This window comes from Phacochoerus africanus, chromosome 12 (assembly GCF_016906955.1).
Source record: "Phacochoerus africanus isolate WHEZ1 chromosome 12, ROS_Pafr_v1, whole genome shotgun sequence".
NCBI lineage: Eukaryota > Metazoa > Chordata > Mammalia > Artiodactyla > Suidae > Phacochoerus > Phacochoerus africanus.
In genome coordinates, this window is record NC_062555.1 from 25,477,153 (window position 1) to 25,610,402 (window position 133,250).

Consider the following 133,250-nt stretch of genomic DNA (forward strand, 5'->3'; position numbering starts at 1 on the left):
CTGGAAAGGAAATCTAAATCGGGGATGAACTTCCCCAAATGCTATACATTTTGTTCAAAGAGGTACATTCAACCAAAGAGCTTTGAGCTTTCATGTTTTTGTTCAATTCTTTTTTTCTTTGCATGGAACAGAAGTCAGTTTCTACTTGAGAATCTGAGGCAATGGTGCGAATACAAATCCTGGGTCCGGGAAGGCAAAACTGAAGGTGTGTCTTTCTGTCTCAAGACCAAGAGAAAACCTGTTTTCTCAAGGTGAAGCCGAAGCCGCGAAGGGGGACCTACACTGCTGCTGCTGCTTCCTTTGAAAGCTTGAAGCAAGCTTACAAGAAAGCGCCTTAGCTCCAGATAACCCTTGTTTCTACAAGTCACGGTGCTGCCCTGGCCGCGGCCCTTGTCTTCCTCGAAAGAGGACGAAAGAGGAACGCATGTTGAGGGGTCAGCAGTGCCAAGTGCGCAGTAAGCAAGCGATAAATAACAGTGGTGAGATGCAGGGAGCCAGATCGCGACTAAGAAAACAGAGATGCGGGGTACAGAATAGATGCGGCTTTGGCTGCATGTATTTCCTTTAGTCTTGGTTTAGCCATTCCCCCCCTCCCTCCACACACACCCCTGCAGCATGCGGAAGTCCCCAGGCCAGGGATGGAAGTCACGCCACAGCAGTGACAATGCTGGATCCTTAACACTAGGCCAACAGGGACCTCCAACTTTAAGCATATTTAAGTGCCTTTTTTTTTTTTTTTTTTTTTAGCACAGGAAACAATTTGCTATTACAGGTGTGCCTCCTGGAGGAATTTTCAATATTTTTTTCAAAATTATTTTCATTATTTTCTCAAAATTACTTTTAGTATTTCATAGAAATTTTTGTACCATCCCATGCTGCTTTGTTGAGAAACCGGTGTTGAAGCCTTGGGCAGAGATGTGATGAGGAAGGACCTTGGGCTGCACGTGGTAGGAAAGAGACAGGAGCCTCTTCAGAACTCCCTGCAACCTTGAGACCCACCTGAGAGTAAGAGTCAAGCATATCCAGTGTGGAGCCAGAAGCAACGGGCTCCTAGTCTCAGCTCCAGCAGTTATGAGCTTGGGTACTTCATACCTCCGAGGCTCCGTTTCAGCATCTGTAAAATATTCCTACCTCCCAGAATTGGTGCGAACATCCAAAGGGCCCTGGGAGGTGCTGGAGAAGAAGAACCAGGGATCTGTCTCCCACCGGGACAGCAGTTGCTCCGGCAGCATCTCTCTGACGTCATTGCTTTGGAACTTTGAGGTCTCGATGATTTACGCTTTTCAAGGAAAGACCTGTGGTTAATGGGGTCAGCTTCAAGTCTGAGGCGTTCCCTTTGTGGTTCAGCGGTTAACAAACCCAACTAGGATCCATGAGGATGTGGGTTCGATCCCTGGCCTCCCTCATGGGTTAAGGATCTGGCATTGCTGTGGGCTCTGGTGTAAACTGGCGGCTACAGCTCCTATTCGATCCCTAGCCTTGGAACCTCCATGTGCTGCAGGTGTGGCCCTAAAAAGCAAAAAGGAAAAAAAAAAAGATTATTATTCATTGACTAAAACTCTGCTAAGACTTGTTTTTGAAATTGGCTTCTGGAAAATTTTCTGAGACAAACGGTCCATAATTTACACAAGCACTGCTTTAGGTAGCCACCCATGAATCCATAAGCATTTCTTGAAATAAGCAGGTTTGGGGACTATTTTTTTCTTCCTTTAAACCAGTTGGCAATTTTTATACACACCTACAAATATGCATGTGTTCAAATTTAGGTTATAAATAAATACTGGTCTGCATTACTTTTACTCCAAATTTATTTATTTTGTCTTTTTAGTGCCACACCTGTGCCATATGGAGGTTCCCAGCCTACACCACAGCCACAGCAATGCAGGATCTGAGCCGAGTCTGCAACCTACTCCACAGCTCACGGCAACGCCAGATCTTTAACACATTGAGTGAGGCCGGGGATCGAACCCGAGTCCTCATGGTTCCTAGTCGGATTCGTTTCCCCTGCGCCAAGACGGGGACTCCCAAATTTACTTTTGATCAAGAAATTATAAGCATTTTCATTGGAATTTCCCTCTTTATTGAAAGCAGAACTGCAGTAGTTTATCACTCTTTCTTTACGTGAAGAATCAGTTGGAAAATATAAAAATGAAAAGCAAGCCTGTTAGCAAGCTTAACTACTAGCAAGAAGCAATCCAAAAAAGAATATTTTCTCAATCAGTAAAGGTTTTAAACTTTAATAAGCTTTCATTGCTACAATGAAAAATTAGAAAGTTAAAAGATAATAAACCAAAAAAAAATCACCCATTGAGAAAAATTCAACAATTTTGAATACACAATGCACAATGTGAATTTCAAGTGTGAAAGCCAAAATAAGGTATAGTTTAACAAGCTGTATTAGGAATATATAGATGAAAACTTCCAAGGATGGATATGCACTTGCAAACATCATAGCTATATAACTATCTATTATACATTTAAAACTCAATTAAAAATAACACTCTACAGTCATAACAATATCTACTAGAAATTTGGGTTAATTACACTTTGAGAGGGTGAATTTAAAATTCACCGAACTTCACCAGTAGTAAACTCACCCACATAGAATGGTTTTGGAGTTAACACCTTTATATTTCTTCTTTAATTTCTCTGTAGAAAACAACTACTTCTAAAAAAAAAGGCTTAATTACCTCTAGACCATTCATCCCATGCACCAACACTCTCTCACACACACACAAACATAAACAAGACTTCCAGCTCTTTTTTTAGAAAGCCTTAGGATCCTGAATGGATCATCACATACATTTAGGAGGAAAGTTCTTCATGCAAAAAGAAAATAATATGTAAAATTTAAAAAATTTTAGTTTTTCAACAATAGAAAAACTTTTTGTCTTATTAGGGCCTAACCCATGGCATATGGAAGTTTCCAGCTAGGGGTCTAATTGGAGCTGCAGCTGTCGGCTTACACCACAGCCACAGCCACACGGGATCTGAGCCCTGTCTGCAACCTACGCCACAGTTCCTGGCAACACCGGATCCTTAACCCACTGAGCAAAGCCAGGGATCGAACCTGCATCCTCATGGATGCTAGTCAGATTCGTTTCCGCTGAGCAATGACAAGGAACTCCAACAATAGAAAAACATCTGGAATCATCTTTCATGTCTAACTTCATAGAACTAATTCTTGTGCAAATACTAATTGGTTATAAACATCTTAGTGGAAATAAATAACAATAACATCTTATGCTGGTTGAGTATAACCATAGCAGTCTAATTTTCCAAGTAAATAAACTGCTTGTACTAAAATTCCGCTATATAGAGAAGTTGTGTTGCTGTGGCTGTGGTGTAGGCCGGTAGCTGTAGCTCTGATTCAACCCCTAGCCTGGGAACCTCCATATGCCACGGTGTGGCCCTAAGAAGACAAAAGCCCCCCCAAAAAAACAAAAAAAACAAAAACAAAGCACTTGGGAGGTTAACAAAACTATAGTATTTGGAAATTTCTGAGTACTAAGAGTTCCCAAAACACTTTGTTGGAAGAAGAAAAAAAAAAAAAAAAGACGAAAAATTATCAAAAATATTCCAGTTAGGAGTTCCCATTGTGGCCCAGTGGGAACGAATCGGACTAGGAACTGTGAGGTTGTGGGTTCGATCCCTGGCTTCGCTCTGTGGGTTAAGGATCTGGCGTTGCCATGAGCTGTGGTGTGTCACAGATGCATCTCGGATCCCGAGTTGCTGTGGCTGTAGTGGAGGCTGGCAGCTGTAGCTCTGATTCAGCTGGCTAGGAACCTCCATATGCCTCGGGTGTGCCCCTGAAAAACAACAACAAAAAAATTCCAATTAATTTCACTACATTCTTTAATATGTCAGTTTGTTTTTTAGATCTATTCTAACTGAATCTCAGACAATTTCTGACTAATTAGGTCTACTCTTTATTCCAACAAACTCTTGAAGTAGTTAAACAGTCTTTAAGTAGCAGTTTCAAGCTACTGCTGATTTACCTCAGGCAGTTAAGGCCTGTCCAGGCCCCCGTACCTGGACAGGCTTTGGGACCCAGTCAGATTTCCAGCAGGCCCCGGAATTCCACCGGTTCAGTATTGGGAACAGGGGCCCAAAGCTCCAGAAAATAACAAGTCATATTTCCACACTGAATCATGCTCAGGTCTGTGCTAAGTGACTAGACAACAAATTTCTATTACGAGTAACACTTTGCTCTTCCTAGGTCAAATTATAACCCCACTTGTGTTATAAGGTTAAGGGGTGAGGGGTTGTTGGATTCCTCTAACTTTCGCAGAGGGGCTCACTCACCTACCTGGATAGTCTGATATTTCTATGGCATTTAGGGGGTTATTTTACCCTCTTCTCACTTCCAAGTGAGTTGGCAGAAGCTTTTACTTTATTTTTTTTTAAGGCCGCACCTGGGGCATATGGAAATTCCTGGGCCAGGGGTTGAATTGGAGCTGCAGCTGCAGCCTACGCCACAGCCACACGGGGTCCTTAACACACAGAGTGGGGCTGGGGCTAGAACTTGCATCCTCAGAGACAACCTCGGGGCCTTAAAACTGAGCCCCAGTGGGAACTCCACTTGGAAGAATCTTAAAATTTCCAACAGTTATTTTAGATAAATGCCTCCATTTACCTATATGACAGGAATAATAAGCTAACCTTTTCCCTTTAGGAATAGGATTATATTCAAACGAATACAATAACTTAAGGTAACAGACATGGATAACAGTGTTGGAATCATTTTATGACATGAAATTGTCCTCTGCATGGAGCTATTACATAAAAGACAGAATAGAAAAAGTTTATTACATGTATCTTTTGGACTTTAATACAAAGGCATTTGAAAAGTTGTACAAGGAAAGCCAACAGCTCTCTACGTAAGGGGCATCACCAGTTTTTGTATTTTTTCACTGTCTGAACTGCGGCGTTTGCTGCTCCTAGTAAGGAAGGCCTAGCGTGTCCATCACCATCTGCAGAGCTCTCAGAGGAGTCAGGATTTCTTCCACATTATCGTTTCTCAAAACCCAGTCTGGCTTGAGTCTGTGAGAAGAATAAACCCTTGTATTAGTCAGGTCCTTCTCCTAAAAGGCTCACCTCCGCCACACTGGCTTAACGAGATGCGGCCCCGCACGCGGTCGCCGTTTAGGGCTTTCAGACCATCTCTCGCCATCCTCCCGAAGGGTGGTCCCGGCTCCTTGGACGCTTAGGCTGTTCGGCTAGCAAACCCCAGGGTTTTGTCTGTAACCTTGGTTCTTGGTCTTCTCTCAACTCCTGTCCCATCTCAGGAGCGAGTCCTACCCCCCACCATCCGCCAGTTTTGCCCCCTTCCTTTGGGTTCACCCGTCCGCCCCTTGTCACTAGATCACATCACAGACTCTGTCACCCTCACAAAGTGCAGCAGTGCTGCTGGCGGCTCAGCAAGAGACCCCAGCTTCAGCCGCCATGTGAAATGTGGCCGAGTCCTGTGCCTTAAACATCCACTGCTCACAGCCTCCGTCCCCCGAGCCGCCCGTGTCACTGGATCCCAGAACACGCCTGCCCCCAGCAGGAGGCCTCCCTTCCTTCCTGTCGGACTTGGGTCCACCAGTAGAATCTCCTTTGCAGATGCCGTTAACGCTATTGAATTCAACAGAAAGTTCTATGTGGAGTCCACGTAGAATCCAAACGTCTGCCTTCTCCATGGCTGGACAGCTGCACGTTGCCAGTGGAAAATGACAGAACCAGGCTGGCTGATTACATGCCAGTGATTGAAATTGCTTCCTCTCTCTTTCCCCAAGAATGACCATTTTAATTCCTTCCTTCTCTCTCTCTCTTTTTTTTTTTTTGCTTTTTAGGGCCACACCCACAGCATATGGAGGTTCCTGGCTAGGGGTTGAACTGGAGCTACAGCTGCCAGCCTACACCACAGCCATAGCAACGCTGGATCCTTAACCCACTGAGCAGGGCCAGGGATCGAACCCACATCTTCATGGATACTATTGGGTTGGTTACCACCGAGCCACAACAGGAACTCCTCTTCTTTTCCGATGTCCCCCCACCCGCCTCCCAGGTCTGCGTCTGAGTTGGGGTTTATAATCTCCTACTTCGCCGAGACAGTAACATCCCTGGGGGGCGCGCAGACATCCTTCTCAGGTGAAGCCCTACCACTGGAGGCATTTCCACCCTCCAGTCCTTCCCTGTGAAAGTGCCAAGTAGCTATTCACGAGGGTGGCCGCACAGATTGGGCATATCTGTACCAGGAACAGCGCTCTGAGGAGAAAGAGAACACAGTTCTCAGGAAGGCTCGGCCACGGAAGAACTTCAGAGGCATGACAAGGTCCCAGAGAGCTGCGCTCTGTATGACTCCATGTACGGGACAACGTAGAGAGGGCACAACTGACGGTGTGGAAACCTCATCAGTAGTTCCCAGAATCTAGGGGTGAACGGGAGAGAACCGACTGCAGGGGTACGAGGGAACTCAGCTGTGACAGAAATATTTTATCTCAGTGGCAGAGGTTTCACAGCTGTATACACTTGTCAAAACTCACTGAACTGCAAATCCACATAAACGGTGCATTTATGCTGTTGGGAATTTCACCTTCTACAAATCTGACCACATCAAAAGGAAAAAAAAGAATCTACTCATTCATTTGTTAATAGTTTATACAGCATAATTAATGTTAAAATATACTGTCCTTAAATAAAAATGTAGAAATCATTCCCACTAATAAATCTCAAGCAAATAGACTATGATTTTACATTATACTGTGAAAACACGCATGCATGAATCCAATTTACAACTCTTACACAGTTTACAGTTATGAGAAATTAGAAAGCTAACTGCCCTATAACCCAGACCAAGAAAGAGAGCTGTCCACGCGTGGGATTTATACCCAGGGGGGAATTGCCGGAGGAGGGAGGGAGGGAGGGACTCGAATGATGCCCTAGTTTAACCTCTCGATCGGTTCTTCTGCCCAGAACCACAGACCTGATTTTCTACGGCTGGTCGGGGTCTTCCTCCGATTCCCATCATAGGCATCTCGTTTTTCTCCATGACCAGCACCCCCCACCCCCTGTCCTGTCCTCTCAATTCTCCCTGCCCCCAACTTCATCCCAGAGAGGACCTCCAGCCCCCCAGCATTGGCGAGCCCCTGGCTATGCCCTAGGCCAGCGGCAGCACAGTCTCTGTTACTTTGGCTGCTCATCGACACTCATGCTCCTGTGCGACACGTGAACAGCTCCAGGCTGCACAGTCACCTAGTCCACGCCTGCAGCAGGGCCCCAGCTCCGTGCCACCTCCACTCTCTGCCAAGGACAGCGGTATCTGTTCACTTACCCAGCTGAGCTAACAACCCCCACCCCTTAAAAAAAACCAAAAACAACTTCTAAAGTTACATGTTTTCAGCCAGTTAAGCCATCGCTACCCTCACAGGTCTGCTGTAAGCCGATGGCCCCCAAAGATAGAGCCACACCCTGATCCCTAAAACCTTGACTCTTATCTTATTTGGAAAAGGATCTTTGCAGATGAACTTAAGAATCCCAAGCTAAGATACTCCTGTATTACCTGGACTGAGCTTCAATCCAACAGGTGTCCTTAGGTGAGACCTAGTTGGGTGTGGGTGTGGGTGTGGGTGTGTGTGTAGAGAAGCCCTGAAAAGATGGAGGCAGAGGATGGAGAGACACAGCAGTGAGCCAAGCACACTTAGCTGCCAGACCCTGGACGACCCTGGAAGGGTCCGCCTGGAGCCTCGGACCGAGGGAGGCTCTGCTGTCACCTTGATCTCCAGCTCCCCATTTCAGGAGCTGTGAGAGAGTCTGTGCTTGTTCCAGAAGCTCTGGGAAACTGAGACAAGGCCTCAAAGACCTCCTCTAGAAGGAGAGACTTCAGGCTTCAGGAGACCATGGGGGGAGCTGGAAGCTGCTGTTTGGGCAGCGTGACCTCCACGCGGGGAAAAGGTGATGTGGCAGAGCCTATAAACAGCTGCCACCAGCCTTAGCGTGTCACTGCTTCATGCCAGGGACTTCCTGAATAACCACGAATACTCGGAGCGGCGGGTTCTCACCTCCTTCACTCCCAAGTTCATCTCCTTGGGATGTGCTCATGAGTCTCTTCTTGCTCCTGTGCTGTTTCTCCAACTGTCAAGCACAGGTTCCTGCTTATAGCAGGTTCTTAATAAACATTTGCTCAGTGGAGGAAGGAAGGAAGGAACGGTGACGGAAAACCATAGGGCACATTGTCTGCTCACCTTGAGACCATTCTGGTTCTTACAGGTGTTTCTGGAATACAGGCCAAGCTCAGAGAAGAATTCTTTCTTTGTTTACAAAGTATTCTTTCAGTATTCACTTTATGTTTATGAGCCGTAAGTTTGTAGAGATTATAAATACGGTCAACAGCTTTCGACCGACTTCGAACATCCTAAAAAAGAAAGTATGCATTATTAAATTAATAAGCATTAAATTTTGTAGCTTTTTCTTTCTTTTCTTTCTTTTTTTTTTTTTTTGGTCTTTTTAGGGCTGCACTCGAGGCATATGGAGGTTCCCAAGCTAGGGGTCAAACCAGAGCTGTAGCTGCTGGCCTACACCACAGCCACAGCAATGTCCGATCTGAGCTGTGTCTGTGACCTACACCATAGCTCATGGCAACACCAGATCCTGAACCCACTGAGTGAGGTCAGGGATCAAACCTGCGTCCTGATGGATACTAGTCGGGTTTGTTAACCGCTGAGCTATGACAGGCACTCCAAATTTTGTAGCCCTTCTATGCTAGCAAAATCAATTGCAAAAATTATGAGCTGTCTTTTTTTTTTTTTGGCTTTTTAGGGCTGCACCTGCATATGGTGGAAATTCCCAGGCTTGGGGTGGAATTGGAGCTGCAGCTGCTGACCTGTGTCACAGCTACAGCAACATGAGATCCGAGCCATGTCTGTGACCTACATACACCGCAGCTCACAGCAATGCCAGATCCTTAATCCACAAAGTGAGGCCAGGGATTGAACCTGCATCCTTGTGGACATTAGTCGGGTTCGTAACCCACTGAGCCACAAAGGGAACTCCGAATTATGAACTTTAAACAATAAAAAGCCAAGCTCTTTGAGTTCAGCTTCATTTTGAATGAATTCCGAAGAATGATAAAGAAGGCAGATATTCAAAGATTGTACTTGTATCTCCTGATTAAAACGGCACATATCAAAGTCACTATATTCCACATAGTTCCCAAGTCCTGTGACTTTACGTCCTCAGTCTCCAGTCACCCACGTAGCCCTCACTCACGCAATCCTCTGTCAGGCATGGCCCTCGCCCAGACAGCTCCCGTCTACCCTCGCTGCCTTCCTTAGCAGTCCCCACAACCTCACGCTCCCAAATCCACCCCTCTGTCACTGGCAGAAGGGAGGGTCGTACCACAACCAGACACCACCCTTGCTTCTGTCCTTCAGCGCCTTCCCTCTCTCCTCAGGATCAAGGCCCCTCCCGGCCTGTGGTCACCCCCACGATGACTGTAACACCTGGAGAGGGTAGCTCGGAGGCCTCAGCAGAGAAACGCGTGAAACGTCTTCACGTTCCAGCGGGAGGGAGAGGAGTTGTGAGCTTCAGGATCTTGACCTTGCTGGGCGACTTCCCTCCAGTGCTCGGGAAATGGGACTGACGGGGCTGCCATAAAGTCTACTTCTGCAGCCCAGCTCCTCTGATATATAAGAAACAACTCATGGAGTTCCCATCTTGGCTCAGTGGTTTATGAACTTGACTAGCATCCATGAGGACGTGGATTCAATCCCTGGCCTCACTCAGTGGGTTAAGGATCCAGTATTGCTGTGAGCTGTGGTGTAGGTCGCAGATGTGGCTCAGGTCCTTCGTTGCTGTGGCTGTGGTGTAGGCGGCAGTTACAGTCCGATTCAACTCCTAGCCTGGAAACTTCCACATGTGGCAGGTGCAGCCCTAAAACACACACACACACACATACACACAAAGAAACAACTCATATCAGCACACAAAGCAGCTGTGACTGCACATAAAACCCTACTGAAGTTGTGATCATCACTGAAGGAAAAGCAGAAACGTCTTAGACTTAAGAACGTGTAGAAATCACCTCAAAGAGAGGAAATGGATGAATACTCACAGAAGCTCGGTTTGTCGTCTTCAGTAGAACAGCTAACAAACAACACGTTTTTGTGAAAATGCTTCTGGTCTTGTCTGCAACTTTATCACCGGGCTTTTCCTGGTACATGTGCAGAAGCTCCAGCAGCGTGTCTACGGAATTTTCTACATCATAAACTGCCGGAGTAGTTTTCTCATACTGGATGAGAAGAGAGCAGAATTATTAGTTATAACAAACGCACATACTCTTAGACACAGCCTAGCCATGAAGGAAGCTGAGAGCCAAACTTTGGACCACCAGCAGTGTGTGCAAAGGGCTTTAGAAGTTGGTGACTTTCTGAGGCCACTGTCATTTCTGGATCCATCTTATATGCACACATGCATTGACTGCTTTTCCTCCCAAACTAAAGTTGCAGAAAAAATGAACCAAATCTAAAAACCTCTGCAAATGCACCCCTTGATGTACATAAAAACAAGCTTGCAGATAAGGCCGTTTTTGTGAGAACCTCTCAGGAAAAAAGATAACTTATCTGTGATAGTGAATCACAGGGTAAGACAGAGATAAAGACAAGGTTTATGCTTGTAACCCTATTCCATGCTTCTTGAGAGGAAGGTGAGCTTGCTTTGACATAAAATAAATTTGATGACTATTAGTCTAGAGTACAGTTTTCATGCCTCAGTTATCTGACTGCATCATTAGATTCATACTGAAATGTGTGCAGTAACAGGTAAGCTGATGGCACTAAGATAAAAACGACAAGGCAATGTGAACACAGCTCTCATTCAGCATGTCTGTGCATCATGACTCATTTAATCCTCACACAATTATAAGGAAGGTACAATGACCACCTCTTGTTTTACATTACAGAAAAGGAAGCACAGAGAGGCTTAGTAACCGACAGCGAGCTGCAGAGCTGGGACTCGAACCCAGCGTTTTGCCAGACGGGATTAGAAGGGGTTCTGTTTTTCTGACATAACGCCACCGTGCACCGAACCTCGGCTCTGGACCGAGATGGACGTGGACCCACATCCGGCTCCACCACCTGCCACCCTCTGGCCCTCAGGCAAGGACCTCACCTTCTGTAAGGACAACTATTCTCTCTACAAAGTGGGAACAGTAACAGGAATCCCCTTTGAGAATTAGTGTGAGGACGGAACTGAATGATGCAGGAAAAGCATCAGCATGGTAGTTAACAAGTCCTCAATAAAGGTTAGCCACCACTGTTGTTAGTACCATAAAACCAAAGAAATGATGGAAAATCACAGTGTTTCTATGTACCCTTATGTTAGCAGAGTTAGCCCCTGCCCCACAGAGCCTCTTGCACGTAGTAAATGAATTTCAACTTAGAGATCTGAGTTCTAGGGCTGAGCAGCACAGACCTAACTTGCCGGGTGAGATTTCTAGGCCCGGGAAGACTGCATTATTCAGATGGAAACTACCTTGGCGACATTCAGCAAGACCTGCACAGCATATCCAATGACCTCCATGCAGGGGACACTCCGGTTACAGCTTCGGATCAAGACAAATATTTTAGCAATGGCTCCACTCTGGGCCATGTTCTCACAGCAAAGTGAGGAGAGTCTAGTGACTACCTCTGAAAGGGGGGAAGAAAAGAGATGCAGTCACAGAGACAAAATGACTGGCCATCACAACAACAGTCTTTTCTACTCAAAGGTAAAAATGCATTTCGAGCCTTGTGTTGTTACTGTTAAAACAACGCACCCAGGTGCTTCAGAGCCTCCAGGATAGCGGAGAGGTACTTGTATGTCAGGAGACCGCGGAGAGCAAGTGCGGTTCTTTGGTAGAGTTTGTTTTCTTCCCGAATCTCCCTATTTGCGCAGTGGAGTCTCTGCCGAATAGCTTTAATTTTGGCACAATCATTTCTCTTCCTCCAAGAATAGCCTCTCCATAATGCCTTAAAGAGACAAAATAGTAATTTTATTGATTGATTGACTGATTGATTGTCTTTTCAGGGCCACACATGTGGCATGTGGAGGTTCCCAGGCGAGAGGTCTAATCAGAACCACAGCAACACAGGATTTGAACCGTGTCTACGACCTCCACCACAGCTCACGGCAATGCTGGATCCTTAACCCACTGAGCAAGGCCAGGGATCGAACCCACAACCTCACGGTTCCTAGTCAGATTCGTTTCCACTGCACCATGATAGGAACTCCCAAAATAGTAATTTTAAGATTTCAATCCCTGACGCGAATTTTACAGTTCCACAAAGGAGGTATTTTCGGTAAATTTATGTGATCAGAGACTTCACAAATAAAACTTCAATTGAGGTTCTGATAAATCGCAAAATCAATTGTTCTAGAAGTACATACAGTATTTCTATGTATAGGCTGAAGCATCATTCATTGGCCAAAGATGCCTAAATATTCAAAATGCTAAAATGCCTTTGCAACTCTCAATCATCAACTTCCTCCAAGGAGTTTTGAAAATCAAGGTCTTAACAATGCAATGATGGTAGCCTAGTGTTTGTGAATTACTCTATTGGCCAATTCCAGCTTTTAAAAATGCACATAACTGTTTTTAAAATGTTAGCTATCACACAGATGAATGGCCAACCAAAACCTTGAATTAAAACATTTTCAGTTACCTGGATTTTAGTGATTCTGTTATTAAGCTTTTCCTGCTTTTTACGGAGAAGAAAATGGCGTACAGCTCTCTGTATCACTGAGGCTGCCCTGTTCTGCTGGCTTATCTGTTCTTGAGCTTCATGCTGAATTGTTATCACGCGGTGATATTTCTGAAGAAGCCGCTTTTGCTGTAACCTTGCCCGAAACCATCTCTATGTAAACATATGAAGATTTTTTTTTTTACTTCAGGGTTTTTCAAATAAATACACAAATATATGCACAAGTGAAATCAATAGAACATTGAACTGTCTTTCAACAGGCCCCTCCTCCCCTAGCATTCTTGTCACACTGCTTGGTGCAGCTCCTTCCAGGCCACAGTGGGCCTGAGGAGTGAGTGTTACATACGAAACTCAACCCCATGCAACGTGGTCATATATGAGCTTAACCCCACATCACATATTACGGCCACGTGCTGGCTTCTCCTCTCAGTGTCCTTAACTTTGGATGACCTCAGGCCCCCAGTCCCAGGCCCTCTCCTTTTTTTTTTTTGTCTTTTTGCCTTTTCCAGGGCCATTCCTGCGGCATATGGAGGTTCCCAGGCCATGGGTTGAATGGGAGCTGTAGCCACCGGCCTACGCCAGAGCCACAGCAACTCGGGATCTGAGCTGCATCTGCAACCTACACCACAGCCCACGTCAACGCCGGATCCTTAACCCACTGAGCGAGGCCAGGGATCAAACCCGCAACCTCATGGTTCCTAGTCAGGTTTGTTAACCACTGCGCCATGACGGGAACTCCAGGCCAGGTCCTCTTCCTTTTATCCATCTTATCTTCTGAAGCAATGCCCTAATGCCCGCGCACGGAGGCCATCAACGTTGAGTCCGTACCACTCTCCACGCTCCCACAAATGGCTGAGAGTGGGCGCTTCAGCCTCACGTGCCCAGGCTGTGCACCTCTGGCTCGGGACCCGCTCCTCTCGCTGTCTCCCAGTAAGCGGGCAGTGCCGTCTGCTGAGTTACCGAGGCCAGAGTGTGGCTGGCTTCCTTGTTTGCTACCTGTAAGGCCGACGCCGTCCTCCGCTCTCAAGGACCCTGACCATTCCGCTGTCCCTACCCCTTTAACCTGGGCTTGGCTGTCCCCCGACCGACAACCTGCAGCCTCCTGGCCGGCCTCCTGTTCAACTTCCACATTCCTGCCTGAGTAATTTTTTTAAAATAAAATATGATTCTGATTCCAGTCTTCTACTTCAACTCCTCCAGAACGTCTTTCAGCACAGAGCGTAAGGACTAAGCTTTTTTCTGCCTTAGAACGCTGTTTACATCTCCCGCCATCGAACGCCAGCCTGCTGGCATCTCATACTCTTTACGGCAGACCTGTGCTCCCTCGGTTTTGAAGGCTATGTCACCCCCTACAACTGGACTGTTCCTTCGCTATGTTTTATTTGACTAGTCATCCCTCGGCTTAAGCTTAATGTCTCAACATAAATGCCACTTGGCCAGGGAGGCCTTCTCCGATCAAGGTGACTGGCTTCGGTTTCCCGTCTCTGTGTTCCCAGCAAACATACCTTTCTCTCTCATTCGGTATCATGATGAGGACATGGGCATCTACTGATGTACAGGGAAGTCACTTTGGCTAATACATGACTGCACGTGAACTTGAGGTTACCTAGAACAGCCTGTCGTGCAGCCTATTAAACATACGTTGTGTGTCTGCTTTCACCATTAGAGAAAAGAATGCATTTAAAAATCAAAATGGGTTAACTGTGGTTCGGACATCCAAAACAGAGCTGGTGGCCCCTGTGGATGTGATTTCAGACACATCGTTGCATCACCGAGGACCTGAATTTTCTGGATTGTATCAGAATCAAGGACACCACCAGCTTTCTCAAAACAGCATCTAACAGCTGCCAGCTGCAACTTATGGTCTCAAGGTCCCCCCTTGTAACTATGCACCATTTCCGACGCCAACCAATCCTTGCTTAGCAAGCACCCTTACTTCTTGCCCGCTCCCATCCTAATTCTTAATGAACACTTGTGGGTTTCACCTTTTTTTTTTTTTTGTCTTTTTGCCATTTCTTGGGCCACTCCCGCGGCACATGGAGGTTCCCAGGCTAGGGGTCTAATCAGAGCTGTAGCTGCCAGCCCACACCAGAGCCACAGCAACGCGGAATCCGAGCTGCATCTGTGACCTACACCACAGCTCACGGCAACACCGGGATCCTTAACCCACTGAGCAAGGGCAGGGACCGAACCCGAAACCTCATGGTTCCTAGTCGGATTCATCAACCACTGCACCACGACGGGAACTCCGGGTTTCCCTTTCTAAGCCTCCCCTGCTCTTATAATCTTACAAAAATGCTATTCAAGTGCTTTTCAAATCTGTCTCTCCTGAGCTATAGTCCTCATTTCAGCTCAGATAAAACCCATTTCTACTCCTATTCTCAGCTGCTTACTGGTTATTTCCATCGACAACTGTAATTGCCCTTCTCTGTTAAGTTCTTTGAGGACAGCGCTCCTGCTATCTTACTGTCTGTTCTGATCACCCCTGATCAGATCTGACCATGGTCAGCACTTGACGTTTGTTGAGTGAAAACACTATTTCTAAGCTTAACAGCAACCCCACAAGATACCACCATGTCCTAGGTAGTGGGTTCAAAGCCCAGGCTGTTACAGGTAGAGCAGAAACAGCTGAGGTACCCAGATTCAATTCCTGATCTGCCTCTCTCTTAACCTTTCTCAGACTTCAAAGGTAATGTCTCTGCCTGCCTTACACACTGAGAGGGTACAATGTACAACATTATATAACGGGGCTGAACACCCCGAGGCAAGTTTCTATGTCTCTCTAGCCTAACCAGCTCTTATGAACAGAGGAGCAGAAGGACGTGATCCCATCTGGCCTCAATTATGCCCAATAATCACTTTACCTTAGGTTTTTAAAATCATCGTTTTAACCAAAAGAGAATTTCCGTTACTCAACCCACATTTTCAAAATTCGCCTGGGAGTGGTATAAAACACCTACGAAAATGCATCAGGCTTAGGGCGACTGCAGCCCAACAATCCCCATTCTGTGCCGTCTTGGGTGAATTATCATGGGCACCCTAAGCCCAATCTCAAAAATATTCCATTGTGGAAGATAAATGACATGGTCACGTGAACAAAGTATTGTCCTTTACGACCTGCCTAAGCTCATTTTATAAACTCTTAAGAAACACTGGTCAAAGAACGAAAACTTTATATTTAAATGTATAATAAATACCTGGATTTTTATGGTGCTAGCTTTCATTTTCTGAAACTTCCGTTTCTGGATCAATCCTTTCATTCTTGCTTGAATGAAGATAACACTGCTCCTTATTTGTAAATAAACTTCTCTTTGATGTTTTGCAGACAGAAAGGCTCTTTGGTGATTTTGTGAGACCACTGCTGCTTCTCTACACAGTAAAAACTGTTTCCTGGTTTGCCGTGTTCTGAAATACCGCTGTAAAGTGATAGCTGCCCTTTTCTGCTGAGCAAATCTTCTTCGACACACAGCCATCCGAAGGAAGGCCTGAATTCTCACGGCAGCACACTTCTGTGTTTCCAATTTTCTTGTGACCATTTTACGAAAAGCTTTTTGGATGGTGACGGCAGCCTTTCTTCGAGAATGAAACTCTGCTTCCTGCAATGGACCAGCTTCATACGGAGTTTCAGTTCTGTAACAGCAGGATGCAGGTTGGGTACCAGAGGCGACCATCGTTGCTTCAGGCATGCTTTTAAATTTCTGTCTAACATTCATGCCTACAAAAGCAGCCTGAATAGTTCGCATAGATTTCTGGGTGGCTAGAATTTTCTTTCTTTCCATTTTCACTCTGATGTATGACCTGTAGTAATTCTGTATAACAACAACAGCCGCTTTCTTTGCTTGGTAATCGACCCTGGCCCTGTGCATTCGGTAGAATGACTGAATCAGCGTGGCAGCTGCGTGCAGGCGGTGGATATCCTTTCTCACCCTAAACCCTCTATAATAGGACTGTATACAAATGACTGCCTGGGTGCGCACCGCGGCGAGCGCTCGGTACCTTCTTTGAACAAAAACTACCTTTGCTCTAAAGTGGAGATAGTGCTTCCTTATTTTAAAGGCCTTAAAATGTTTCTGAACAGTAGTGGCAGCCAGATGCTGCTGTTCCTGAATCTGTCTCCTTTCCGCCAGATCCTGAAAATCCGCTTGGACACAGGTTGCTGCTTTCTTGAGTGCCTTGTGTTCAAGGGCTTTCTTTTTCTTTGTCCTATATCTTTCTTGTATTACTTTTGTAGCCCACTGAAGCTTTCGGTAGAAACGATACTGCCTGTACATTCTGTATGTGCTTTGTATTATTACGGCAGCTCTGAGCTTCGCCCTGAAAAGCTGCCTTGCTTTCATTCCCTTGTGTGCAGCCTGAATGACCACTGCCGAGTGCCTTAGTCTGACATAATGTTCTCTTTGCAGTTTTGCAGCTGTGTGTGCCCGGTAACGTTGCTGAATGAGAACTGAGGCGTGCTTCCAGGTCTGAAAGGTCACCTGTGTCCTGTGCATCCTGTAAGTGGCCTGGATGATGGTGGCAGCCCTCTGCATCTCCTGCATCTTCTTCCTCACCATCCACCCCCTGTACCAGGACTGGATCTTGATGGCTGCCTTCTGTAAGCGTCGGAATTGCTGTAAGTGATGCTTCGCACAAACATTTGCACGGTATTTTCTCTGAATCCACACAGCAGTTCTCCTGAGAGACAGGAATCTTCTTCTCATCATCAGTGTCCTGAATCTCCTCTGAATGAGGGCTGCGGCTGCGTGCCTGACTTTTAAGTGTTTTCTTGCTCTCATCCCCCTAAAAGCAGCCTGAAGGCGGATGACGGAATGTCTCAGCCTGGTGTACTTCTGCAATTGTACGTTCCTTTCCCTCACTGCCCGGTACTTTTGCTGCACCATCTTTGTCGCCTGCTTCAATGTGTTAAAATGAGTTTGCTGTCTGTATCTCCGGTAGTGGGCCTGGATGAGCGTTGCTGCGGTCTGCATCTTCCTGAGGCTCTGTCTAACGCTCGCGCCTCTAAAACTGGCCTGGAGGATGCTAACAGCTTTCAAGGTTGTCAGGTACCTGGCGCGCTGAGTCTTACCCTGATGATATGCTCTGTACCTTCTCTGAATCACGATGGCTGCTGTTCTCATTTGATGGTATCTCCGCCTCGCCTGCTGCATTTTGAAGACGGCTTTAATAAGACTGGCTGCCCTGTGCATGAGCTGAACCTGTCTTCTTATCTTAACACCTCTGTAAACAGCTTGGACTGTCACTGCCGCCTTCTTCAGAGTAAGATATTCCTTACGCTGGCAGTTTGCAATCTTAGTATCTCGGTACCACCTCTGAATTAGGACCGCGGACGCTCTACAGGTGGCGTACTGCTTTTGGGTTTGGTGAGCTCTATACCTGGACTGGATAGTGGTGGCTGCCTTGTGCTGCTCCTTGATGTCCCTCCTCACCCTCAGACCTCGGTAGGCTGACTGGAGGGTTACTACAGCCGCTCTGATTTTCAAGTACAAACGGTGCTGTTTTCTTGCAGTGCTGTAGGCCCTGTAATACATCTGAATCAGACAGGCCGCTCTTTTCATGCTTTTCCACCTTCTGCGCTGCACGTACGCTCGGTAGCAAGACTGGATGATGACAGCACACGCGTGCTGCTTCTGCATTTGCCGCCTGGCCACTCGCCCCCTCCACGTGGACTGGAGCGTCACCGCTGCCCGGCGAAGCGCGGTGTACTCGGCACGCTGCCTCCTGCCAGCAGCCCGAGCTCTCAGATGTTGCTGGACGGTGCATGCTGCTTTTTTGAACAGCCTGAACTCTTTCCGGGCCTTGGCCATTCTAAAAGCAGACTGGATCTTCACCGCAGCTTGCTGTTCCCTGCGGACCTGCTTCCGAACTTTCCAGCCACGATAGGCAGACTGGAGAGAAATTGCAGCAGCCCTAGTCTTTAAAAACTGTGTTCTTGTGTCAGAAACAGTCTTGTGTGTCCTGTACCATCTCTGAATCTTGAGAGTAGACTGCAGCACACAGTGATATTTCATCCTCCTACTATAGCCTCTAAAAGCGGCCTGGATTGTAAGAGCGGCTACAGACTGTTGTTTGATTAGCTGGCGGACCTTATAACCTCTGTAAGCTGCCTGTAAGCAGGTTGCTGCTCTTTTGACTTGCAAGAAGTTCTTCCTCTGATTGACCTGTGCCTTGTAGGCACGATAGTAGTTCTGAATGACGACAGCTGCTTTATAGATTCGCAGGTAGTCCAGCCGCACCTTCCTCATCCTAAAATAAGACTGGAGCGAAACAGCAGCTCTTCTCTCCAACCGTTTCTGCTTTCGAACCAGGTACCCTCTGACCGAAGCTTGCAGTGTGATGCAGGATGCCCACCTGCGCTCTTCTCTCTGCAGTGCAGCTGCTCTTAAATGTAAATATCGTTTACGGGTTTGTTTCATCCGAATGAATGACTGTAACTTTATTGCAGCACGTTTTAGCCTCCGAAATTTTTTTCTGAAGATGTAAGCCCGGTAATAGGCTTGGATCTTTATAACAGCAGTGAGGATGTGAAGAAATGTTCTCCGGGCCTGCATCCCTCTATATGCGGACTGCAGAACGATGACAGCAGAACGTGTCTCCTGGTAAGACGCAAGCACTTTCCTGGCTGAAATGTAGGCTCGGAGATGACTCTGAATTATGAGTGTGGCTTTCTTCATCTTCTTATATTTCTGTAATTGTTGATGTTTTCTGACGTGTGCCTGCAGCGTGATAATGTTTTTCTTGAGGTTTAGAAACCGCAGCCTGTCCTGTCTCATTCTCCAGTACGATTGGAAGACACAGGCGGCTCGGATCTGTCGGTGCAAATTACGAGCCTTCATTCTCCGGAAGGCGGCCTGTAGTCTGATGGCTGCAGCCCGTTTCTGCAAATAGCTGGTCCGCTCTGCCTTCCCCTTCAGGCGTGCTTTGTGGTATCTCTGGAGCGTCAGGATGGCCTTCTTTCTCCTTTCACGCAACTTCTGGGCTTGAAAGCAGCGGAATCTTGTCTGAATGATGATAATGCAGGATCTAATATGACGGTACTTCCGTGCTTCTCTGTGCCTCCTGTACCAGGACTGGATGACCACGGCAGCTTTCTCTTCTTTAGCACGTTTCCTGCCGTGCCATTCTCGAAACGCTCTCTGCAGCGTGACTGCAGCTTTTACTTGCAATTGCATTTTACGCTGCTTCCATCTTCTGAACAGAGACTGGATGGCAAGGGCTGAGGATCTCAGCATTTGATATCTCTGTTGATCCTGTTTTCTTCTTAGGCAGGCACGCCAGTGCCTCTGAATGGTTACTGTTGCCCGTAGGTACCGTTTGTAAGAAGCAACAGCAAGGACCATTCTTATCCTAGATTGCAGGATGACTGAATAATATTTCAGCCTCAGAAAGTGTTTTCTCGTGGAGTATCTTCTCCAATATCTCTGGAAAAGAAAGGACACAAAGTAAAATAGATATGACTTTCCATACTTAATACATTTTTAAAGTATTACTTTTTCTAACATTTTGCTTAAAAATAAACACGTTAAATATAAAAGCAATATGTTTCTTTTCTTTATAGTCTCTATACTGATACAGCTGTGTAGCCAAATGGGAAATCTTGATCTCAATCCTGATGATATTCATATGGCATCTGTATTCCAGAGACATAAGAAATACAGGTTTATGTTAAAGTAACACAATCTATGAGAAGGGTCAAAATACAGCTTGAGTGATAGTCTGCTATCTACTGATTCTAAGTAATTTCCAAGTAAGATTTCTGGATCTTATATTTTCCCCTTTCTATCAAGGGTGCCGAGCTATCTTATAATGATTGGAAAATTGTTTATGTGAGGGTCCTTGTACTATCACATTACAGGCCTGATAATATAAACACAGAATTTTGAGAAATAAATGAGCCAGATCATTTTCTTTGCCTTTTTTTTGGGGGGGGGGCGTACTTGTGACATATGGAAATTCCCAGGCTAGGGGTCCAATATGAGCTGCAAATGCCGGTCTACGCCAGAGCCACAGCAATTCGGGATCCTAGCTGTGTCTGCGACATACACCACAGCTCATAGCAACGCTAGATCCTTAACCCACTGAGTGAGGCCAGGGATCGAACCCACCTCATCATGGATCCTAGTCAGGTTCGATAATTGCTGAGCCACGAAGGCAACTCCCCAGATTCTTTTCTTTTTTTTTATTTGGCTGCACTGGCAGCATATGGAAGTTCCTAGGCCTGGGATTGAATCTGAGACACAGCTGCGACCCATACCACAGTTGTGGCAATGCTGGGTCCTTATTAACCCTCTGTGCTGGGCAGGGGGATTGAACCTGAGCGTCAGCAGCAACTTGAGCTGCGACAGAGAGAGCACCAGATCCTTAACTGCTGTGCCACAGCGGGGACTCCCAGATCACTTTCTGAGTCATTATTTTCATTAAGAAATTTTCCAAAATTTAGGCTTTGAAAAAGGAATTGGCATTGAAGCTCTAGCCATCGAAGGCTAATCAGAACTAGTGGCCTAAATCCAACCAGGTTTTACTTGCCAAAACTAAAATATCAACATGCATATAGGATTTCAACAAACAACAACAAAGAATGTCATAATGATGTTAAAAATATACAGGACATGATGAAAAATTACTGGGTACAAGAAATATAAGGAAAATTTCGACCTGCATAGGAAAAGACAATCAACAGATGCCAGTGGCAAAATGACACAGACATTGATGTTACCCCGCAGAGACTTTAGAGCAGCTCATGTAAAATGCTCCAACGAGTTGGAACCAATGGGAGGATTAAAAGTCTTGGGGGAAAAAAAAAATCAATGCTACAACTAAGAACCAAATGGGAATATTAGAACCAAAAAACGTAATAACCAAAATAAAACCTCACTGGAATGGCTCAGGAGCAGAATGGAGGTGAGAGAGAGAAGAATCAATGAACTTGAAGCTCAATATAAATTATCTAGATTGAACAAGGAAGAGAAAATGACCGGGGGGAAAAAACAATCAGTGTCTCAACAAACTAGGAATAGAGGGGAATTCCCTCAGGAGGAAGACCAGGAAACCAACCTACAGCTAACATCAAACCTGACGGTGGGAAACTAGGTGGATTCCCTCTAAGATCAGGCATAAAGCAAGGATACACCCTCTCACCAATCCTCTTCAACATCTACTGGAAGTCCTGGCTAATCCAATAAGAAAAGGATAGAAAACCTGGAAGTCCTGGCTAATCCAATAAGAAAAGGATAGAAAACCTACGCCGATGGAGAAGAAAGAGAGAAGACTTTTTTGGGGAGGTTCACAGATGACATGATCATTTATATGGAAAATTCAAAGAAATGATCAAAAACTCCTCAAATAAGCAAATGGAGCAAATTTGTAGAATGTGACGCCCTTGATATTAGTAGCAATTAAAAAAAAAAAAGAAATACTTAAAAATATATCTAACAAAATCGGCACAAGGTCTGTAGGCTCTACCAAACTCTGATGAGAGCCATCAGAGAAGATCTCAACAAGAGATACAGTCATGGATAAGGTGGCTCAATTTGGGTAAGATGTGAGTTCTTCCAACCTGGACCCACAGGTTCAATATGATCTCAATCAAAATCTCCTCTAGTTACTTTGTGGACATCAGCAAACTGACTCTGAAGTATACGTGGTGAGGTGAAAGACCCAGAACAGCAAGGAAGACAATGAGGAAAAATAAAGTTGGACTAATATTATGCAACTTTAAAACTTATTAGAAAGCCACAGTAATTGGGACAGTGTGGTACTGGAAAAAAAAAAAAAAAACCCAGAAAAAACAGATTCATAGAATAGAATAGGGAGCCCATGCAACACAGCCAACTGACCTTTGATAAAGAAACAATACAACTGCAGGGATAAAAGACGGTTGTTTCAACAATTGGTACTGGAAGAAGTGGGCATTCATATGAAAGAAAAAAATGAATTTAAACACTGACAAACTTTCACAAAAAGTTACCTCAAAGGGATCACAGATCTAAATGAGAAATGTAAAACCATCAAACTTCTAGGAGATAATATTAGAATGTCTAAGTAACTTAGGGTTTGGCAATGGCTTTTTAGATATAATGCCAAAAGTATAATCCATGGAAGAAAAAAACTGATGTCAAACTTTATTAAAATTTTAAAGATTCTGCCTTGTGAAAGATAATGTTAACAGAAAAAAAAATATGCCACAAACTCATAGAGGAAATATTTGCAAAATATAGATCTGATAAAGCATTTGTATCCAGTTATACAAAGAACCCTTAAAACTCAACAATAAGAAATTTTTAAAAACAGGCAATAAAATTTTTTAAATGGGCAAAATAAGTGAACACTTCACCAGATTAAACGAGTGTATGAAAAGATGCTTATCATATGGCACCAAGGAATTGCAAAATTGAAACACCAATACACATCTATTAGAATCGGAAGCACTGATGCCAAATACTGATTACGAAGAGGAGCAACGGGAACTCAGTCACTTCCGGTGGCAGTGCAAATGTACAGCCACTTTGGAAGACAGTCTGGCAGTTTCTCATAAACCCAACATAGGTTTATCATATGATCAAGCAATCCTATTCCTAGGTACCTCCCCAGAGAAGGTGAAGTTCCCAGGCTAGGGGTCAAATTGGAGCTGCAGCTGCCGGTCTACACCACAGTCACAGCAACACCAGGTCCAAGCTGCGTCTGCAACCTACACCACAGTGCATAGCAATGCCAGATCCTTAACCCACTGAGCGAGGCCAGGGATCAAATCTGAATCATCCTCATGGATAATAGGGGGGTTCATTGCCACCGAGCTACGATGGGAATTCCCACAAAAGAAGATATTCAATGTGGAAAGGGGGTTCAATGTCATTCATTATCAAGAAAATGCAGATCAAATCTATTCTAAGATATCACTACACCAGGACCAGAATGGCTAAAATTAAAGAGATAATTTCCAAATAGCTGGGGGTGCTGTAACTGCCTCACAGAACTCCTTGGCAGTATCTACTAAAACTGAAACACATATATCCTAAGATGAACAACTCATAGGCATATACTGAGCACTGTGAAGGTATTTCACAGAAAAAGGCAATTCATAAGAGCTTTAGTCGTAACAGCTCAAAAGCAGAAAGCCAGATGTCCATCAACAGCAGGACAGTAACTAAGTTGCAGGATATGATAAAATGAAAGTTAACTCACAGTAACACTCAACACCACTGATAAAAACCCACAAGTTCTATGTTGAAGAAAATAATTTACGCTGTCTGCCAAGGAAGATATACAGATGGCCAACAAGCACATGAAAAAATGCTCAACATCCCTGATTATTAGAGAAATGCAAATCAAAACTATCATGGGATATCACCTCACACCAGTCAGAATGGCCATCATTCATATGTCCACAGATAACAAATGCTGGAGGGGGTGTGGAGAAAAGGGAACCCTCCTGCACTGTTGGTGGGAATGTAAGCTGGTATGGAGGCACCTTAGAAAACTATATATAGAACTACCATATGACCCAGCAATCCCACTCTTGGGCATATATCCGGACAAAACTTTCCTTAAAAAAGACACATGTACCCGCATGTTCATTGCAGCACTATTCACAATAGCCAGGACATGGGATCAAACCCAATGTCCACTGGCAGGTGACTGGATTAGGACGATGTGGTACATATACACAATGGAATACCACTCAGCCAGAAAAAAGAACAAAATAACGCCATTTGCAGCAACATGGATGGAACTAGAAACTCTCATACTGAGTGAAGAAAGTCAAAAAGAGAAAGACAAATACCATATGATATCACTTATATATCTGGAATCTAATATACAGTGCAGATGAATCTTTTCACAGAAAAGAAACTCATGGACTTGGAGAATAGCCTTGGGGTTGCCAAGGGGGAGGGGGAGGGAGTGGGATGGACTGGGAGCTTGGTGTTAATAGATGCAAACTACTGCCTTTGGAATGGATTAGCAATGAGATCCTGCTGTGTAGCACTGGGAACTATGTCTAGTCACTTATGATGGAGCTTGATAATGGGAGAAAAGAAGAATGTATACACGCTGGACAGTAGGAAAAAAAGTATTAAAAAAAGAATAAACATAAGAATATGCAATATCCAAAAATAAGTTGAAAAAATTAAAAAAATAAAAAATAAATTAAAAAAAAACTTACGCTGTCTGGACCCATCTATGTAAAATTTAAATAACAGGCAAAATGATATTATATTGGTTTAAGGAAGATGCATAGAAAAAAGGCATGCTTAGCATTTATTAGGATAGTGGTTACCTTGGGTTGGGCTTGGGGAATTGATTGATTGAGAAATGGCTTCTGAGAGGCTGGCAATATTCTATTTCTTGACCTAGGTTGTGGTTACATAGGTATTTACTTTAGGGAAAAACCATTAGGCTCTATGTTTGTGTTTTGTGCAAATTCCTTTTTTCCATGTTTCAACACATTTATTCTCTTCTCAGTTATTAATAAAAGAACATTTTCTCAAAGAATATATATAATTGGAAAGTGAACAAAACTCCCATACTGTCCATGGGAATGCAAAAGGATCATTCGTTTTAGACTATGAAACTGTATGTTCATATAAAGAATTTTCTCAACATTTTCACAGTAAGTGTACCTGTGTATTCATGCACAAATGAATGCGTACACAGTCAAATGCAGGTACGTCCAAAAAGTATTATTTTCTGGAGAAAGAAGTCTAGAAAATTGGAGTTCCCGTCGTGGCGCAGTGGTTAACGAATCCGACTAGGAACCATGAGGTTGTGGGTTCGGTCCCTGCCCTTGCTCAGTGGGTTAAGGATCCGGCGTTGCCGTGAGCTGTGGTGTAGGTTGAAGACACGGCTCGGATCCTGCTCTGGCGTAGGCCGGTGGCTATAGCTCCGATTCGACCCCTAGCCTGGGAACCTCCATATGCTGCGGGAGCGGCCCAAGAAATAGCAACAACAACAACAAAGACAAAAAAAAAAAAAAAAAAGTCTAGAAAACACAAACTAATTCAGTGTGAAAGAAAGTGGCCATTGCCTGGGGGCCTAGGGAGATGCCAGGATGTCTACACGGGAGTGAATGTTATGATGGTGATCCCGTGGGCTCATGCAGATTAAAGCTTGCCAAGCCATACATCTTAGATATGTTTACTTCCGGGCATACCAACTATACAGCTCAATTAGGTTTTAATAGAAGTTGGCGTCACATAAAAATCTGAATCTAGAACTCTGGCAACCCAACACTAACTCCATAACCTCTCTCTGTCTCATGGGAGGGATTCTTTTTTTTTTTTTGTCTTTTTTTGCCATTTCTTGGGCCGCTCCTGCGGCATATGGAGGTTCCCAGGCTAGGAGTCCAATTGGAGCTGTAGCTGCCGGCCTATACCAGAGCCACAGCAAGGCAGGATCCGAGCCGCGTCTGCAACCTACACCACAGCTCACGGCAATGCCGGATCCTTAACCCACTGAGCAAGGCCAGGGATCGAACCCACAACCTCATGGTAAACACTGAGCCACAACGGGAACTCTTCCCCCCCCCATCCCCACGGGAGGGATTCTATCGCAGTAGCAATGAAGACTGGTGAGCAATGAAAGGTGTTTCGACTCGTGTGATCCAGGAACTCGGCCTAGGACTGTATTATTTCACTCTCTGAGGTGACAGATGTGCAAATTTCTATGGATATAATATTTCACATTAAGGCAAAGTACAAAAAAAGATAATTTATTAAGAATCTCTCATTTTCAGTGGTAGGAGCCAGAAACAAAAATCTCCAAATTTATAAAATAGACGAAAGTGTCAATGGTGTGAACACAGGGTAAATTTAAATGGCATACTTCTCTGATGTTACTAAAATAGAATTTAACACCAAAAACTTACAGATGTAAGGAGTAGGTCCATTATGTAAAGCAGCTATGTTAAATAGTTTTTCTACTAAATAGAAAAATAACATAGGCATTGTGTAAACTGATGATAAGAAATATTCCCTGTGTGTGCCAACTGGGTGGGCTGGAGAGGAAGATGTGCACACTTACCCCCCACGAGAAGCTTCTGGGACTGATGGCAGAGATGACAACGAGAGCGTGGCTGGGTTGAAGGGCACACAGGCTAGAGGGGAACGGTAACCCTGCGTGACCCATGGGGTGGAAGACTGCAAACCTCTAAGTGAGCAAAGACAGCAAGGCAGACAGAATCAGACTCCTCGCTCCTTTGGAGCAGAGGAGGCATTCAATTTGTTTGACCCTCATGCTGAACACAGAGCTTTACATGTAGTTGGGAGGCACCAAATATTTGTTAAAGTTATGTACCAGATAAACTACAGACACCTAAAATAATATGATAATTTAAAACTTTGTATATTACATTCTTAAAATGACATTAAAACCTTTGTAAATTCAAAAATTCAGACCACCATACCTGAATAACAGATGCTGATTGATTTTGAACTTTTTCTAGTTTTTCTTTTTTTAACATTAATAATTTTCTCTGTGCTAGGATTCTTCGCCAGTTTTTCTGAATGACCACTGCTGCGTTAACCTCCTTTTTTAATCGTCGTTTAGTTAGAAAAGTGATTACAGCTGACTGAATGATTCTTGCAGCTTTATCTCTCTTCTGGAAAAAAAAAATGATTTAAACACTTAATCACTTGAGATATGTAAGAAAATCATCTGTTAAATATAAATCAAGTTGACCCTGGAAGTAAAACACCTCCCAGACTTATTGTAAACTATGCTCATCTTTGGATTGTAGATACTTCCGGGCATGCTGAAATAGCAGATAGGTAGACCTGCAGATATATTTATATAATGAAACAAAGATTCCTAGGAAATACCGTCCTAAGATAATGATCATAGACATGTTTGATTTCTCACAGATGCTCAGTAATCAATATACAGGAAAATTAAATGTGGTGTGTGTCTCATCATGGTCCAGGGAATTCAAGCTTCATTTGTGAGAAAGGGATGGATTCATAGGACGAAAAAAGAGACCATAAAATAAAAAAATTCTTTCGAGTATAATGTAGCATTGCCTTGCTACAATTTGAAAAAAAGGAATTTGCAAAGAGGGAGAGGCAAATACCCTCCTTTACCACAGAATAGATGGTGGCTTTAAGGGCACAGAACACCCTGTGTGATGTGGTGCCAGGGCTGCCCAGTGGCGCTGGTGGCCAAAGAGGCCACGCCAGTGCCCTGCACATCTCCGTTTCTTACTTCTAATAATGAACTACTCTGAATAATAACATATTAAACACTAGGTGTGAGGCACCATGCTAAACACCTCATGAATGACTCATCTAACTCAGGTGAACAGGTACTGCTCCCACAGCCACGAGGGGACCGAGGCAGAGAGGTCAAGCGGACAGTCAGTCCACCGGGAGGACGGCTGGGGTTGGACAGGGGGTCTGGCTTCGGAGTGCGTGCTCTTCGTCGCTCTGCTATACTCCTCAGGGCTACACTCAACCTTCAGCTTGTCTGAACTGGAGATGATGACGCAAATGATCCCTCTAGTGGGAAGGAATGACTGACAGCATGTCTGACAGTCCTTTGTGTTGCTCCAAGGGTGGGCTCTACAGGGCTTAACTGTATATCCTACTTATTACTTGATATCACCAGTGTTGGTACCTGTGGATGGAAACTGCACAGTATGAGAACATATCTATGGAGGGGATCAAACTGCTATTCCAACAGGAAGAAGGGACTGATGGGTTGAAACAGATACTAAGGAAAGGGGGGGGGGGCATATATTGGATCACTCCTCTGAGTGAGAAAGACTAAAATTAGGCTGAGGAGTTATGTCTAGCAAGTTGATTATGCCATCAAACATCATTGTCAGTGCCCCTGTGAAGCCTATGGCCTTTAAGGCTGTGAAGATCCAAGTTAAACACACTCTCTGACACATATCACAAAGCTATAATAACCAAACTGTGTGGTACCAGCATAAAGACAGATATATGGATCAATGGAACAGGATAGACAGCCTAGAAATAACCCCCCCCCCACATTACTGGGTAAATGCCCTTTTGCAAGGGTGCCAAGACCACTCAATGGGTAAAGGATGGACTCTTCAACAAATGGTGTTGTGGAAACTGGTGTTTGTATACCCACTTACCAAAGAGTCATGTTGGACCCTTATCTTACAGAATGTACATGTATTAACTCAGAATAGATTAAAGTCCTAAACATTCAATTCAAAAGTAAAAAATTCTTAGTAAAAACATAGGGTAAAATTTCATTAACACTGGATTTAGCAATGACTTATTAGCTATGACACCAAAAGCACAAGCACAAAAGCAAAAAAGACAAATGGGATTACACCAAACTTAGAAAATCTCGTTCATCAAAGGATATAATCAACTGAATGAAAAGGAAGCCTGTATATTTGAAAAAAAATTGCAAATAATATATCTAATAAGGAAATTATATCTAGAATATATAAAAACTCCTACAACTCAACAACAAAAAATCAAATTACCCTATTAAAATATGGGCAAATGAATAGACATTTCTCCAAATGACAGATGGCCAACCAGCATATGAAAAGATGCTCAACAACACATCATCAGAGAGATGTAAACCCGAACCACAGAGAGATATTGCTAAACTATTAGAAATGAACAAAAAGAAAATAAGCGTCGGGAGTTTCTGTCGTGACTCAGTGGTTAACAAACCCAACCAGCATCCGTGAGGATGCGGGTTTGATCCCTGGCCTCACTCCGTGGGTTAAGGATCCAGCATTGCTGGGAGCTGTGGTACAGGTCACAGACACGGCTTGGATCTGGTGTTGCTGTGGCTCTGGCATAGGTTGGTGGCTACAGCTCTGATTCGAGCCCTAGCCTGGGAACTTCCATATGCTGCAGGTGTGGCCCTAAGAAGACCAAAAAAGAAAGAAAGAAAGAAAGGAATTCCCGTCGTGGCAAAGTGGTTAACGAATCCGACTAAGAACCATGAGGTTGCAGGTTCGGTCCCTGGCCTTGCTCAGTAGGTTAACGATCTGGCGTTGCCAGGAGCTGTGGTGTAGGTTGCAGACTCAGCTTGGATCCCGTGTTGCTGTGGCTCTGGCGTGGCTACAGCTCCGATTGGACCCCTAGCCTGGGAACCTCCATATGCCACGGGAGCGGACCAAGAAATGGCAAAAAGACATAAAAAAAGAAAAGAAAAGAAAGGAACAAAGTGTTGGCAGGTAGTGGAAAAGCTGAAATCTTTGTGCTCTGTTGGTGGGATTATAAAACACAACCCACAGTTACTGCTGTGGAAGACTGTATGGTGGTTCCTAAAAAAATTAAAAATAGCATTTACCATATGATCCAGCAACATCATTTCCAGGTAGATATCCAAAAGAACTGAAAACTGGGTTTGTACACCCCAGTTCACAGCAGTATTATTCACAAAAGCCTAGAGATGGAGCCAAAAAGTCCAATGAAGGATAAACGGATAAACAAAATGTGGTATAAACACACCGTGGAATAGATAACTCTGCAGCCTTAAAAAATGAAGGAAATCCTGCTACAGGCTACCACCTGGGTGAACCTCGAAGGCACATTCTAAGTGAAAGAAGCCAAGCACACAAGGGCAAATACTGTCTGATTCCACTTATATTAGGTATCTAAAGGGGTCAGAGTCATAGAGCGTAGAAAGGTGGTCACCAGGCCCATGGGGAGGAGGAAATGAAAAGTTCCTGTTTAACAAGTACAGACATTTAGTTCTCCAAGCTTAAAAAATTTCTGGAGGTCTGTTTCCTAGCAACGTAAATATACTTAACACTATCAAGTGGGAGTGTCTGGTAACTTAAGAACTACAAATAACCTAAACCAAACACTGTGAATAACTTCAAAACAGTTAAGATGGCACATTGTATGATATGTAATTCTTTACCACAATTAAAAAAAAAAATTTCAAGGGGAAAAAAAAAAAAAGACTACACTTAAGAGCTTAAAAAAAAAAAAATAACATGATGCAGTTCCAAAGTAGTATTTGAATAGAAAGCTCTAAGGACCAGGGTGGTTTTGGATACAATCGGTTGACATAAATGAAATGTAAGTTTGTAGATCTCAATCTCAAGCAAATCAGCATGGAACAACTGTATGTGATGTTAAAGAAGCTACAGGAACAAAGGAAATACATCCAAAGAGCAAAATATATTACAAAAACTAGCAACTATTTGAAAACTTAGATAAACCAATGGCAAAAGTTCCCAGGTCCACGGTCACAACATCTTAAGTCAGATTGTGTGTCGTCGTTTATAATCCTACACTGTAGCTGAGCCAACCTGTTACCAGCTTATTTTTATTTTGCTTTGGATATGGGCCGCACTTGAGGATTTACTTTGCTCGGGAGCTGGGGCCGAATCATTCAGGAAGAACTAAGGGTACAATGTGTCAAGGACCCTTGGAGAAGCCTGCTTCATTCATCAGGGAATTTGAGCCATTAGTCAATGCTTTTCTATCACCTTAATTTTTTTTTTTTTGTCTTTTTGCTATTTCTTTGGGCCGCTCCCGCGGCATATGGAGGTTCCCAGGCTAGGGATCGAATTGGAGCTGTAGCCACCGGCCTACGCCAGAGCCACGGCAACGCAGGATCCGAGCCGCATCTGCGACCTACACCACAGCTCACGGCAACGCCAGATCGTTAACCCACTGAGCAAGGGCAGGGACCGAACCTGCAACCTCACGGTTCCTAGTCGGATTTGTTAACCACTGCGCCACAACGGGAACTCCTTTTTTTTTTTTTTTTTTCAGTTTCTTTTCTTTCCTTTTTTTTTTCAGGCCACACCTGCAACATATGGAAGTTCCTAGGCTAGGGGCTGAATTGGAGCTGCAGCCTATGCCACAGCCATGGCAACACAGGATCCTAGCTGCATCCGTGACCTACACCACATCTAGCAGCAATGCTGGATCCTTAAGCCACTGAGCAAGGCAGGGCTCGAACCCAAATCTTCATGGACAATATGTTGGATTCCTAACCCGCTAAGCCGCAACGGGGACTCCTGCTTCTCTATCACTTTAAGAGGTTGAACCATTTTATTCTCAATGGATAGTTTATATTAATTACAACAATAGCAAAGAAAATATAAAACCTGGAAAACAGCTACCTCAAGGTAACGCTTACATGCTTCCTAGCTTATAATATTCCTATAAGAATACGAAGTGAGAGTTCCGATCATGGCTCAGCAGTTAACGAACCCAACTAGCATCCATGAGGACATGAATTCGATCCCTGGCCTCACTCAGTGGGCTAAGGATCTGGCATTGCCATGAGCTGTGGTGCAGGTCACAGATGTGACTTGGATCTGACGTTGCTGTGGCTGTGGTGTAGGCCAGTGGCTACAGATCCGATTGGACCCCAGCCTGGGAACCTCCATATGCTGCATGTGTGGCCCTAAAAAAAAAAAAAAAAAAAAAAAAAAAGAATATGATGTGAACCAGTGTAATGTTCAAAATGTAAAGGAAATGGTACATATGGATCTTTAGTATAATTGTCTAAGAAAAGGAGCGTGGACACCTGCAGAAAGGAGGGAAGCAGTGGTTTTCAAAAAAAGGAAATCTCCAATACTTGGACCAAAGAAATAAATCAAGAAAAGGGATCTTGTGAGGAAAAAGCTAAGAATTTTCTATAATTGACATGTGATTAATACAAGACTACACTGAGGAGAAAAGCAGATTTCATTACCAAAAAAATATAATTCATACTTTAAAAAAAAATCTTAAATCTCTCATTTAATGCCATATAAAAAGAATTAATGAAATTTTTTTTTTTTCTTTCTTCGGGCCACACCCACAGCACATGGAAGTTTGAAGACTAGGGGTGGAATTGGAGCCACGGCTCCAACAACATCAGATCCAAGGCGCATCTGTGACCTACGCCGCAGCTTCTGGCAAGGCTGGGGATCCTTAACCTACCACGTGAGGCCAGGGATTGAACCCACATCCTCGCAGAGACAACATTGGGTCCTTAATCCACTGAGGCACAATGGGAACCCTCAAGTTAATAGAATAATTTAAGGACCAGCCACGAAGGTGTTTTTCCTGAAAAAGTTCTTAAAACAATTCTAGAAGCTTCCAGAAGTACCAAGTTATCCTCCAAAGAAATGTGGGCAAGGAGGCAAAACTTGGGAAGATGATGGGAAAAGAAGGCACAGAGAATGCACGGTAGCAGAGGGGACGGCTCGTGAGTGTAAGCCACTGCCTAGTTCCAAAAGTCACTATCAAGACTGAGTGGGGCCAGGGCAAATTATTTGTTAGTGTCATCGCCAGGTCAGCCTCGGTGTGAGAGAACACAGGGTGCTTTTAAGAGCTGCCAATGTTTAGCTCCTGTACAGCTACTGAGAACTTTATCACAAATGTGCCATGATTCAAACTGAGGAGCAATCTTGGGTGAAAAGCATTTCTGAACTATTTGATCAGGCTGCTGCTTTTATTTTGATTATTCTAAATAAATACACCATTATTAGTGGGAAGAGTAGGGAGATAAGAGGGTTCAAGTAGTTTGTTCAATTTGATCCAGGAGACCACTTCTCAGATTTTCTTATTTTGTTTCTTTCTTTCCTTCCTTCCTTCTCTTTCTTCTCTTCTCTTTCTTTCCTTCCTTTCTTTTCTTTCTTTTTCTTCCTTCCTTCCTTCCTTTCCTTTTCCTCTCTCTCTCTCTTTCTTTCTTGCCACACCATGGCATATGGAAGTTCCCAGGCTAGGGGTCCAATCGGAGCTATAGCTGTTGGCCTACATTACAGCCACAGCAACGCCAGATCTGAGACATGTCTGCGACCTCCACCACAGTTCATGGCAACGCCAGATCCTTGACCCACTGAGCGAGGCCAGGGATCGAACCTGCATCCTCATGGATCCTAGCTGAGCTTGTAACTGCTGAGCCATGGCAGGAACTCCCTCAGACTATTAAAAATGACATTTTTCTCAGAACTCAAGAAAACACCTATTCTATGTTAAGGCAAATATGCACACTATTGAGGTGACAAAGGGAAACAGTAAATCACCTCTTTCTCCCTGTGCCCAGGTCCTAAGTATTTTGAGAAATAAAATGATGGAAACCAAAGTACCATTTTAGACTAACAAAGGATAATCTGGAAGGCAGTTTCAGGGCAGACATAATGAGCTGGCTAATTGGACTGCAGAATCAGACAGGTGACACCAGGGCCAAGCAGTGCTGCTAGAGGTCAAGCCTCCCAGAGTCCAGCATGAAGGGAAGAGCTAAGGCAGACACCCCCAGTTTACTTTTCACAAATTTAAAACGTGGATAAGTTATTCCACTTCCCCTGGACCAGACAAAGTGAAAGGGTGGACAGAGGCTGGAACAAACATCAAAAGAAGGAAACATCAGGAGTGAGGGAGAGATATTCATCCCCAACTCAAAACACACATGATTCTGAAAATCCTCTCCTTAATTTCCTACATTGGTGAGAGGTAAAAATGAGATCAAGAATCAATCAGTTGACTTAAATTACAATTTATGTTACGGTGTTTTCATTTTGGAGGAATACCTGGTGGTGTTTGAGATCTTTTTTTAGCTTATATTTTCTCCAAGTTGTTTGTATGAGTCGAGCAGCTCTGGTTTCTTTACGAAGATCCAAAAGCCTTGCACAAAGAAACGACAAGTAGGTAATAACCACCTAAGAGATACCATAAAAGGTGAAAACAGAAGTTCTCATGAGTCAGAGAATATACAAATTCCCACCATCTGAGCCTGATTATTAATAGCTGCTACTGGTCAAGGACCTTTCACTTGCCTTTTCGTCAGGAATGGTATTTGACATATCTGAGTGATGAATCATAGCAGGGATTCCACCAAGGTCTCTAACTGCCGATCTAACCAGTTGAAAATTTTTCTTTTCATTTTCTAGGAGTTCTTTGTATAGTTCTGAAGTATTTTCTGAAATGCAAGTAAAAGAGAGGGATCAGGTGAGAAATCTTTGGCCAGAAATCAGACGGGCTGATGAGAAAATTGGAAAAGTTAATCCACCAAAAGGGACTCACCAGGATCAAGTGCTTTAAGAGACAAATCCAGAGAGCTCTCCTCAGATTCAGAGGAGGAGTTTAACACCACGGAGCCGGTCTGCGTACACTCCACGGTCTGCGTAGTACGCTGACATATCGCGTCCAGGGGCACGTAGCAAGGGTGATAGTGGTGGATCAGGTAACATAACACACGGCCGTCTGAGAAAGACACTGTAAAATTCTCCACCTGGTTGGAAATAGCAGAAAAAGAATGAACTGGAGTTCCTGTCCTGGCTCAGTGGAAACGAATCTGACTAGCTTCCATGAGGACAAAGTTTGGATCCCTGGCCTCACTCAGTGGATTAAGGATCCGGTGTTGCCGTGAACTGTGGTGTAGGTCACATATGTGGCTCGGATCAAGCATTGCTTCGGCTGTGGTGTAGGCTGGCAGCTGCAGCTCTGATTTGACCCCTAGCCTGGGGACCACCATATGTCATGGGTGCAGCCCTAAAAATATGAAAAAAAAAAAAGGAAAATGAATGAACTGTGTTGAGATGGGAATATAGATGCCCATGGTTTTGTTGTCTGTGTTTCATTTGAATAGCTAAGACTATCACAGTGATTTCCAGTAGCACCTCATAAAATTTCACATTCATAGCCATCTTCTCACCTATTAAAACATTAGCTACTCCAAAAACAGAACATGATTATATCATTGTTCTGGGCTGGAAAGTGTTCTTCGAAAATTCATGTCCTTCCCAGTGTCTCAGAATATGATCTCATCTGTTTATGGGGTCACGGCAGATGTAAATAGTTAAGATAACCCTGGAATAAGACGGGCTCTTAATCCAACGTAACTGGTGCCCTTATGAGAAAAGGAGACAGAGAGACAGGCACCTGGGCAGAAAGTCGTGTGAAGACAGAGGCAGTGACTGCAGTAATGGGTCTGCAGAGCCAGGAAAGCTGGGGGGCGGCAGCAGCGCCAGCCATCAGGAAAAAGGCACAGAGGCGGTCTTCTCTAGAGCCTGCATAGCTCTCCAGTATCAAATTATACCACAGAATTTGTCCATATATTTGACAGTTTTTCTACTAATGATGCTCAACATACGGCAGGGGAGGACATTTAGTAACATGTGCATCGTATCAGTGCGTCACATCATTTTTCCTGTTTTATATTCCTTAGTGGGTATTTTATTCTTTATTCGTGCCTGTCAGGACAATTTATTTTCATTCATCAGCACTTAAGTGTACATTTCATACAGAAACACACTATCAATCCAACAAATGATTATGAAAGACACAGCTTAGACACAACTTAAAGAACCCAGTGGGACGAGGTTCTCCAAAGTCCCCTTCTGCACAGTGGGTTTACTTGCATTCACTCTTAAATTAAGGGCATGAGCCTTTGGCACCCCAGTTCAATGCAAACATCTCCCATTAAGACTCCCAACTAGGGCTTTTTCTTTTTTTTTTCCTTTAGTGATACATAAAATAATCAAGCATTTACATTGGTGACAGATTAGATGAAACTAAGTATGTGACAGTACCCTCACTCATTAGAGGAAAAGTTTGCTTACATAAATAAATCAACTACATTATTCAAGAAATTAAAGAAAACATTTTATGCATTACGTTTCATTGACTTTAACTGGAATTAATTTAAAGAAACTGGGCTTGTGTAATAACCCATCTGGGAAAAGAATTTGAAAAAGAAAGGATCTATGTACCTGTGAGACTGATGTACTCTCTGCACACCTGAAACTAACACAACTTTCTCAGTCAACTCTACTCCAATAAATAAAAGAAGAAGAAACTGGGCTAAAACAAAGAGCTTACTTTTTTATTGTAGAAGCTGCAGACAGCATTTACCCAATCCATCAGTAGCTTTATGCTTTCACTATACTGTTCGAAGTGACCACTATGCCTCTTATCCTTTTTCTTACTGATAACAGCATCAGAACGGCACGACAGTGCAAACATTGTTTTCTTCAAACTCTGCGTGCGCTTTAAAAAGTCAATTTCTTCCTTTAACTGATCTAAATTAAGGGAAATCTCCACCTGAAAAACAAAAAGAGGGTAGGTATGTTTAATTTTTCATATACTATTTTTGACCCACAGAAGCTGAAGTCTTCTACCAACATTATTATTTTTTAATTTTTTATTTATTTTTTTTGTCTTTTTGTTATTTCTTGGGCCGCTCCCGCGGCATATGGAGGTTCCCAGGCTAGGAGTCTAATCGGAGCCGTAGCCACCAGCCTACGCCAGAGCCACAGCAACGCGTGATCCGAGCCGCGTCTGCGACCTACACCACAGCTCACGGCAACGCCGGATCGTCAACCCACTGAGCAAGGGCAGGGATTGAACCCGCAACCTCATGGTTCCTAGTCGGATTTGTTAACCACTGCGCCACGACGGGAACTCCCCAACGTTATTTTTTTAAAGGCAAACACAATCTACACGTTAAGTGATGGGATGTGTACTGATTAAGTGCATGGATCTGCGGCTCTTTGCCTCCATGCCAAGCCTAGGTTCTAATCTCACCCCTGCTTCCGATCAGCGATGTGACCTTAATTCCAGTCTCCTCTCCTTTTAGCGGTGTTGTGAAGATTGATTGGAATATATATAAAGCAATGATCATAGTTCTTGGGACAGAATAAAGCCTGGTTAGTAACAGTTACTATTGTTAGTCTTTATTGATGCAAAGTGCTTTTTACAATCAATATTGAGGGAGTTCCTACGGTGGCTCAGCAGTAACAAACCCGTATCCATGAGGATGTGGGTTCAATGCCTGGACTTGCTCAGTGGGTTAAGGATCCGGCACTGCTGCGAGCTGTGGCATAGGTCGCAGAGGAGGCTCGAATCCAGCACTGCTGTGGCTGTGGCATAGGTTGGCAGCTACAGCTCTGATTTGCCCCCTAGCCTGGGAACTTTTATATGCCACAGGTGTGACCTTAAAAAGACAAAATAAAAAAAATATTAAAATTGATAAAAAGTACAAAATGTACAGAATGCACAATACCTGAAAAGTCAATGCTATCTTCCAAAGCAGTGCCAGGGTTTTTTCTCTGTGCCTATCTACGATATCCTTAGATAGGATTGTATTTCCTGCAAATGGAAAGACAGTCCATTAGCACAGTACACATACATGCCAATTTTCAGTGAGAAGAAAAGTTTTATTGTTACTCAATTTTTACCAAGTTCATCATTCAGCTGAACACCTCGTGATTTAAGAATTTCAAAAACAATATCAACATTGTGCATCTTTTGAAGACGACTTATTGCAGGAATCCTGAGTTTCTTTGAGAGATTCCAGTTTCGTGTGAGAAGTTCCATGGTTCGCCTAACAATAAAGGAATTTTCACATGAAAAAAAAAAACACGCACAATAAAACCATACATGAAAAATTAACTTCGTAAATAAAAACACATGGAAAATGAACTTTATTTAAAAGCAGTTATCACCCACATCAATCCTTCCAATTTAAAAGGTTTTATTTAGGTTAGAAAGACTCCAAAACATGATCTCAAAACTTTGTTGTTCTGTAGTTAGCGACTGGAGTTTTTTCTCATTTTAAGCCTGGGGAGTAAGGTCTCTGAACAGAATGTAAGAACAAAAAATAAGGTGTACATACTCAAACGCACACATGAACAACAGAGTTCTATAGGGAAAGGAAAACAGACATTTATTGAGGGACTACTGTAGTCTACACATCAAGCGTGTGCTTTCTTTTCTCATTTTAGATCTGATGGCAAATCCCACAATCAGGGGGTATTATCCCATTTCTGGCAGGTGAAAAAACCAAAGCTCAGGAAGTTCCCTTGTGGTGCGACAGGTTAAAGATCTGGCATTGTGTGACTGTGGTGTGGGTTTGATCCCTGGCCATGCCGCAGGCACTACCAAAACAAAACACCAGGAGTTCTCACTGTGGCTCAGCGGAAACGAATCCGACTAGGAACCATGAGGCTGCGGGTTCAATCCTTGGCCTCGCTCAGTGGGTTAAGGATCTGGCATTGCTGTGAGCTGTGGTGTAGGTTGCAGACTTGGCTCGGATCTGGTGTTGCTGTGGCTGTGGTGTAGGCCGGTGGCTACAGCTCTGATCAGACCCCTAGCCCAGAAACTTCCATATGCCAAGAGTGTGGCCCTAAAAGGACAAAAAGACAAAAAAAAAAAAAAGACATTTTTACCAGTTTAAATTCAAACCCTTAGTATTGCCTAAGTCATCAGTGTTTTGTCTACTAGACAATAATTGCTGCTTCCACAGAAAAAGCAAGTCCCAACTAATTACTGTATATAGCTAAAATTTGACAGAACTGTTTACAGGCCATAATTTCTCAAGGTTAGAAAGTAACCTATGATCCTCCTAGGCCAACCATGTAATCAATACCTGGAGCATTCCTGAAACACTGGTCTGACCCTCACCTAGAGGGTCACTGGATTCGCCGTCCCCAGGTATTCTCAAATGACCTCAGGCATTCTCAAATGACCTCAAAGACTTATGATCATTGTGCTGACACTGAAGAAAACAGAAACTTGATAGGCAAGATCATGTCTCTTAACTGGTTCCTGACCCAGGACAAAGCATCAACACCCAACACCCAACGGGAAGGCCTTATTATAACTCCTACAAAAGCACAAAAATGTCTTTCAGAGAAAGACAAATATCATATGATATCACTTATATGTGGAACCTAAAATATGGCACAGATGAACCTATCTATAAAACAGAAGCAGACTCACAGACATGGAGAAGAGACTTGTGGTTGCCAGTGGGGAGGGATGGAGTGGGAGGTTGGGGTTAGCAGATGTAAGCTGTTAGACACAGAGGAGGTAAACAGCAAGGTCCAACTGCACAGCACAGGGAACTATATTTAACGACCCATGATATACCAAAATGGAAAAGAAAACGAAAAAAATAATGTATATGTACATATAACTGAATCCCTTTGCTGTATAGCAGAAATTAACACAACCTTGTATATCAACAATTTCTCAATTTATTTCATTTTTATTTATTTTTTTGGTCTTTTTTGCCATTTGTTGGGCCACTCCTGCGGCATATGGAGGTTCCCAGGCTAGGGGTCCAATCGGAGCTGTAGCTGCCAGCCTACGCCGGAGCCACGGCAACGCGGGATCTGAGCCGCGTCTGCAACCTACACCACAGCTCACAGCAACGCCGGATCATTAACCCACTGAGTAAGGGCAGGGACCTAACCTGCAACCTCATTGTTCCTAGTCGGATTCATTAACCACTGCGCCACGACGGGAACTCCCAATTTTTCAATTTAAAAAAAAGTGGAACAAACAAAAAACCAAAGATGTCTTTCATCATGAAAAATTCCATTGAACATAAAGCCAATAACCGCTCCTCTTGGACTGTGAAAAAGGTCTAAAAATGTGAATTTCTAATGGCCAGAAAACAGATGTGATGGCTTGGATTTATGAAGTGATCAAATTAAATACAAAAATAGTATGAAAAACATTTTCAGCAAAGGCTCTAGCCTATGTGGGAATTACTCAAGTGAGAGGGAGCTCTAAGGCCTGTTACACCTTGATGTGAGAATATAGGGTCAGAAAAGAAAAAAGGGTCCATGGAACTTTAATTTAGAAGGGAACCAGGGCATGTACGCTGCCTTTGAAGAGCTGGGAATTCACAGAGATCTGGGGATCCCTTCCTCTCAAAGCTCGAACGTAATATAAACTAGAGAGTGCCCTAGAAACAAGACAAAGGCCTCCCAGACCCGTGTCTTCAAGAAGCCCTACGCAGTCCAGGTCAAAGGCCGTGCCTTCCAAAACCGGCTCTGCTAACTCACGGGAGTCATGCCAAAGCCAAGGCTGAGGACTCCCATTGGTTAGCGAGTTAACACCACGTGATCAGATGCAGCCCCCCCCCGCCCCCACCCGTCCAACTCAGGCAAGCCACTCTGTCTCCGTCTTGCTCTTCCTCACAGAGAAAGCAGGGTTAACATGGGCTCAGTGATGGACGCAGCACTCTGACATGAAATGTTGCTTAAACATTTGACAATTTAATGAGTTCCATGCTTTCCCCAACTCCTACTCTGGGGCATCAGTGGTTTCTACTCTCAGAGCCTGACACCTGCCAATAGGGAGGAAAAATGTGCGTAGGAGACACATTTCAGGGCTTAAACTTAACACCATTTCCCCATACTTATCCTGACATTTTAAAAGATTTATTCCATTACACAAAGGAGCAAGAATGATTGTGCATGTACTGAAAAAAGTGTTTTCCAGAAAATTTTATTTATTGTTTGCTTTTTAGGGCCTCACCTGCAGCATATGGAAGTTCCCAGGCCAGGGGCCAAATAGGAGCTGCAGCTATAGGCCTACACCACAGCCACAGCAGCATGGGATCTGAGCCCCATCTGTGACCTACACCTCCGCTGCGGCAGTGCCAGATTCTTAACCTACTGAGTGAGGTCGGGGATTGAACCTGCATCCTCATGGATACCATTCGGATTCTTAACCTGCTAAGCCACAACAGGAACCCCTAGAAAATTTTAGTCTGTGCCACTGAGCAAAAATGACTCCATTTCTTATACTCACACAAGACGTACTCCGCACTGCAAGTCTATAGCAAGATTTGTAACAGCAAAGTCAAATTCATCAAAAGGTGTCTGAACGTGGTTCACAGGTAACCCCAGGAAGCTCAGGTGGCGAGAAAGGTCACCTTCACCACCTAGGAAGTCTCGTGAAAAAGCCAGAAGAATTTCCTTACTAGCCTAGGAGAAACGAGTGGCAGGTAATATATTGCATACTGTCATTTTTGTTTACAATAAAAACAAATTCTTCAAATCATTCTGTGCATATAGAAATGAAGTAAAATTAAGAGCAGTACAAAAAGATGGTCAGTTTCCTTTCATACAGTAACAATGCAAACCTCATGAATTTCCAACTTAAGATTTTATAAGAAGATGCTCATACTTAATAATATACTCTAAAGATTAACATTAATCTGATAACATACTAACTCAGGAAAGACGTTTTCCCCAAAATTAATTCCTCAGATACACAGTTTCATTCATTTTCAAGTCAGAGTGAGCACAGGATGATGTGCTGGTGAAAAGTCAACCAGGGAGGCAGGGTTAGAGTTAACAGGACACAGTAGGTAGGGATTCCTATTCTATTCCAAAGTGCTGCCTTTTGGAAACCTCACTTTTTCTAAGGAGAAAAGAATTCAATAAAAGCAAGCAAAAGTCTTATGTGCAAACTATAAAGCTTAAAATATAAAATGAAAACAGTACCTTGAATTTAGCATCTTTACAGAAGAGACAAGGATCATGGTCAATAAGTCTGGAGATTTTAGCATAATCAAGGAAACAAACCAACAGTAACAGCTTTTTCAATGTAAACTTTGACAAAGATTCTTCGTGTCCTGAAATAAAGTACCAAAAAAAGCAAAGCAAGTTAATCTGTGCAACACAAAAATTTAATTTGGTTTTGAAATATTTTTTTCTCTTTTTTTTTTTTGCTTTTTGGGGCCATATTCGTGGCATATGGAAGTTCCCAGGCTAGGGGTTGAAGTGGAGCTACAGATGCCAGGCTACAACCATAGCAACACGGGATCCCAGTCGCTTGTCTGTGACCTACACTGCAGCTCAGGGCAACACCTGTCCCCCGACCCACTGAGCAAGGCCAGGGATGGAACCCACACCAAATATTTTTTCATTCTGCTGTGGTCTTAGTCTACACGTTCCTACTAAGGGACCTTGAGATATATCTTATATTTTAAAGTCAAATTATTTTGTAATTCTTTATTCCAGAATATAAAACTCCTTATATTTATCTCCTTCTCTTTTTAATCGGAACCATAGCCGCTGGCCTACACCACAGCCATAGCAACGTGGGATCCCAGCTGGGTCTGCGACCTACACCACAGCTCACAGCAACGCTGGATCCTTAACCCACTGAGCAAGGGCAGGGATTGAACCCGCAACCTCATGGTTCCTAGTCGGATTCATTAACCACTGAGCCACAACGGGAACTCCCAAGTACAAGGATATATTATACAACACAGGGAACAGAGCCAATATTTTGTAATAAGTACAAATGGAATTAACCTTTAAAAATTGTGAATCATTAAGTTGTATGCCTGAAACTTATATAATATTGTAAATCAACTATAATTAAAAAAGCAAAAGTTACAAGTTTTACCTTAAAGTTTTCTACTAACACGGTACTAGGAAAAAAAAACCATTAATAAGCATAAGGAACCCACTGCCCGCCTGTTTTAGTGCTTTGTATGTACGAATTCATTTAATACTCGGGATGGCTCTAGGGGGCAGGTATTTCCATTTCATGGAGGAAACAGAGGCACAGAAACATCAAGTGATTTAGTCTGTTTCACACAACAAGTATTTAATGAGCTCCAACTATAAGCAGGCACCACCCTAGGTGCTACGTTTACAGTAGCAAACTAAAACATGCTCTCCATAGGGCTTGCAGCCTCCTGGGGAGGGCTGGGCGGGCAGCGGTGACAGGTGTACGTAACTGTAGTGCTACATCGAGGGGGGACCTGCTGGGGGTACAGGCAGGGAGGTAGTGGAGAAGCCTATTTACACGGCTGTCTCTGGAAGGTAAAGCTTCAGCAGAGACAGGGACAATGACGAGAAGCCATTCACGCAGGGTGGGGAGAATGCAGGGTGGAGAGGCAGGACCACGTACCGTCTCTGTACAGATGTGGCACAGTCGGGTGCCTGTACTCGGCTGCGATATCAGGATTCCACAGTAAGCGATTCAGAATAAACACTGCCAGCCCTGTGACATCACTGTTGTCTTCCAAAGGAATGAGTTCTCCATATACTGTCTAAATAGAAATGCAGGTGCAAGTCAGGACCCTGTCATCTCTGAGGAGCAAAGGGACACGCCACGACGTTCTAAGGAACTGGCCATGCTCCACTTCCTAGACAACATGGGAGGGACAGGGATGCTTGCCAAATGACTTCTTTGAAATGAACACGTATGTTTGGTGCAATTTTTAGTGGGTGTAGTATACTTCACAACAGAAGACGACAAAGGCTCAGGAGGAAGATAAGTTCTTAAAAATCATATGACAGGAGTTCCCGTCGTGGCGCAGTGGTTAACGAATCCGACTAGGAACCATGAGGTTGTGGGTTCGGTCCCTGCCCTTGCTCAGTGGGTTAACGATCCGGCATTGCTGTGAGCTGTGGCGTAGGTCGCAGACGCGGCTCAGATCCTGCGTTGCTGTGGCTCTGGCGTAGGCCGGTGACTACAGCTCTGAATGGACCCCTAGCCTGGGAACCTCCATATGCCGCGGGAGCGGCCCAAGAAATGGCAAAAAAAAAGACAAAAAAAAAATCATATGACAAGCAATAGAGTCACATCTTAACTTTTTTTCCTTAAAGTTAAAGAATGATCAAATGGAGATCTGTTGTTCAAATTTAATTATAACTGTCCCACTAAGTATATTATGAAGGTACAAAAGACACCTAAATAATTCTAAACTCACAAATGGAAAACCACTTGTAAATTGTCTAAGATAATAACTTGGGATGTTCAGATCTGCATATAATCAAAGATTAAAATTTGTCATTAACATCAATATGATTTTAATGATTTTTCAAGCAATGAGAAAAAACTAAAAACATATCAAATTATATTTTGTAACCTTACACTGACAAAACTAGACAAAAGCATGGGATGGCACTACTATCTGCCAAAAGAGAGAAATTTTATCCTTATTTGCTTATTTTTTTTGGCCTTTGATGCTTTTTTAAGATCCTCAAACGTGATGCCTACCAGCAGAACCCTAAGGGGTGGTCGAAGGTAGAATATTTGCTCACAATTATTCACCACTCCCTTCCCTTTAAAAGGTCCCTTTCCCACCAAATAGCATCTTTACTGTGTTTCTTGTGAGAGAATAAGTATTTCTGTCTCATTTGTGTTTAGACAAAGAATGCACTGAGGCCAGAAACATGCTTGGTAGAGGCTCACATCTCAAGCAGAAGTTTTAAAAGGCATTGCGTGTTTCTACCTAACTCTCCAGTTTTTACCTCTACCACAAAAAATCTAGGCCCCAAAAGCGAGGTTCTACTTGAGTGGAGGTCCTGCCATTATTTGACATGTTGCATGGTCAGCTGACATGTAATTTTCTGATTCATCTCTCACTGAAAGAAATAAGAAATTGAATTGAATTTCAATTCAGTAGAAATAAGAATTAAAATAAGAAGTCTTAGCGAGGACATGATCAAGCTGGGTGACCACAGTAGGCTTATCATTTGTTCTCTCAAAGGCCTCAATTTCTTGATAAACACCAAGATTATTGTAAGATTCCTTTCAGCCCCAAAGAGTTTTCTATTCCAAAACCTAAATTCAAGTAAGAATAAGATATCTCATGTGATAAAGTTTAAAAAGTCTAGGAAGTTCCCACAGTGGCGCATCTGAAATGAACCTGACCAGGAACCATGAGGTTGCAGGTTTGATCCCTGGCCTAGCTCAGTGGGTTAAGAATCCAGCATTGCTATGAGCTATGGTGTAGACTGCAGACTTGGATCTGACGTTGCTGTGGCTGTGGTGTAGGCTGGCAGCTGTAGCTCTGATTCAACCCCTAGCCTGGGAACCCTCCATGTGCTGCCAGTGTGGCTCTAAAAAGCAAAAAACAAATAAATAAAAAATAAAAAGTCTAAAGGAAATATGAGTACACCAGTAATAGACTACAAATGGAAACACTGAGGATTTTTAATAAGAGCATATTTTTTTAACAGTCAACTAGTGACTGTCTAATTCAGTTGGTTTTAGCATTTCAAATAGTATTGGAATGAGCCATATGAGAAACTCAAATTCCGATGATTTGTTTGTTTTGCTTTTTAGGGCTGCACCTGTGGCATATGGCAGTTCCCATGGGGTCAAATTAGAGTTGCAGCTGCTGGCATACACCACAGTCACAGCAACTCAGATCCAAGCTGCATCTGCGACCTACATCGCAGCTCACAGCAATACCAGATCCCTGACCCACTGAGCAAGGCCAGGGATCAAACCCACATCCTCATGGACACTAGTTCAATAGGTTTCCTCTGTGCCCAACTCCCCTGATGATATTTTTAAGAATATGTTCCATCAAATGGTCCCGGTGGCACCAGACTGGTGGAGATTCAAATCCTGTCAAATCACTGGCATTCAGGTAACATTGCATCTAAGCTTTGTTTTCATCAGTGAAGTAGAAATACTGATACATATAGCTCACTGGGTTTTAAAGACATATAAATTTCGGAGTTCCCATCGTGGCTCAGTGGTTAGCAAATCCAACTAGCATCCATGAGGATGTGGGTTCGATCCCTGGCCTTGTTCAGTGGGTTAAGGATCTGGCGTCGCCATAAGCTGAGGTGTAGGTCGCAGACACGGCTCGGATCCTGCATTGCCGTGGCTGTGGTGTAGGCCAGCGGCTACAGCTCCAATTCAACCCCTAGCCCGGGAACCTCCCCATGCCGCAGGTACGGCCCTAAAAAGACAAAAATAAATAAATAAAAATAAAGACATATAAATTAGAAAATGTGGTCATTAGCAAATGCTCAGAAAAGAGCTTATTATACTTGCTATTATATCTAGTACGATATTATAAGTATTTAAGAAACTAATAGGAAAATTGCAATACGATAAAATGGCAATAAAATATAATGACATGGTCTAGAAACCTGATGAGCATTTGTTATAGGACCTTAAATTTCATACTTGAAGATCAGTGAAGCTACCTAAATGTCTTTATAAGTGAAACCATATTTTATTAAAGAGTCAATTAAACATATAAAATAAAAAATTATCTTTTTTCAAAAACGGAAATGTATACTGACCTCTAGGCCGATTCGTAGCCACAAAGGATTATATGACAAGAGCCAGTTCAGGATTTTCTGCCGTTCTCCTGAAATGTATGTGAGAAAGCAAGCAAGGTCAGACTGCTAATCAAATACAGACAGTAAAGAAAATTCCATAGACAGAAATCAGTGGTGAAACAGGAAAATCACTTCCATGAACTATGTAAATATACGTCCACTCTTTAGTATATATATGCAATACATTTAAGTCTCCAAGCATTTAGGTCACAGAGCCAAGCCACGTATATACCTGATTCTGAAATACAAAATTTCTAGAGTGGTTTTAAAGAGTTAATCTCAAGATTTCTATAATCTGCTTACCCACATCTTTCCAGAGGTGTCTGTCTTTCCGAACAATTAACCGCCTGGCCTCGATTTCGATTTCAAGCTTTTTCATGGCTTTAACCATTTTCTCAGAAGTAAACAGACGACACGCAGCACGACGTAATCTGTTCAGCCTGCACTGGGCCGTGTAAGCCCTGAGGGACACCTCATCCTTGGTAGGAGCTCTCGGCACACTTATTTTATGTTGATTCTCTACTCCCAAAAGAAGAGTGGTAGCATTTACTGGGTAAATACAAAAGAAAGAATGTTTCTGGTTAAACAATACTTGTATAAATTTTAAAATCCAGCAATAAGGGCAGTTGAAGGCAGCCCAAACGGAATCCATCCCCCATCTCTTCAAAGCCTACTTTTCTCTTTCCTATCTCTGAACCTCTGGCCACTCTGTCATGGCAACTTTACCTGCAAAATGTGTCCCAAGACTCACCACTTCTCACACGCTTGCTGTTGGGGGATTGGAACACAATCTAGCCCAGACCAATGAGAGAGCTTCCTAAATGCTTTCTCTTCTTCTGCCCTCTTTATAAAATAAAAAGACAACCCCTAAAGAATGTTATTTGTAGAGCTCCCGGCATGGCTCAGTGGTTAATGAACCCGACTAGGATCCACGAGGATGTCGGTTTGATCCCTGGCCTTGATCATGGGTTAAGGATCCAGCGTTGCCGTGAGCTGTGGTGTAGGTCACAGATGCAGCTTGGATCCTATGTTGCCGTGGCTGTGGTGTAGGCTGGCAGCTGAAGCTCTGATTCAACCCGTAGGCGGGGAACTTCCATATGCTGCAGGTGCAGCCCTAAAAAGACAAAATACAAAAAAAAAAAAAAGAATGTGAGTTTTTAAAATCGAATTTTGAAATACAATTTGAATTTTTATAAAACACTTTTTCTCTAAAGAGAACTAAAAAATTAGGGGAGTTCCTGGCATGGCTCAGTGGTTAGTAAATCCGACTATTATCCTTAAGGACGTGGGTTTGATCCCTGGCCTTGCTCAGTGGGTTAAGGATCTGGAGTTGCCGTGAACTGTGGTGTAGGTCACAAACATGTCTCAGATCTTGCTGTCGCTCTGGTGTAGATAGGCAGCTGTAGCTCTGATTTGACCCCTAGCCTGGAAACCTCCATATGTTGTGGGTGCGGCCCTAAAAAGACCAAAAAAAAAAAAAAAGAAAAGAAAAGGAAAAAAATTACACTTTGTTTACTTTGGGGGAAAGAAAAAGAAAATTGACCATAGAGATCATCTAGTCAAAGGGCCTTTTAATGTAAAATTCCTATACCCGCTTCTCTAACAAGTGCAGCCCAGTGTCTGCTGGAACACTGCAATGACCCAGAGAGCCTCCTCTTAGGGTTAGACTGTGAGGTGCTTTGGCAGGTTAAACACTCAGATGAGTTTTTTCTTCTCTTGAGTTGAACTGATTCCTGTAACTTCTATGAGCAGGCAGCCCTGGTGACGCTTCCTTCTCTCAGGAGAAAACCCTTCAAACATTTGAAGGAGTCATGTTTCCATTTTGTTTTGTTTGTTTTTGTCTTTTTAGGGCCATGCCTGCGGCATATGGAAGTTCCCAGGCTGGGGGTCGAATCAGAGCTATAGCCGCTGGCCTACACCACAGCCACAGCAATCCAGGATCTGAGCCGTGTTTGCAACTTCATGACCTCATGGCAACGCCCGATCCTTAACCCTCTGATTGAGGCCAGGGATGGAACCTGCGTCCTTGTGGGTGCTCACCAGGTTCATTTCCGCTGCACTACCATGGGAACTCCTTCGTCTTCTACACTTGAGTTTTCTCTTTTCCAGAACAAACACTGCAATGTTTCAAAAATTACCCATTATCAGCTGGTTTTCAGACTCCTCATAATTAAATATTTGGCTATGAACATCTTAAACTAAGGTACAGTGGAGACAATAGGCCTCAAGTGACCAGGCCACACAAACTGTTAAACAGATTCACCAGGACATTTGCAGACAAGACTGCACTGGGTTTTTTCTTTCTTTTTTTTCTGGCTGCACCCATAGCATGTAGAAGTTCCTGGGCCAGGTATCGAACCTGCACCAGAGCAGCAACCCAAACTGCTGCAGTGACGATGCCAGATCCTTAACCTGCTGTGCCACAAGAGAACTCCTGAACTGGATTTCTTATCAGCTGTGTTTCACAGTTAACTCAGATTGAATCTGTATTAAAATAAAACCATATCACCCAAAAGGCTAGAATCACATTAGCTAATGAATGAGAAAGAAAACCAAAAAGAAAAAAATAAAGCTTGGTAGTTTCAGCACAAAATTCCCTAAAAATTCTCACCCACACAATCTTGAGCATTCATGTCAATGAATTCATGGACCATGGCATTAACTACAATACAATAAATAGATATAGATAACTACAGAATGCTAAAACGAGAGTATTACTTAATTTAAACATTAACTTAATGTTTACCTTCAGAAATATTTGTTTTTACAGTGAAGTCATCAGGAGTTAATATAAAATTTAGCCACCAAGTGAAGCCCTGTTCCTGCTTTTCCTTCCAGCGTTCGTCATAAAACATATTTTTTGCAGCGAATGGCATCGGGTGTCTAGGAATACCTAAGAATACAATTGGGTTATGCATGAGAAATTTTCCTTTAAATTATAACACAAGCTATAGCAAAAGATCATTTTTACAAGCAAAACCAATTTTATTTTATTATTTTTTTTAAATTTTGGCAGTGCCTGCAGCATGTAGAAGTTCCCCGGCCAGGACTGAACTGTGACAATGCCAGACCCTTAACTGCTAGGCCACCAGGGAACTCCAAAATCACTTTAAATCGGGGAACAGTATTTGCTTTCCCACCACTTGCTGGAAATGGTTGAGAGCATTTTGGGTATAAAATGTACTCAAAGTGAAAAGAGAAAAAGGAAAGCAGTACCTCCTTGTTATTTAAAAATATCAATTAACGAGTCAATTTTATTAAAGTCTGAGAAAATATCCTGATTGTTATTTAACACACTTAACTCTTCAAGGCTTTTATTCAAATAACTTACTTCCATTTAAAATGTAATTAATGCTCGTTCCATGTTAGTTTCACATAAAGATATTAAACACTTGCCTGTTTTTAGGGGTTTTATGAAAGTCAAAGTAGACTGTGCCACAGGAACAATGGCTTTGGTCCTTCTGTTTGTTTTAGAACTAGGAGTCCTGTAGCCGAATGCATCTAAAACATGAGAGAGCAGAGTAATAGCATTAAAAGATGAAATAAATTCCGTGAATGAACTGTCATCACGTTAAAATTTGGGTTCTCTGCAATCACATCTGGTTAGCAAATGCTGAATAACCACTACGTACCAGGCACTATGCTATGAACCCTGGCAGTTAACCTTATGTATGAAAGTTACTAACCAGAAACTACAATTCACTTGGTGCCTGTAGAAGCTATGCTTCACACCCAACCAGTTCACCGTGTGTGTGTGTGTGTGTGTGTGTGTGTGTGTGGAAGCTATGCTCACATGCAGCCAGCTCGCTGTGTGTGTGTGTGTGTGTGTGTGTGTGTGTGTAGAAGCTGTGCTCACATGCAGCCAGTTGTGTGTGCAGAAGCTATGCTCACATGCCGCCAGTTCACCACGTGTGTGTAGAAGCTACGCTCACACCCAGCCAGTTCACCGTGTGTGTGTGTACACCAGACTCCATGCTCTGTGCTGAGAAGACAGAATGAAAAGACGTGGTCCCAGCCCTGGGAAGTTCTTGGTTTAGGAGCAAGTTTGGGAAGAATCCAAATAGCTACATAAGGAGAGGGACGCATAAGGAGCTTTGGGACAAGGGGAGGGAGGGCTAGGTCACCTAAAGGGCAGGACAGCCCCCTGGCGGGAGAGCACCAGCGCTGACCCTGCAGTGGAAGTTCCACACCAGGGACATGGCCTGTGACTGACCTGCAAACTGCCTGGACCCAAGAACATAGATAAGCAAAACAAGACAAAAAAAGAAGTTGGGAGAGGAAGAAAAGCTTTCAATTCCACTAAAAAACAACAATGACAGTTCATAGTTGGGTACTTCGGTGACACCTCATGCAATCATCACCAGACATCTATGAGATGTGCCCTATTCCCACCCATGTTTTATGGAATCAGGATACTGGAGCTTACAGCAAGGTCACCCACGCTGGGAAGTGGTGGAGCTGGATGGCACAGTGTCCGAGCCTGCACCATGAATCAGTGTGAAGTACCTGGCGGGCAGGTGAAGGACTTATGTCTAGAGAGTGACATCATATCTATTCCAGAAGATAATATGGAGAGTGGAATGAAAAGAGTCAGACTAGAGACAGAAAGTGAGAAGGCAGCTATCCCAGGGGCCAAAGTGAGCTCTCTCGTGAGAGTTAAATGAACACAGCAGCAATGGAGACAAACTGGAGAAGAAATATATTCAGAGCTGAGCTCACAAGCCTTTATAATAAATGTCTAGACAAGTGACGGAGAATCAGAACCCAGAGGGGTCTCCATGCCTCACCCAGGTGACCAGGCAGAAGGAGGGTGGCCCCTGGAGAGGAAAGCACATAAAGTCACAGCAGCGATAACCTGTCAGGATGCAGTTCACTCCCTCCCAGGCAGGCTTCACACCAGCTTGTGCTGCTACAAGATACGAGCTAATAAATGCAGCGGCCAGCGACTGAAGGCCTAGGGCAAAATCCAGCCCACAGATCTCTGTGTACAGCCTGCAAGCTAAGAAGAGTTTTCACATTTATAAATACTAGTTGAGAAAAAGTCAAGACAATTCTATTTCATGATCCATGAGAATGATATGAAATTCAGATTTCACTGTCCATAAAGTTTTATTGGCACACAGCCACCCTTGTTCATTTGCACATCGTCTGTGACTGTTTTCCCTTCCGCAAAGGCACAGGTCAGTGGTTGTAACAGACCGTTTGTCCTGTAAAACATAATTAGTATCTGGACCTTCAGAGAAAAGGTTAGCTTAACTTTGATTTAGAAGAATTGTAATTTAGAAGAATTGCAAATCTATGCAAATTATCAAAATAAGGAACATGTTCAAATTGTTACATAATATTAGGTTATAAAGTTCCTTGCATTTTAACATATTTCCTCATTCTGAAGCCTTGGTAAGCTAGCCTCTTCTCCCTGGAAGCGTTTTATGCTGTGGGAACCTTCCTTGGAATCCTCCCACTGCTTCCTGCCATTCACAGAAAGCCATGTAAAGTGCCTCTGCTTCTGCGCTTTCGCGATTTCCTTGCACAGCTCAGAGGACTGGGAGCAACTTGAAGACAAGAATTCTGTCTTTCCTCCTTGGAGCCACAAGGCCTAGAACAACGCATGACACAAGGAGGCACCTTATCAATGCTGAATAATGCATCCTAGAAAACTGGTTTCTTTCCCTGCTGTCCTAGGTTTGTCAGAACAGAAAGAGGGCCAGAGGTACTCTGAGTTACCATGCTCATTAGTCAGATACCCCATGTGTGCAATTTTTGTTTGTTTGTTTGTTTTTGTTTTTTAGAGCTGCACCCATGTTATATGGAGGTTCTCAGGCTAGGGGTGGAATCGGAGCTACAGCTGCCGGCCTACAACACAGCCACAGCAACCTGGGATCTGAGCCACATCTGTGACCTACACCGCAGCTCATGGCAATGCTGGATCCTTTACCCATTGAGTGAGGCTAGGGATTGAACCCGCAACCTCATGTTTCCTAGTCGGATTTGTTTCCACTGTGCCATGATAGGAACTCCTGCAATTCTCTTTAAACCTTGCAGAGAGGTTCAGCTAGGTGGCCACCTCAGACAAACCACAGGTTCAAGTACCAACACATCAGTGGTTTATTTGCTCAGTCATTCATTCATTATGTGACTCGTTCATCATTTATGGTACACTTTGTCTTTTTTTTTTTTTTTTTTGCTATTTCTTGGGCCGCTCTTGCGGCATATGGAGGTTCCCAGGCTAGGGGTCTAATCGGAGCTGTAGCTGCCGGCCTACGCCAGAGCCACAGCAACGCAGGATCTGAGCCGTGTCTGCAACCTACACCACAGCTCACGGCAACGCCGGATCGTTAACCCACTGAGCAAGGGCAGGGACCGAACCCGCAACCTCATGGTTCCTAGTCGGATTCGTTAACCACTGCGCCACGATGGGAACTCCCTATGGTACACTTTGAAGGAGATCAAAATAGCTATGTTCCTTAGCTATTCAGAAAGATCTGAATTAGTGAGCAAACAACAGATATGAAAGTCAATAAAAGAATACATGGTCACTGAGGTTGTGGGTTCAATCCCTGGCCTCGCTCCGTGGGTTAAGGATCAGCATTGCTGTGAGCTGTGTGTAGGTTGCAGATGCGGCTTGGATCGGTGTTGCTGTAGCTGTGGTGTAGGTCAGCAGCAACAGCTCTGATTAGATCCCTAGCCTGGGAGCCTCCATATAACATGAGTGCAGCTCTAAAAAGACCAAAAAAAAAATACATGGTCAGGAACAAGGCAAGATATCCACTCTCACCACTTTTATTCAACATGTATTGGAAATCTTAGGGCAATTAGGCAAGAAGAAGAAACCAAGACAAGCCCTTTAATGCAGTGTTTTTTAAAAATCAAAATTAATGCAGAAAAACCACAATGAGCAAAACACCAAGTTTCAATGAGAACAAGATCACAGTGATTTCCGAATTCAACCCCACACTGCATTTGCCCTGTCTTCCACTGAGCAACTCGGTAGATGAAAAGGACAAGTTAATTCAAGCTTATCAGCAGCCATTTACTAAACCAGACGAAACAGCAAACAGGCCTTTTATAGGTACACTTTCATTAAAGATTTTATTAACAGGGCTCACCGGTTTTCCTTTTCAGGTTTACTCTCTCTCTGCTGCTAATGCGTTTGGAGGTGGATGTCATCACTGTTCTTGTGATTTTAACAGCTGATGCTCTAGGCTCCACAGGAGAAAAATGGATCCTTTTGAGTTCTTGTACTTCTGTATCTTCTGTAACTGTGACATGCACCTTTTCATCCTCTGTGTTTCCCTCACTCTTTCTTTTACGAGAAACTAAAGTCGTCTTCGAGGGAGGAGTTATTACATTTTTATAATTCTTAGTTTTACTTAATGTTGGGTCTCCAGCTAGAATGTAAGAATGAAAATCCTCTTTCTGATTATCTTCTTTTTCGCACTCACCAACTTCACTGTTGAGACATCTTTTTGCCTTTGGTTTGTTAGTCTCTGTTTGGTTTTCTCTGGCACAAGTAGCCTTTCTTTTAATAACAGTGGCTGAAAGTATTGGGCGTCTCTTAATTGGTTTATGGTGGCTGTGGCCAGAAATATCCTGAGCTGCAGAAAATTTAGGCTGGTTCTGTTTTTTAAAAGTGTAGCAATTTGACTTCATTTCTACAGCTTTGGATTCTTCAAAAATAGCTTCTGGAGATTTTGAAAGCTGACATTCAGGAATACAAGGAAAAACTTCATTTTTTCTCCCATCTTGAGGCGACTGTGAGGCCTGAGAATTTACATTTGCTAATGGTGACAATTTACATGTTTGCTGAGATATACATATATATGCCACACTACCTCTTACAAACTGACCTGGGGATAGAATTGGATTAAATGACTCTGATTCTAGATCCTGATTTAGTCCATAACTGTCCTTTATGAAAGAATCTGGACTTAAAATTGTCTGGTAAATTTCATGGACACTTTTGGATTCTAATTGCATCGGCCTTGAATTACCTTCCACAAATATATCTGGTGAAGGACACGCCGCTAATTCTGGCTCATCGTTAGCTGAGCGGCTGTTATTCACAAAGGAATCTGGACTTAGAAAATGTCCTTGGCTTTGTGTAATGTTCAGAGTTGAAGAATAGTTTGGGGTAAGACTAAGTTTACTATTTTCTTCAATTTGGCCGTTAACATTATTTGTGGAGTCAAAGGAAGTTTCAGTTAGGATCTTCTCGTTAAAATTAAAATCCTTTGAAAGGAGGGCACCTTCCACTTTCAGCAGCTCCCCATTTTCAGATACAGGAAGGGATGTGTAGGCCGTGGACCGACGGGCAGAGAGTGGCAGGCAGGTGTCCCCGTGGCACTCTGGGAAAGCGGGACTGATAGGTGATATGGGTATTGTATTTTCTTCAAGGATTAAAGAATGGTTGTCTTTTGGGGAACAGCTTTCATTCACAGCCAAATTTTCACAGGCTTGTAGTGGGCTCCTGACTCTCTCAGCCTTTGGGGAAACACTAAATGTTTTATTAATATTTGGAATATTCGAAACCTTCTTGTTATTACTTGAAGAGGCTGATGCTTTCTTCTTATTAATGGTATCCCAAAGACTCCGCTGCCAAAATAAGAAAACGTACAGATCACTTCGATACCTATAGGATATGACCTTTAAGTAAGCAATACCGTGTATGTGACTCACTGAAAGACTGTTATCGAAATATTTGTACACATTATTATTTCCTTAGAGTAAATTACAGAATGATTAAAATGTATTACCTTTTTCTTTTTCTGCTCTTCTGCGTTTCCTAGTAATATAGCTTGATGCTTCAGAACATCATTTACGAGAAATGTCACAATCTCTCTTACTCGGCCTCCTTTTAACGGTGTCCAGGTAATCGAAATCACAACTTTTTCTTTAGGCTATAATCAAAAGAACATATTTTAAATGACTATAACAGCAGTAATGTATAATAACCAAAACAAATCAAACACAATGTAACATATAGTAGAGGATTAACCCTTGTTAATTGCGCCAACACTCTAACAACATTTGACAAGCCAAATACATGTTTCTACCTATCTCATTTCATTACAAAGAAAAAAGCGACAAGAAATAAGAAGGTTCACGACAAAATAAAATTGTAATAAACTCCCAATTGTACATGAGCAATGGAAAAGAGAGTCTCCAAATTATTTTAGTTCAGTGGTTTTTATGAATTTAATCACACATTTCTATTTCTTTAGAATATGTACAGAACTTCTATTACAAATATAATGACCATGCATTAGAAAGACTTTTTCAAAAAGAGATGAAAGATGATCAATTAAAGTCCTTCTTCCCCACAAACTCCTCAAAAGTCCACATCGTCACTGCTGGTATTTGTTAAACACCCGCTATGTTCCAGGCAGAGTTAGAAGTGTCTGATGTGACCCATTGAATCCTCACATCCCAGGAAGTAGAGTCATTTTACAGATGAAATAATCAGGGTCCAGAAAGCTTTTGGTATTTTGCCAAAGTCACACCATTGGTAATTAGAACACAGGCAGTCTGAGTCCAGGAGTTTAACATCTAATCGCACAGGCTGGCAGGAATTTGCCAAATGCAAAAACCTGACATGACCAAATGAACTCTGTGTCTGTTGTTTTCAGGGGGAAAAAAGGACAAGTTTTGTTTTATTTACTTATTTATATAAACTAAACCACAAGTTTTATTGCAGGAGTTGTATTAAGTAATGCTAGAAGGGAGGCGGGATGGTAGACCAACTAGCAACATCAGGACCAAGGGTCACACAGAACTGGTGTCGGCCTCAGAGAGGTTAGACCTTTAGAGCTTTCTGCCTGGACAGGAAAAGCAAGTCTCCTGTCATCTTCACAGAACCTGGGCTTCTTAGAACTCATATGTCTAGAGATTAGTTTTGTTACATGCGCACCTGTTTTTAGTACTAAGCTTGCCTGCTACATAAAAGAAGGTCTTCCTCTGAGATCTCTCTCTCTCTTTTTTTGGCTGTGCCTGTAGCATGTGGAAGCTTCCAGACCAGGGATTGAACCCTTGCCACAGCAGAGACCCAAGTGGCCACAGTGACAATGCTGGATCCTCAACCTGCTACGCCACAAGAGAATTTTCAGACTGTCTTTTATTCCCAAACTTTTGCATGGCCATTGGGCCAGGAGACGCCTACTCTAGTTTCACGATACTGAATAAATATTTTTGGATCTATCTTGTTAAATTATGCTAAATCAGTTAAGTGACCCAGTACACAAAACACAACAAGAATAAGATCACAGGAAACACTTTGGTGAAGGCTAGCTGCCCCTTCTCCCTACCTGAGTCAGGCTTTGCAGAATTCCTGAGCATCTTGAACAACTCAGTGATTGAAGAGTCCAACACTCATTTGTGAAGCTTTGAAGGCCTGAGTGGGTGGATGAACTGGAAAAATCTCAGACTCAGAGACCACAAATACCACCTCCAACCCACCTGTTGTTATCCTTTGTCAGATCAGATTCTCACTACTCTAATAAAAGGAAGGGTGACCACAATCGCATATTAAGGTTGGGAAATAGTCCCAATTTAAACTTTAAATGGGCTGCTTTGTCTCATTTCACCAAATTTCAGCTCATCGCTTTGCTGAAATAATGTTTAACAGCACATCTATTGTGTGCTAGATTATTCTGGTTCCAGGCTAGGATGTTTCTGGTTCTGTGATGTGTGTTCCATACATATAAAATCATTAGGTCAGTGAATGTTCTTTCTTTCTTTTCATATACAGGCATACCCCCTTTTATTGTTCCTTGCTTCATTTCACTTTGTAGATACTGCATTTTTTTTTTCTTTACAAATTGAGGGCTTGTGACAACCCCACGTTGAGTAAGTTTATGGGTACCATTTTCCCAACAGCATTGGCTCATTTGTGGATCTCTGTGTCACATTTTGGTAATTCTTGCAGTACCGCAAAATTTTCATTATAATAGGTGTCTGGTGCTCTGTGATCTCTGATGTTAGTATTAGAACCATTCTGGAGCTCCAGAAACTGAGCCCATATAAGATGGCAAACTTCACTGAGAAATGCTGTGTGTTCTGCCTGCCTCACTGTCTTCTGGCTGGTCCCCTGTCTCTCTCCCTCTCCTCTGGCCTCCCTGTTCCCTGAGACACAACAGCATTGAAGTAGGTCAGTCAATCACCCTTCAAGGGCCTCAAAGTGAAAGGAAGCATTGCACATTTCTCACTTCAAATCAAAAGCTAGAAATGATGGGGGTCCCGTTTTGGCTCGACAGGTTAAGAACCTGACTAGGGAGGGGGGATCGAGATGGCGGAGGAGTAAGACATGGCGCTCAACGTCTCCCACAAACACATCAAAAAAACCCTCTACATGTAGACCGATTCACACAGAACTTCTACAGAATGCTGGCAGAAGACCTTAAACCTCCAAAGGGGGCAAGAAACCGCCACATAACTGGGTAGAACAAAAGAGAGGGAAAAAGGAATCAGGATGGGACCAGTACTCCTGAGAGGGAGCTGTGAAAGGGGAAAGGAACACCCACCCTGGGAAGCTACCTAACTGACGGGGAGATCAGCCGAGACGAGAGACCTCAAAGCCCCAGAGAAAAGTGCAGCAGCTCGACTGAGGAAGGCAAAGCAGGGTGAGAGCCCCACACACTATTGATACCACCTCCCAGGACACCATAGCCTGAGATGCGCAGAAGGGGGCTGGGCACTGAGACTCAGGCTTCAGAGAATAAGAAAAATAGAAGCAAAAAGAAGCAGCTCAGGAACGATTCCCAGTTAAAAGAACAGGAGAATTCCCCTGAAGGAGCAAACAATGAAACAGACCTCTGGAGTCTAACAGACATTGAGTTCCAAAAGGAGATAGTGAAAATACTGAAAGAATTGAGAACGAATATGAAGGAATTAAGAGTAGATATAAACAGTAATGCAGATTACTTTAGAAAGGAACTAGGAAATAAAAGGAGGAGCCAAGAAAAATCAGAAAATTCCTAATTCCAAAACCAGACAAAGATACCACCATAAAGGAAAACTAGAGGCCAATATCTTTGATGAACATAGACGCAAAAATTCTCAACAAAATTCTAACCACCCGAATCCAACAACATATCAAAAAGATCATACACCACGACCAGGTGGGATTCATCCCAGGTTCACAAAGATGGGTCAACGTATGCAAATCAATCGTCATACACCACATTAACAAAAGTCAAAAACCACACAATCATATCAACAGATGCAGAAAAAGCATTTGACAAAGTTCAACATCCCCTCATGATAAAAACTCTTACCAAAGTGGATACAGAGGGAACATACCTTAACATAATAAGAGCCATTTATGACAGACCTACAGCAAATATAATACTCAACGGAGAAAAGCTGAAAGCCTTCCCACTAAAACCCTAAACAAGACAAGGAAACCAACTCTCATCACTGTTATTCAACCTAGTACTGGAAGTCCTAGCCACAGCAATCAGACAAACAAAAGAAATAAAAAGGCATCCAAATAGGAAGAGAAGAGGTAAAACTGTCACTGTATGCAGATGACATGATACTGTATGCAGATGATATGATACTATATGTAGAAAACCCTAAGGACTCAACCCCAAAAATACTTGAATTGATCAACAAATTCAGCAAAGTAGCAAGATATAAGATTAACATTCAGAAATCAGTCGCATTTCTGTATACTAACAATGAAATATTAGAAAAGGAATACAAAAATACCTTTTAAAATTGCACCCCAAAAAATCAAATATCAGGGAATACACCTGATAAGGAGATAAAAGACTTGTATGCCGAGAACTATAAAACATTAATCAAGAAAATTAAAGAGGATTCAAATAAATGGAAAGATATTCCATGCTCCTGGGTTGGAAAAATTAATATTGTAAAAATGGCCATACTACCCAAAGCAATCTACAGATTCAATGCAATCCCTCTCCAGTTACCCAGGACACTTTTCACAGAACTAGAACAAACAATCCAAAAATTTATAAGGAACCATAAAAGACCCAGAATTGCCAAAGCAATTCTGAGGAACAAAAACCAAGCAGGAGGCATAACTCTCCCAGACTTCAGGCACTACTACAAAGCCACAGTAATCAGGACAGTGTGGTACTAGTACCAAAACAGACATAGAAACCAGTGGAAGAGAAGACAGAATGCAGAAATAAACCCAGACACCTACAGTCAATCTTTGACAAAGGAGGCAAGAATATAAAATGGGAAAAAGACAGTCTTTTCAGCAAGTATTGCTGGGAAACCTTGACAGCTGCATGCAAATCAATGAAACTAGAACACACCCTCACACCATGCATGAAAATAAACTCAAAATAGCTGAAAGACTTAAATGTAAGACAGGACACCATCAAACTCCTGGAAGAGAACATAGGCAAAACATTCTCTGACATCAACCTTACAAATGTTTTCTTAGGTCAGTCTCCCAAAGCAACAGAAATAAAAGCAAAAATAAACCCATGGGATCTAATCAAACTAACAAGCTTTTGCACAGCAAAAAAAAACCAAAAAGAAAACAAAAAGACAACTTATAGAATGGGAGAAAATCATTTCAAATGATGCAACAGACAAGGGCTTAATCTCTAAAATATGCAAACAACTTATACAACACAACGGCAAAAGAACCAACAACCCAATTGAAAAATGGGCAAAAGACCTGAATAGACATTTCTCCAGGGAAGACATACAGATGGCCAGCAAACACATGAAAAAATGCTCAACATCCCTGATTATTAGAGAAATGCAAATCAAAACTATCATGGGATACCACCTCACACCAGTCAGAATGGCCATCATTCATATGTCCACAGATAACAAATGCTGGAGGGGGTGTGGAGAAAAGGGAACCCTCCTGCACTGTTGGTGGGAATGTAAACTGGTACAGCCACTATGGAGAACAGTATGGAGATACCTTAGAAATCTATACATAGAACTACCATATGACCCAGCAATCCCACTCTTGGGCATATATCCGGACAAAACTTTCCTTGAAAAAGACACATGTACCCGCATGTTCATTGCAGCACTATTCACAATAGCCAAGACATGGAAACAACCCCAATGTCCATTGACAGATGAATGGATTAAGAAGATGTGGTATATATACACAGTAGAATACTACTCAGCCATAAAAAAGAACAAAAATAATGCCATTTGCAGCAACACGGATGGAACTAGAGATTCTCATACTGAGTGAAGTAAGTCAGAAAGAGAAAGACAAATACCATATGATATCACCTGTATCTGGAATCTAATATAAGGCACAAATGAATCTTTCCACAGAAAAGAAAATCATGGACTTTGAGAATAGACTTGTGGTTGCCTGGGGGAGGGGGAAAGAATGGGGTGGACTGGAAATCTGGGGTTAATAGATGCAAACTATTGCCTTTGGAATAGATAAGCAATGAGATCCTGCTGTATAGCTGGGAACTATATCTAATGACTTGTGATGGAGCATGATGGAGGATAATGTGAGAAAAAGAGTGTGAGTGTGAGTGTGTGTGTGTGTGTGCGAGTGTGTGAGAGAGAAACTGGGTCACTTTGCTCTATGGTAGAAAATTGACAGAACACTGTAAACCAACTATAATAGAAAAAAACAAAAATCATTATTAGAATAAAATATTCATAGGGAAAAAATAAAATTTATAATGGGACTATTTTATTTTCCCTTTACAACAAAATCACAACCTGTTTAAGGGCCAAAAAAATAAAAATAAAAATAAAAATAAAGAGAGAGCATGTTCATGATTCACGAGAAGAGGCCAAAATATCAACATTAAAGGGTTTGGAAGATGTTGATTCCAATCCTTAGGGATAACTTTGAGCAGTTTAAGATTTGTGATGAAAGTAACTGCAGATGTGGTATAAATAACAAGAGAAGTAGAATGTAAGAGGGAAGAACAAGTCTGACTCCATATTGGATCTGTTTCTTTTACTTTAACCTTTGTATTCTATTGCTTTTGCTACAAGTTAAGAATGCTGCCTATAGCCTGAAACATACAGGATAGCCCATTCTCAAGGCTCTCATATAAAAAGTTGCAAAACAGGGAGTTCCCGTCATGGCACAGTGGTTAACGAATCCAACTAGGAACCATGAGGTTGCGGGTTCGATCCCTGCCCTTGCTCAGTGGGTTAACCATCCGGCGTTGCCGTGAGCTGTGGTGTAGGTTGCAGACGTGGCTCGGATCCTGCGTTGCTGTGGCTCTGGTGTAGGCTGGTGGCTACAGCTCCCATTAGACCCCTAGCCTGGGAACCTCCATATACTGCGGGAGCGGCCCAAGAAATAGCAAAAAGACAAAAATAAAATAAAATAAAATAAAAAGTTGCAAAACAGAGAATAACATTCCTCTTGCTGGAAGTTTAGAAGAACACTGTGACTTGACCTACCTGGACAGCTGCAAAAACAAAGGATTCTGACACCAAGAAGTCTGCAACAACCAACCACATCCCAACCACACCCCCTCCCCTTTAAATATAAATTCTAAAGATGAATTCTAACTCGAGTAAGATGGTTCTTTGGGACCCTAGTCCACCACCTTCTTGGTCACTAGCTTTCTGAATAAAGTCACTATTCCTTGCCCCAACAATTCTCCCTCCATTTATTGGCTTATTGGGAGACTAGCAGCATGACTTGGACTTGTAACAGATTTAGAAGTGGAGCCTGAAGATGTGAATGAATTGCTGCGATTTCACGATAAACTCCAGTGAATGAGGAATTGCTTCCTGTGCATAAACAAAGAGAGTGGTTTTCTGAGATGGAATTTATTCCTAGTGTAGATGCTATGAAGATTATTGATTATTATAAACTTTATAAAGTAGGGCAGGTTTGAGAGGATCGACTCTAATTCTGAAAGAAGATCTGTGGGTGGGTAAAATGCCATCAAAGGGCATTGCATGCCACAGAGAAACTGCTCATGAAAGGAAGAGTCAATAAATGCAGCCAACTTCACCATTGTCTTATTTTAAGAAATTGCCACAGCCACCCCAGTCTTCAGCAACCACCACCCAGAACAGTCAGTAACCATCAACATCCAGGCAAGAGCCCCCTACACCCCCCAAAAAAGATTACGGCTTGCTGAAGGCACAGATGATGGTTAGAATTTTTCTGCAATAAAGTCTTTTTAACTTAAAGTATGTGTGTTTTTTTAGACATGATGCTACTATACACTTAATAGATTACAGTGTTGTGTAAACATGACTTTATTTATTTGTCTTTTTGTCATTTCTTGGGCCGCTCCTGCGGCATATGGAGGTTCCCAGGCTAGGGGTCTAATTGGAGCTGTAGCTGCCAGCCTACGCCAGAGCCAGAGCAACGCAGGATCCGAGCTGTGTCTGCGACCTACACCACAGCTCACGGCAACGCCGGATCATTAGCCCACTGAGCAAGGGCAGGGATCGAACCCGCAACCTCATGGTTCCTAGTTGGATTTGTTAACCACTGTGCCATGACAGGAACTCCCTAAACATGACTTTTAAATGCACTGGGAGGCGTTCCTTTCATGGCTCAGTGATTAAAAATCTGAGTAACCTCCAGGAGGTCAAAGGTTTGATCCCTCCCCTTGCTCAGTGGGTTAAGGATCCAGTGTTGTCATGAGCTGTGGTGTAGGTCACAGATGTGGCTCAGATTTTGCATTGCTGTGGCTGTGGTGTAGGCTACCAGCTATAGCTCCGATTCGACTCCTAGCCTGGGAACCTCCATATACTGCAGGTGTTGCCCTAAAAAGCAGTAAATAAATAAATAAATAAATGCACTGGGAAATCAAAAAATTCATTTACTTTATTGTGATTTTCACTCTATTGCAGTGGTCTGGAAATAAAGCTACTGTATCTCTGAGGTCTGCCTGTATAGCTTACTTAATGGGCATATCTATCTTCTTCCTCGTTGAGATTCAAATGAATTACCTGTCTAGGATAAATTTAAGAGTGTGAAGTCTTACTACTTACTTCTCAATTTACATATAGAAAATTTTAAGGTGGGGGGGTGTTCCTTCTACAGAGTTACCGTTGTATCACCAATAGTCACTGAGTGCCTAATCGCATATGCAGCACTTAACACAGAGTGGGCGCACATTAAACATCCAAGTGACAAATGAGTCAGTGAATCAAAAACTAGGCGTGGTCTCTGGCCTCATGGGCACGTATTCTTCCCAATAAAAGAAATGAGAACGTTTAAGTAAAAAGATAAATATAAAAACACAAGTTCCAAGATTTGATATCAATGAAAAAAAAAAAAGAGTTTGAGGTTCAATGGTCTCTTAACTGAGTGATGAGAGATTGTAGTACTTAAGGGAAGAGAAAGTTTAAGAATGAGCTGAACAGACAGAGCTAAGGGAGGAGTGTCTGGGCAGAACATGCCAGCCTGCACACAGCCCTGAAACGGAAGTTGCCTAGTGCTATCCCAGAAACAGATGCCGGACCACCGCTGTTTAGAATTAGCCAGAGCGCAAATGACCTGCGATGGAGGAGGGAGAGAGAAGTAGAGACCATTGTATATATGTCATCTCTTTAGCAGATTTAAACCTAGAAACGACTTAACTGTGGCTGCACATGTTTATGTTGTTGTTTGTTTGCCTGTTTTAAGGCATAGCAAAACGCAGTTCTGGTCTTTTCATCCTTAATTGAAAGCGTCATCCCCTAACCCAGGAGGAGAGCACATTGGGAAAAGATGCTCAGAGTGTTCACCCTCTCTTCCTTCTCGATGCTGCCTCCTCCTCCAACCACCTTCCCACCAGGAAGCCCTTCCTTCCTTCCTCTGTAACAACCACAGGCTGAGGCAGTGAGGGCATCAGTTCTGGGAGACGCCCAAAGGGGTTTATAACACACCTGCTTAGACGGCAGGGCTAACTTCAACTTCCATGGAGACAAATACTCTCAGGTGTAAAAACTCAGATAAAACACAAAGCGTTTTGCTTCTTACCCTTTGGAAATTGGTTTCCCTACGCATTCCCTCCCTTGCTTTTAACCTCTATCAACTCAAACAAAAATGAGAGGAAAGATGTTATATGCTGTCATTTTTTGGTCATGACATTCTTGGAGATGCACCACAAACTGTTAACTGTTTGCACAGAAGCATGGCCATGTGTCTGAGATAAGAGTGATACTATTTTATCTAGATTCTAAGAGACAATAGGAAGTCAAGGTAACAGGTAAAAATGTGTATTGCACATCTCCTTTTGGAGAAAAATTTTAAAAGCTGAATAAGGTAAACTCCCATACTTCCATTTAGTTCTAAGATTCTGTGGTCTCTGTTTATAGAAAGGTGACTCACTCTTTCATTAGTGACAAATCAGAAAATGATCATTGTAGCCGGGGCGACGGAAGCTATATTATTATTAGATCTGGGGCGCCACCTTGTGGTCGTAAGTGCAATGAACGCACCGTTCCAGAAACATGGCAGTGAAGAAGTAGGAGGTGAGTGAGGTTTGGGGCTGCCTTGCAAGTCAGTTCTCAAAGTCTTTCACTCAGATCAAAATAGCATCCAAATCGGGGAGTTCCTGTCATGGCTCAGCATAAACGAATCTGAGTAGTATCCCTGAGGTTGTGGATTTGATCCCTTGGCTTGCTCAGTGGGTTGAGGATCCAGCATTGCCCTGAGCTGCAGCATAGGTTGTAGCTGCGGCTGGCATCCTGTGTCGCTGTGGTGTAGACCGGCAGCTGCAGCTCTGATTCAGCCCCTAGCCTGGGAACCTCCATATGTGGCAGGTGCAGCCCTAAAGACAAAAAAAAAAAAAAAAAGAAAAAAAAACCAAACCCATCAAAATCACTTATTTTCTTAAAGTGAAAGCACCCTCATGTTATAGCCTCTTAGTCTGTAGCAGAAGCTCTTATGTCCAGAAGCGGCCCCAATGAGTCTGTTAAACAAGGGACATCCAGTTGAGTTGCTCACAACCCTGGCTACAGAAATCATTTGAGGTGTTTGTAAAAAGTAAAAACGCCCAGGAGTTCCCTTGGTGGTGCAGCAGGCTAATGATCCTGTGTTGTCACTGCAACAGCTCAGGTTGCTTGGTTGCATGTGTTCCAGCCCTGGCCTGGAACTTCCGCATGCCATGGGCGTGGCCAAAAAAAAAGAAACCTAAAAGATCATTTTAAAAATTTTCCGGAGTTCCCGTCGTGGCGCAGTGGTTAACGAATCCGACTAGGAACCATGAGGTTGCGTGTTCGGTCCCTGCCCTTGCTCAGTGGGTTAAGGATCCGGCGTTGCCGTGACCTGTGGTGTAGGTCGCAGACGCGGCTCGGATCCCGCATTGCTGTGGCTCTGGCGTAGGCTGGTGGCTACAGCTCCGATTCGACCCCTAGCCTGGGAACCTCCATATGCCGAGAGAGCGGCCCAAGAAAATGGCAAAAAGACAAAAAATAAAAATAAAAATAAAAATTCTCCTTCAGGGAGTTCCCATTGTGGCTCGGCAGAAACAAACCAAACTAAGTATCCATGAGGATGTGTTTTGATTCCTGGCCTCACTCAGTGGGTTAAGGATCCTGAGTTACCATGAGCTGTGGTGTAGGTCACAGACATGGCTCAGATCTGATGTGGCTGTGGTGCAGGCTGGCAGCTGCAGCTCTGATTTTACCCCTAGCCTGGAACTTCCATATGCAGCACGTGCAGCCCTAAGGAAAATTTTTTCCCTTGGATAGACCCCAATAAGTGTGTGAGTGTGAGTGTGAGTGTGTGTGTGTGTGTGTGTGTGTGTGTGTGTATCCTCAAAGACAGTCTTCTGGCCTTCATTCCTTTTAAGGTCTAGACATTTGTATTGCAGACTTTTTTTTTTTTTTTTTTTTGGTAGGCTTATTTTTATACTAATTGTGAGTCTCTCTCATTCTTTGACAAGTGTAACGCTTTAGCTCATGGTTCTTGAAATGTCCTCTGCATGCATAAAACCTTGTTGAAAGTGCAGTTTTCTGTATTTCCCCCCAGAAATTAGTACCTCTGGAGTGGTGAGAAGACATTTTCCTTATTTAACGAGAAGTCCAGACAAATTTGATGCAAGTGGTTTCAAGCATCTCAGACAAATTCTGCTTATTGCAACCTGCTAATTCACCTGAGGGTGTGGGTTGTGTTTCAGATAAGGGCTATTCTAATTTTTTTTTTTTTTTTTTTTACTACAGTGAGCTTCAAAATGTGGTTCCTGTGAGGTTGAGGTAGATGGGCCCCTGGGCTGAGAAGAGCTGGGACTTGTCAGGCTGAGTAAACTGGGCCTTGCTTCTCTTTGACACGTCAAGGAGAAAGTTAATTGCAGGAGCTGAGCTCTGCTCGAGTAGAAAGACAAGATGCTCACGTCAATCACTCCTGGGGTCAAGGAGCCCTTCCCAATTACACATGTGCAGAAAGACTCCCAGGGGTCAAAAGGGAGAGGGCGCTAATAAGTCCTGATACCATCCCAGCATCCTTTGCTCTGGAACCATCTTTGCCAAAAGATGCACACGCCTATTGGGGAGGGCCCTGGGTCCAGTCAGGTACGAGAAATAAAACAAGGTAAATGGCCAAAGGAAAACAAAGACCTGGAAGAACTATATAAGTGAGTTAAATCCCCTCTCTGGTGCACTCCTCACTTGGGGACGCCCGTACCTGCACTCCTCTTTAGGGTGTGTATTACTTCTTTGCTTCTGACTTAAATAAACTACTTTTCTGCGTGTGCTCCCACACATTGGACTGTGACTCTAACAATAAACTTTATACCTGGTTTTAAAGTCTTGGCCTCCTTTGCCTCCTTGAATGTTGCAAACATTCTTGCTTTCAACAGGAGGCAACGATCAGGGCAATTCTACTTTTAGCCTCTAGCTAATCGAGCGGCTAGGATTCCTGGTTTTCATGCAGGCTGCCAACGTTTAATTCCTGAGCAGAAAATTGAGCTCTCTCTCCGAGCCATCACTCACTGCTGTTTCCCTGAGATCACCTGGACTAGTAGCATGAGCATCACCTGGGAACTTCTTAGAAATGCAAATTCTAGCCCCAGCCTAGATCCCTGGAATCAAAAATACTGGGGGTGGGGTGTTTTAATGAGTCCTCCAGGTGATTCTGATGCACTCTTAAGTTTGAGAACTGCTGGTCTCCTCAAAACATTGCATCCTCCTTGTTCTTAGAATTTTCCTTCATCCTCCTAACAAATGTCTTTAGGGAAGAATCATGCCTCATGCCTATAAATCAATATGAGGGACAGGCCCTGGGGTTTAAAATGATAAAAACTGGGTGGGAACCCCAGGCTCTGTCAACTGCAGGAATAAAACCATCCGTAAATGTTTTATGCCCTCATTAAAAATTAGGAAGAGGACATTTATCCACGATACAGAGTAAGATCCTTGCTTGAAGATTCCTCTCAGTTGCGCACCACGCACAGGTGTAGCTGACACTACTTCCAACTTAGAGATGAGAAAACAGAGACACAGAAGACTCAGAAGAGTGAACTTAGCAGCCTAGGCCTGATCCATTCGACACAAACCCTTTGACCATGTCATCTTATCAGCAAATGTGGATGATGACTCCAGGAGTTCTTGTAAGGATTAAATAAGGCAACAGAGTTTAAAAGAACTTGTAAAAAGGTAAACATTATGTGTGTATGTATTATCTTAGTGGTTTGGTGGTTGAGTGGCATCTGCACATTCAAACCTGAAGCCGAGGGAAATCAATAGTTAACAAAAGAAGTTTTTAAAAACTAAGATCAGTAAACTTTTACTTTATAAACATGGAAGTTCTAAAAAAGCCAAAACCCAAAGAATTTCAGTCCCACAAACAAAAAATAACAAGCAAATGTGTTATGTAGATAAACCAAAGTTTATATCTTTCCATGAAAAGAAAAGGGAACATTTACAAACAAGTGTAGCTGAACCAGTGCTTATGGACCAAGTCGGTGGACCTCAGATTAGAGCCACTTCTCACTGCCTTGGGAAGCAGTTGTTTAGATAAAGAGTGAGATCCCCTCAGCTAATTTGTTGTTTCTTTTCACACTTTCAGAGGTTCTAATCAATGGAAAGACCACAGCAGTCAAAAGAAAAGTATAAATTCTCTGGATTTGGGTGACAGGAATGGGAGCATTACTCTGGCCAATGCAACGTAGAAAAGCTACCCAGGAAGGTCTCAACAAAACATTTGTAAAATTAAATTTGAAACATCATTAGAACCATACTACAGCAAATGTGGGAAAAATATTAAAACGCTCAAGTGTGCACTCTTGTTGAAAACAACCCTGAGGAAGTGTTTTTGGTTTTGTTGCTATAGACATTTAGCCAAAACAAATCTCACTCCCTCACCAGAATAAGTAGTTACCCTGACTCTATATGCAGTCGGTTTCCCTGTGGAAACTAAAATGCGTTTTTTAAGATGACCGATGGAAGAGTTTCCCTGGGGCTCAGCGGTAAGGAACCCACTAGTATCCATGAGGATGTGGGTTGGATCCCTGGCCCGCTAAGTGGGTTAAGGATCCAGCATTGCGGTGAGCTGTGGTCTAGGTCGCAGACATGGCTGAGATCCTGGGTTGCTAAGTCTGTGGCTAGGCCCGCAGCTGCAGCTCCAATTCCACCCCTAGCCTGGGAACCTCCATGTGCTGCACCTGCGGCCCTAAAAAAAAAAAAAAAAAAATGCGAATGACTGATGGAAAGCAATTACAAAAAACCCCTGCTCTAACCAACGTGCTCTCAGCAATCTTAAATATAGAGGGATAGATGCGTGGATGGATGGCCCGCAAGTCTTCTCAAGGCCCGAGTCTATGAAAAGCCGTTCTACGAAACACAGGACCACCCAAGTGCTTCTCAGGACGCGCGGTCACCGCCAGGGTGACAGCCCACCCCAGCCGCCTCCGCCCTGGAGAAAAGGGGTTCGTTCGCCCAACGTCAGAGGAAAGGAACTGGCTTTATTTTCCAGGTCTCAGGTCCCCTCCGTGAGTTCCGATCCCGTCTCCCCCCCACCCCCGTAGCCCACCCTACCTGCAACACGAAGGCGCTGGGCCAGATGCTGAAGCCTTGCTCGGCGGCCGGGACGCGGGACAGCCTCACGTCTGCGGTCTCCTCGTTGGGGTTGTCCAGGGTCAGGGGCAGTGTGCGCGAGGCTCCCAGGCGCACGTCCCCGAAGCAGAGGAAGGGCGACCTGCAGAAGTGGCTGAGGGACAGGACCGGCGGGGACGCTGCCTCCTCCTCGGCCAGGAGACCCGGAGGCCCGGCAGGCGGCCTCCTCTCTGGAGGACTCCGCTCCCAGCAGCCGCGCCCCCGACGCCGGGTCGCCATGGCGGCCTCGGGGCTTCTCCGGGCGGCCCTGCAGGAACTCTCACCCCGTCTCCTGGAGCGGATACACCCCTTTCTCGTTCTGTGGCCTCGACTCGTGAAGAAAACAGCCCCACACACAACTCCAGAGAAAAAAACAACTCGGTCTTCTCTTCGTTTAAACTTCCCTCCTCCACCAATGGGCGCGCCCGGAACCGCCCACCTCCGCGAGGGACCAATCAGCGAGCAGAAACTCCGGCCAATGAGAAGACGGCGCCTTATTTAAACGTGTTGGGTTGTTGGCAGCGCGTCGCTCTCCTGCGTAGGCGACCGGGGCGATGGGGTCTCGGCTGCCCACTGGGAACCGGGGCTTTGACTAGAAATTTGCCCTTTGGTTTCGTGAGCCGGATCGTTGAAGGGAAGAGACCCCAGCGCCTCCACAGTAAATGCCGCAGTTGTTGCGGTTGCCGGGACAACCTTGGGTAAAACCGTTAAGCAGGCAAATTGGGTTGAAGTCATTCCTCTCCCACAAAGTTCCCACCCAGGTCATATTCCTGAGCTTTTCTTCCGCGGCTTTTGGGCTCAAATGAGAGAAAATGAGGAAAACGAAATGGTTATTCGTGTGAAGGTGCTGATTTCAGTAACACAGCAGCGGCTCAGTAAGTTTACCTGCTGGTTATGACGTCGGGGTCCTGGGAGCTCAAATAGGTCAACAAATGAAGCCTGAGATTCTCAACCGTTCAGACTTGATGATTTTGACCGGCTTCGCCCTTGACACTTGACTTCTTGGTTTTAATTCTAATTATAGTATCTGATATAACGATGATAGTTTAGTGCAGCTATTACTCTTTGACGTGGATTGTTTCAGGCCCCGTGCTTCTCTATCTCGGCCTTTCCTTCAGCCCTGGAAGGAAGGCACCTTAGCTGTGTCTCATCAATGAGCAAGCCGACTGGGAGGTGGCAGAGCAGGGAGAGGCACCCAGGCGGTTTGGCCAGACCTTCACCCTACTACCTCTCAGGACAGCGGGAAACTTCAGGAAAAAATGTGTGCATGTGGTTCAGATACATGAAGTATCTCAAGGGAAATCTCCCCAAGTGGAAAAACAAAATGAGGGAGGTGGAATATGAAATTATATTCACTGACGCCCAATTTGACCTGAGGTTAAACCCTGTGAGCTTAACAACATTGACACAGAAGTCTTTATATAGAGGTGTTTTTGAATTCTTTAGGGCTAATACAGGATTAATGTACTAGAACACTACTACCCTACGTATTTTTTGCACAAATGTTAATATGAATTACAGTAATTGTCAAATAATGTGTATTTGTTTTCATACTGTAAATATTCATCAAATTAACTTTGCAAACATAAGCCTTCTTAAGCTCAAGTCATTGAAGTGTTTCAATTCTTTTTAACATGTTAATAATCCATTTTTTTTTATGTACGCCCTCCCCTCATAGTTTGTCTTCATAAAACAATGTTTTTGACTCAAAATTTAAAAAAAATCCAGAATGAGACTGTACCGGATTTTTTTTTTTTTTTTTTTTTTGCTTATAGGGCTGTACCTGCGGCATATGGAGGTTCCCAGGCTAGGGGTCCAGTCGGAGCTGTAGCTGCTGGCCTACGCCAGAGCCAAAGCAACATAGGATCCGAGCGGCGTCTGAGACCTACACCACAGCTCACAGCAACGCCAGATCCTCCACCCCCTGAGTGAGGCCAGGGATCAAACCTGAAACCTCATGGTTCCTAGTCGGATTCGTTTCCACTGAGCCACAATGGGATCTCCAGTACTGGATATTTTTTATTTGCCTTCCACTTCCAATCCCCACTCTTTTTCAGCCTGCTTTTTGCTGTAGGATGCTGGTCTGTGTTCTGTATTTGCTATGTTTATAGGTTCCTTCAGTTACTTCCTTAGTGACCCTGACTGATGCAATAGTGGCCCTAGGAAATTGCCTCTTAGGATAGAATGCCGAGTTGAGTTGTTTGTGTTCAAGGAGCACAGGGATAAACTCTTGCTAGCAAGAAACATATTATGATAATCAAAGGCATGTGGGCGCATCATGAGTCCTGAAATCACCAGCAGTGGCAGCACCAGATGAAATGTACATGAAGGATAGTTTATTCAGAGGTGGCTGTGGCATATAGTTGCTATGCAAACAGTTTATGAAAGATTAGAGAGTTTACAGAGTACCAGGTTTCACCTGATGGCTCTAGAGAGCATATACAAGAAAGAAAACGAACCACACCCGAGGCATATGGAATTTCCCAGGCTAGGGGTCGAATTGGAGCTGCAGCTGCTGGCCTACGCAACCACAGCCACAGCAATGCCAGGTCTGAGCCCCATCATCAACCTATGCCACAGCTTGTGGCAATGCCAGATCCTTAGCCCACTGAGGGAGGCCAGGAATCAAACCTGCATCCAACTGGACACTATTTCAGGTTCTTAATCCGCTAAGCCACAATGGGAGCCCCTTAGCATCTGTTCTTACCTTTGATGACCTTATGTTGCCTCCTTCACTAGATTGGGTGCTTCTTGAGGGTAGGAAGCAAGCTCTCTGCAGTTCCTGGCAATGAATGGCCTGATCTCAATAAATGCTTGTCATACCAATTTTGATTTTAAGTGAATTAAGTTAGAGGTCTTCTGTTTTTTTTTTTTTTTTCTCATCCCCTTTGACAATTTCTGCCTTTTATTTATTTTTAAAAATTTTGAAGTATGATTGATTTACAATGCTGTGATGATTTCTGCTGTATAGCAAAGTGGTTCAGTTATACATATACACATATCCATTCTTTTTCAGATTCTTTTCCCATATAGATTAGCACAGAATATTGAGTTCCCTGTGCCATACAGCAAGTCCCTGTGGTTGGTACATGAAAGTCATGTGGAGAAATTTTCTAAAAACTCTGATGTCTGGGTCTTACCCTCAGTGGCTCTAACTTAATTGACCCAATGTGCACATAGAACAACAGGGTTTTAAAGCCTCCTGCTTGGTTCTAATGTGCCAGCAAGACCTAGAACCACTGCCTGAGGCCAAAATCAAGAATGCTCTAAAGGAAACACTGTGAGACTGTTTTTTATTTCACCACAATACACTGTGTCAAAAAGAAGCATTTTCTTGCATTTTGATGTTTATGATGCCTCCTATATGTTAACAGAAGAGATTTGTATAGGAGTCAGAATGTGCTGCTGTGAATTTTTCCTGTCATGTTGATTCTATGGAATCTATCCTTCAAACAGAAAAGTATGTTCTCTACTCTCCATAAAATTTAAATCAATTCAGAACACATTTCTGAGGCTTCTAAAGAAGTCATTAACCAGCGCTGCTCAGCCTTCCTTGGCTGCACATTGGAATCAGCTGGGGAGTTTTACAAATCTCAGTGCCTGAGCTGCACCCCATTCCCATTAAATGAGAGTCTCTGGGGATGAGACCCAGAAATTGGTACTTTGTGAAGCTCTCTTGGTGATTCCAATGTGCAGCCAAGGTTGAAGAACCATTGCTGTGAATTAATACAGTCGCTTTTGGAACTGTATCTAATCTTTGTAAACATGTATGTTAATTCTTTTTGTTTGCATGAATTGACCTTTACATGAATTGGATGAAAAAATACCACTAATTTTACCCTCATGCTTAAAAAAAAACCCTTAGCTGTCACAAATGTGGGCATAGCATTTTACTGTTGACAAAGTGCTTTCACATCCACCAGCTCATTTGTTTTTTATAAAACAAAGTGAAACAAACAAACAAAAAAAAAAAGAAAACGGCACAGCTAAGAACATATTTTGAGAATGCTTGTGAGGAGGAAGTTCTGAAGAACCTCTCACTTCCAGTGGTCTCAGGAAACGTAAGGCCAACGACAAAGCCAAGGGTCTGCTGGTGAATGTGACAGCACTGATTAAATGTTCAGTCCTGTTGGCCCTCTTAACTAATAGGGGGAGTGGGATCCTGGGAAGGAGTATGACATTTGTGCAAAATTTAAAAGGCTGAGAACTTGTAATCTCCCTTTTCCCACAAACCTCTCTTCCTTACAGAGGCAGCCTCCTCCACCCCTCTCACTTTATTGATGCCATTTGCTAACTAAATCTGATGAGCAAGAAACAGCTGTCAAGAACTGTGATGGTCTGAGATTTTACCCCACTAAAATTTTATTGGAACACAGCAACACCATTCATTTACAAATTATTGATGATGGCTTTCACATTGCAGTGGCAGAGTTGAATAGTTCCAGCAGAAATCATGGCCTGCAAAGCCTGAAACATTTAGTATCTGCCCCTTTCCAAAGAAGTTTGCTGACCAGGGTTCTAATCCACAGAACTAAAAACCTGGATGTGACAAGCAGCATTCCATTGTCAAGTTGGAGTGGTGTCCACCAGCCCAGGGCTGAGCAGCCCCAAGTTCACAAGCTGCATAGAAGACTTGGGTCCTATATCATCTCCTCCTCTGCTGCCTCTCTCCCCATCTGTACCTCGGGAACTTTGGGCCATTTCATATGGAGGAAAAGACCTGGTTTCTGGATATGGACGGGACACTACACCATGGCCTCCTCTCGAGTAGGAGGGAATCCTGTTAGGGAGCAAACTGGATGGTGCATCAAGTCCACTGCAAAAGGAAGATATGTCTAACTCTGGTGGCTCAAGGGCAATAGCTAACAGGTTGGCCAGCTGGTCAAAGTTTTGGAAAAAACAGAAACTTGGTGACGTGTAGTTCTGGCAGGGAGAGGTATGTAAAAGGGCCCCTCCAGACAGGAACAGAAGAAACCAGTGTCCCAAATAAATGCCATCAGAGAGCATCCAAGACAAAGAGCTCAGGAATCAGGCAAACAAGACCACCTGTCCAGTGGCACATGAGCTTCTTTCCTCAGGGACCCTGTTCTTTCTTGGTGAACCCTTGTGCACAGTGGCCACGGCGGCAGGGAAGGGGGTGATGGACGAGCTTGAACACAGCCTCCTGCTTGCCAAGGCTGATCTGACAGCACTGCTGAGGGCCTGATCCATTAACAGAGGCCAAGGCAGGACCCCCAGTGTGACTACTCTCCAGGGGGACCAACCAGCTACCTGTGACATGTGGGTTACATTCAACCCTTTCTATCTTGGAAGAGGTGCTACCTTTCTTTCTAGAACAGACATACTTTACGAGTATAGATTGCTATACCTGCCCCCCATCCATGACTTCCAGAGTGCTTTCTTGAGAGCAGTGAATCTGATGGTTTTCAAAATATGTCTTAAAAAGTCTACATGCCCCCCTCCTTCAAAAGGAGAAGCCTCATTTGTGTCCCTTGACTGGTGTGGACTTATGGCCTCATAATGGCAGAGGGGATGCACTATCACTTCCTAGTTTAGGTGATAAAAAAGACTGCAACTTAAATCCTAAGTGTGCTCTCTCTTTCTTCTTAAGGCTGTACCTGTGGCATACGGAAGTTCCCAGGCTAGGGAATGAATCAGAGCTGTACTTTCAGGCCTAGGCCCCAGCCACAGCGACACTGGATCCAAGCTGCATCTGCAACCTACATCACAGCCTGCAGCAAGGTCGGATCCTTCACCCACTTGATCAAGGCCAAGGACTGAACCCTTTTGGACACCGGGAACTCCCTGGGTGTGTTCTTACTATCTCTTTCTCCCCTACCCCCCTTAGGGGCTCTCACTGGAAAGCCCTGTTACAGACCAAGTGGAGAGGAACTAGAGCCCAGAAGTGAACTCGGCGATGAAGGCTGTTCCAGCATGGCCTCAAGAGACTGCAGCAATCCCTGAAGTTTGTTCCAGGAGAGGTCCTGAGTCAGAGCCACTCAGCTCAGCCACTTGTCTCCTGATCCCCAGAACCTGTGAGGTAATAAATGTCTCTAGTCTTAAGCCACTACATTTGGTTTAATTTGTTACACAGCAGCAGAATTAAGTATCCTACACAATGCTGCCTCCAATGGGACTTCTTTTGCAGAAATGGGCTCCTGTCCACGGAATCCTGGTCTTAACTAACAGCTGCCTATGGAGGCTCAGTTGTGCTGTTAGATGCAGACAGCTGGCGAGGTCAGGCCCTGTCCTGTAACACAGCCTGTCCTTGGACCAGCAGTGGTCACTCCCATGCCCAGGGCACACAGTTCTGGGAAGGAGGGTGGAGGTCAGAGCGACCCCTTCTCACACTGAATAGTCTGTGCACCGAACCTTGCTATACTTGACACTTCTTGCCAAAAAAGAGCATGTGGACTCTGCTTCAAGCATCATAGTCACCATTAATATGAGTTCCTGTCATGGCTCCGCAGAAACGAATCTCACTAGCATCCATGAGGACACAGGTTCGATCCATGGCCTCGCTCAGTGGGTTAAGGATCCGGTGTTGCCATGAGCTATGGTGTAGGTTGCCGACAGGGCTCGGATCCAGAGTTGCTGTGGCTGTGGTGTAGGCTGTGGCTACAGCACCGATTAGGCCCCTAGCCTGGGAACCTCCATATGAGATGAGGGTGGCCCTAAAAAGACAAAAAAAAAAAAATTTGAATTTACATTAATTAGTCACTTAAAAACCATTCAATAGCTTAATGACTTATATATTTAATATATAAAGTATTTCAAAATGATATCTTGCTTAGGAAAAACAAATAAAATTTTAATTAAATGTGCCCAAGACACCGGTTTTCTGTGTCCATGATCTTTTCATCATTCAGTTTTTTAGGAGGCAGGGGAGGACTGCATGTCAGGCTGTGAAAACAGGCTCATTAACAACTAGATATACTTTATTAGGACCAAAGAACTTTATATTTATTTTAAATATCAAAACAACACAAGGAACTAATTCAATATACAACACATTTCCTAGTCTTCACAGAGAACTGAATTTTTCCATAAAGACGTTGGTACTGAGAAAACACGAGACAGTCAAAAGATCTATAAAACTCACAAGATACTTTACACACAGTTGACAAAATAATGAATCTTGATAGTTTAGATTTTTCTTTGTAATTGTTTTTGAAAGAGTCCTTAATGATTAAAAACAAAAACTTAAGATTGGAGACTGAAAACTAAGTTCAAAGGCATTTCCATTTTAATGTACAGCATAAATCCCGTAACCAGAATGTTTCCTACAGAACACGGAGCAGCCAAACGCCCACCTCTGCTCACTTTCTGGCAGCTGCACTCATCAAATGTGATACAGCTGTAATTTCTTATCCACAGATAAGAAAAGTCTTGATTGTTGAGGAATAAAAATTTTGTCTTTACACCACAGTTCACTGTCCAACTGTATGTAACGCAAGCAGGAATACCAAGCAAAGAGGTGAAATACCGAGACGCCTACATGCTCTCCATTCAAGAAATGTTTAGAATCTCCCAAAGCAATGCAAGCACCAAAATTACTTCTTGAACCTAAGAATTTGGAAAAAAGCAGAACAAAGGAAGTATACTCATCTTTGATGACCTCTATTTTCTGGATATAATTCTTATTTTCTCTTTATATAAATGGCTGCAGAGGCTAAATTTAAATTGTTTGGGATTTTGCAATAGTCCTAGACTCAGGATCAGGGCACAGCAAGTTGGAACATGAAGAGTAAATGTAGCGCAGGTGCTCTCCCTACCAGACCTTCTGCTCATCCTCCAAGAGACCCAGCGCTGTTCCTTCTACCTCATTAAAGCCAATTCCAGAAAGGAAGAGCAGAAAGCATGCAACAATTCCAGGACAAAAGTACCTTGAAGCAGAAAGAAGCTGAGAAGAAATGAGGGAACAATACTCTCCCAAACCCACTAGAGACGTTACCAGGAGAGGAACGTGCAAAAGCAAGGGGAGGATCTAAAGGGAACTGTCTGTGGTTCCTAGAAATTATAAGAAAACTATTCTCACATTATCCATCACTCGATCTAATAGTAAGTAACATTTACTATAACACTATTCAATGTTTTAGAAATGCTACTTGTTCTTCATTAAAAAATACATTTGAGTCATTTCAGATTTGGCACTGAATCTCAGAATAATCCAAATACGACTATAAAAGCCCTAATTCTTCCTGGGTTCCATCAACTCAAGTTGTCTCAAGTTGCTTGGGTTGTTTGCTGCTCCTAACGAGAGACTCATCTCACACCATCACCTCTGGTTCACTTTTAGGCAAACTGCAAAAAGAAGCTGTTCAGTGTAGAGCTGGGTGGTTGGGCAACTGATTATTAACAAGAAAAGGTGGAGAGGACAGGAGAAGGAGACAGAGAGGCAGACACACTCCTCTTTTTATTTTACTTGTCAGATGCCTCTGACGAGCATCTGGAGACAGGCCCAGGAGTGGCTTCACAGTAACCAGAAAGGCCACAATAGTAGAGATTAAAAAAAAAAAAATTCACACTAGTAGTTGGTGCCAGTTTTCCTACAAAAACATAAAGCAACCTAAAAGAAGTGTTGCCTGACCAGCAGGCAACACAAACATAAGACAAATACATACCAACAACAAAACAACCACAATTATTTATTAACCAGCACAATCTAGCCAGCAGAGCCAACTCCAAGCAACTACTGTGCATTGAAAAGACACGAAGCCTTCAACCCAGAGAAGATGGGCACATACAAAAGGACACTGTCACTGTCAAGGCTGATGCTCCATGTCTGACCTTCCACCAATGAGACAGCAGAGTGATCTGCTTGGAAGAGAATGCAAACTTATGTACAGACGAGTTAATGGTGTTCTTAATTTGTTTGTAATTATAGAGTGAAAAAGCGAGGAATGACACTGAAATACGTATTAGCCCTTAACTTACAGCTTACAGTTACTCTGCAAAGATGTTTTGACACTTTTAAGTTGATGGAAAATTATTAGTGTACCTACTTCATGACCTACCATCACTTTAAAGGAGTCACTTAATAAAGCACCAGTTTAAAACCCTATTTTTGCTACTCTTCTCCCAGCAATGAATGACTAAATTACCTAAAGGTATTCAAAGATCACTGCCTTTACAGTTGTTGGTGAAATCCTGCTGGCATGAAGAACAAACTCTAATCCTAAGTGGTATTTTAGGCTGCAAGAAATAGGTGGGGTTTCTCATAAAAAAATCTTCAACTTGTCTTAAAAAAAATTCTAAGGCAAAATTATTTTAATAGTGTAGTGTAAAAAATAAGCTTATTATTTAGCATTTAATAGTGTCCACTTAAAATATAACATTCAATTAATTAAACTGAGGAAAACTGAGTAACTGGTTTGTCAGTACGACTATTCCCAGAGTATTTTCTTCTGTTCTTATTTTTATACATATAAACACAAACACTTAATACTTAACCTTAGTATCCAAACTAACAATTTTTTTTTTAAAAAACCCATAATCCTAGGACTTCAAATGTGCTTCTTTGGACAAATATTTATTCAAACAACAAAGAATTTAAATTCTTTTAAACTATTTTAATACCTACTAAAAATCTTTGGTGCATTTAAGTAAAAACTGATTAGGTTAACAAATTTCTACATTTGATAAATTATTCAATGTACATATTAAGTGCTAACTGCTATCAGCTACAAAATTAATTTAAAACAATAAATTATGCTCACAAAATAAAAAATTCTGAGTGAGGCTAAACTTAGTTGCAAGATTCAAAAATTTAAGTATAGTTACAGAATTAATGGATTTTAGAGTTAATGGAACATTTGTCCAAAATACTCCAAATCAAATATGACAAAAAGTTAACTGAAAAAAGCAGGCCTCATTTCATACATTTTTGTGCCAACTTCAAAAACATATACATTCAGTTTGCCCAAATCCATGAGGTTTTCGCAATTGTAAAATTTCTTATATTCTAATTTGGAGATTAGAGGCAGCGGATTTGTCTGTTTGTTCACTCACTGAGACTATTTCTTCATAAGAATTATACTACCTACCTCCCAGACTATTTAAGATTACATGAGAAAATGCAGTGCCCAGCACATGGTAAGCATTCATTAATGCTTAATCCATTTTCCCCCCCTATTAGTAGCTCTGCCACTTACTAATGATGTGGGCTTAACCTCGGATTCTTTATCTCTAACATGGGAATATGGCATGTCCTTTCAGAGCTGGTTATGAGGTTTAAATGAGATAACTGGGAAAGCATTTTATAAAACAGTAAACTACTATTCAAGTTTAAGTTCTCTACGGTAAAAACTAAATATAATCATGTTTCACTTTATAAAAGAGATGTATATCAGAAAAGTTCTATACTGTAAACCAACTCCTACAATCAAATCATCTATTTAAAGCATTAGGAGATTATTATTAAAAGAACCCTAAAGTCAATACCTTCAAAAAGCAAAGTATTCTTCTGAATGTGAAAATGCAACACTTTCTTTTTCTGCTACCAAATATATAATATACCACACACATACACATATATACCATTTGCCTTTTTATAAGTCCAAACTTCTACATTGGTTTATATGCAAGGCAGGGTACATTTTTAAATATGATTTCTTTTCATCATACTAAGTTTTTTAGTTACAAGTCTTGTAGGTCTTTATGATAAAAATCATAAAGATATACATTTTTAAAGTCAATTTGAAAGACTAACAGTACCTCATATAGTCAAGTTCTATCATGTAAGTACCCCAGACATAACATTTCCACACACAAGTAAGAATGCTTTAAAAAGAATTAATACATTAATTATATCCACTAGTCCTAGGATAATTACAACCAAACTTAGATAAATGAGGCAAAATTCAGGTTGGTTTTATTATTTATATGAGCTCCTTTGGTTAACTGCCCTAATTCTCAACAATTTTTTTCTTTTGTTTCACTTCCACCAGTGTGGTGAATATTCCTGTAAAGTACCTTCATTTCTTAAGTGCTTCAGCAAACAAGTTTCCACATTATTAAGTGGTTAAATTTTATTCACTAAAACTTCATTATTTTATTTGTGATTTTTTTTTTTTTTCACAAGGGCTGGGCCAGACTTTACACACAAAAAAGTGCTTAAAGCAATTAGGAGTGTAAACAAAACTGAAATAGAAAACTCTTAAAACTGCTATTTTCCAGTAGTTTACATACAAATGACATGCTAGTAATAAATCAACCCTGCCTATTCTCTAATCCTTCAAGCAGCTCTACTAGGAAACATTCTCCTAGTTTTAAGTTTCAATTGACTTGAAGATATGGAAAGTGCACATCTTTAAAGGTATTTTACAATTGTGACTGACTTTTTTCTCATTTAATTTTAATCAGTGAGGTTTTGCTCTAACTGCTATTTCCCTTCACCAAGTCCTCAACTTTTGTCTCATATAAAAATAAAGATCAAGGATAATTACAGACTTGAGGCTTATGAATAAAGCAAAAATAAAGGACTACATTACGTATTACATGTAAATCTGTATACAAGTAGTGGTTCCCTTTAATTAAAGTAAACATTAAGTTTAATTAGACATGAATTTTCTAATTTGGCACTTTTTCTAACAATGATATATGAAATCTCTAGGTTCTAACTCCCAGAGTTTCAGTTAGCCAAGAGAAATAAGACCAAAAGTAGCGTGTTAATTTTCATTTAGTTATAACTGCCCCTTCCATAGTAAAATGAAGATATATGCTGGGATATATTGTTGATGTTTCTGAAATAAATGGCAGAATACAAAAGGTGAACTTACCTTGAAAGATTATCTAGTTAAAACCGTCATATCTTGCTTTGAACACGTTTTCAACATGTACAATTAATGCCTAGACCTATATTTGCATTTCCTATTCATCATAATTGAAGCCTAGGCAAAAACCAGACATTTGGATCATTATCTCAATTCTACATTTCATTTCTAATCTTTCGTTGGTTAGCTTTCTTGGCTTTGAGTTTGTCAAAAAAAACAAAGGCCAAAATTATAAGCAAATTAAAACAGAACACAGAACTATCCAAATCTTTCTCATAAATGCCATTTCCTAAATTTATGGAAATTTAAAATTTTTAAAAATCTGGAAAAAAAATAACAATGCATCGTAGAATAAAGAACAGTTGCGATTATCAGTATACTCTTATATTCTTTCTTAAAGGCTACATGGTCCTTAACATTTGTTTGGAAAACAGGGAAGGGAAAAAAGAGGAATGAGACCAAAGATGAATAAAAATTTCCACTGACGGTTTAAAAACAAATACCCTCATAAGGTCAACAGCTAATAGTTTTGGGAAGTTAGCGAACTCATTAAAAATTAGCACTAAGTAATCTTTAAAAATCACAAAAATGTCCATTTCAAATAATATACCTCAAAATGCATCCAAATATTCATGTTCGGTAAACAGAGATACATATTTTTCTTGATTTGACATGGTTCTGAGGACTTGAGAAACCAGAGAAAATGAAAAAATAGCAGCCCCACTGATTCGAAAGCCGCCAGCTCTAGGCTACCCTTGCTGCGCAGCCCTCGACACGGTCTGTGGAATGTTTCGATTTACTCATGAGTGATGCTCGCTGTTAGAAATATTTTGTACAGCAGTGGCGTTATCCAGGCCCAATAACGTTCCGAGATAAGACTGTTCTCTAGGATCCAGCATTTGTTCGGGGCGCACTGGATGAACTATGTTTGCGGGCTGCGGAGTAAGAGTGTATTTCTCCAGAAACGCCAAGTCGGCTGCTCGCGGGTAATCGGCGGAGGGTGGCTGCGGCGACAAGATCTCGTGGGCAGGGGGCGGGAGGGTGGTGGTGTGGCGCACCAGGTCGCTCTGCGAGTCGGGCCTCTGCACGGGCACCAGGGTCACTGGGACACAAACCTCCGCCGACACGTTCTGGAACATGGTCTTGGCTTCTGACTGGTAAGCTTTGGGCGGGTCCATGTACTGCTTTGTTTCGGTTTGAAAAATTTTATCATCGGATGAGTACTCCACCGGCAAGGATACGAGTTTTTCCTCAGAAGCGCTGAGAGGATCGTCAGGAGACTTTATGCCATGAACGTGGTCGATGTGGTACTTCAGCTTGTCTTTCCGCTTAAACGTGGCATTGCAGTGTGGACAGTTGAAAGGCCGCGCGTCGGAATGAATCACCAGGTGTTTTGTTAAAGTTTTCTTGATTCGGAAAGATTGGTTGCAAATCTGACACTTGTATGGTTTTTCACCTGTATGACCACAAATGAAAGTTAGTGTAAAACGTACCCACTTGGTAAGACAGTGATTTTAATTAGGTAGAAAGTTTGCTATGTGCATACTTACAAGAACTTAATAAAAGCAGCAATATTATATGCATCATAAAGGGGAGACAGTACAGTAACTGGTAAAGAGAACAGGCTTAAACATCAAAAAGATCTGGGTTTGAAATCTAACTATACCACTGAGTAGCCAAACCTCCAGCAAGCTCCCCAATGTCATCTTTTTTTTTTTTTTTTGGTCTTTTAGGGCACACCTGTGGCATATGGGGTAGGGGTTGAATTGGAGCTGCAGCTGATGGCCTACGCCACAGCAAAGCCAGATCCTTAACCCACTCAGCAGCGCCAGGGATCAAACCCACATCCTCATGGATACTAGTCAGGTTCGTTACTGCTGAGCCACAATGGGAACTCCTAAGCACAGTTTCCTGGCCTGTAACATGGAAAAACAATAGTACCTACACCTCATGGAGTTGGTGAAAGGACTGAATGAGAAAATGAAGTAATAGTTCACTGTATGTGTCAAGTCCTTGGTAAACCTAGGCTATTATTAATTATTATTGCTTGCTATTATTCCCACTATCACCCCTAAAAATGTTGTAAAACCAGAGCATTTGATTTCCTCCCAACCAAGAAGGATAAAAACTAAAATAGCAACTCTGATTAACCTGGTTCTTTGGATCAGAATAAGAAGTAGTAATACCGATGGTCAGTAAGGCTGAGGTCGAAACAAGGAGAGTTGAGCAGGATCAAGAATCAGGAGGCAGGACACCACGTCAAGCTTCTTGGGTCTAGATCCCCTTTTCAGTAAGATCATTCCTACCTGGGCACCTCCTGTAGCAACATTCTGGAGCCACCACTGCCCCAACAAAATCACACAGGAGACCACAGTAGCTATCACAATGCCAGTGTATTAATTTACCAAACCAAACCAAACCAAACACCCAAAAAAGAAGAATAAGGAAGCTGGACCAGTGTTCAATTCTTCCTGAGTCAGGTTCTCCCACTGTAGTTTTTTTGCTTTTTTCATATGAAACATTATGAATTCCTAGAGTAGCCAGGGTGGTTGACAGGATAAGTACACCTTCTAATCCCTGGAAGCTGTGAATTTGCTGCCTCACACGGGAATAGGACCTTGCAGATGTGATTAAGGTCAAGGATCCCCAAGTGGGGAGATTAACGAGGCCCAATCTAATCACATGAGTCCCTGAAAGTGGTGGCGGCTGGAGATGAAAGGGCTGGAGAGCTGTGACAAGGGAACTCAACTCCGCTTTGCTGGTTTTGAAAACTGAAGAAGGGGGGCCGGGACACAAGGGTTGTGGCAGCTGCTATAAGCTGGGAAAACTGGAACCTGGGTCCTGGTCCTGCAACTCGAAAGAATCTATTCTATCAATGACCCAAGCGAGCAGGAGACAGATCCTGCCTAGAGCCTCCAGAAAGAAATGCAGCTCCTCTAGGTTTCAGCCTGGGTCACACTTATCACCTATAGAGGGGACACATGACAAACTTGTACTGTTTAAGCCCCCCAGGTTTGTGGTCATTTGTTACAGCAGCAATAGAAAGTAATTAACCCAGACATACTGTTTCAGTAGATACAAAGGCATATTTTAACAAATGAAAATATTTTATATTAGTTGTCACATGAGTTTCTTGATATCAGTATCTTCTTCACCTTTCCATGTAAAATACCACCAATTCTCCTAAAAACTTAAGAGATAAGTTGGAACACTAATATCAAATAATTAGTTATTTCTTAAATATTCTTGTTTATTATTTTGTGGCCCACTGGAACTTTCAAATCCCCAGGGACAGAAAATGAATATAGATGAGGATGTTGGGTTCCTGGTACTATTAAATTTCTACTTTCTTCTGGATTAATATCATTACTGATGTTGCTGGAGAGGAAGCAGGACATGAAGTCACAGATTTAGGTACAGGGCTAATGTTCCTGAAGGATAGTATTTTGCAACTCTGTCTAAAACACACTGCATGCAACATCCGATTTTACGTACAATACTTACAATCAGGGATAGTATGAAACAAAAATCATAAAGGAGTGTTTTGAAAAAAATTACACTTTCAAAATGCAAGAACTTACAAAGTGCTTTCTATTGGCATCAAAACTTGTCACGAAAGGAGCATTTCACAATTTTTTTCAAAAATGAAAACACAACTACAGCATTACTTACACCACCAAGAAGCACAGGATTTATTTTCAGAGAGGAAAGTATTGGTTTTAAGTGTTCTCCTTTGGTATAGTTCTAGATAAGATGGTTTCTTAAGTATCTTAGTTAAAAAGCTTTTAGAAATGCAGAGATAACATTTGAGCTTCAAGTCAGTCAATCAGCTCCAGTGTCTCAGAAACATTTTTTAGGAAACTGGGACCCAGAGAGAAATATTTCTTTGAGAAGTTTCTATTATCATTTTAAACAACTGTCAATTTCAATTAAAAAAAAATCAAACTAGGTGTGTCAAAAGACAAAATCCACAAAGAAATGTTGACATTATTAAATTAAAAGGCAAGTGCAAAGTGCTGAAAGATACACAAGTAGAAAGAGTCAATACATGCTGTGCACTTGAAAGGAGGAGTACAGGGTAAGAAATACACTTTCTACTGTGAGCCTTTCAATAGTAAAGTTATCTAGTTGACAGCTGGGTACAACTCAAGATCACAAATCAGAGACATACAGAAACAAATGGCAAGATCTATTTGTTGAGAGTAGAAGGAGAATAAACAACATGCAAAGAGACAAACTATTTCTCAGCTGAAATCATAGTAACCTATGAGCCTTTAGAATTAAAAACTGTCTTTTCTACTGGATCGGTTATGCTTACTTAGATATTTATTGAAAATGTAACTGGTGGACTTTCATTTCAGACTTGATCGTTTATTTTTTGGGTTTTTTTGTTTTTTGTTTGTTTGTTTGTTTTCTTTGTCCACAGCCATGGTATGTGGGGGTTCCTGGGCCAGGGACTGAACCCAAGCCACATCAGTGACAATGCCAAATCCTTAACCAGTACGCCACCAGGGAACTTCCAGACTTGAAAGTTTAGACCATATGAAGCTTCTTGCTGGTGAAGGGGGGAAGATAAAAGGTTAAAAACAAACAAAAAACAAACCCAAACCCTATTCTTTGGAGGCTCTCAGGTACACTGAGGCAGCGAGAACTCGGGAAGGCCTCTCTGCTGCACTCTCAGATTTAGTGTCTGGGGAGCAGTAAGGCCCAGGGACAGCCTAAGGCTTGAGGACTGACATCTCACTGAAAAGGAAAGATACAGGTTGGTGTTTGGGACTACCAAGGATCGCAGGGTCAAGAGGCCGGAAAGGAAGGAACAACAACAGAGACAAGAACCACAATATCTGTATTTGCCAACTCCTAAGAGGAACATCTGAGACAGCTAGAAACCAGGTGCAGGGAGGCCAGAGGCTGAACAGATATTTCAGCAACCCCAAAGGCATCAGAAAGACCACTGAGAGGTCAAGTCTCACCAAAGTGGAGGGATTCCAGCACAAGCATGAGAGTTTAGCTGAGACCCTATAATGATGAACTAGGAGAAAGGTAGATGAGAAAAAGACCAGAAACAGATCAGTAGCATCTCAGAGTCTATCTGCTTGTCAGTAGAAAATATATCTGTGAAAGAAGACATTTCAAGAGCCTCTACAATTTTTCATTCACAAAATATGAAGTTCAATGCACACTACCAAGCGTGTCAAGAAACAGGACCACATGACCAAATGCCAAGGGGTGGGGGGGAAGATGCACTCAAACATAAAGAGATGTTATATAAGACTGGAACATTAAATGAATATGATTAATATGTTCAAGAAAATTTTATGGAGTTCCCGTCGTGGCTCAGTGGTTAACAAATCCGACTAGGAACCATGAGGTTGCGGGTTCGGTCCCTGCCCTTGCTCAGTGGGCTAAGGATCCGGCGTTGCCGTGAGCTGTGGTGTAGGTTGCAGACGCGGCTTGGATCCTGCGTTGCTGTGGCTCTGACGTAGGCCAGTGGCTCCAGCTCTGATTCGACCCCTAGCCTGGGAACCTCCATATGCCACGGGAGCGGCCCAAAGAAATAGCAAAGACAAAAAAAAAAAAAAAGTTCAAGAAAATTTTAAAAAAGAATCTCACCAGTAAATAGGAATACAGAGGGAAAAAGTAAATTCTAGATAGCAGAAAAAAAAAAAGATTAATAAAATAGGAAAACAGATCAATAGAAACATCAGATGGAAGCACTAAGAAATAGGATTGAAAATATAGAAAAAAGGGAGCTCCCGTCCTGGCTCAATGGTTAACGAATCTGACTAGGAACCTGCATGAGGTTGCAGGTTCGATCCTTGGCCTCACTCAGTGGGTTAAGGATCTGGTGTCGGTGTGAGCTGTGGTGTAGGTTGCAGATGCGGCTCAGATCCCATGTTGCTGTGGCTGTGGTGCAGGCCGGTGACTACAGCTCCGTTTGGACCCCTAGTTTGGGAACCTCCATATGCCGCCGGTATGGCCCTAGAAAAGACAAAAAATACTATCCAAAAGAGAGCTGATACATCCTTAGCCCAGTAAAAAGAGGAGCATTTTACAAGGATAAAAAAGACTCTTCAGGGAGTTCCTGTTGTGGCTCAGTGGGGTAAGGACCCAGAATTGCTGTGACCTTGTGATGCGGCTTGGATCTGGCATGGCTGTGGCTGTGGTGTGGGCTGGCGAAGATAGGGTAAGACAGAAAATTTAACCCAAAGAAAATGGAAAGAATGAGAAAAGTAGGAAAAAAAATAAAACCTAGTTGTTCTTCAAAAAGATTAATAAAATCGATCAATTCTCAGAAAGAAAAGGCAAATTACCAATAACAGGAATGAAAAAAAGGTATCACTAAAGATCCTATAGTCACTAAAAAGATAATATAATACTCTGAATTTTGCCAATAGATTTAATATTTTAGATTAAGTAAAATTCTTTAAAAATGAAATGAGGACTTCCCATCGTGACTCAGTGGAAACAAATCTGACTAGTATTCATGAGGATACAGGTTCAATCCCTGGCTTCACTCAGTGAGTTAAGGATCCAGTGTTGCCGTGAGCTGCGGTGTAGGCTGCAGACACAGCTCGGATCTGGTGTTGCTGCGGCTGTGACAGAGGCATGTGGTTACAGCTCCAATTTGCCCCCTAGCCTGGGAACCTCCATATGCCCTGGGTGTGGCCCTAAAAAGACCAAAAAAAAAAAAAAAAGAAACAAGAATCAAAGATTTGACAGCTCTGTTACCATTAAAGAATCTTTAATTGAAACCATTCTTCAAAGAAAGCAATAAATTCAGTAGAATTTTGCAGTGAATTCTTCCAAACAGTAATGAGGAAACAGTGCCAATATTATATAAATTTCTCCAGCTAACTGTAAAAGATGTATTATTTCCCAAATTATTTTTTTGATGCCAGCATAGTCATGATAGCAAAACTTGCCAGGGACATAACAAGGAAAAAAAGGCCATATGTCTCATGAACATAGACCAAAAAACTCCCCCAAACAAAAATAAAATAAAACAAATTAATGTATTTTATCATGATAATAAAGAAAAAATTTTATGATCACCTCAATAAAAGAAGGGGAGAAAATCTGATAAAATTCAATGCCTATTCATAACAAATGCTCTAAATAAACTAGGAACCAATGGTAATTTCCTTCTAAAAATGAAAGAAAAAATAGTTTATAATTTTGTACAAAAATATCAAATGTCTAGGTATAAATTTAATAAAAGATGTGTGAGATATCTGCACTCAATACTACAAATCATCTTTGAGAAAAAAATTAAGAAGACTTAAAGGAAGGATATACTGTGTTCACAGATTAGATGATTCACTATTATAACGATAATCAATAAAGGAAAATTTGACTAAAGATTCAATGACATTCCAGCAAAATTCCCAAAAGGTATTTGTATTTGGAAATTTAATAAGCTGCTTATAAATTCATATAAAAACATAGAGGAAAAAGAATAAGACAGACACTGAAAAAAACAAAGTCGGAAGATTTACACTGTAAGATCTCAAAAGCCACAGTGTCTTAAATAGCATAGCAATGGTGCAAGAATATACAAATAGTCCAATGTGGAGTTCCCACTGGGGCTCAGTGGAAACGAATCCAAATAGTATCCATGAGGATGCAGGTGCCATCTCTGGCCTTGCTCAGTGGGTCAGGGATCTGGTGTTGCCATGAGCTGTGGTGTAGGTTGCAGACGTGGCGTGGATCCTGTATTGCTGTGGCTGTGGCGTAGGCCAGCAGTTGTAGCTCTGATTCGACTCCTAGCCTGGGAACTTCCATATGCCGTAGGTACAGCAAAAAAAGCTCCCCCAAACCCCCAGATAGTCTGATGCAACAGAAGAGAGTTCAGAACAAACCATACATATACGATCACTTAAAATGAATATGCCTGTGAAATGCAGTGAGGGAAGGACTGTCCTTCTAATAAACAGTGCTAGGATCACATGTTAAAAAAAAAAAACACAAAACCTCAGAACTTTACTATTATTACCTAATAATAAACACAAAAATAAATTAGAGAAGATGCATAATTTAAATATGTAAGTTAAAATAAATTTCCAAATGGTACAAGAAAAACATACTAATGACCTTGGGATAGGCAAAAGCATCAGTACAGACAATGCACTAAGGGTATCGGCCCTAGAGAAAAAGAATCTTGGCGAGCACAGTTCTTGCAGCCCAGGGAGGTGCACTCAGAGCAGGGAAGCTGGTGCAGCACCCGGCCATCTCCTCAGCAAACGGTCCCAGGTCCCAGACGATTTCGACCTCATTTTATTCCACACCTACATTTAGCAATCCTCCTTCTAATGAGTAAATTTAGCAGTTCTCCTTCCTTGATAAGAGAAAAGGACACCTTGGCCAGTACACATCAGTATCTTCTTTTCTAGAAGGTGAAGAGTAAGCTATTGAGTTGAGTTTCTGGACCTGTAAATCTCAGGAACTGACTTGGGAACATGGTGCCCAGTTCTTGAAACAGCCGCTCTGTGAAGTCCTAACTGGGTAGCCTCCTGATTATTTCAGATCAGAAGGTGACAAACTACAGCCTGGAAGCCAAATACAGCCTCTTAGAGGCAGCTTTGGTAAATACTGTTTTCTTGGAATGCAGTCATGTTTATTCACTTACACCCTGTCTATGGCTGCTTTCACGTTACAACAGCACAGGTGAGTGCCTGGCAGGGAGGTTGCCTGGCCCACAAAGCCTTCGATGTTTACTCTCTAGTCCTTCACTGAAAAAGTGGGCTGAGCCCTGCTTTAAGGATTTCTTCCTCTCATTTCATAAGTGCCAGAAACTCTGTCTTTATTCTGGAACAGAGCTCATTTCCTCACTTCTCCGAGGACAGAAGGACTTGCCCCCTGGCCCAACTACCTGAGAGACATGCAGAAGAGGGAATGGCACACAGTCACTAGCTATCAACTAACTGCTATAAATCATGTTTTCAAAAAACCGAATGCAGTCAGAAAGCCAGACTTTATTAGCTTTCTCCTCTATAAGGTTCCTGAAGTTTTACAATTCTTAAATCTTCAGTGGTCTCGAATTAACTTTTGGCAAGTTCACCATCTCTTTTCAATCCTAAGTTAATAACAGTTATTACTTACAACTGTAGGCCTGCAGCTGTAGCTCCGATTGGATTGTGCGGAATAGCATTAATACAGGTTCCACATTTTACACTCCGATATATGCTCCCCCCGCAAATTATGACTTTTTCACTTGGAGGGGGTGTCATTTTATGTTTAACAGCAATAATGTATCAATCATAAATCCTTTACTGCAATTCTTTGCTACTGAAATTGCCCCAATCCAGTTACTTCCCATCTGATAGGTATGAAATCAATTACTTTTCTCTTTCAGAACAGCAGCTTGACAAAATCCAAACTAAATATAAAACAAAACAGCCATAAATACATAACTGGTTTTCTTTCTTTCTTTCTTAAAAAGAAGGAATGAAAGCTTTAAAATGAAAGCTTTATATGAGAAGTCAAATAAGAACTATGATAATGTACAGGAAAAAAAACTGAACAATTTATGTTTTAAAATATGGTAGTATTGTCAAGGGGAGGAAAAAAAAATACTGAAAGAGAAGAAAATAAATGTCTTCCAGAGACTCACACAGCTATAGAGGAAGCATGAGCAAGCAGAAAAGGGGAAAAAGAGAACTAAAAGTTAAATCAATTCCCTATGAAAAATTGTTTTCCCAAATTCTACGAAATGATATTCAAAAGTATTGAAGCTATAGGAGGTCCTGTCATGGCTCAATGGTTAGTGAACCTGACTGGCATCCATGGGGACTCGGGTTCGATCCTCAGTGAGCTGAGGATCCAGCATTGCCATGAGCTGTGGCATAGGTCGCAGACATGGCTCGGATCCCGTGTTGCTGTGGCTGTGGTGTAGGCCTGCAGCTATAGCTCCGATTGGATCACTAGCCTGGGAACCTCCATATGCTGCAGGTGTGGCCCTAAAAAGACAAAGACAAAAAAAAAAAAAAAGTATTAAAGCTTATATGGTAGAGGACCAGAATATTGCCCGTTCATGACATCAACTTTAAATAACTAAAAATCTTACTGAGGAAAAAAAGAACAACAAAGTATAAAGGTCCATATATTACACAATAATTACACAAAAATGTATATAAGCCACCTATTAGGTTTTACCTGAATGCGTCCGAAAATGCATTTCCAGACTTGATTTGCCTTTAAAAATTTTCTTACAAACATCACATTGATGAAAGGTTGCTTTATATCTAAGAAAATAAAAAGGTTTGAGTTTTTAAATATAACTGTAATAAATAACAATGAAAATGTTACAACTTCATATATAATTCTCACATGATTAAAGCACAGAATTCCAAAGGAACACGGAACTACTTTTTTAAGTATCCACCTTATCTCTGGCTCTTCCTCCCCCAGTTATATTCAACAAATAAATCTATAAAAGGATGTCCTTTGATGTTCAAAATTAAACCACTTAATTTTAAATGGCTAATTTTAAATTTTAAGCCACTTTAAATCCTTGAACTTTTGAATTGTTATTTCTTGCTGTAAAAGATACCAAAGGCAAAATTACAGAGACGGAACAAAATCAATGATGTGGGTAAAAGGAAGCGGACTGCAAAGGCGCCTGGTGGAAGTTTGAGGGGTGATAGATTTATTCTATGTCTCAGCTTGTGGTAATGACTACACACTTGCATGCATTCGTCAAAATTTGCAGAACCATACACTAAAAACAGTGAATTTCTCTGTACGTAAATTGAACCTTAATTAAATTAAAAAAAAAAAAACAACAGATGCAAAGGTGCAGTGAAAAGAAACTGCAGTAGTCACAAAATTTACATTCATCAAAAGGTGACTCTGTTTTCCTGGGTACACATTATAAAATAAATACTATAAACTTAGAATTTACACCTAAATAAAAAAGAATTAGACACCGGTCCTGTATTTTTATTGCAGATTAACAGACATAAAAAGCTATAAATTAGAAAACTGACAGAACACTGTAAACCAGCTATAATGGAAGAAAATAAAAATCATTATATAATATTAAAAAAAAAAAGCTATAAATTACTCAAAAGTTGGAGTTCCCGTCGTGGCGAAGTGGTTAACGAATCTGACTAGGAACCATGAGGTTGCGGGTTCGGTCCCTGCCCTTGCTCAGTGGGTTAACGATCCGGCGTTGCCGTGAGCTGTGGTGTAGGTTGCAGACGTGGCTCGGATCCCGCGTTGCTGTGGCTCTGGCGTAGGCCGGTGGCTACAGCTCCGATTGGACCCCTAGCCTGGGGAACTCCATATGCCGCAGGAGTGGCCCAAGAAATAGCCAACAACAACAACAACAATAACAACAACAACAAAAGACAAAAAAAAATTACTCAAAAGTTAAGTAGCACCTAAGACAACATGTTTGTGAGTTAATCCTAAACTCAAAATTTAGGTGTAAGGATTAAGATATTTGCAAAATAATTAGCATTTCAGTGGTAGTTACGAGAAAAGCTGTAGCATCTCACCTTGGAAGAAGCACATACATTGAGAAACAAATCAAACACAGGCTGCCGGGAAGTTCTCTAAGACAGCTGGGCCCTTAACATATCTGAGGTCTGGCATGTTTAGCATGTTGTTATTAATATTAAATAGCCTAAGATTTCAAACGCCATCCTCACTTTCTGATTCATCCAGCTCAACATTTACAAAGTAGCTACAGAGACACCCTGTCTCCCAGAAACTTCTTCTAACTGATGAAAGGGACATTTAAAAAGATAACATGGATTCAGTGAATTGGGAGTGGCAATGAACTCAGCAAGTGTCTCATCCCGTTCATATCCACGGTAAATATAAACAGAGATACAAACAGGGTCTCCACAGGCTCATGGAGAAAGAAGCAGTGGTTCTCACCCAGGGGCAATTCTGACCCCACGGGACATTTGGCAATGCCTGGAGATGGTTTCGGTGTTCACGACTCGGGGTAGGTGGGTGCTACTGGCCCCTGTCACCTAGCGGGTACAGAGAGGCCAGGGAAACTGATAAACATCCCACATGCACAGAACACTGTACCCCGAGACCAGGAATGATCAGTACTGCAGCCAAGAAATCTCAGTCTGTACTATGAACAGTTCTGTTCTGAACACGGATGCACTCGAAACATTTAACCTGACTCACAGGGGATGTAGGAGGAAGATAAACTGCAAGGACCTGCGCTGGGTCAGGTTCAAGGTGTTCAGCTCCCTGTTCTCACACAGACACCCAAGAGCAGAGGGTTCAGCACAGGAGGGATACCCGTCCAAATGAAGCAGAGATGCCCAGCATGAAAGGATTTGAGACATGTCTACTGGGTGCAGCAATAAGAACGCGTTCTGACGCAGGTGGAGAGGGAGGGTGAGGTCAGAGGTCACAGCCCAACAGCTGCGGCAGTGACGGAAAGTGAAGCAGAGGCTACGGAAGTAGAGCCATCGTTGAGAATGTTGGGAAGAAGAGACACTGGAAGGAACTGGGGGGAGGAGGGGTGCTTGTCCTCGTCACTTCCCACATTCTCTCGTTGAACAAGCCGCTTTTATACATACACTCACCTCCAGATCTTTATACACAGCCAGACGCCACTCCTGAGACGCAGACTCCCATCTATTGGATTTTAGTTTCAATGTGCATTGACAGCCTCAAAGGCAGCACACACCCAACAATTCCTCGACACCTCTGTTAGTCTCTAACTCAGGGAAGACTAACTCAGTCTCTAACTGCATAAATGAGTGAAGCCACATTTTCCAAATGACAGACGCATGCTGTTGCAATATACGCACAGGCTAAAAATCCACTTCAGAGCACAAGATAGACCAAGAGACTGACCATAAAAGAGGATGAAAACTTCATCAACTGTGTTTGCGATTCCACCTTGCACCCACCCTTAAGAAGGACCACTTGTGGTAGCCAAGAGTAACATCCACGATTTCCTAAGGTTACTGTGTGGCTCTTCTCCTTTGACCAACGATGCCCCTGAGTGAGCCAAGTGCTCCTCATTTACTTCTGGGTGACACGTGACGGCACATATGATGATCCAGTCGTCTTCTATTCAGCCATTCATGAGATTTACAAAGATACAAAACGAAGCCACTCTTTGAACATTTGTTTTGCTTTGTAAAGTTGTTATTTTTCACAAAACTGCTATTTACATAGCATACGGCTATGTTATTATTTTAGGTGAATTAATAAGTACTTGCTTTTTCTCATTTTAATTTCTAATATGATTCCATCACTTATTTAAACAATATCGTTATTTTTATATCATAATTTATATAAATAAAAGCCCCTGAGGTACTGAATAATTTTGAAGAGTATAAAGCAGCTAAGAAAAAGGTTATAGAATCTCTGGGGCAGGAGAGTCTGCAGTTCTAGTTTCCACCCACTCATACAATATGTTGACGTTCTTATTTCCTTTTTCGAGAGTGTCACGTATATCTTTATATCCCAGCACTTAGCAGTATTCCTAGCATCTATGGAATACAAGAGTTCAATGACTACAATGAATACATTGATTTAATGAGTGCAACACTGAACAAAAATCAATGAAGGCAACAACAAACCAATACACGACAATGGAAAAAAGGACTACAACTCAATACTCCCTACTCTTCTTCAAACTGATCTGCCACTCACTACATTTACATATACTATGTACATTTGGTTGATCAAGTTCAGCATTACACTAAGTTTTCTGGCACCTTAGACCACATTTACTAACCATTTGCTCCAAATAACTAGTTCATGAATATGAATTCCTTGAACATTTTACACGCAACAACTAATCTCAGTTAAACCTGGATATCTAAATTGTAAGGAAAATTTGATCTCCAGGAGTTCCCATCATGGTGCAGTGGAAACGAGTCTGACTAGGAACCATGAGGTTGCAGGTTCGACCCCTGGCCTCGCTCAGTGGGTTAAGGATCTGGCATTGCCATGAGCTGTGGTGTAGGTCACAGACTCAACTTGGATCCTATGTTGCTGTGGCTGTAGTGTAGGCCAGCAGCTACAGCTCCGATTAGACCCTTAGCCTGGGGACCTCCATACGCCATGGATGTGGCCCTAAGAAAAGCAAAAAAAAAAAGATTTTCAAAGTCAGCATATGCTTCCTTCAAATAAAATACCATTTTAAAAGCTTACTGTGATTAAAAAAGAGATTTAAATTCTGACTACAAATATTTCCCCCAAATTGCTGTCATACTAAGTACAATGTATAGGCAGTATATTTACTTATATTTAGCTCTGCAAGAACCATGCAACCAAACATACATGAAATCCCCAAAGGATGCTAAGATTTTACATTAATCAGACACTTCGACGTCTACCACCTAGCCTCTGAATCAACTGAAAATGAGTATGACAAGTATGTTTTGTTCAATTCCTTGAGGTCTGCAGAGAAGCTATAGAAGCTACAGGAAGAGAGCTGGGTAACCCACCCCAATTAAACGAAATAAAGGATGAGATGAGTAATAACTTCGCTCCGACCCAGACTGAGTGGAGGCGACGTGGACGAGATGCTCTGCCCTCTCACTTACTTTTGCCACACCTTCTCCCCAAGGTGCACGCTCTTGTAATGAACAGTGAGGTGGTCCCTACGGCCAAAGCACTTGCCACATTCTTCACATTGATGGGCCTTCTCACCTGAAAGACCCAAATACCTGGATTACAATGTGCATTTCAGGGTTTGGGTTTTTTTTTTTTTTTTAATTTTTAATTTTTTTATTTTTTGTCTTTTTGCCGTTTCTTGGGCCGCTCCCGAGGCATATGGAGGTTCCCAGGCTAGGGGTTGAATCGGAGCTGTAGCCGCCGGCCTACGCCAGAGCCACAGCAACGTGGGATCCAAGCCGTGTCTGCAACCTACACCACAGCTCACGGCAATGCCGGATCCTTAACCCACTGAGCAAGGGCAGGGATCAAACCCGCAACCTCATGGTTCCTAGTCGGATTCGTTAACCACTGAGCCACGACGGGAACTCCTCTTTGGGTTTTTTTTAACCCCTAAAAACAAATTATCCAACAGTAAAATACGATGGTAGAAAGTAAAGCCACCCTTTACCTGGCCCTTACATTCCTACTCAAATACGTGTCTTCAATGAATCTGTACTTATTTCCATGGATGTGAATCCTCTTCCCCACTTGGAGAAGCAGTCAGCAGCCTTCTGCTGTAGACTTTAAATCCTGACTTTGAGTGTAACAGAGTAAGAGAAGTGAAAGGACTTCAAATCTCAGGATTGTTTTTAGGAATATGTAAGTCTGGATACCAAACACTTCGAATGAACATACACTCAATCAGGATGAGGCTGTCGTACTGTTTACAAAAAGGACCTGAACATTTTCAGATCTTTGTACTTTACTTTTAAAAGATTTTTCAACGGTGGGGATTTCTTATATTTGCAATGAGCCAAAATACAAAGGAAAATTCTAGACGAGTCCGGTTTGTCATCTCTCTTCTTCTATTTCCATTACAAAGGCCTGGCCTTTAAAAACCCCTGTCTCAACTTAAGACTTGTGTGCGATTAGACCATGTGACCTCTAGAATTACGAATTTAGAACTCTCCTCCTGAAAATGGAAATGCATAATTCCAGCAAAAAAGTCATCAGACATCTCTTTAGCATCTCTTAAAAGTGGTAATAACACCCGCAACCTGCCTCATCGGGATCATTTAAGTATATGTTATATCTGTTGCATACTTTCAATTACATTTATAATAATAATAATAATCACCTGTTCTACTGTGCTCACAGAGATGGCTCTTTCCCATTATTGTGCTCATTAGCTGGCTCTCTTAGCACTTCCTGAACATCAATCTGAGAGGAAAATATGAAAGAAATCCCCCAAGTACAAAAATTATAAATACAGTAGAAAGATCTGAAATTGATCAGGATTATTAAGGTACTCGTCCAAAGACAGGATTTCAAAAATTTACTAGTACACAAATTTTAACGCTCCAATGATAATAATTCTCTTCAAACATCTAAGTTTTGCTAAGTTCTTTCAAATCCAATCAAAATGAGAAATATTATCTTGGCTTCTCCCTTCAGAGAAGTGCCCACAGCAATTACTGCACACATCCACATAACATGCAAAATGCAGATTTTGAGAATCTGATGAAAACAAACTTCAAAAAACATTCTGTAGTCATGAAGTGTAACCATTTTGGTTAAAATTACAGTGACCAAAAAACACGTCATAAAATTATGTCCCTTTCAGACATAATCTTTTTAAAAAAGGTTTTCAGAATGGGCATCACGAAGGGGTGATCAAATATACCAAATTGTTTAAATTATAGCCAGCACAAATATGATGTGGTATATCCTTTTCAGGTGCTTTTGAAAAGGATTTTGGAAACATCATTACAAAACATGCCTCACCTGAATGTATTTTCTTGTGCTTTGTAAGGTGATCGTGGCGAATGAACGTTTTCCCGCATTCGTCACACTCATATCTTTTATCGTCATGATGTACTCGTAAGTGAAGTCTATAAAGAAAAAACGTGAAGACCATTGACACTAAGGACACAGAAGGACAAACCTGATGAACTCTAAATGACGAAAGCTGGGCTGTTTAACTCAACCATGCTCATTATTATTAATTAACAATTCTTTGCTCCATTTCTGACTTTCAGGGTCCGTCTCACTTTCATCACATGACTCCAGGGTTCCCACTCACCTCTTTGAAAAAAGCACTTCGAAGTTCCCATCATGGAGCAGTGGTTAACGAATCCAACTAGGAACCATGAGGTTGCGGGTTTGGTCCCTGCCCTTGCTCAGTGGGTTAACGATCTGGCGTTGCCGTGAGCTGTGGTGTAGGTCGCAGACGCGGCTCGGATCCTGCGTTGCTGTGGCTCTGGCATAGGCTGGCAGCTATAGCTCCGATTCGACCCCTAGCCTGTGAACCTCCATAATACCGAGAGAGCGGCCCACGAAATAGCAAAAAAAAAAAAAAAAAAAGCACTTCGACATCCACTGCTTCTAAATGACATTCCTTCCTGACATTTAAGATCCTAAATCTCTTTCCCGGAACCTACCAAATGTCCAGAGTCATCGTCTGATGTCACAGGGGGAGCAAAAAGAGGAGTGGACTGGATGGAATTAGAACTGGACCAATGGGGTGGGTGCACAAGTGACTTAAACACAGGGGACAGCTAAGTACGAAGGAGTCGTCCTACTCTGGACAACCGACACCACTCATCCACTGACAGTCGAGAATTTCAATTTTATACATCATCGACAGACAACCACATTTCACTATTTTTTTTTTCACACTAACCAAACAAAATGTGGCTCATTTTAGAGTCACCCAAAGACAGATTTTAAAAGGTTACTGTAAAAGACGGAGATTAAAATTCATTTCACTTGAACTGTTTTTATCCCCACAATCCTCCATCTACATGGCTCCTAGTGAAACAAACAGCCTTCTCAGTCAAGTGATCAAAACAGATATTATTAACTCTGCTATGACTAAAACCAGTAAAGGGACTGGACTATTATCTGAAGGGGAAACATTCTGTTTAAACTTAAAAAGAGGTAAATAATAAGTGAAACTATGAAAGTTAAATTCCTAAGAATGTTAATAAAAATTAAAATTGTACACAAATCTCCAAGTAGTCACCTTTTATTTAAAAAAATCATTTCATAAATTGCAACTGTGGTCAGCAGTCAGCTACAAAAATAGTTGCATAAGTTATAATTAACACACAGAAGACATTCTAAGATTGAAAACAGCAGAGTTTTCAATTTTGTCATATTCTCAATTACTAAAATATTCTCTGATATTAGGAGTAAAAAAAGACAATGACTTTAGAACATAAGAGTTTTAATGAATTTTGATTCAAAGAAAAGTAATAAATACCTAAATGACAATGACTTAATACAGGAAAGTAGTCAGCAAACTTGATGACAAGGAAATATTTTAAAAACATTTTATACCACAGAGTGAAGACAAATATGAAAAGGTGTAATGCAGGAGCACAAGTCGATACAGTGATGTTTTCTGCACAACTGTGCTCATTGTAAGTGCTAAGACATGTTTTAATTCATCAAACAGCTGATGCAATGACAAGAAAATAGAGTTAAAATGGAGTATAACTTTATCTCAATATGGGGGAAAAAAATGACTTGACCTACCTGTATGAGCTTCCATGACGAAAACTTTGCCCACAAATACTACAAAGATGAGGCTTTTCTCCACTGTGGATTCTCAAATGTTCTTTCAAAGTAGTTCTGTATTTAAAAAATATATATTCAGCTACAGATTTTTTATTTTTCTGATTTCCAGAAAGCTTACTAGAAGAAGGGTGTTCCAGTTAACAGATACTTCTGCCTATATTTTTGCTACAATAATTTTGCTCTTTATTAGATTAGCTGCACCAGCATACAAACATGTTTAATATGTCTCTTTCCCTAAAAAAGCAAACAATTTCACTTTGGCCTTCTTTGCCACTTGTTTGTTCAAAGATTGAACATACAGCTTAAGTAAACTTCCAAGAAAATCAAATGAAAGATGCTCAAATGTCACTGTTAAATGAGGTAAAAGTGATGTAAATTTTAGTGAAGGGTATTTAAAAATATGTAAGAGATCCAGTTTATCAGCACCATTCCTTTCAAATATGTGCTCAAAACTCATTCAAAGAATGATTTAAGGCAAAAACAAAAACAAAAACCAAAAACACTTTACAGGTGCTTGAGATTTCCAGATATCAATGTGAAAAAAGGAAACCATATGAAAGCTCTAACAGTTACTAGTCCTAAATTCTCCAGCCCTACTGACCTGGAGGGGCTCCTGCTGCATTTCCTACAGTCTAACATTCAGAGATTTCCCATGTATGTAACTGCTGAGTTAGGATGGACAAAGTTATTTTGGGGGGCTTCTAACCATCACTACCACCTGTTTTGGGTTGGTTTTTTTTTTGGCTGAACTCCTGGCACGTGGAAGTCCTCAGGCCAGGGACTGAACCTGCACCACACAAACCAGTGACAACACTGGATCCTTAACCTGCGGAGCCATCAGGAAGCTCTAGTATCACCTGGTTTTTGTTTCACTCTCACCTTCTGTGGTGCATAAAGCCTGAATCTGAAATGAAGGTAGATCTCTGCCAGTAGGGGGTGCTCTTCCACAGGCCCACCAATGAGATCAGTGGGTCTGCAGGTACACCCAGCTTTGTGAAAATACCCCTGAAACTACCCCTCGACCCCTCCCTACCTAGTAAGTAATTAAAAGTAAAAGGATAAAAAGTTTGTTTTGTTTTTGAGTTTGTTTGCTGTTTGTTTTTACAGAAAGATAGTAAGAGGGGAAAAAGAATTTATAATACATGAAATAAACTTTATAATCTACTGATCTAAGTTTTCATATAAATGGAGCCTAATGATTTTCCTGCCATTGTACCCATTTGTTTTTTCAGGAAAGTGGCATTTTTATTTTATTTTTTTTAGATTATGGAACTTCCACATACTGAAGAGCACAAATATACACACACTGTTAAAGAATAGTGTTATTTAAAAAGATAAGCAGGGTAAGACCACAGCCATTGTCGTCCCTTAGAACATCTCCACATGCTCCTTCCTGGTCTCATCCTCCCCACATCCCTTTCTCAGAAATACCTGTTTATGGAGTTCCCATCATGGCTCAGTGGTGAATGAACCTGACTAGGATCCACGAGGATACAGGTTCCATCCCTGGCCTTGCTCAGTGGGTTAAGGATCCTGCATTGCTGTGGCTGTGGTGTAGGCTGGCAGCTGCAGCTCCGATTCAACCCCCAGCCTGGGAACCTCCATATGCCGCGGGTATGGCACTAAAATGGCAAAAAAAAGAAAAAAAAAAGAAAGAAAAGAAATACCGGTTTAGGAAAGTATTCCCTTCCTCTGCTTTATACATACATAGTACACATGACTAAACAATATACCATTATGTTTTGAAACACTGAGTAGCAAGCACAACCCTGACAATACCACTGCTACTGGATGAAGTGCCCACAAAGTAATACAAATAGGGTCTTGGCATCAGGCTGGCTGCAGCTTCCCTGAGCATTAGCACTAGCCTTCCCAGCATGTCTGAGGGCAAGGTCATGACCAAATACTGCAAAGCACAGGGTTCATCACAACCAGAGCATCTGACTGGCTGGAGGGACCTGGTCCTGGAAATCTGGCGGGGACACAGTCAAAGTGAGTATGCTGTTGCACACGTTCGGCTTTTAGGCGTACCGCAACCTAACTTCTAATTCTCACGGATGGGTCAAAAATGAACAGTTCTATGAAGTGAAGTGAATGCTGTCAGTTAATCCAAGCGGCAGGGCATAAAAATGACAGCAGGAAGCCCTTTAGTGCGCAGCAGCACAGAGATGAGAATCTGGGTCAGGAGCGGGTCACGGGAGTTGCTAGTCCATGGGCATGAAGTCTTGTTATGCAAGATGAGCAAGCTGGGGAGATCCGCTGTAGAGCACGGTGCCTGCAGGTACCACCCCTGAGCTGCGTACACAGACTTCTGCTAGGAGGGCAGCGATCCCCATTCACTCTCCTCGCCTGAGTTCCCTCCGGCTCCTTCCTGTATCGGAATTCCTATTCTCTGCAGCCCTGGTCTTCCTCATGCTGGGGAAGCACACCTTTTAGCTGCTTCATCAGAAAGATGACAGTGAAGGCTAATTTTGCGACATCATGAAAAATATCTTTGTTGTCCTCAGAACTAACAATGTGACTAGGAACAGAATTCAAGCTGGGAATTTATCTTCTTTCAGCTTTGGAAGGTACAATCGCAACATCGCACTTCCAGTGTTGCTGTTTGGAGAGAAGTCCAAATAACTAATTCATAATTCAGTGTATTTGACTTTTTCTCTAAGAAAAAAACAGAAGAACAGAGAAGCTCCCCTTTGCCTGCAGTTCTGAAACAGCAGAGTGGTGTACTTCCGGGCAGGTTTATTTTCATCTAGTGTCCTAGGCATCTGATGGGGCATTTCTGTCTGGCAACTCTCGTCTTTCAGTTCTGGGATACCATCTTGAATTCAATTTTTTTTTTAATTTTAAATTTTTTTATTTAAGTATAGTTGATTAACAATGTTGTGTCCATCTTGAATTATTTCAATAATTTTTTTTCCTTTTTCTCTGTTCTTTCCTTCAGCCCTCTTGCCTGGTTCTCTAGTTTCTAACCTTTATTTCACAATTCTGTATCTTTTTGCTCTACTTTCTGGGAGAACCCCTCAACTCTGTCCTGCGGTCTGTAAGGTCTCTACTTTGTGTATCATGCTTTGAACTTCTGGGGGCTCCAATTTGTTAAGTCAGTGACTCTTTTGTCTAACATGTTTTTCCTGTTTAACGGATTTTATATCTTCAACTGAGGATATTAATAATAATTGCTTAAATCTTTTTTTTTCAAGTTTTCTTCTTCCTGTATAATCCATTTCCTTCCAGCTTTTGTTTTGTTCGTGTGTGTGTGTGTGTGTGTGTCGGAACCAAACTCCCATGTTAAAGGTTCTCCCTCTGGGTCTTGTGAGTCTTCCCTACAGGTTCATGATTAAGGATTATGTGAGATGCGAAAAAGAGATGGGTCAAAGAGCAGGGTGGGCCTTGAGGCCTCGGAGTTTCATGGTAGGTGATCTGGGTGTATTATTCACCAGGGAATGTATGTGTCCTTTGGTTGCTTCTGATTTCAGGGAATTCTTTTCTAAGGCGCTGCCTGGAGGGTAAAATCTAAAAGCTGAGATGTCAGCAGGGACAAGGCCTGAGCTCACTGCTCTCTGCACTCAAGCGTACAAGGACCGGAGTACTCCATCCACACACCTGCCCGTGGAGAGGGCTAGTGTCCAGCAGCAGTGGCCTGTGTGGTGATGCAAGAGAACCCGACGATCTAACTTAACTCCTACAGCAGTCTTGACTCTAGCGCTCCTCGCTGTGCCTGGCCTTCACCCGCGCACACTCCAGAGGTATGTGAGCCTGCCAGATCCCGGACCTGTGGTGGACGCTGGGATGCAAACTCAGTTTGCAGTTTCTCCACGGCCACTGTGGGACTTGTCTTCCTTAGACCTGCCAAGTCAGGTACTGCTGATACACCTGCTTTCCAGCTTCTAAACTGGTGCTGCTCTTGTCACTTTTCTCTTCTCCTGCCTTTGCAGCTTATGTCTTTTAAATAAATAACCTTTAATGTACATTTAGGGGGGTTTCACAAAGAGACGAAATGATACCTATGTTAAATTCACCATCTAAATCTGCAAATCCTGACTTCATATCACCTTCTATAACATTTTATTTTTTTATCCTTAGATGTCAAATTAAAGCATAATGCAAGTATCTTGTGTCTTGTGTTACCCTAATCCTTATAAAATACATTGATTAATTATTTCTACGTAACAGTACCCCGGATTTTTCTGGGTGTTTAGACAATTTCTCACCTTTCTCGTACTGATTTTCCGCAGATAAAGCAAGTCCATTTTCTCTTTCCACCATGGGTACATTCTATATGGCGTTTCAAATTTCCAGTGTCATTAAACTGGCGACCACATATATCACATGGAAAAGGACCTAGAAAGGAAAAAAAAAATAACGTGCATCTAAAGTTTAAGAAGAAATACTAAATTAAAATTTGTGTGTTATAAATTCATACATACCACCACTAGTGAATATATCGTAACATGATCAACTATAGTTTTCGCTTCCCTTCTAGACTAGCTATTCCCAGCAGACAAGTTACAATCATCTCTAGATACCTAGAGCTGAACATGGCACCTAATATAACTTATTATATTAGATAATATATGCTACATACCACATTTCTGGGGAAAGGAGGTAATGAGAAACTTTCAAAGAATGAACAGAGAACTGAAGGGAATTCATGGTTTGGAAATGTACCGTTCCTCCTTATAACCAAAAAAATTTTAATGATATTGTTTAGATCAAAAACACCGTGGTATGGAGTTCCCGTCGTGGCGCAGTGGTTAACAAATCCAACTAGGAACCATGAGGTTGCGGGTTCGGTCCCTGCCCTTGCTCAGTGGGTTAACAATCCGGCGTTGCCGTGAGCTGTGGTGTAGGTTGCAGACGCGGCTCGGATCCCGCGTTGCTGTGGCTCTGGCGTAGGCCGGTGGCTGCAGCTCCGATTCGACCCCTAGCCTGGGAACCTCCATATGCCGAGGGAGCGGCCCAAGAAATAGCAACAACAACAACAACAACAACAAAAGACAAAAAACAAAAACAAAAACAAAAAAACAAAAAACACCATGGCACAATTCTGTTCAGTCTTATGAAATTAAACACACCTTTTTCACAGTAATACTGACATTAGCTGGATTCAAAATTTCACCATGATTTTACCAAATAACAACCGAAGAGAAGACAAGAGTTTTACTGAAGGGCAGACTGAAAGGATGACAAAAGATGTATGACAAAGAAGTACAGTTGGCTCACTGTGCAGCCCCCATCTGTGGATTCAACCAACTGCAGATAGAAAATATTTGAAAGAAGTTCTGGAAAGTTCAAAAAGCAAAGCTTGCATTTGCCATGTATTAACAACTATTTACATAGCATTTACATTGCATTTATAATTATTTAAATAGCATTTACACTGTGTCAGGTATCATAAGTAATCTAGAGATGATTTACAGTCTCCGGGAGGATGTGCATAGACTCTATGCAAATCCGACACTGTTTTGTACCAGGAACTTAAGCACCTTGGACTAAGGTAGCTGGGAGGTCCTGGAACCAACCTGCACGGATATGAAGGGACACCTGTATTCCTTATTGCACAATACAGCCTTGACTATAGCTGAAGGCAGCTGTTCTGTCACCCCTTCCCGAACAAAACACTTCAAGGTCCTTCAAAAGTTTTTCAGATGACACGATTGGAAGGCCCCATGCTGGAATAATTACCCACCTCTAGAAGGAGGTTAACATCCATCTTGAATGCGGTATCCATAAATGAATGCACTATTCCAGATCAATTAAAAATCAGTGAGGTGATTACCTTCCTAATTCTGAACAACACATTTTTATGAACATACTTTAAAACGAGAGCTGTGTTTGTCAGTCATATGACACTGCTGGTTCAGACCATGTCTAAAAAGCCTCTGCTATCTATTAAAAAGCCACCCTGAGAGTGAGGAGTTTGGATTCTGTACCATTTTATGGCGTCACAATCCCAACGACGAAAAGACTGTTTCCAGGAGCACAGCTTTGCATTTACTTATAACTTTTTTTTTTTAAGCATAGAGGGTTTTTTTTTTGCATTTTTATTTTCTGCTAATCAACTACCCTAGCTTAATGTTGTCTGGCATACTCATAAAGTAGGTATTTTTCTCTAAGTTGTCAATTAAAACACTGAATAGGACGGAGAAAAGGCTACTTGGGATGATAATAATTCATCCTTGAGATTAGGTCATGAATGTGCCTAACTGTGCTACCATCTAGAACACAGGTCTCCATCTTGGCCAGAAGCATGAGGAGAAAATTCATCAAATGCACTACTGAATTCCAAATACACAAGGTTTCTTGCACGCTCTGAAAAAAATGAGTTTTTTTCCCACAACAAAAACACCTATGCCAGGCACTCACAAACCTATCCCACAATCGACAGTAAATGAATGCAGTTTGACCATGAACACATCTGCCCCCCCGGCCCAAACCTCACAAAAACCCTGGATATACTCATTTCTAAGAACAGCAGCAAATCCACACCTTCCTGAGTTATGTGGCTTCCTCCCAGGGAGTCCACAGCAGCCGCCTCCTCCAGCCCGATGTCGACGGTTGCTAGGATGCTCCTGGAAAGAGAAATCTGCTTACCCAGATGGAACTTTTCCTGATGCTTTAATCGTGCAAATCGTGATTTGAAATGCTCTTCACAATAGGTACACTTAAAAGGTTTATCTTGAGAATGCAGAATCATGTGTTCCTCCAAGTGCGGTCTTCGAGTGAAAGATTTCTTACAAATCTTAAGAGAAAAATGCACATAAAATGTAAGGGGACTTGAATTTAAAATAAAAAGTCAAAGGTCATGATGAGAAGCAAACACAGAAATTCAAGTAGTCAAATATCTTCCAAAAGAAAAAAACTTACTAAAAGTATAATCGACTAATGGTGCAGAAAAATATGCCTTGCGGTAATTATAGTAAGACATGATTTTATTAAATTGGTTACTAAAGGCAGCTGAATTTCAACGCCTTGCATTTATAACAGGCTAAATCCTAAGATTATATAGTACTCTTACTATCTTAATCCTAGTCAACATTTCTAAATACATTTAATTTATATTTTATTTTTATTTATTTATTTATTTTTGTCTTTTTGCTATTTCTTTGGGCCGCTCCCACGGCATATGGAGGTTCCCAGGCTAGGGGTCGAATCAGAGCTGTAGCCACCGGCCTACACCAGAGCCACAGCAACGCGGGATCCGAGCCGTGCCTGCAACCTACACCACAGCTCACGGCAACGCCGGATCATTAACCCACTGAGCAAGGGCAGAGATCGAACCCGCAACCTCATGGTTCCTAGTCGGGTTCGCTAACCACTGCGCCACGACGGGAACTCCTTAATTTATATTTTAAATCAATTATATGTCATGATAAAAGCTTTTACCATGCTTGCCATATATCTGATTAGGAAAAGGAGTAAGAAACCTCAGAAAAAATACTTAAAAGTGTATCTCTTGAAGCTGTAAGGAAGACTATAGACACGACTTTAAAAAGAAATTTGGCAGATGTCAGATTCAGAAAGAGACAGGAAGGGGTGCTCTAACAACGACACAGGAAGTACCATACACCACATATAACAACGTGGCAGCGTGTGTGTCATACACCAGGCATAATAACAACACAGAAAGTACCATACACCAAATATAACAATACAGCAGAGCGTGTGTCATACACCAGGCATAAGGTTAAGTAATTTGTGCATTATTTTACTCAATTCCCACAATAATCCTCAGCAGATATCATTATTATCATTTTATAGCTGGATAATAAAACTTAATAAGGAGAAGAAACCATCTTACACAGATCCAAATAATTAATAACTAACTTTGATTCCTAGAAGCTGAAATCAGAGAAAGGGTAAGAACGTTTCTGTGTATGTAAACTGAAGCCCAGGCGTAAGGAAGACTAGATGATAGCTGGTGACTCCTTTAAACAATGTTTACCTAAATAATGAAACAGTTCTTTGGGCGGTGGCAGAATAAAAGTACCTACAAATTCTTTGCAGCTCCTACCACTGGAAATGGAGACTTGTTCCACTCGCCTTCAGTCTCCCCTGTTGCAACAGCTTGTTTGACCAACAGAATTTGTTGGAAGTGATGCACTGAAACTTCCCAGGTTAGGCCGTAAAAAGCCGGAAAGCATTCCCTTGGCTTCTGGGAACACACACTCACTCTGGGAGCCTAGCTGCCATGCCAGAAGTTCAAGGAGCCCCAAGAAGAGGCCACCAGCCAACTGTCCTTGCCAAGCTCCTAGCTGTCCACCAACACCAAGTGTCCAGCCGTGTGAGGGAGCCACTTAGGAAGCAGCCCCAACCCGGACCAGATCAGAGAGGCCATCCATCAGCTGAAAACAACTGAGTGACTTCAGGGGACACTGAAGAATTACCTAGTAAAACCCTGCCACACATTCATGTTACTGACCCACAAAATGACGAGTTACAATGAAATGGTTATTTAAGGCCACTAAGCTTTGAGGTGGTTTTACAGGTGGCAACAGAGAGCCGGAAATGGAGGGAAAATTCTAACATTTTATATTCAGGGCAAGAGTAATGTCACTATTTATATAGAGAACTATAAAAAGGTGGTATAGTGATTACCATAAAAATAAAAACTAGGATTTCTATTTTTGAGGTCCATCATCTAAAAACTAACTCATAGCAGGCTTAATTTACAGAAATATTAGGATAACTTTGTATGAAAGAGAGATTCTAAAAGTGATATAAGCTAGGTTTTACTTTAAAATCTAATTACTTTCCCAAAAGGTCACACTACATTTCATTTGATTTTCAACTACAAATTAAAATCTCTTACATCACATTTCCAACTTTCACTCTTAGTCTTCTTAATGGAAATAAATTCTTGTGCATTTTCTGGATGAAATCTGTAAGAAAAAAAATAAGATTATTGGGAATAGATTATATCAGTTAAGTCGATATTCTGGCTGATAATGTTAAGAGTAAATACAAGAATCAGGCAATGATGCCTTTCTTAAAGAGACAGACATTCCTTTCTTAAAGAGACAGGCACTATCATTTTAATATATGAATGGGAGTGCCTAAACTTATACAGAAATAGTCAAAGTGTAGTCATATTTTAAATACATTCAAGAACCTATCTATTCACAGATAATCTTCAAGGCAAACTCATTTGATTTATGTTGGTCTATATTTCAGTAAATTTAATTTCTCAAAGTTAAATATGGAATACCATACTAAATATCTATTCTCTCACAAGTTTTTTTTTTTTTTTTAAATTTTTTTGTCTTTCTGCTATTTCTTGGGCTGCTCCCGCGGCATATGGAGGTTCCCAGGCTAGGGATCGAATCGGAGCTGTAGCCACCGGCCTATGCCAGAGCCACAGCAACGCAGGATCCGAGCCGCGTCTGCAACCTACACCACAGCTCACGGCAACGCTGGATCGTTAACCCACTGAGCAAGGGCAGGGACCGAACCCGCAACCTCATGGTTCCTAATCGGATTCGTTAACCACTGCGCCACGACGGGAACTCCTCTCACAAGGTTTTATACACCACAGACAAAGCTGAGCATAAGGAATACGTTTCCTAGAGTTCTAAAACCGTTTATGTTGAAAACATACTTGTAAAATCCAAGACAGAAAACCCAGGATAACAAAAATGCTCTATCTGAAACTTCTACAGTATAGACTACAGTCTTTGTTTCAACATCAAAACACTTAATCTCAATACCATGAGTAAAAAAACGTCAACTAACACTGGCTGTTCTTTTCGTAAGAAATCTGTAGTCTAGGAAATGTTAAGCAGTGAAAGAATTGGAGACAAGCCCTCCAGAGGTGTTTCCGGCTTGCTGCGTATTTAAACGAGAAGGCACAATAAAGTATATTATGGAAGCAAGATAATACTTGCCTCTTAACATGCTTGGCTAAAGTCTTCTTGCTTGCATGAAGTTTATTACAATAAGGGCACTTGTGCTCCTTCTTATGAAATTCTGTTTCATTACTGTGCTTCTTTCTGTGAACAGTTAGGTTAGACTTTGTCGAATAGCGCTGGTGACAAATATCACACTCAAAGGGCTTCTCACCTGTGTGGACACGCGTGTGGCTCTCATATTTCCCTACAAAAAGAAATTTAAAGTTAAATTCAGTACATTTACTACACAGTGTCTGAAAGTTGACAGTGGAGTAAAATTTCACGATTAACAGTATATTTAAAAGACACACCCACACCCAAACCCAACCTAGAAAGAAAAAGACTCAATTTATATCTTGGACAACCCTCAAAGCCTATTGCTTTGAGGTTAATGCTCAAAGGACGCCTTTTCTCAAAATCTTGGGTCATTCCAAAAAACCAATTATTCATGTTTACACATTTTAAAAACCGAAAGTCTGGGGAAATTTTCTTAAAATGCTGTTAGCGAATTCTCCGAACTTAAAACTGTAAAATGTATTTTTTTTCTTTTATGTAAAAAGGACCTTTAGTGAAAGATCTACTCATCATTTAAAATTTAGGATTTTCATATTTTACTTTTACTATGTATGGCTATGAATTGAATGGAATTTTCATATTTGACAGACCTTTTTTTTTTTTCTTTCTTTTTAGGGCCACACCTGTGACATATGGAAGTTTCCAGGCTAGGGGCTGAATTGGAGCTACAGCTGCCAGCCTACCCCACAGCCACAGCAACGCCAGATCTGAGCTGCATCTGGGACCTATGTCGCGGCTTGTGGCAACGCCATATCCTTAAACCCACTGAGCAAGGCCAGGGATAGAACCCGACATCCTCACAGAGGCTATGGTGGGTTCTCAACCTGCTAAGCCACAACAGGAACCCCGACAGACCTTTTAAAAATACTGCAAAAGGTAAATATAATATGTTACGTATCCTACATATTTTCTTCTCTCTTCCCACAGAAGGTAATCTGGAAAGGGTACTACAAATCTAGAATACTCAACAAAATTTAGACTTCACTGCTGCCTTCACTGTAGAAGACCTCTCCAACCTAGAAGACATTAGGACACGAGGACTGTCCTCGTGTATGCTTGATACTAAGCTACTAAAGCCAGCATACATGGGCAACATCAAGGAAAGGAAGAAAAGGACAAAATGAACAGGCATCATGTATAGACACCCAGAGGCACACAAACGCCAGATCTGTATGTTCTGAATGCATCTCTAAATTCTGTTATATGTTTTCCCAATAGAAAGAATCAAGAAATTTTTTTTAGGGCCACACCCACAGCATATATATGTATGTGTATATATATATATATACACATGTACATATATGAGTACACAAAGGAATACTACTCATTCATAAAAAAAAATAAAACAATGCCATTTGCAGCAACATGGATGGCCCTAGAGATTATCCTACTAGGTCAAATATGTCAGACAGAGAAAGACAAATATGACAAAGACAAACTTATTTACAAAACAAAAACAGGCTTACAGAGAGAAAACAAACTTATAGTTACCAAAGGGGAGGGGAGGATAAATCAGGATTATGGATTAGTAGATACACACTACCAGATATAAAACAGATAAACAACAGAGATTTAACGTGTAGACCACGGAACTATATTCAACATCTTCTAATAACTTGTAATAGAAAAGAATCTGAAAAAATATAACTGAATAACTTTGCAGTACACCTGAAACTAATAAAAAGTCATAGATCAACTGCAGTTCAATAAAAAAGTAAAAATTAAAAACAAAAGAAATTTTAACACACCCTGTCCAAAGAGCAAAGTTACAGTAAAACATGAAATAAGAGGATACATTTTGGCTTAATTTTGATTTATATTCCTTCTTAGATGAAAATTTCTACATTACAGAGGCAGAAGAGCATCACAGGTAGAGGCAGGCCAGGTGGATTCAGGCACCTGGATAAGAATCCTGACTCCGTAAATTGCAGGCTATGTGACCTTAGGCAAGTAACCTTTCTCTAAGTCTCAAATCTTTCTCATATAAAAAAATAACAATGGAATAACAAAACGTATAAAAGTAAAAATGGAATACTAGTATTTACCTCAGAGGAATGTTGTAATAAATGAATACACATAAAACACAACTGTGTCTAACCTATTATAAGGTTATCAATCGATGTTGGCTGATTATTATTACCTTGTCATCAATGTGATCAAAGTTGTGAATGTGCACATCTGGTAGCTTAAAATAGAAATTTCAATTAAGAGTACTTTCAGGGGGAGTTTCCATCATGGCTCAGCGGTTAACAAACTCGACTAGTATCCATGAGGATTCAGGTTTGATCCATGGCCTCACTCAGTGGGTTAAGGATCTGGTGTTGCCATGAGCTATGGTGTAAGTAGCAGAAATGGCTTGGAGCCGGCGCTGCTGTGGCTGTGGTGTAGGCTGACAGCTGCAGCTCTGACTGGACCCCTAGCCTGGGAACCTCCAGATGCCGCAGGCGTGGCCCTAAAAAGGAAAAAAAAAAAAAATACTTTCAAGGAAAGGCAAATAAAATTAAGAAAAAATTCTATTAATATGAACAGCAATTTTCAATGAAAGGCTTGGCTTTGTCCTGAAAAAAAAAATGTATACATTTTTCTTCTGGCCAAAGCTAACATGAAGGTACAGCATTTCAGCCATACACTAAAAAAGAAAAAAAAAAAAAGATAAAATCCTATATATATCATGGAGGTTAGAAAAAGCCCCCAACCCAAAATATTCACAGGCCACTGAGGGAAAAAGATAATCATATGGAGTTCCCGTCGTGGCTCAGTGGTTAACGAATCCGACTAGGAACCATGAGGTTGCGGGTTCGATTCCTGGCCTTGCTCAGTGGGTTAAGGATCCGGTGTTGTCATGAGCTGTGGTGTAGGTTGCAGATGCTGCTCGGATCCCGCGTTGCTGTGGCTACAGCTCTGCTTCGACCCCTAGCCTGGGAACCTCCATATGCCGAGGGAGCGGCCCAAGAAATGGCAAAAAGACAAAAAAAAAAAAAGTAATTATTTATCTACTTAAAATAAATTTATTACATTTATCTATATATGATTAATTTTTTTTTGTCTTTTTTGTTGTTGTTGTTGTTGTTATTGTTGTTGTTGCTATTTCTTGGGCCGCTCCCACGGCATATGGAGGTTCCCAGGCTAGGGGTCGAATCGGAGCTGTAGCCACCGGCCTACGCCAGAGCCACAGCAACGCGGGATCCGAGCCGCGTCTGCAACCTACACCACAGCTCACGGCAACGCTGGATCGTTAACCCACTGAGCAAGGGCAGGGACCGAGCCCGCAACCTTATGGTTCCTAGTCAGATTCGTTAACCACTGTGCCACGACGGGAACTCCTATATATGATTAAATTTAATAAACACATAGTACATCATCTAAAAATCAACTGCAATGCACTTACATAAGAATAATGAGGAAAGGGAACCCAAGGTATTTTTTTCTTTTTTGCTCTTTTAGGGCTACACCACAGCCACACCAATGCCAGATCCGAGCTTCATCTGTGACCTACACCACAGCTCATGGCAACACAGGATCCTTAATCCACTGAGCAAGGCCAGGGATCGAAGCCACATTCTCGTGGATCCTAGTCGGGGGGAACCCAAGGTATATTTTTTTAAGGTGGGGGAGGATGACAAACATACGCAAAGAAAAACCTAAAGTATGATAAAAACCCACTAGGTATCTAGGTCAGCCTACATGATGATCTAGGCATCTTTTACATGCACTGATGTCAACAAGTTCAGTTAGCGTTTGGGTACCTAGCAAACTCACTGTGTGATCTTCATCAAGTTGTACTTTCAACTCTGTCTCCCTGAATTATTAACACTTCATGGGGCTGAGAAGTAAATGAGTTCATATACACACAACACTTACAACACCCCAGCACCCAGTAAGCAGTAGGAAGTAGCAGTCATTATTATCACCATTGTTAGGAGTGCTGTCGCCGGAAGGACACACAGACACATCTCAAATAGGAGTCCCCGCTGTGGCGCAATGGGATCGGTGGCGTCTCGGGAGTGTTGGGACACAGCTTTGATCCCCGGCTCCAGCACAGTGGGTTAAGGATCCCGCATGGCCCCAAAGGCAGCTTGGATCTGATCCTTGGCTGGGGAACACCACAGGCCGAAGGGCAGCCAAAAAAAGAAAAAGGAAAAAACAAAAAAACCAAACCTCATAGATGTATCTCAAATATAAATATGCACACACTTGGTTTATTAATATGTTAGATCAAACTAGGGTCTCAGCTCTCTGAAAACACTGCAAAACTTGGCTTTGTACCCTGGCTAACAAGCCCGAGTACCCCTTCAGTTCTCCGTCTGCCACTGCAGGGGCGTGACTGCAATTTATCCATGTGCAGACACACCCTGGCACAACCACTTCCTGCTGTGGTCAAGCGACCAGAGCTGGCTAACACGGGACTTTCCTGGGGGAGAGGCGTTCTTGCAGGTCCCACGGTGAAAGCTGTGATGACTTTTCACAGACAACACAGATGAGCAGGATCTCCAAAAACAAGGGCTGAGCGACGTCATGGCTTAGATCAATGTTTTACAAACTACAAGTCATTCGTGTTCATAAAATCAATTCTTTGTGTTGTGATTATTAGGAAGACAGAGCAGGAAATATCAGAGTCCATTCACACCAGATTCGTGCAATTATTTTGCTTCAATGTATGTATGAACACACATTTATAAGTATGTATGTTTCATAATAATACATGTATTTTTGACCTTAAACTATCCTAAAAAAAAAGTTGGAAAAGCACTGATTGGTGTTACTTTTTACAGAGTATAACCAGACCATCACTGTTTTAATTTCTTTGGGGAAATGTTTTCTGAGTTGATTTTAATCTTTCTTTGTTAGTATAACATGGCATGCTTGTACTGGATTCCTTAACATGTGTTACACATCCACCGGATGTGAGAAAAGATACAGAATCCAAACATTACCAATTTGTACACACAGCCCACAACTGTAATTTGGCAAAGATAGGGGTCATTGCATGGAATTAAAAAAAAATTTTTTTTCCTTGCTTGTGAAAGTTTTCATATTTCACAATTTTTCATAAACTTGCTTTTTAAATTATGTAAATGATTCATACTTGTGGTTTTACGAAAAAATAAATCAAGAGTATACGGTCATAGACGTAAATGACCTGCAAGTCATTTCTGGAACAGGACCACTCTTACCTGGGGACTAACTTTCCATGCTTAGCACAGAGACTCAGGGCTGAAAGCTAACTTACCAACCCCTTAATGCTCAGGTCTCCTGATTTTTATACTCAAGTGAACAAGAAGAGCAACTCAATAAAAATCTTAAATTATAAAAAAAATTTTCACCAAACCTTTTATTTTCTATCAAGATGCCTTTGCTGGAAAATTGCTAAATTAACAATTAGTAGAATTTTCCCTTTATTTAGAGTCCAGAAGTTTTTGCTTGTTTGGAAATAAATATTAACATGTAGCTGACTATTAAAGCCATCAAATGGCAGCTAAATTAAAAATCAAAACCACTTTTAACTATTAAACTTCCATTTTTCTACAGACCACTGAACTTAGCAAGATTTAACCCCAAGCGTCTGGAAACCTAAATTGAACTAGCCAAAATTCAAAAAAATCATCTGAAATACAGTGCACAAAGTCCAAAGAGACAAGTGAAAATACATAAATTTAAATAATTCATTATGACACTTAGAATCTCTAAAGTAAAAAAAAAATTCTTATTTTATTAATTCAAATTTTATGCACAGAGGCACTGTTGAGCCAGTTATCTGCATAGATTTGAATTTCTGAACACCACGGCAGAGACACAACTTCTCAGGGAAAGTCAGGTAAACCTCTAAAGAAATCCCATGCTTAAATCAACTGGTAGGGAAGGGAGGAGTGTTCTCAGCATTAACATAGTCAACATATATTTCTTTTTTTTTTTATGGGGCAGTGTTAATTCAATAATCATGTATATTGTGCAATTCAAATATTCACTTGAAAGACAGCAAAGCATTAATCAGAAAAACACAGTATTCCCTCTGAGAATACTAATCTATGCTCAACCATTCTTGGTCACCAACAGGAAACACAAAATTTCATCCACAACATTTTTCTGACTGAATCCTGGTATAAGTTGTGTCCCAAATCAGGAGACCCAAAATTTTCCCAGGATAAAACTTGACCACGTGGCTCATTCCATATGGGTCATGGGAAATGATTATCAGATTTCATATGGACGTTTTACAAAGAGAAACATCGCCACATAGCTCATTACTTATCTCATATGCTAAATCTTAAAACTATATCTTGCATTGATGCATTTGGCACACGCTAAGGAATACTTAACTAAAACATCTCACTGGAAAGTAGAGAATTAAGCCACTGTTGTAACTCTTCCCTATTCAGAACAGAGCGGAATCTGTCAGGATGGTCTAGGGAGTCAGATCTTTGAAAAAAGCTACAAAACATTTTCTAGCTCTAGAAGAGATGAATCCGAGGAAAGATTTTAGTTCCCAGCAGAAATGACAAAAAAGATAAATTATCCAAATTTTGTCTCTCACCCCATCTGTCACCTTCTCCCTATTTTTGCCTTTTCACCCACTAGGTTTCTGGTATTAAGGGTTGGAAAGGTCAGAGGACTCTGGTTTGCATGCAAATAGGCTGCGAGGAGGAAAGCTGGCAGCCTAAGGAAAAATGTAACTGGATCGAGAGTCTCACTCTGAGCAACCATTAAATACACCAAAAAAGATAAAAGATCCAAAGCAATGGAATCAAATGAATAAACTACATATTGTGGAGGTAATGGTTCCTGCAGAAGGTCTCAGGCTTATGATTTCTCCTCATACACCCACTCTAGGACAGCAGGTGCAAAGCTTCTTACATGTCCAAAGTCAGAGGTCAACCCTTCATCTTAGTTCAACTAAACAAGAGCTTAGTGAAAATGTATTATCTGAAATGATCTGGACTATTACAAAGGATACTAACCAAAAGTAAGACAGGGAGTTCCTGTCGTGGCACAGCAGAAACGAACCCAACTAGGAACTATGAGGTTGTGCGTTTGATCCCTAGCCTCACTCAGTGGGTTAAGGATCCGGTGTTGCCATGAGCTGTGGTGTAGGTCGCAGACACGGCTTGGATCTGGCATTGCTGTGGCTGTGGTGTAGGCCGGCGGCTACAGGTCCGATTAGACCCCTAGCCTGGGAACCTCCATGTGCTGCGGGTGCGGCCCTAAAAAGACAAAAAAAAAAAAAAAAAAAGATAGACACAAAACCTTCAAGCACACAATCTAATAAGATAAATGAGTTAACAATCAAAAGTCTGGGTGGACATTTAAAAAGCCGTAAAAAGGAGTGTGGGTGATATGAGGGTTATTAGAAAGCAGCCCTTGAATGGTTTTACTTGAAGAAGAAACAGGACTTCGGAGAGGCGATGAAGGAGGACGTTCAGGAAACACAAGTCTTCCTCCATCTGCACAGTCCTTTGCTTCCACCCATGGCTGGTCCACTGCAGTCTACGTTCAGTGCAACTCTGAGCTACCCTCGGCCCACACCCCGTTCCCAAGGCTGCTCATCTGCCCAGCCCAAGCCTGCAACAGCCCTCTGGTCCTTTCCAACTTCCTTCTCTGCACTGAAGCCAGCATCTTTCTAAACCCCTACAGCTGGCTGTCATTTCCTTTGTCAAAGTTTTTCTCGTGTTTCTATTGGTGACTGGATCAAGTCTAAAGTCCTCTGTGCTGCACAGAAACCACTCAGAACTTGACCTCTGCTTATCTGCCAGTCCTCATCTCTTGTCACTTCTATTAGGCCTCCCTGCTCACCTTGAAATCACCCTGCCCTTAGCAGTTTCCAGAACACAACTACCTCAGTGTCTCTGCACGCGTAGGTCCTTTTGCCTTGTAAATTCCACCCTATTCTTTAGGTCTGAGCTCGGATGCTACCTGCCTCAGGAACTCCTTCCTGGTTGCTCTAATCCTCTGTCCTTGTCCTGATAAGATTATCTTTATTGTAACATAATTGTGTTTTAGCAGATACTCATTAATTTCTAAGAGTCCTGAGGACAGAGAATATATCACATTTGTTGACTGTTTGGCATAGCAGGGACAGTCAAAAACTGTATTATTAATGACTTAGAAGAGCAGCTAGCATTCCCTGCACACCGTCTAAATTTCATCGATATTTTAAGTGATTCACAAGGATTGCCATTTAATCCTCATAATAACCTCGGTGAGAAGGTACTATTAGACTCATCTTACTCTATCTGTGAGGAAACAAAAGTACACACAGGTTAAGGAATTCATGAAAGACCTGATGCAAAAAGGCAGACAGTCAAGACTTCATTACAGCTCAGACTCTTAAACTAGTTTGATAAGATCACAATCTCAGTCCCTTACTGGCTTGCCCTCTCTGCTGGGGAAAAATCAGCAGCCTCAACAAAGTTAAGCTGGATAAGGGGGTATAACAGCAAAATACATTCAGAAAGGAGGCTGGAAATAAGCCTACAGTGTGATCTATTGATGCCCACATTTATCTGAGCTGACTCTGCTTATAAAAGCTGCAAAACACCTTGCTTTTAATACATTAGGACCTTAATCTTGAGCAGTAGTTCCCCAAATCATGTGCAAAGAACTCTACTTTCCTGGGACATGAAAGGGAGAACCCCAAAAATGTCTTGTGGTAAAATTATCTGAGGAAATGCCAGATTAAGTAACATTAGCAGGTTTCTTTACTAGAGAATTTGACAGTGTTAATACAGATTTGGGGCAGTTTTCTCTATCTTATCTGAACACAGGACCCCTTGCTCACAATGCATCTCACAGGCCTAGTGCTAAATAGGACACTGTGACATCGACGTGCTGGGCCTACAATGCCACCTGCGAACTGACCTCTGCTCACACATCTCCAGTCAAATTAGGTCAAATTTAGGCATAATACAGGAAGCATGTGCTAAGAATACAAAGTCTGAAAAGCGGGATCAATTGGAAAGATGAAGTGTTCCCAGGCATCTCAACCCTAAAATGTTGTTCTCTTCCCTATAACCCTCACAGGGCATGTGCTGAGCTCTACAGGAGCATTTACCCAGCCTGACTTTAACGAGCTGCCTGCATAAGCACGTCCTTCCAACTGACTGATTAACTCAAAAAGGTATTTTATTTGTTGGTACAGAGTCTCAAACACAGTTAAGACAGTAAGAAATAATTAACTTGGATTGTTCAAAGTATTCTGACTTAGAGAAAAATATTTGAAGGCATAATGAAACACAAAAAGAGGTTACACTGCTATGCCACAGTCTGTACGATCCATTTCTTTTTTTTTTTTCTTTTTAGGGCTGCATCTGTGGCATTTGGAGGTTCCCAGGCTAGAGGTTGAACCCAAGCTGTAGCCGAAGGCCTATGCAACAGCCACAGCAATGTGGGATTCAAGCAGCGTCTGGGACCTACGCCACAGCTCACAGCAATGCCGGATCCTTAACCCATTGAGAGAGGGCAGGGATCGAACCTGCATCCTCATGGATACTAGTCAGATTAGTTTCCGCTGAGCCATGACGGGAACTCCTAGTTTTACCCCTAACTATGTATTATACTAATCGGAACTGTCCCAAATCTAAACAGTACTGGACACTGGAAAAGTATCTCTATCTATGGCTCACATATTACCATGCTCAAGCGGAAGCAGTATACCAATTATCAAATTATATCTAATATAACCTAATTCAGTTTTCCATAATGACTCAAAAATGGCATTTACCTATGAAATTAAATTAACATATAAATCAAAGCTCTACGTAAGTCATTACTGATACTCTGGAATTTTTCATACTAAGTACATGAACTAATGATCTGTCACCTACTACCAGGCCAGGAGGAAGACAAAATAAAGGGGAATAAAAACACTTAGTTCCTGAGTCACAAATATAAAATAGCAGGATAATATACATATCAAAAATCAAATACCCTGCCCGTTTAAGTTTTCTTTTTAAAAGTTACTTTTGAAGTTTCGTTTTTTATCACCTTTAAAATATCCACGAAAAGTCAGTTATTAGAGAGAGGAAACAAGCTTTTTCTTACCTATGCGGTCAAATGTCTTATCACATTTGGGGCACTGCAAAATTTTTTTGTTACTGTTCTGAATGACTACAGGGGTTAACCCCTCATGAATGCTCCCTACAGAATCACCAGCTTCAGGCTCCTCTTCGGCATCATTCTGATCTTTTTCACTCTGTTCTTCAATGTCAGAGTATTCATCTGACATCTCCTCTTCTAGCTCATCTTCTTCAGCATTATATTCACTTCCAGGATCCTCAGAATCATTTCTATCTGACTTTTCCTTATCAAAATGGTCTTGATTCAAATTGTCGGACCCATCACCACTTTCCTGTTCATCATCACTGGTGTCGTCAAACTTAACAGGGCACTTCCGATTCCGTTTTGGTCTTCTTGCAGAAAAACCTCTTTCCAGCATTTTTAACCCATGTTTTTTCCCTAATAAAAGGGACCTATGGGTTTTCGCCAAATGATTCTCTAAAGACTTCTTGTAACAAAAATGTCTACTACAGAATTTACACTGATGATTATTTGATAGTCTTCCAGTTAATTCACTGAGTGTTTCTTCCGGTGATGACTTTTCAGTTAGCTCAGACTGAAAAGTGGCAACATTTTCATTATTCAGCAGCTTAACTGCATCTATAATATCCAGAAATTTTGCAGCCTCTAAAACAAGAGGGATTTCATATTTGTACACAAAAAATTCTGATGTGTAAAGAAATTCAAGCAAATGCTGAAAAACTGAGTGTGTTACATGATCCAGGGTGACAACATCAGCGCTTGGATTTTTGCTCAAACACGCATGAAAATAACTACTGCCAACAGCAACAACAACTTTATGGGCACTAAATTCTTTTCCTTCTACTATGATAAGCAAGTCACAGAAAGACGGCTGCTTCTGCCTATCGTCATTTAAATACTTCAGCAAATTCTTATTGTACTGCAAAGAACTCAAAAGTGTTCTCTGATCCGGAGAGGGAGGAAGTTCCTGATAACAGCGAAGAGCGTCAGGAGCTGGTCTTTCTGTGGAATGAGTACAGGTTATTTGCTCACACTCCGCTGCCACATTTCCATCTGAAGAATCTTTATGATAGCCTAGATGGATCTTCTCAAGATGTGAAGTAACCTTTCTCCTTTTCTTCATTGCAGTACAGCAATTTCAGAACAAGAAACTTCATAAGTGTCTTGAGAGATTTACAAAGGAAAACTAGATTGTCTTAGATAACGGCTTCTGGAGGGGCGTGCCCGAGGGGTGCATGGTCTGCGAAAAGAGTAAGAACCACGTTAAAATAACTCCATGGCCAAGCGATCCTACATCATTCGCGGCACTGTCAACAAATCCGTCCTAACTGATAACTCGACGATGATAAAGTCACCGCTGCCACTTCATTCGTGGCTAAGATTTTAGGGCGGAGAACAAGGAGGGCCGAATGGAAAAGACAGCCAACAAAAGAATAATTTTAAAGGCAGCAGAACACACCTTGCAGGCCCGATTCGCGAACACGGCCAGGGGGAAAGAGAGCAAAGGGGGAGGCTCCCCGAGACCGCCGAGGGCGCAGGTGGAGCGGGCAACCTTCGCGATGCAGAGGCGCCGGGACGGTGACAATAAGGCCGTCGCGGCGGCGGAATCCACCTCCCCCAGAAACACGCTTCCCCCGGGCAGCAAGGCGTACCTCCTCCCGGACGGCGTGCGTCCAAAGGCCGGAGGCGCCTGGTGGGACGGCCCCGGGAGGGACGCGGAGAGAGACGGGTCACCCAGGGGGACGGCCGCCGGAGCAGAGCCTCCGCAGGCCCCTCTGGGCGGAGACCGCGCCGGCCGCGGGTGACCTGCCGCCCTGCCCACCCGCTCCCCGCGCGGACACGCCGCTCATCCATTACCGGGAACCGAGGGCTCCCCGCTGGATCCCGGCCGCCGAGCTCCACTCCGGGCGCGCTCGCCCCGGCGCCGACCCACTTCCGGGTTCAGCCCCCCGCCCCGCCCGCCCTTCCCCTCCCAGCCCCGCCGCCGCCGCAGCAGCCACCGAACACGTCAACCGCGCGCGCAGCCTCGCGGCCGCCAGGACAGCACCGAACGGCCCTGCGCCGGCCAATGCGCATGTGCGCGCCCCCCTCCTCGCGCATGCTCTGTGGGTCCCCGGCCCCCCCTTGCCCCGGGGCGACCCCGGCAGCGCCGGGAGGCTGTTAGTCCGGGTTTTCGCGGTGGTCGGGGTGGTGCAGGAAGTGGTGCTGGGGCTGGGGTCGGGGGGACTGGGGCGGGGTTTGGTAAGAAGCGGCAGAAGCACCCCCAACCCTTAGCGGAGCGCGTCCTCACCGCGTTGGCCTTTGGCGAGCGGGCAGCCCTCCGCAGCAGATGGAGTCCGGCCCCGCAGACTCTGCTTGGCGTCCGAAGAACCCAGCTCGACGTCCCTTTTCCGCTTTAAACAGCCAACGCAATTGCTCCAGAAATGATTTAACGTCTTACTGTCCACAGAAAACATTGAAAAATGTACACATAAGTATGAAGGTGTCAGGAGAGAAAGTCAAAACAAACAAAAAACCCCACCCGGTTAAGTTTTGGAGCCAGTTCCCAAGATTGTGCGTTTCTGACACAGCCCCAGGTGATGGTGATCTTGCTCTTCTGTGCACTACATATTCAGCAGCGAGGTGCCAGTCGTGTGGTTTTACAGACACGAGGAAAATAAGACAGAGGCTGAAACCTAATAGGGTGGGTGACCAGACTGGTGGACCCATTCCCGGTTCCCCTGTGGATAGACCTGTTAGAAAAACATGTTTCTGGAGTTCCCTACATGGCTCAGCGGAAAGGAATCTGACTAGCATCCATGAGGACGCGGGTTCCATCCTCGTGGCCTTGCTCAGTGGGTTCAGGATCTGACGTTGCTGTGGGCTGTGGTGTAGGTCGCAGCTGCAGCTCGCCCGGGAACCTCTATGTGCAGCAGGTGTGGCCCTAAAAAGACAAAACTGACACTTGTTGAAGAAGGTAAGACAAGCTTTATTCAGGGGTTTCTCCTACAGTGGGGTTTTGTACTAGGGGAGAGAGATTGGGTTCAATTCCAGACAAAGGAAAGTGGGGATTTATCACCCAGGGGCAGGGACTCAGGGGGTGGCTGGTGATGTTCGGTGGATGGAAAATGGCTAACAGAAAACAAAGAGTTGTAGAGGGGGATTCTGGCTAAATTTACCTAACAGGGTTCCTGCTGAAGGCAGGTGGGAGTGATCAGACATCACCTGGGGCGGGGCGGGGGTGGGAGGGGATGAGGAGCCAGATGTCAGCTTTGGTGGAGGGGAAGTCTGGCTAAACTGACTTATCAGGATTCTTGCTAAAATTGAGGAATGCAGAGACAAACACAGAAGCTCAAAAGTCAGAGCCTAATTGAGAAGGAAATTTGGAGGCATCTGATTCAAGTTTGGTCAAGGAGGAGTTCCCCTGTGGTCAAGTGGGGTTAAGGATCCTGTGTTGTCAGGGAAGTGGCTTGGGTCGCTGCTGTGGTGCTCATTCAGTCCCTGGTCCTGGAACTTCCATATTCCATGGATGGCAATAAATAAGTAAGTAAATAAATAAATAAGTAAGTTTGGTGGAGCAAAGAATCCTTTAGACTTCATCCAATCCGTTGAACATCTTAAGAGCAAAGACTGAGCTTTCCCAAGGAAGCAATTCTCCCCAAGAATTCAGCATGAAAACTCTGCCTGAGATTCCAGCCTGCTGCCCTGCAGTATTTGGACTCAGGATTGGGACATAATTCTTATCAGAGTTTCCAGCCTGCCGGCCTACTCTATGGATTTCAGACTTAGCAGACCCCAGAATCAGTCATGTGAGCCGGTTCCTTAAAATATCTATCCTCTGTCTGTCTTACTGGTTCTGTCTCTCTTGGGAACCCAGAGTGATGCATCAGCAATGAACAACAGGAAAATAAAATTCAAAAAGTAATGCCTTTATGTTTTCCTCAAATCATGTGGCAACAATATCCATGTCCCTAAGATATCAAAAGTTTTTGTCAGAGGAAGCAGCAGTGGGGTGGAGGCCCACGAGGAAAGAGGAGAGGCAGAAAGCCAGGGCAGAAAGGAAATCTGCATGCTTCGGAATCTCTTTCCTGTGTCTTCCTTTTGCTAATCTGTCATGGTCTTAATTCAGCATTCTTTAAGAGGCTCTTTCACAAGTTGATTTCTGAAAATGAAAATGTTTTTCTTCATTTGGTCATTAACTACCCATTGAGCAAGTACTCTGTACCAGGCATGTAATGGTTTAAATAAACTTAATCATAAAACACATTATTTGACAGCAGGAATGAATCTAATGAATTCTATTCAAGATCTCCATAAATGATACTCTACAACATGGCTAACAAACTTTTTTTCTCTTAAGGGGCAGATATGAAATATTTTAGGTTTGTGAGCTACAGGTATTATTTGTCCCATTTTATTCTTCATTTTCTTGACAACCCTTTAAAACATAAAAATTATTCTTATCTCATGGACCATACAAAAACAAACCATGAGCTGAATTTGGTCTGTGATCCGTTGTTTTCTGAGCCCTTCCCCTAAAACACAGCTCAAATTAAAGAAGACCTGAATAATTGAAGAAATATGTTGTATTCATAGATTTGGATGAATCAATGTGGTGAAGCTGTCACTTGTCCTCATATTTACCTATAACAAAGATGTCAATACAGTTGACTTAATATTAAAAATTTTTGTTTTTTGAAAGCAAATTTAGAAAATCAAAGACACGCCACAGACTAGAAGATATTTGAAAAACTTTCACCCCCCAAAATAAAAAGAACTCTTAAAACTGAGAAGGAAAAAAATATATAAAATGAGCAAAATATTTGAACAAATGCTTCGTGAAAGAAGATAAGTATATGAAAGATTTTCTTATTTTTAAATTGCACCTTAAAGGAAATGCTAATTAAAACCACAGTGACGGGAGTTCCCGTCATAACTCAGTGGTAACCAACCCAAATAGGATACACGAGGATGTGGATTTGATCCCTGACCTTGCTCAGTGGATTAGGGATCCAGCATTGCTGTGAGCTCTGGTGTAGGTCACAGAGGCGGCTCGGAACCCACGTTGCTGTGGCTGTGGTGTAGGCTGGCACCTGTAGCTCAATTCAGCCCCTAGCCTGGGAACTTCCATATGCAGCAGGTGAGGCCCTCAAAAGCCAAAACCAAACAAACAAACAAAAAAAACAAACCCCAAAAAAACTTCAAAAAACACAAAAAGTTGTAAATCAACTATAATAAAAAATTTAAAAAACTACAGTTTTTTAGAATAACTAAACTTATAAATACAACATCAAGTGTTGATGAAGATGTTGATCAGCTGGAAGTCACATACACTTCTTATTGAAATGTGAAATGGAATAAGCACTTTAAGAAGTTGAGCAATTTCAGAAAATTACACATATCATACAAGCTACCCATTCCATCTCCATCCAAGAGAAACCAAAGCGTTATATCCATAGGAAGTCTTTTATACAAAAACCTGTAGTGGGGAGTTCCCGTCGTGGCGCAGTGGTTAACGAATCCGACTAGGAACCATGAGGTTGCGGGTTCGGTCCCTGCCCTTGCTCAGTGGGTTAACGATCCGGCGTTGCCGTGAGCTGTGGTGTAGGTCGCAGACGTGGCTCGGATCCCGCGTTGCTGTGGCTCTGGCGTAGGCCGGTGGCTACAGCTCCGATTCGACCCCTAGCCTGGGAACCTCCATATGCCGAGGGAGCGGCCCAAGAAATAGCAAAAAACAAAACAAAGCAAAACAAACAAACAAAAAAAACCTGTAGTGGCTTTACTTGTAAGAGCCCCAAATTGGGGTCAGTCCAAATGTCAAACAACAGATCAGTAAATAAATGAATATATAGACTACTATTACTTGACAATAAGAAGACAAACTAAAGCCAAAGGCAGCAACATAGATGAGCCTCAACTATGCTGAATAAAAACCAAAATGAATATATTCTACATGATTCCATTTATCAAAAACCTAGAAACTGCAAATTAAATGACACTTTGTTGCTTAGTGACAGTGGGTGGCATCAGAATTTGTGATAGATTAAAAGAGGGCACCATAAAATTTTAATTCTTTTGACTGTAGCGTATACATATAATCACAACTTATTTAAGTTATGTACTTTAAATGCCTGCAGAGTATTGCATAACCAGAAATTTTAAAGTCATTTAAAAAATGTCACACAGACACATGAACAAACAGGAGCATACAATGAAACAAGAGAAAAAATAGGAAGGCCAGAGATTCCAAATTTACAAGTTAACTTACTATATAAAAAGGTAAAATTGCAAGTGTGTGTCAGAAAAAAAAAAAAACCACAAAAAACTGTCCAATAAGAATAAAGATGTGGGCAACAGAAATACCAGTAAATTGTATATAAACTTCTCAGTAACAAGATAAAATTCGAATGCATCAAAAATTTCAGTGTAAAAATCGAAACCATAAAAGAACTGCAACAAAACACAAACTTCTAAACAGTAAATGGTGAAGAGCTCTCTCACCATAAATCAGAATTCAGAAGCAATTAAGGGGAAAAAATTGTTAAATCAACCTATAAACTTTAAAAGTTTTGGCGTGGAGGAATTCCAGTATCATCAATGGTGTGTTAAGTAGCTGAAACCAATTCTCCTCCTATGAACAGCTAGGACAGAATGTTTTTTAACAAAAGCTTCTGTTTTGAATGCATGGCATAGCTACCAAGGTTATGTGTGAGGAATTGTGAGGCCCTGATCTGCAAGAAAAAGAGACTTGAAGAGCAGATCTTGGCGTTGGAGGGGAGCCTCTCCCTAGATGCAGTTACTGATGAGAAAGAAGCAATTGAGAGGGTGAAAAGATGAGCAGATCCTTAACAGACTCATGAGGCTGGGAGATAAACATTGAATATAAAGGACCCCAAAAAAGGAAGGGCCCTAATAAACACCCCATGTTTTTAGCTGGGACTCTGAAAGGCCTAACCAATGAGTAAGAATGTACCAGAAATAGACCACCCATCACAGCACTGAAGCCCTTAACATTTTTATTCCTTATTTGAGAAAGACAATCAGGAATTATTTTTTTCCCTTAACCTCCCTGCCTGCCAGAAGTAAAGCCAAATCCCATCATGATTAAAATGACATCATCTAGACCCTTTTTTTTTAATCATCTAGACTCTTCCTAATTTTTAATATACAGTATCCAGCATTGAATCAAACACACACAAAGGATATTTCAAAAAATGTAAGAGACAAAACAAACAGACAAAATAGATCCACAGATCCAGAAAATGAAGTAATTGGATTAATATAGCAATAACAAACTATGAGTAGTATGTTCAAGTAATTGATAGAGAATATTGAAAATTTCTACAAAGAAATGGAAATCAAATAGAAATTCTAGAACAGGAAGACACAGTAGATGAAATTAAGAATGGATGTGCTTAACCTAAGATTAGAAGGAGCTGAGGAGGAGTTCCTGTCATGGTGCGGTGGAAACGAATCCAACTAGGAACCATGAGGTTGCAGGTTTGATCCCTGGCCCCGCTCAGTGGGTTAAGGATCTGGCACTGCTGTGAGCTGTGGTGTAGGTTGCAGATGCGGCTCGGATCTGGTGTTGCTGTGGCTCTGGTGTAGGCTGGCAGCTGTAGCTCCAATTAGACCCCTAGCCTGGGAACCTCCATGTGCTGCGGATGGGGCCCTAAAAAGACAAAAAAAAAAAAAAAGAAAAAAAAAGAAAAAAACTGAAGAGAAACTATTGAACTAAAAGATAAATCAGAAGAAATATCCAACATAAAACAAACCAAGAATGGGCAGTACAGAAAAGAGGAAAATAAATATGTAGAACACATGGCAAGACCAAAAAAATACTTTTTTTGTTTTGTTTTTTGTTTTTGTCTTTTTTAGGGCCACACCCATGGCATATGGAAGTTCCCAGGCTAGGGGCCAAATCAGAGCTGTAGCTGCTGGCCTACGCCACAGCCATAGCAACTTGGGATCTGAGTCATGTCTGTGACCTACACCACAGCTCACAGCAACACCAGATCCTTAACCCACTGAGTGAGACCAGGGATTGAACCCATGTCTTCGTGGATACTAGCCAGGTTTGTTACACAGAGCTATGATGGGAACTCTCAAACATAAATCTTAATAGAACCATTGCAGCAGGAAAGGAAAATGAGAATGAGGAAGAGGCAATATTTTAAAAGGTAATAGCTGAGAATTCCCCATTGATGAAAGACATCAAGCTGGAGATTCAAGAAACACTAGGCACCCCAAGCAGGTAAGTTCAAAGAAAAGTAAAATTGGGCATATCATAGTAAAACTGCTGAAAATCAGAGATAAGGAAAAAAATTTTATATCATCCATAGGAAAAAAGAGTATTAGAATTAGAGGAGCAAAATTAGACCACGAGCTGGCTCTCCAAAGAAAGGCTTGGAAGCCAAAAGATGTCCTCGTGATAAGTTAATGATGCTCAAAGATGATAACTGCTGAGCTAGAATTATGTATCCAGTGAACAAATCCCTCAAATAAGCAAAATAAAAACTAGTTGAAATAAGCCAATCTTGAGAGCATTCATTAGCTGTAGACTCAGAGTTCCAGAAATACCAAATGGAGTTTTTTAGGCAAAGAAAAACATGATCACAAGATGGAAATAATGTAATGAAGGGAGGAATAAAGCATAACATGAGGGAGTTCCCATCGTGGTGCAGCGGAAACAAATCCAACTAGTATCCATGGGGATGCATGTTCAATCCCTGGCCTCGATCAGTGGGTTAAGGATCCTGGGTTGCTGTGAGCTGTGGCGCAGATCGCAGACGCGGCTCGGATCCCCTGTTTTTGTGGCTGTGGCGTAGCCCAGCAGCTATAGCTCTGATTCAACCCATAGCCTGGAAACTTCCATACGCTGCAGGTGTGACCCTGAAAAGCAAAAAAAAAAAAAAAAAAAAAAAAAAAAAGAATAGTAAATGTAAATAAATGTCAACTGTGGAAGTAATAATAAAAAATAACTGTAGAGTTGACAAAAACAGTAACATTAAAAGGCAAGAATGAATTAAGAGTTTTTAGGTTGCAGGAGTTCCCGTGATACAGTGGTTAACGAATCCGACTAGGAACCATGAGGTTGCGGGTTCGGGTTCGATCCCTGCCCTTGCTCAGTGGGTTAACGATCCGGTGTTGCCGTGAGCTGTGGTGTAGGTTGCAGACGCGGCTCGGATCCAGCGTTGCTGTGGCTCTGGCGTAGGCAGGTGGCTACAGCTCCAATTAGACCCCTAGCCTGGGAACCTCCATATGTTGCAGGTGCAGCCCTAAAAAGACAAAAAAAGACCAAAAAAAAATTTAATTACTTAACTTTAAATTGTCCAAATTATTCAATTATAGAGATAGTGATTGAGAGACTGGATGAAAAAAAGACAAAAACCTACTACAGACTTGTTTAACATGAAAATTTGATTATTAAAAGACAAAACATAAAGGAAAGTTAAAAGTTACTATTTGGAAAATGATACACTGTGCAAATATTAACCAAAAGTAGATTTATATACCTACATTAACATCAAAGTAGACTTTAACATAAAGTGAGTTATTTGAGATAGGACATTTCATAATAATACAGTTTGCAATTCATGAGGAAGATGTAACAATTCTAAATATGTATGCCTGTACTAAATTATATATTTTATACATTTATTTCTATTCATATGTATGTATGTATTACATAGTGTTTTATTTACTTATATAAAAAGATAAGCTTACAACTGTATAATACTTTATATGCTAATTATATACATAACATTATATATACATATTTATGCAAAATAGATAACTTGAAAACCCCAAATGTTTGGAAGTTCATTAATACACGGGTGGCCTGGGTAGCCCATCAGTAAATAGCCCAAAGAGAAAAGAAAATAATCACAACAAAATTTAGAAAATATTTTGAACTAAGCAATAATAAAAAAGTATTGAAACAAAAAAATACAGCTAAAACCATGTTTAGAGGGCAATTTTAACTTTAAATGCTCACACTAAAACTGAATTCAAACTGAAAATCTTTGATCTATGCATCATTTAAAAAAATTACAACCCCCCCAGAAAATTCCAAAGAGATTAGAAGGCTGGAAACAGCAAAGAAGAGATATCAATGAAATGGTAATAACCACTTAATAAAGAGGTTCAACAATCTTGAAAGGTTTTTTTTGTTAAAAAAAAATATATATATATTTACACACACATACACAAGACTGATGAATCCTATAGAAACTCTTATCTTCTTATGCACCATTTATTAGGTTATTATCTATTGACTTCATGTTCACCACCCTTCAAAATTCGGCATTGTGACACTGGGGCTGGAACTCAGCTTTGCAGGCTGGCTCCCTGTTAGTTTCTACAGAGAACAATAGAGAGTTTTAAGAAAAGCAGAGTTCCGGTCATGGCTCAAGGGAAACAAATCTGACCAGTATTTGTGAGGCTGCAGTTTCGATCCCTGGTCTGGCATAGTGGGTTAATGATCCAGCATTTCCATGAGTTATGATGTAGGTAGCAGATGCCGCTTGGATCTGGCATTCCTGTGGCTTGTGGTGTAGGCTGGCGGCTGCAGCTCTTATTCAGCCTCTAGCCTGGGAACTTCTATATGTCTTGGGTGTGGCCCTAAAAAGACAAAAAAAAAAAAAAAAGTGAGACAAGCCTGGTTGGAAGGTGACATTCAAACCCTCCAAAGGTACTGGAAAGAAAGGACACTATCACGAGAGTGAAGACAACCCCAGAATGGGACAAAATATTTGTATATGATACATTCGATATGGATCTGTATCCAGAATATGTTTAAAAATCTTACAAATTAAAAGTAACACACAATAACTCAGTTTTTGAAATGGACATTGGATTTGAATAGACCTTTCTCCCAAGAAGATATATAAAGGCCAATAAACATGCAAAGATGCTCATCATCATAGTCTATATGGAAATGCAAATCAAAACCACAATTACATACCTACCACCTCTCGCCAACTAGGATAGTCATAATTTTAAAAACGGGTAACAACAAACATTGGCAAGGCTGCGGAGAAGTTGGAACCTTCATGCACTGCTGGTAGGAACATAAAATAGGGCACCTGCTTTGGAAAACACTTTGTCAGTTTCTCAAGCTAGCGTTACCATATGACTCAGCCGTTCCACTCCTAGGTGTACACCCAAGAGAACTGAAAACATATGTTCAGAGAAAAACTTGTACACGAATAATTATGGCAGCATTATTCTAAGAGACAGCCAAAGATTCTTTAGCTGATGAATCAAGAAAATCTGGTATATGCACACAATTTAATGTTATTCTGCCATACAAGGGAATAAAGTACTGATGTGTGCTACAACATAAACCTTGAAAAATTACGCTGAAAGATGTGAAACATAAATGACCACATATTGTATGATTCCATTCATAGGAAATGAATAGGGAAATGTACAAAATCAGACAGTAGTTTAGTAGTTGCAAGGAGCTAGGGAAAAGGGGAATGGGGAATGACTGCTGGTGGGGACAGATATCCTTTTGGGGAAAGGAAACTGTTTGAAAATTAGATTGTGGTCATAGTCGTACAACTTTGTGAACATACTAAAAACTGTATGCTTTAAAAGGGTAAACTGATATATTAATTATATCTCACTTAAAATGATATATTCATTTTTGTGATTGTAAAAGCATAGAAAAATGCTCATCTAGTAATTTTTAAGGATGAGAGAGTACTTTTTGTTCATATGGTAGGGTCACATGTATAAAAAAATTTATACTGAGTAAAGGTTGGAACACATCACACCGAAATATTAACATCAATTCTCTGTAGGTTGTGGGGTGATGTAAGATTTTCTTTAATTTTTTTTTTTTTTTGGTCTTTTTAGGGCTGCACCCACAGCATATCGAAGTTCCCAGGCTAGGGGTTGAATAAGAGTTGTAGCTGCCGGCCTACACTACAGCCACAGCCACAGCCACAGCCACAGCATCGCCATATCTGAGCCACATCTGCAAACTACACCGCAGATGATGGCAGCACTGGATGCTTAACCCACTGAGCGAGGCCAGGATCAAACTTGTGTCCTCATGGATGCTAGCCAGATTCATTTCCTCTGAGACGTGACAGGAACTCCAGATTTTCTTTAAGTTTTAAAAAACATTTCAACTCTTCTATTATAAACATGTATTTTTATAATGAGGGAAAGTAATTTTTAAAAAATGTACCATAAAGCAAACGTGTCAGGAGTTACTGTCGTGGCTCAGTGGAAATGAATCTGACTAGGATCCATGAGGACATGGGTTTGATACCTGGCCTCGCTCGGTGGGTTAAGGATCTGGTGTTTCCATGAGCTGTGGTGTAGGTCATTAACGCGGCTTGGATCCTCCGTTGCTGTGGCTGTGGCATAGGCCGGCAGCTATAGCTCCAGTTTGACCCCTAGCCCAGATGGTATAATAGTACTTACAGGCCCTTACAGACTTTAGACTTAGACTCCAGAGTCAGAGAGTCAGAGTGCATCACATATGCTGGGCAAGGAATAAGAAACCTTGTCACCTGATGAAAACACAATGACTAGGAAAATAAAAACTTAATGTAGTCTTAGGGACTTCTCTGCTACCTAGGGAAAAATTATTCAACTTTGTTGAAGTATAACTGATAATTAAATTGTAAGATATTTAGGGAGTTCCCATCGTGGTGCAGTGGAAATGAATCGGACTAGGAACCATGAGGTTGCAGGATCGATCCCTGGCCTTGCTCAGTGGGTTAAGGATCCACTGTTGCTGTGAGCTGTGGTGTAGGTCACAGATGCACCTCGGATCTGGTATTGCTGTGGCCGTGGTGTAGGCTGGCAGCTGTAGCTCTGATTCAACCCCTAGCCTGGGAAACCCCATATGCTGCAGGGGTTTAAGACAAAAAAAAGACAAAAAGAAAAATTGTAAGATATTTAAAGTGTACAGTGTGATGATTTCATGTACAAATACACTGTAAGTTAACACATCAAGTCAACACATCCATCACCACACACACACACACACACACACACACACACACACACACACACACACACATTTTTAGTGAGAACGTTTAGGTTCTACCCTTTTAGTAAATTTCAATTATACAATACATTATTATCAACTATAATCACCATGTTATAAATTAGATCCTAAGACCTTATTGGTCTGATTTCTGAAAGTTTGTGCCCTTCTATCAATCTCTTCCTATTTCCCCTACCTCCCGGTCCCTGGCAACCACTTTTCTACTCTCTGTTCTCTATGTTTCTATGAGTTGGACCTTCTTTTTTTTTTTGATTCTACATATAAGTGGTAACATGTAGTATTCATATTTGTCTTTGTATTTCTGTGGCTTATTTCAGTTAACTAATGCCCTCCAGGTTGCAAAGGGCATAATTTCCTTTTATTTTTTTTTAAGGCTGAGTAATATGTATATATATGTCGTCATCTTTATCCATTCATGCACCTACAGACACAGGTTATTTCCTAAGTGCAGTAATACTGTGGTAAACACAGGAGTTTTTATATATCTTCTTGAGATAATGGTTTCATTTCCTTTGGACATATTTCTAGAAGTGAGATTGTTGGATCATATGATTGTTCTATTTTTAATTTCTTGGGGAATCTCTGTACTGTTTTTGATAGTGGCTGTACAAGTTTGCATTTCTGCTAACAGTGCATAAGGACTTCCTTTTCCCCGTATCCTCAGCAACATTTGTTATCTTACCTTTTTGGTAATAAACATCCTAATAAGTGATTTTCATTTGCATGTCTCTGAGGATTAGTGCTGTTGAGCCCCTTTTGATGTACTTGTCCATTTGTATGTGTTCTTTGAAAAAAAATGTCTATATAGGTCCTTTGCCCACTTTTTAATTG

The 133,250-nt window shown here is 42.0% G+C and overlaps 2 protein-coding genes across 6 annotated transcripts; both read right to left on the reverse strand.

Annotated features, from left to right (window-relative positions):
• Positions 1 to 4,726: 4,726 nt before the first annotated feature.
• On the reverse strand, positions 4,727 to 69,819 carry ASPM (assembly factor for spindle microtubules). Its single transcript, XM_047755220.1, has 24 exons — positions 69,415 to 69,819; positions 55,257 to 55,400; positions 53,610 to 55,095; positions 49,900 to 50,004; positions 49,250 to 49,396; positions 46,807 to 47,052; positions 46,465 to 46,532; positions 43,322 to 43,463; positions 41,902 to 42,032; positions 41,204 to 41,379; positions 37,837 to 37,982; positions 37,662 to 37,747; positions 36,479 to 36,700; positions 34,682 to 34,889; positions 34,435 to 34,577; positions 34,189 to 34,317; positions 27,118 to 27,312; positions 15,920 to 20,140; positions 12,684 to 12,875; positions 11,798 to 11,990; positions 11,515 to 11,669; positions 10,097 to 10,273; positions 8,229 to 8,398; positions 4,727 to 5,043 (listed from the first exon to the last, which is right to left on the reverse strand). Exons 1-24 carry the CDS (start codon positions 69,709 to 69,711, stop codon positions 4,941 to 4,943), a joined length of 9,282 nt encoding a protein of 3,093 aa, XP_047611176.1. The 5' UTR covers positions 69,712 to 69,819; the 3' UTR covers positions 4,727 to 4,940.
• A 6,299-nt stretch (positions 69,820 to 76,118) lies between these two features.
• ZBTB41 (zinc finger and BTB domain containing 41) lies at positions 76,119 to 121,393 on the reverse strand. 5 transcript variants are annotated; one of them, XR_007131171.1, is made up of 12 exons: positions 121,060 to 121,201; positions 119,411 to 120,647; positions 109,298 to 109,505; positions 108,226 to 108,295; positions 105,903 to 106,155; positions 103,625 to 103,754; positions 99,375 to 99,470; positions 97,620 to 97,726; positions 95,783 to 95,888; positions 91,401 to 91,489; positions 81,856 to 82,701; positions 76,119 to 76,145 (listed from the first exon to the last, which is right to left on the reverse strand). XR_007131171.1 is itself a non-coding variant. In XM_047754721.1 (11 exons), exons 2-11 carry the CDS (start codon positions 120,528 to 120,530, stop codon positions 82,046 to 82,048), a joined length of 2,835 nt encoding a protein of 944 aa, XP_047610677.1. In that variant the 5' UTR covers positions 120,531 to 120,647; positions 121,265 to 121,393; the 3' UTR covers positions 76,404 to 82,045. The 5 variants fall into 5 exon arrangements, 4 of the variants coding, with proteins under 4 accessions (XP_047610677.1, XP_047610678.1, XP_047610676.1 ...); XM_047754721.1 differs by lacking the exons at positions 76,119 to 76,145; positions 121,060 to 121,201 and adding an exon at positions 121,265 to 121,393 and having other exon boundaries at positions 76,404 to 82,701; XM_047754722.1 differs by lacking the exon at positions 76,119 to 76,145 and having other exon boundaries at positions 76,404 to 82,701; positions 106,008 to 106,155.
• Between the last annotated feature and the right edge of the window lie 11,857 nt (positions 121,394 to 133,250).

What these genes read in the sequence shown, in the direction of transcription:
- ASPM (XM_047755220.1), bottom strand. Translation starts at nt 69,711, where the DNA reads ATGGCGACCCGGCGTCGGGGGCGCGGCTGCTGGGAGCGGAGTCCTCCA. An exon ending in TCTTAAAGCACTTGATCCTG is followed by an intron (nt 34,578 to 34,681) that starts GTGAGTCCCTTT and finishes CTTGCATTTCAG; the next exon opens with AAAATACTTCAGAACTATAC. An exon ending in AGACGACAAACCGAGCTTCT is followed by an intron (nt 8,399 to 10,096) that starts GTGAGTATTCAT and finishes TTTCTTTTTTAG; the next exon opens with GATGTTCGAAGTCGGTCGAA.
- ZBTB41 (XM_047754721.1), bottom strand. Translation starts at nt 120,530, where the DNA reads ATGAAGAAAAGGAGAAAGGTTACTTCACATCTTGAGAAGATCCATCTA. An exon ending in TAAGACATTTGACCGCATAG is followed by an intron (nt 109,506 to 119,410) that starts GTAAGAAAAAGC and finishes TTCTTTTTGTAG; the next exon opens with GGAAATATGAGAGCCACACG. An exon ending in AAGCCACATAACTCAGGAAG is followed by an intron (nt 103,755 to 105,902) that starts GTGTGGATTTGC and finishes TTTCCTTTCTAG; the next exon opens with GTCCTTTTCCATGTGATATA.